Raw genomic sequence first — 124,466 nt, 5'->3', positions numbered from 1 at the left:
AAATCACCTGGAAAAAAATATCATGTTTAAGAAAAGGTTAGACTAGAATTTTACTATCTTGGACCAAGTTTCTATGCACAGAAATTTATTTTGGTTGTAGTAGGGAGAAGAATTGGTACACAAGTACCCTCACCTTTAGTTTAAAATTGTGAATCAAAATGCACAAGTTCTCTATATTGTACCTTGTGTGTGAAAACTGAGGCAAAAAATGCCGTAGATAATGTTGACTGACTTTGAAAGACATTGGCAGATTAAATTTGGAGAAAGGACTTGTTTGGTCTAGGCAAATGTGGACAATTCATAGACTGTTTGCAGCCCTCATATCCCGCGATTGCCCACCTGAAGTTCTCCAGCAAAAGAGACAGATGTCAATAAAGAGAGAAGTCACTTAATACTGAATAGATTGTCTGATGGATACTATTCAATGGGTTGTTTGCAGATGATTTCTCCAGCACTTTTTGGAATATGGATAGTCCTATCCTGGCAATATAGAACTGAATGCATGAGAAGCCATGTGCAACTCTTCCCTTCAAGTCATACTGCTGAGTTCCCAGGAGAGGCACTCTTCACAAATAGAGCAGGGTTGTCAAACTCAATTTCACTGAGGGCTGCATCAACATTGCGGTTGCCCTTGGGGGGGGGTGGATGTGGCCAGAGTGGGTGCAGCTTACTAGGTATGCATGGATGGAGAGGGTGTGGCCTACTGGGTGGGTGTGGCCAGTTCTACATCATTCGTGTCAAGGGTGCCTGTAGGTGCCTGGGCAGGAGTGGGACAGATCTGAGGGTCTCTGGCAGAAGGGGGTGGAACCGGGGCAAGTGCCAAGGCATGGTCCACCAGGGCAAGTGCCAAGATGGCCACCACAAAATTGTACATTGGTTCCCAGCTGGCCTGGGCCAGGGCCAAGGCAGTGGGTGTCATTTTCTCTCACTGTTTCCAGGATGGCTTCACGGGCCACATGAAACCACTTTGTGGGCCACATCCGGCCCCCGGGCCTTGTGTTTGACATGTCTGGTCTAGAGCATGGAATCACTGCGCACATGTAAATGCTTTTATGTGAGGTAACTCACATGAAGTTACCAGTTACTAGATTTCAGCTCATGTGGAGACATGAATTTGAAAGCTCCCCACTAAATGCAATTTCTCAGGAGAATTGTATCTCAGGAGAATTGCCTATTCATGGTAATTTTGGAATTTCTGAGGGGACAGATTGCTCACTTTTATGTCAGATTTTATATACCAAATACAGCATATCAACTGAATAAGGCTGATATGATCATGCAATGTTTTATAGTTATGTGGTTCTTCCAGAAAATTCTGAAAAAGAGAAATGTCTCTCTATTTGTAGAAAAGCTAGTGTTGCTGTAAGCATGCAAGATTTTTTAAAGATTAACTAATGTTGGGAGTGAGCCCTCAGTCACTTTGTACATTATTCAAAAATAAATGCACTTATTACTCATCTCTACTTCTAAGGAATATATTAAATTGCTGGGAAACAATGTGGTCTAATGGAGGGCTTTTCAACCGGTGGTATGCATACCACCTGTGGTATTTTGGTACATGGCAGGTGGTACATGACCATCCTAGAGAAGTGTAGTGAGGGAGGGTAATGAGCAGAAGCGACCCAAGCCTGAGGGAGAGACAGCTGGAGCTGCAGGACTGTGGGCTCGGCAGAAGCCCCAGGAGCTCTGACAGGGCTCAGCTGATTGGCTCCAGCTGATTGGTGCTTCCAGAAGAGCTGGAGATCAACTGGAGAAAAAGTGGGGGGGAGGAAAGGAGAGGATATAAAAGGAGGTGGTTTTGGTGGGAAAGGAGAAAGAAAAGACAACAGGGAAAGAGAAGGGGATGGACAAGAAGCTGTGGAAAGAGAGCTCAGCAGGCAGGGAAGAAAAAGAGAGAGGGAAGAAGCAGCAGCTGTTGCTGGAAGAAAAGGTCCCCTGGTTTGTTTTCTCCAACCAGGAGAATGCAATCAGCACTGAAGAAATGAAAAGCCGAGAGACGAGCATGTCGGAAAGGAGGTGGGTTTCTTTCGGAAGCCAGTGGGTTCCTGGTCAGCTGGCAACTTGAATGGATTACCATAAGGATTTTTATACAGTTTTTACAGTGTTTTGTAATTCAGAGATTTGGTTTGTGTGCTTTGGTTATTGGAATATTTTAGTCTGTTTCACAAAGGCTAGCAATGAGTCCAAAGTATTGGCTTCCATAGATTTAATTCCTTTAAACAAATGTAATTAGTTTTACCCCCTTATCTTGATTCTATCTATGGCTTTTAGCAAGTTTTCTTTGTAGGTAAACAGGCTTAATTTAAGGTTATTGCTTTTTGCAATTGCCCAGCCTTTGCTATATTGTTTAAACTGAGACATGCCTGAGGCAGCTTAAAGGGAAAAAGAATCCCGGAGTTTAGTGTTTCTTTATTCTGGGAGGCTTTTGTGAGCCTTTCTTGCTTTGCACTTGATTCCTGTGTCTTTAAGAATACAAGGAAGGGACGGGGTGTATGTGCATTCTTACTACACTGTGGAAGGAGAGCTTAGAGGCAGGGAGGAAAAAGAGGAGAGGGAAAGAGGAAGAAGGGCCAACCAGCTAGCTCAGGGGTCTATAAACTTAGCAACTTTAAGATCTATGGACTTCAACTCCCAGAATTCCTCAACCAGCCGGCTGAGGAATTTTGGGAGTTGAAGTCCACAAGTCTTAAAAGTGCCAGAGCAAGCTGGTAGTAGTTCATATTAATAAACATGGATAAATTCATCATACATTTGTCAGTGCAAAGGGAAATAGATTCAGCAAAAGAACAACCACCGAAGAAATTAAAACCAGTACTTCTTTACTTTTTCCCTACAGTTTGTAATATTTTATTAGATTATAGAATAAAATACAAAAATACAAAAGCAAATAGTAGGATACAGTGGGGAGGAAAAAGGGGGGGAAGTGAGGGGGAGAAGGGAAAAAGAACAGACTTCCTCTACTTCCTCTGTAGAATAAAGCATTAACATTGAACCTCAACTTTTTACTTTTTCATAATATTATAAACTAGCCATTTCTATAACAACAAATGAATCTAATCAGTAACCCCCCTTTTTTTAGTCATCAAGTTTTTGACACCTTGCTAAGCACTGGTGGTACTCAAATATTGTCATGTCCTAAAAGTGGTACAATCTGTGAAAAGCAGACTTCCAATATTTAAGGGGCTATCACAGAGAAGAGGGGGACAAACTATTTCCTGAGGGAGCAATGGGTGGAAACTTACCAAGGAGAGATCCAATGTAGAACTAAGGAGAAATTTCCTGACAGTGAGACCAATTAATCAGTGTAATGGCTTGTCTCCAGAAGTTGTATATGCTCCATCAATGGAGGCTTTTAAGATGACATTGGACAACCATTTGTCCCGAATGATATAGAGCAGGGGTGTCAAACTGCCAGCCCATAGGCCGGACGCGTCACGTGGAAGCCGCGCCCATCCCTTTGCCGGCAATGGCAAACCGGCCCGATACATTGCGTGACATCACGTGACGTCACGAGTTTGACATGCCTGGTATAGGGTTTACTGCTTGAGCAGGAGTTTGGACTAGAAGACCTCCCAGGTCCTTTCCAACTTTGTTATACAATATATATGGAATGACATAATGAAAACAAACAAAATTGGTATTGGCAGTTGGTATGTTTGGCTTCCTATATGTGGTTCTAGAGAAATGTAGTATCTTTACAGTATCAGGTTATCTTTTCCCCTCTTTCTCTTTTTAGCATTTGGATACTGGCTTTCATTCAGGCCAGTAAATCAGAGGAAAAAGTATATCAAACTAGAATGGGTAGCCCTTGTAATATAAACAAGTTTTCCCAATTTGGCATCCTCCAGGTGTATTGGGATCACAACCTGGGAATTCTGAGAATTGCACTTCTAACATGCTTAGAAGGTGACAAATTGGAGAAGGTTGCATCACTGCTAATAATAGTGATTCAATTTAGTATTTTTTTAAAAAGCCATTCACACAGAGCTCTACTTCCCCCAGCCAAGTGTTGCAGTCATGCCACTGTTTCACAGCATTTTGAAGGAATGTTTTGCATGGAACATGAAGTGAATCGCAAAGTCAAATATGTATACATTCATTTTTCAATGTCAATGTCAAATATTCTTACTGCTACATACTGCCTATGATGAAAAATGACCAAATAGGGTAGGTATAATAACTCCCCAGGAAGAGAAAGCTTCCTCCAGTAGCAAGACATATCGACCTCTAAACAGCAATTTCATGCAGAATAAACAAAAAGCGCCACAGATTTGTAAGAGGTATCTTTAACCCTTCAAAACAATTGGAGGCTTGTGCTTGACATTCTAAAAATTCTGCTTTTTCATATTATTTTTATAAGGGTTATTTTGGTTCTATATACATGTACTACTTTGGTTGATAGTCACAGTAGTTTTTCAAAGTTCCCAAGATATGGATGGTTAAAGAACCCTCTAACATGGAAAAGAGTTTTATCTGTGTTGGAACCTGCAGGATCTCTCAACCAAGCAGAGATGGAAGTGAATTAAATTTCACTTTGGGTTTGAGAATAGGTGATATGGGACATGGAATTTATTTAATGGAGAGAGAAGAATTTAGGAGTGGGAGTTTGAAAGCAACAAGATAGGGAAGATGAAAAATAGCTTATGTAATGTAATCTCAATTCCAGGGTGGGGAAAGGAATGTAGGCAGTTGGTGGTATTCTTCCTAATAAGAGGAATAATGAATTCACAACATGAAATATGGTTGTTGAGGTACATAGCAGCAATTTCAACCTTTATTTATCCATGTATAATTTCTTAAATAGATCCTTTTGTTTATCTCCGGTATCATTCTCCCAGGATCACTTTTCTGTTGTGAATAAGAATCTGAAATTGAAATGTTCAAAACTGAGATTAGAAGAAAAATGCATGATGGAGCCTTTTGAATACTGACTTGGAAGCAGAAACAAATTTTATCTTCAGTATAATTGCTAACAAACACTACAATGCAGAACTAAAGAGGAATAATGAGCCTCCTTACGGAATTTTTTTCCCCTTCTGGGAAAGTTATCATAAATCCACAACAAATAGCAAAAATGTGTAAACAAATAACTGTCAATATCAACTCTTTGGAATCACATAGAATATATTTTCTCTAGAATAATTTGTCTTTAACCTGGTCTTTTAGCTTTTCCAATAAGGCACCCATTTTCTAAAACCACATGGATAGAAAGGTAAAAATACTGACATCCTTTTGTCTTTAAATGTAAATGCTACAGAATTAGTATTAAAAAAAATAGCAAGTGCTTCTTAAGTATTTTCATTTACTTTTGGATTCATTTGCCAGAACACAAAAACTAAAAGTAGTCTACTCAAAGAAAAACTACTTAAATCTTTTCACAAATTCTTCCAGAATTTTTCAAATCTGTTTTGTGGCATTTCTTCAATATTTTTTTCATTCTATTATTGCTAGCATTTATAGGAGGAACAAATGTAGGAATATTCATTGGTCAGTAAAAATGTAGCCTGTTAAACTGCTTTGACTTGAGGAGAGCTGGCTCTGTAGCCAAGAATTTTGTTCTGGTTTAGCAGATTGTAATCCTGCAGGCAGGGTCAACTATTACTTTTTTTTTTTAATGCAAATAATTCATCTTTTAAAATGTGCAGTCTTGAATAGCTTCAGAAGAAAAAAAAAAAACATATCCAGTAACTGGAACTGTTTCCAGTGTTACAGATCTGTGCCCAAAAGTAAATCTAAACTATGATTGTCTTGTGGAAAAAAGCCACACATATACAAAAGGATTTACATTTGATGTATTACTTCTGACATTACATGAGATTGCACATTTCCTGTAATGTGGGGCATGCAGGAGAGATAAAAAAAGTCATGTGTCTCTTTAGCATATCCTATGCATGACACCCCCCCCCCCAAATATGGGCTTTGATGACATGGGTGTGACTACCAGATTGGTAGTCACACCCATGGTGTGTGTTTTTTTCAATAGTCTCCCTTCTGCATGCTTTTGCTGTAATGGCCTCCAACTAGATGCAGTGTAGCAAACAGAAAGACAAAACTATTTTTCTTCATATCTGGTTATTTCTCCTTGAAAAGAAATAAATTTGGATCTTAATTCCAGCTTTCTCAGCCACACCACTTCTTCATTTTCCTTTCTTTAAAAAAAAAAGAGAAAAAAAGCAAAGCTAGTATTAAACTGATGGTGCAATCCTTCATATGCCTATTTGGATGTCCCACTAACTTTAATTGGGATTATTTCTAGCAAGTAGAAATGCTTTACATTTTTTTTACGAAAGACATTACAACCTGATATATGGAGAAGGTCTAAGAAACCTAAGAAGGTCTAAGATTTAAAAGAAATAAACATTTCCTTTTTTGAGGGAAGTGGGTGAAATCATCAAACAAAGCTGGAAACGTGACAATTGGAATTGGAATGAAGGGTGGTGAAAATAAAACTCAAAGTGGATTTGGATGAAGTGGATTGAGATTAAGAGCCATAAGTACCCTGTGTCAGAATCCAATCATATTTCATCTTTAATTATCAAATATAGAAACTCCCAATTCTGCCTTCTTTGGATTCTGCCATAAGAGGGAGAGAAGGGGGAGAACAAAGGGGCTTTATGGCCCTCACTTCCTTCAGTAGACTTCAAAGAGCTGAATGCTGAATGTGTGTTTATTGTAACCTATTGTAACCTCAAAGCGTTAGCATCCAGAGAACATTAGCATTAACAAAGAAGAGTATTTGCCTTTCATGTAGTTATCTGAAGTCTCCATCCAGACGGAAGAAAGAAGAAACGGGGTGGAATTGTGATACTTGAAACTATCACTGGAAGGGGGGTTGATTGGGTGGGACTACTGGGGAACCCCTTAAAACCTTGAATGGGAGAGCTTGGACCCCAAGTCCTGTCTAGCATGCCTGCAACCATTTTCTCTTAATAAAGGATTCCTGTTGGAAGAATTATTCCAAGAGTTCTGTCTTCTTAAGATGCAAAGTGGGGTGGGTCCTTACACCCTGGCTGTTTCCAAGTTCTTGCAGAAGCGAGATGCCCAGAAAGGCAAACTGAAGAAAGAACATGGGCATTTGCAACAAAGCAACCTTAAATGGACTCCAGAAGATGGTAGAGGACAGGAAGGCCTGGAGGAACGTTGTTCATGGGGTCGCGATGGGTCAGACACGACTTCGCAACTAACAACAACAACAAAAGGACTAAAAAATATTCTAGTTGCCTGATCATCCTGATGACTGCATAGTTGGTCACATTGTGTGTGTGTGTGTGTGTGTGTGTGTGTGTACCCCTCAAACAACCATCATGACCTTGTTTTTTTAGATACTTTTTATACATTCAGATTTGAAATACTGGTATGCCATCCCATAGAAAATAAGAGTGTTTATGCAGTGGAATAGTCACTATAGAAAGAGCACAGAGAAGCAAGTCTGTTAAAGAGAAATAATATCACAGCTATATCTTAGAAATGAAAGAGGCCCAAAGTTCATGGTAGAATTTTTTATTGTTGGATCTTCTGCATAGGTCTATCCTTTGCCATTAGCAATATCTAGTCTATGAAAACATATCTAGACCAGAAGATCACAAAAGAAAACCAAATTCCATAGCATCTGGGTGGGTTTCTTCTTTCTATTCTCTAGGGATGGATGCAAGCAGTAACATTTGGTGGAATTCAGAATGGAACAAGTGGGTCATCTTATATTTCTAAAGTGACGTGTTGTATAGTACATCGGAATGTTGTGATGGCTAAGTCAACAATTGTCACTTGAAAGATTCTTCTATAGGGATACTTTTCTGGAAGTTCTTAATTCCTTATTAGACAGGCTTCTATCTGTCAGTTGCTTCGACTTGACAGCATCTGGGTGGGCTTAAGAATCACCACCCACTTCTCTTCTCTGTCTTTTCCATTAGCTCAAGGGAACACAGTCTTAGCAGCTTTTCCTGATTCTGAACGGAGAGAAAATCTCACACTATGGCTCTAGAGAAAGTTAAGGAGCTCTTTCCAGAGACTGAGGTTGACAGGCGCCTTGTCTCAGGCTTGCTTTGTGGCTCAGCTGCTGCTATTCTGATGTTCAAATGGATGAACCAGCGACGGGTCCAGAAGAAACTTGATGAATTTAAGACCAAGCGAGAACTTGGGTTTCAGCGAATGGAGAAGGCAGCAAGGCAGTTTAAACAGCAGGTATTACAGCATTTTTTTTAAAAAAAGAATAAGATTTCCTTCTTTTTCCTAATTTTAGAAAACAACTACATGCAAAATATCTCACTGACCCATGTTCTCTGCATTATGGCTTCTGCCTTGCTTAAGCAAATAAATATGTATATACTATATAGTGGTGATACGGTACCTTGCTTGCCAAGATCTATTTCATATTTAAAGTAATTATTTTGATCTTTGAAAGTACTGGTTTGCTGCAAATTTTGTACAGTGCTATAAATAATTTCTTCTCCATATCTTTTGGTTAAACTTAGTTTTGAAGGTTCCTGTTGCTCTGTGTTTCCTATTTAACATTAAGAGGCTCTTAATGTTCACACATACTTTGTGTCATGAGGGGGGGCGGCGGAAGCATAAGATTTCTTTTGCCTTCTCTTCTTGCATTTAAGCTGCACCCCTAATGCAGCTGTCGCTGCCTACTTTTCAGCAGGATGGTAACAAATCATCAAATCATAAAACCAGTGGATATTTGAGCTTAGCATTTGCCTAGTGAACATTGGCATATGCCAGGATTATGCTGAGGTCAGAATGCCTAGGTACGAAGAACAAGCCTCTTGTCTTTCTTCTTGTACAAAAGTGTGTGTTTGTGTGTGTGTGTGTGAAGAGAGAGAAGGGGGGGGAGGGAGAGGGGGAGAGAGAGATCCAGTATAGCATGTTAAGTAGCCTTCATCCTGCAATATAACATAGAATTCAGGAAGAACTATCCCTAGTTCAGAAATAACTCCTGCTCTCTTCAGTATAAACAAGAATTCTCTGTATCAAGATATTTATATCACACAGAGCTATTGATAGTTGTTGGGGGGCGGGAATCCTAATTGGAGGCTCTAAGAATGGAACCTGATAAGATTACATGCAACGTGGAGAGAAAACAGAAAATGAAAGACTAACAATGGGGTACAAGACGCTTTTTACTTTCATAAAAGTGAGACTATGTGGGCTGCAGCTTAACTGGTTGTAGAAAACAAGGTTTGCTGTAGCATTGTGCCTGGATTCCAATGCTGTGCATTGCCAGTGAAGCCCAGTTGGTGTAATGGTATGTGGGAGACAGAATGTGCCTTGGGAGACAGAGGGAAGAATCCCAAACTAGGCAATGGTCTAATAAGAGGCAGATGAGCCCACAGAAGGATTGGGGGGGGGGTGGCAAACATCTCAGAAGGAACTTTCCCTAGTTTCTTGAATTGTAAAGATGAAGGGGAAGTGGTGTACTTTCACACTTGCAAGATCCTGTTAATGTAACCTTATAGTACAATTAGAGCTGGTACTTCTAAGTGTGCTTCATGCCTGAACAACCTTGTAAGGCTGATAACAATCTTGCAAGTATGAAAAATAATAGAGTAAAAGAATAACAGGGACCTTGGAGGTCTTCCAGTCCAACTCCCTGTTCAGGCAGGAAACCCTATACCATTTCAGACAAATGGTTGTCCAATCTCTTCTTAAAAACCTCCAGTGCTGAAAAGCCCTTCTTCCTATCCCCCAAGGTCATTCTCACATGCCATTCCAACCGGGGAACTACGGAATATGAAAAGGTGAAAGCGCACTTTCTTATGAACAGATCGTTTGCTTTCCTGCCATCTTTAGGTGGGAGAATAGTAACTTTTAACCTAGGTTTGTGTTGTGAGATGACCTCTTGCCTTGGCCCCTTCCCAGGGACCCCTTTCCAAACTCTTAGCAGATCTTTCCTATCTGTCTTATACCCACTATGGATTCAGTCCAAAGCCCCAAGTATCGACACTGATAACAAAAGCGGGACAAAAGCACTGTCAGTGTTGTATGTATTACCCTATCATAAAATAAAATGAATGGTTGAGTGGGGGGGGCATGCACTGTACAAGAAACAAAGAAAGGCAAACTGCTTGGGGCTGCCTTTTAAATAGACTGGGAACAGCAATCGCTGAAATGTATAAATACTTCTCCCAACCTTCCTTCCCTTGACCTCGTTTTTTTGGCAGGAGAAGCGAAGTGCTGAAACCAGAGATCTAATGGAGGCAAAACCAGATCTATGCCTTGCTGTGTCGAGATGAATAATTAGTTATGAAACAAAACTGTTTAAAAACTTCTCTTTATGACACTGTCTGCACATAATTCATTAATGTATTGAAATACTATCATAACCGATGACAGCTAGATTGGGTTAGTGGTTAAGGCACCAGGCTGGAAACCATGAGTTCTACTCTACTCCCACCTTAGGCAGAAAGCCAGTTGGGGTGACCTTGGCCAGTCGCTTTCTGAGAAAGAGGCACTGGCAAACTACTCCTGAAAAACCTTGCCAATAAAACTGCAGGAACTTGTCCTGATAGTCTCTGAGAACTGAACATAATTGAAGGAAAGCGGAAAAAAAACCTGAAAATCTTGCCAATAAAACTGCAGGAACTTGTCCTGATAGTCTCTGAGAACTGAACATAATTGAAGGAAAGGGGAAAAAAAAACCTTAAATGAAGTTTTGCTAAAAAGTAATAAACTGGAATATCAAAATGAAGATTTTTATCTTCCTTTGTCATCTTACTTACCATTAAGGATCTATTACTTTTCAAAAAAGGTTCAATGCCGTGATCAAACAGTTATTTATTTCTGTATAAATGACATCATTTATATAGAAGTTGAATAATAAAGGGGTAAGAATATAGTTCTGTTTGACTCCTCTGAAGATAAGGAGGAAGGTGATTAAATCATCATTACAACAGCCTCTATCTGCATTGTAGTATTTTAATGTAATAGAGTTATGAATCAGAGAAAATGAGGATCAATGGATGTTGTTGCTAATTTCCTCCATAATTTCATGTGAAGAATTAAATTTAAGGCTGTTCTTAAATAAATAAAAGCAACACAAAGTGTTCCTTTGGTAGGGCTAGAGCAGCGGTTCTCAACCTATGGGTTGCGACCCCATTTGGGGTCGATCGACCATTTTTGGGGGGTCGCCAAAGGTGGCGATCCGCCATTTTCTCCCCTCCGGGGGCGGTGCCACACATGCGCATAACGTTTGTGTGACGGGGGTCGCCGTCACACAAACGTTGAGAACCGCTGAGCTAGAGGGATTTTTAGCTAAATGGTGCAAATTTGCACATTAATCCATGGTGAAATATCCTGATTTAAAACATATTTGTTTGAAGCTATTTTTTTTTTAATTTTAAGCTGCCCAATGATGCTGAAGTTAGCCTCAAAATAGATAGATTGAATAAACAAACAAATGATTGAACAAAGTGTTTCTTCAATTCTCTGCTATTGAGGACCACAAAATAAACATTTAGGAAATTTGGGGACCATCCAATTAAATATTCTCCTCCTACATTTTTTATTTTTAAGAGGGCAAGAGTTTACATTTTTCAGCAAATAAGGTAATCATTATTGTGGCAATTTTATGTGCCTTCCCATTTCCTCCATTTTAAAATATTTTTAAAACACATTTGGTAGGGAAATCAAAATTGACTATCTTTTTACTGCTTCCCTTTTTAATATACTCTATGCCCTAATAACAACTGCTCACTCTTGCACATTTTACAAATTTTAGCATTTACTTTGCTACTTTTATGCTCCAGCAAACCAGTTTACAGCCACTGAACCATTTTTACAGGCCAGCTAACTTGCAGTGCACCCAAAAGTTTGAACAAGGCTGGCCAGTTGATTGGCAGTGAAGGTGGGGATTATGGGTAGGGAATGTGGGGATTATGGCTGGAGAATGTGGGCAATGGGCCAGCTGGTGAACCTCCATGCATCATTAATAATCCACACAATGTAGTTTAGCAATCACTGGTCTAACAGGTGCCCATTTTGCAATAATGTGTCAGCAATATGTTTCTTCTTTGCTGTAGAATCCAGGAATAAAGGCTGCTCCAATCCTATCTCTTTCTCTTGTGGAACTAGCTGCAAAGTTAAAGGATGGCACCTTGTCTCCAGAAAGTGTTCTATATACCCATATTGAAAAGGTAAAGGTGACCTTAAATGTTAAATTCCAATATGGATATGCATTGTTTATACAACACCCGCTCTTCTATCTTACAAACATCAAAATCCTTTGTGCAATATAAACCATCTCACACCATAAATATTGTTAACCGATTTGGGCATAAGCTAAAAATTTAAAATCCCTTCAAACTCTGTACCTTTCCCTGATTCTGTCATCTGAACTAGTGGGCGATAACTAGAAGCTGATTGCTGTAATGATGCTTTAATAGATCCAAAAGGAATATATGATGAACAGAAGATTATTCTTTTATTATTTATTATTATTTGTTATTATTTATTTCTTATTTATTTTGTTATTCTTTTGTCTTGCTAGGAGAAAGGGAGGGATTTAATCAAGCCAAGTCTTTTAGTCAATTCTGGGATTTAACCTACACAGGAAACTTTGAGGGCTTACTTTGACCTTTGCAGGAGGGGGCAGGTGGCATCTTCAGTTCCCCAGGAAAACTGTTGAGGAACAGGAAGCCTGGTGCTCTTGGCTTTTGTAAACCCATGCCTGACCCTCAACCTATTTTCATATTGTGTAAAACCTTCTATCACCAAAACAGCATAACTCTCCAGAGATGAGTCTCCATGGAAACAGAATCCTCAAAAGCATTGGGACCCTGAAACTGAAGCAGTCAAGAGAACATGGATACTGTGGTACTCAAGATAGCATGGGCTTTATGGTACTCAGGGAGATGATGCAGAAGCCAGTTTATTTAATTTACATGTACTGAGGGAAAGCTGGCTAAGCTAATAGGTTACAATGCTAAATTCATTTCCCCAATATTCTACACAGGGCTTTTTTTGTCATAGAATGCCCAGAATGGAGTTCCGGCACCTTTTTTGGATAGAACCTTGTAGGGTAGGCAAGGTGGGTTGTATGACGTGTGTGAGTTCTGGCACCTTTTTTTTTTTTTTACAAAAAAAAGCACTGATTTTACATATACATTTGTTTGTTCACACTCCTACCCAGACATTATAAATGAAGCTCAGTCCAATTCAGCTTCAAATCCCTCTCCAGTTGTACAACCTGCCCCAATTAAGCAAATTTCATTCAGCAGTTCAAGAGTTAAGAGGAACTGTTATCCTTTTCCTAGCTCCCTGATCTAGGGCCCTGGGCCTTTGATTTATGTGATCCATGGAGTTATTTTCAGCTGTGGAAGATTTATTACAACTCCTAACCGCTAAGTTACAAGGGATTTCCATTTTTGGAACAGTGTGACTTTGAGACTTCTAGAGAGATGATCAAGGACTGAATGAATGCAGGTGTCTGCTTGGCAGGTGAAAAGTATTGGCATATGTGCACCAAAAAGACACTTGAGTGTATTGGATGCTGGGAATTTACTTATTGTACTTATACAGTATTACCTAGCATATTGATTATTCTGGGCAATACACAAAGACATAAACATAGGATATAAATGGATACATCTATGACAAAAATGATATATAAAAAGTTGAGATAAAAACAGAAAGAAAAAATTAAATATGTGCAGCACCCAAAACTAAACTTGGCAGCAGAGCCAGGTTAGACTATGTTAGACAAAAAATGGCTGCCTGGGGAATTCTGGGAGTTGAAGTCCACATATTTTTGGTCACCATGATGTAAAAAAGATGTTGAGACTCTAAAAAGAGTACAGAGAAGAGCAACAAAGATGATTAGGGGACTGGAGGCTAAAACACATAAGGAACGGTTGCTAGAATTGGGTATGTCTAGTTTAACGAAGAGAAGGACAAGGGGGGACATGATAGCAGTATTCCAATATCTCAGGGGCTGCCATAAAGAAGAGGGAATTAAGCTATTTTCCAAAGCACCTGAAGGCAGGACAAGAAGCAACGGGTGGAAACTAATCAAGGAGAGAAGCAACCTAGAACTAAGGAGAAACTTCCTGACAGTGAGAACAATTAATCAGTGGAACAGCCTGCCTCCAGAAGCAGTAAATGCTCCAACACTGGAAGTTTTAAGAAGAGACTGGACAGCCATTTGTCCGAAATGGTGTAGGGTTTCCTGCCTGAGCAGGGGGTTGGACTAGATGACCTCCAAGGTCCCTTCCAACTTTACTACTATTATATCTTAAATGCTGCTGAAATTGAAAAACACTGCTTTAGCTATTCTTATATTCTGGTTGCTGTGTCTATTCTTCTTTTCAACAGTATTGGGGTTTTTTTTTCTCTTCCTTATTTTTTTTTTTTCCTGCTTTGTCAGGTAGTGATCCTCTATCCTGGGCCTGCTGAGCCTCTTTCCTCCTTCATTTCAGGAAGGAAAGCACAGAAAAAAACTTGTTGGGACAAAGTTATTGTGAGGGAAGTTGCAAAACATAAGTTCTGGGGAGCCTTTTTGGCTGGGGTTGTTGCATTAACTTTTTCGCAGAGTATGTGTGTCCCTCTTAGAAGAGTGGAACTTTGACCAGTGGTTTCAGCCAGTTACCCAGGTTCGACTCTCATTCACTCATTCCATTCCATTTTCACACAGCCTTTCCCTTTTCCCTAACAATAAGGTGACCAACTTTTTTACAAGGAAAAGGAGGACACAAATACATTGAAGAAAAAAATATTGTAAATTAAAGAAACATTTTTTTCATTGCAACAATAATATAGATAACTTGCATGTGCAAAGTTTGCCAGCTGGCTGTTTTGGCGGGCTCAGCAGCAATTCCTAATGGCTTTCGAAAGCCAATAGTGGGAGTAGCCCAGTTCACGCAAAAGTTGGGAAAAAAACCATCAAAAAAGGTGCCGGAACGCCATTCTGAGCGTTCTATGAGGGGGAAAAAAAGCCCTGCAGATTAGTCTTCAAATATCGAAAAAGAGGACATGAAGGAGGACACTTTTTGAGGGGAGGACAGAACTTACAAAAGGAGGACTGTCCTCCCTAAAGGAGGATGGTTGGTCACCTTACTAACAAAAGGTCCTGCACTCTGGCCCAACCCCCAGGCTTTCCAGAGTCTGTTACTTGAACAGATCCTTTCTGCAGTTAGGTAAGGCCAGAGGGAGCAAAATCCAACTGGGATTGGGGCCCACAGACATATACACATTTTCCTCGCTCCCCTGGGCTTTAAAGTTAAAATTTAGAAGTACTCGCCTTCTTTCCAAAGCAGCCCTTGAATTCAAACTCAAAACTTCCTTTACTACCCTCACTCCACATGGGCAGGGCCTGCGAAACTCATCCACAGACATAAGGGGTCTGCTGCCGGCAAGGTGAGGCTTACCAGTTAAAGTCCATTGGAGAGGTTAGCTTGGAGTCCCATCTGGGGTGCCAAATTGTTGAATAAAACATCTTCATCAGGGGCCAGTCCAATCTGGGAATAAACAAATGGAGATTGCTTTAGAAAGAAGATTGTAGTTTACTGAAGGGCAGAGCCAGATAGCAATGTGGCTCTGGGAAAACTGACCACATGTTGCTGGGAGTGGTGTGGTTTTATACCTTCTGGAGCTCTTAAGGTTATTTCCTGTTCCCGTTTGAGGCTTTGTACTTCCTGTGACGTGTACTTTGACCTGAGTGTGCCTTTCTGGTATTCTGATGGTGGTGGGTTAATCCTATTATGTCCTAAAGGTCATATCCTGCTTCCCTGGACCTGTGGCTGATGCCTATGTCCTGTGTTGGATTTTTTTGGGGGGGGGGTGTTGATTCTAGGGATCTTTGTTTTTTTTTAATCCCATCAGCTCTAGCTTCCTGGCTCCAATCTTCCTGAATGGAAGTGCATTTCTACAGAACTGCATTTCTGCATTTCTACAGAACTGGTTTCTGCTTGGGGTAGGGAGACTTGGGGCTATTAAAAAAAACTGGGCATGCTTTTCTGTCTTTTTAAGATCCTTTGAGGAAATATTTTGCCTTTTTAATATTTCCTTCTCTGGGGGGGGGGTGGCTTCCCACAAACCTAAAATAAAATATATGCAGCTGTTTTCATGCCACCGTTTTCTACACTTCACAGCCCAAATAAAGTAACTCAGGTTTTGATGTTTTGTTTGTCTGTCAAAAAACAAAAAACAAAACCAGGATTATGAAGGTGAGTTAAATGTATTGTGCAGCTTGCCAACCGTATGTTGCCCAGTCCTTATTTAATTTGTATGCCTTGTATCAAAGTATAGCCAGGGGGGGAAAGGCCCATTTTCCATAGAATTCCTTTTCTGAACAGCTAAAAAACGATCAAATTGGTTCTTGGATCACCTCCTTCTTCTGCTTTTCTTCTTTTTGCATCAAGGCTTTAGCAGTAACCCGGGAAATCAACTGTGTGACAGACTTTCTCCCAGAGTGTGAAGAACAGCTCCGAGAAATTAAAAAGAGAGAGAAGGGGTTACTCTATGGTGTCCCTGTCAGCATCAAGGAAAACATTGCTTGCAAGGTACTCTTGGAAATTATTCATCACCAATTGAGTGGGTGAGGGCGATGTTTCAGGAGCTTAAGTTCTATGCCTTCAGATGAGTTTGGCAAAGTTGGACGGGGAAAATTAGCAAATTAAGCCCACCCCTCAGCATCTCAGCATACCCAGTTCCTTTCTCCATCTTGATGCATTCAGCACAAGAGTTGGCAGGAGTTCTGTAAGCACCTTAAGCTAAATGTGCTTGCAGAAATCTTATGATCTGCAAAGATTGTCTGATGCAATGTTTCTCAGCTTTGGCAACTTGAAGGTGTGTGGATTTCAACTCTCAGGGTATCCCAGCCAGCAAAGCTGACTGAAATTCTGGGAGTTGAAGTTCACATAGCTTCAAGTTGTCAAGTTTGAGAAACACTGGTCTGATCAATATTCCTGATTCCAGGAGCCTTGAAAAAATGTTTGGACCAAATACACCTTAAAAATCTACTTTAGATTTTCATGCTGAAAATCAGAACTTTTAGTAGACTGCCAGAGGTCCGGGGGGGGGGGGGGGATAGTACCTTGGTGAGCTTGTCAGTTTTGTTTGCAGTCCATTCGCCAGGTTCTTATTTCCATCCCTCGGATTGATTCCATAATAATAACTTCCATGGTTACAATTATATATCAAGGCTCTCAGCCACTTCTGCTATTGTCTTTTAATGGAGAGACATTACGGTTGAGGGAGCATCTCCTTGGTGGAATCTCCTGGCTTCATTTCCCTTCTCACCAAGTTGGTAGGAAAATAACACACAGTTGGCAGAACCTGCTACCTGTCCTAGTTAAATTGATTTTCTGTGTAGCACAGGACTAACACTCTTTCAAAAGGGCACTAAATCCATGTCTAAAAGATGGTCTTTTTCATGAAAAGCCGCATCGGAACTCCATACTCCTGAACAAGTTAATTTCCTAATGGTCAACAAAGCATTCAACATTCCAAAAAATGTTGGAAAGAGACAGAAAAAAACCTGGAACAGCTAAAGATGTCTTTAAGCTGTTTTGGATCTGAACAGAAGACACTATAGGTGGTCTTCAACTTACAACAGTTCATTTAGTGACCATCTGAAGTTACAACAGCACTGGAAAAAGTGACTTATGACATTTTTTTTCACACGACTGTGTCATGAGAATATAGCAGGGGAACAGAAACTGTTTTTATGGTATGTTCATGCTGTGCCTAGAGGAAAGGAAGAATGCTAGAGCTACCATGTCTGGGTTCCAAAAATCCAGACGATAGCTAGATCACATAAATAAACAAACAAAAAAACATAAAGTTCTAATTTACTGTTTCCATCAGGAGGTCATCCAGCCCAGATATGGTAGACTTTTTATCAAAGTGATATTTGATAGCATTTACTATTGATTTGGAGTATGTTGTTCTTCACATTTTCTCGCTCCGCTTTTTCATTCTAAACCTCCTCATTTGGTTTATTTTTCTTTTTTTTTTTTAAGGGACACCCCAATTCACTTGGCTTGGTGAAATTTCTGGACTGTCCTGAGCATGATGACTCTGTAATAGTCAAAGTTCTCAAGAAACAAGGGGCAATTCCATTTGTAAAGACCAACACGTCACAAGCCATATTAAAGTAAGCCTTTGCTCACTTTGGGGGGCAGGCGTAGTTCTTAAAAGCAACAACGGATTCTAATCTGTTAAAACAGGCTCATTACTTTAATAATATCCTATAGTCAAATTTAGAAAGTAGCCTTTTCTGAACAGTGTAATTTTTTTTGCCAGGGAAAAGAAAGATTGCTAGATTTTAGCTATATTCCATTGGGTATCCTTAAAACAGTTTTTATCTTCCTGAAGAAGGAGAAACCGTGTTTTAATTCATTTTTCTCCATTCTGGCTCCCTCCATCATGTCTTAAATAGCAGCTCTCAGAATATTCACCCAGCATGAAAGTACATGAAGAGGAGGCTGCCTTTCATGAGACATATGACAGCAAAATCAGCATCCCAAACCCCATATAGACTGGACTGCTTCTTTAAATTATCATTTGTAATGTCTAACTCAATCTGTATGGCTGTGTTCCACTATAGTGGCAAAAATTTTGTTAATCAATGAAATTGGTCACTTAATTATCAGAAAGCCCTGGGTTTCACTCTAGATATGTATGGCTCAGCTGTTAGAAAAACCTTCCTCAACTTGATATTGAGTATGATAAATCTGCACCTAGCATAGGCAATAGAAATTTGCATTTGAACGTTGCTATTATTTCTTATGCATGGGTGTTTCAAAACAAAAGCCTGATTCCTGGGCATTTTATATTGTAAAAAGTTAGAACGAGGGAAGCAAAGAACAAAGAGAGAAAAAAAACCAAATCTTATAGATGTTTAGTTCCATTCTACCCTAAGGCTAGTAAAATGACTATGTCTTTAGTGCCTTCCACAAGAATTTCTTGTCTTAGCCCCACCATAAGCAAAGTCAATTCCTTCTGTATGCCTTAGATGTGCTTATGGGTCCTTTCCCCTCCTACACAGTATTGACTGTGGCAATACAGTCTTTGGACAAACCTTGAACCCTTCCAACCACAAAAAAAGTTCCGGAGGCTCCAGTGGAGGGGAAGCAGCTCTCATTGGAGGGGGAGGATCCATGCTTGGCATTGGGACAGATGTGGCTGCAAGTATTCGGGTGCCATGTGGCTTTTGTGGGATCTGTGGATTCAAACCAACTGGCTATAGGGTGAGGTAAGTTTTATTTTATTTTTATTTATTGGATTATTTTTATAAATAACTAAGGAGAGGTACATAGATAATACTTTTTTCTCCTCCTATTTTCCCCACAACAAGATGGGTCAGGCTAAGAGAGAGAGAGAGAACGCCAGCTTTTATGGCTAAGGTGAATCTAGAACTCACAGTTTCCTGGTTTCTAGCCCGGTGTCTTACCCACTAGACCAAACTGGTCTCTTCACAACTTTCACAAGTAATTGATAATATATCATATATTGTCAACCAAGTCAAGGGTGAATGGCATGCCAATAAACAGTACATGTTCAAAATAAGTTCTCTATTGTGACTTTCATTTCAGAAACCAGTAAGAAACTAGCAATCTAGATTATAAATATAATGCTCACTAGATAGGAAAGTCAGGCATCTGTTAGGAATAAGAGTTGCTAAAGGAAGGATAGGGTCACGTTTCTTTAGGTAAGCTGGTCATGAATCTAACGATGAGTGGGCTAAAAAAAACAAAAAGTAGAAAAAAGTAGAATATAGCCTTCTGTCCCTGCCTATCGCTTTTATTTATTCCTTTATTTTCTCATTTATTCTTTCATTTCCCACGCAAGCATTCATCCTGCTCATTCATAATCCAGCCATGGCCTCTCTGCCTCATTCACAGTATAGCAATAGATTGAATCTCTAGAAATGTTCTTTTTATGTTCTAAACACTTGAAAAACTTCAGGGGGAAAATGTTGCATTGATCAAGATATAACTGAGTAATACAAACACAACAAATATATATTCCAAACCAGATCATGTTAGTGACTTGTTTCCCCTGGAGCAAGAAATCACCAGAATTGATTCAACCTCAAGAGATATTCACAACTGCTAAGTTGAATAGTTAGGTTAGGAAGTTTATAAAATCGGAGTTGAGATTAAGGTATAGATATTAAACAATATTGCAGTTTTACATCTCCCAACTCCCCCAAAATAGCTATGCCAAAGAACCAGATTTATATTTGTGTATGAAAAAGCAAAAGTAACCACATCGTACAAATTTAGAAGAGCATATGTACAATGGTATATTTCGCCATTCATTCTTGCTAGTTAGTCTTGATATTTAACTCTGTTCCCTCACTCAAAACATTTTATTTCATTCAAACTCTTGTTGTCAAGATTTTTTTTCTCCCCCATTTTCCAGATGGGTATGTGTATAGCATCCAGATGGTATGGAGGGCAACTTTTAGAATCTCCAGGAATGATCAGATTGACTGGAAATTCTGAAAGTCCACATATCTGGAATGGCCTCAATTGGGGATAGCTGAAGTGTGAGATTTCCCTATTTTTTTTAAATGCAAGACATGGTATTTTCTTACTGGGAAGAAAGAGAGCATTTCTTTGGCTGTTTTGCATAGTAGGCACTTAACCCACAGGAAAAGAAGAAACTGTCTCCTACTTAATGATGTCACTACCTCTTTTACTTCTTCATTCTCTGTTCCTTAGTTCTTGAGTCATGGATCACCAAGTGGGCATTTTAAACCTTTTTTTTTTGCAGGTTTTTGATGGTAGGGATAGAAAAAATGGCCCAGGATACATTAGCTCTATTATGGATACTGATGGCTCCCAGGAAATCTCCTTAAAAGAAAGTATTCTAATCAGTGACCCTTATTGATTACAATGCATTATTAATTTAAATGCAGTTTTCCTACAAGAAAGAATTCTGAAGCCAAAATTTGAATGTAAACTCTTTTGAGCCCTGGCTCAAAATAAAGTTTAAACCTTGTATCACAAATGGTCCTTGTTCTTTCTTTCTCTCCATTTTCTCTTAAAGCTTAAATCTCTTTGGGTAGTGCTGTTAGTTCTAGTCCAAATTCAATGAAAGAAAGTCAAGTTGTTTGAATTCACAGTATATTCAAGCATCATAATTAAACAATCAAGATGTGTTTTAATAAATATAGATACTAAATAGCGTACTCTGGGACAGCTTTACACAGCCAAAGTACAATGTTGTAGGGACAATGAAAGGTGCCTATAATCTGATTATTTTTTCAGGGAAAAGAATAATCCTGAAAATATTCTCAGTGTCTTTCTAATAGTTGCAGGTATCATTAGTATCCTGTAACAATATCACCTGCATTTCATGGTTCCTTTTCCTTTGGTTTTACCTGTCATTAATTTGCTTTTCTCCTTTGTTGTTGTGCAGTGTCAAAGGTGTTACCACTCCTGTAGCTGGAATGAATTCAGGTGAGCAAATCTATGGTTGATTAAGAATTTGTTATTCAGCTCATGGAGAAAAAGGCAAAGCTCCCTGATAGATATGTAGGTCTTTTGCTAATCAATCAACCATCCAAAATTGCACTCCAAGCTTTCTCCTTCCTTCTCCTCTAAAATCTTTCATGTCCTTTCTTGAAGAGCCTTCTTTACTATTTCTGATTTGTTTCATGGTGAACAAATATATTTGAAAAGGATTTAGTAGGGGGGAAAGGGAGACATCAGATGACATTACTATATCACGGTGATGGCGAACCTTTTAGAGACCGAGTGCCCCAAAACTGGCCCCGGTCCCACTCCACCCCCCTGCCCCACCCCCACCCTGCCCCCCATCCCTCGCCCTGCCTGCCCACAGGACCACTCACTGCCTCCAGGGCCGACCGCAGATCGTCCAGACAGCCCTGCAGCACTATGGTGACCACACCCTCTGCCCATGCCCTGCAGCATCAACTGCATGATGGGGTATGAGAGCAGAGGCTTGTCTACGCTGTCTGGCTGCCATGTCCTTGGCTGCGCTGCTCCATGTGGGCCATGCTCAGGGGCGACTCTCCTTCAGGGGAGCTGCTGGAGAGGAGGGGATCATGGGGAGAGGCAAGGCTGGAGTAATGGTATGTGTGCCCACAGAGAGGGCTCCGAGTGCCACCTCTGGCACCCGTGTCATAGGTTTGCCACCACTGCTATATCATAATCCTCATCCAGTGGCCTTTGGTATGTTTGAGACCCCTATCCCATCACTGCTCAGTCACACTGAGATGTCTTTTGTCTTTTTGTTTCTCTACAGTTTTGGGGTTTATTGTTGCACAATGAGATATTGGGTTCATTTACATTTATAGATATTATTTCAGAATGACATAGTAACTAAGAATTTTAAAGTATAGTTGGATGGGATGACACCACAAGGAAACTAAAGGAGTAAAAATACAGTTTTTCCTTGTCAAAAACTGCTAGATAAATCAAGCCACCTGAGTAATTTGTGTAAGTTCTATTGTGTAAGTTCAAAATCCTCTAACTATTAGAAAGCAAATTCTCAGGGGACCTGTTTAGCTTTACTTTACTGCAAAACCATGTCCTGTCTTCCTTTAACAAGACCAGAGACCTTTCTCTCTTTGTTCCAGTCATCTCTGTGACAGGCCCAATGGCAAGAGACGTGGATAGCCTGGTGTTGTGCATGAAAGCCCTCCTGTGTGATGAGATGTTTTCTCTGGATCCAACTGTGCCTCCACTTTCCTTTAATGACAAGGTAATCAAATTGGATATAGGGATAAATCAGACTGTGTGTGTGTGTGTGTGTGTGTGTGTGTTTGTGTGTGTGTGTGTGTGTGATTATAATTCTTAGTATTGGCCAGAATTTTTCAAGGATCTTTCTTATATGTACCTGCATATCATTTTTGGAGGTCTCTAAGTGTTTCCACCAGGAGAACTTCAGCTATTTGGTTGTGAAGATCCACTTATAGAATACCCTCCCCATGGAAGTATACAGGAGCTCATACTAACAACTTCTTCTCCTGTACATTTTTAATTAACTTTGATATCAGTTATTTGTAGAAGTAGCAAGGATGCTAAGGATTCCCCCTCACATCCCGCTAATCACAACACAAGTATTTCCTGGTAGCTATTACATGATGTGCTCTCTTTGTGCCTTTGTCTTTCTCCCAATCTACAGCTAAGACAGATCAGGGTTGTCTGTAGTTTTCCAAATTTAAAATATATTTACTCTCTGATGCCCACAACGTTTGCCATGAACACTATCACATAGTGCTTCATCAGTGCTTGTGGTTGCTTCATCAATATTATGATCAGGGAATGGGATCTGGCTAAGTCCTATTGGTCACTTCAGGCTGCTGCAGGGGTAGCTGGTCCCATCCTTTCCATGGAGACACCATGTAATTTACTTCTATGTCGGCCTCTGCCTATGTATAGGTAGTCCTCACCAACCATTTGAAGTTATGACCAGTTGTTGAAATTGCAGCCATCATAGTATCTCTACAGTCATGTGATAAAGATTCAGGCACTTGGCAACCAGCTCATAATTACGATGGTTACAGCATCCCATGGTCACATGATCACAATTTGCAGCGTTTCCTGCTGGCTTCCCACAAGCAAAGTCAATGGGGAAGCCTGCAGGAGGCTTCAAGTCACTGCTGCTTCTGATGCTTTTTTTTCCTGAGGAGGCCCTGGGCAGCGTTGGATCTTGCACTCCATAGTGTCCACCCACTCATACTCCGTAGCACCAATCTGTCCATCTATAGCTCTGCTGGGCTACTGGCCAGGGATGCAGTTTCATCTGCATAAGCAAGTATTCTGGATTCTCACCTATTTCCATGTCAAACTTGCATGAAGTCCTCACTGAATGATCCACGCGATCCTTGCTTAATGATGGCAATAAGGATTGCTGGAATTGCTGTCACTAAGCTATGTAGCCACATGATGTCACACTTTATGACCTCCATAGCAATGGACATTCCTGTTCCAATTCCATTGTAATCCAAGGACTGCCTATAATATCTGATTGGCACTTTCTGAATGCTTATTAGATCTTAGGCAGGCTCCTTATATACCTAGATTCGGAACAGTATTAGACCTTTAAAAACATGTCTAGCTCTCTTTTCCTAGTGACTGGAATAAATGAAGATTTGTCTCTTTTCAGATTTACTCTCATACCAGCCCCCTGAGGATTGGATTCTACGATGGAGATGGTTATTTCCAGCCATCTCCCAGCATGAGAAGAGCTGTGCAGGAAACAAAAAAACTGCTACAGGAGGCAGGCCATACTGTAAGCTTTACACTAGGATTAAAGATCTTTTTGGGTGGGGACAGTGACAGCAAGAGCCTTGGCATTTGAATGGCATGCTGCCAGCAGTATTTCAAAAGTAGCTGATAGAAGGCAAGTGTCTCCTTTGAATAAGTTTCATTTCATTTGTATTTAGATTCACTGAGAAGCAAACATGACTAATATGATGGTTCTCCATATATTCAATCATTTTCCTCTTCAGTCACATTAAAAATTACAGTTGCGCCTTTTGGAGGCTCACTATATTTGGGCTGCAAAAATCCAAATGACTATTAAATGCCAGTGGAGAGATAAAGAGAACTGTTGCTTTTTTTTTGCTCCCCTTTTCACCATCACCTTTTTGCAGCTCAGATCTGGCAGTCTTAAGATGTGACTCTTGGGCGGTGCATCTGGGCTGTATTCCTATATATAATTGGCTTCATTCATTCAATGGATGAACACATGGCTTTTAGTAGATTTAGGGGAAGAAGTAATTGCAAGCCATAAACAGGTTCAATCTGCTCAACTTTTAAAAGCAGAGTAAACTCTTTATATATGTTTATTGTGTACCATTAAATATGGAGTTTGTTTTTCTTTCCTCTCTCAGCTGATACCATTCACTCCACCTCGCATTGATTTTTTGGTGGATGAACTCTTTACCAAAGGCCTCTATGCTGATGGAAGTTCCACATTATTGGAAAAATTGTGAGTGATTAAATGCTAAAATTTCATAGAAAGAGCCAGTCTGATTTTTTTTTTATTATTATTGTTTCCTTTCTATAAATCAAATGTTATATAAGTCTATAAATCCTGCCAGCAAGGAGCAGGCTAAAGCTTATGATTTCCAATACTATGAATATTTGGTAGCCTGATTGCTGGGAAAAAAATGTCTGAGTCTTTTGTTTCTCCCCTTTTCCTATTTGGCTTTTCATGGAATCATGTGACAGGTGGCAGCAAAGGTTATTCAACAGATATTATCCTAAACTAGGATTATATATATCTGTGAGATAAAAGGGAGAAGAGCATGGTAGCTCTCATGGTTAGGATGCTGGGTTGGAGCAAATCCATGTTAGCAAGCCTATGTTCGAGACCTGAGTGCTGCTATGGGGCAGGGTGGGGTGAGCTCTCATCCTTTGCTCCAGCTCCTGCTAAGGACATGAAAAGAGCCCCCAACTGGGCATCTCCTGGGCAGCAGTGATGTCACCAACCTGGAAGCACCTCAGTGCTTCTGACATGAGTGCAAAAATCTACCTGTGAGGGATCCTGAACTCATAGATGAATAGTTCTTTCCCTCTCAACTTCCCATCATCCAATTTGTGTCCTTGTTCCAAAAGAAGGGTCTGTTACCTCCTTATACTCTGTATAATAATCTGCTTTCTTTCCCTTTCTACTATTTCAGTGATGGTGAATTTGTGGATTCCACTTGGACAAACCAGATTCGTTGTTACAGAATGCCAGACCTGCTGAAGAGACTCTTAGCTTTCCTTTTAATGCCTGTGGTGAGTTCTCACTTTTTTTTTTTTATTTGCACAAATACACCATACTAATTTTCAGAATGAGTCTCATTTTATCCATAAACAAAAATGATGGAGGTGGCATGTACAATAGCCTAGTAAGAATTTGTAGGATTCTTTCTGGTCCTTCCATATGAGTGGGAAACCAAGTTAACTTGTCACTGGGATTTTTCTGTGTCTAAAAACTCCTGGGTTACACATCATTTTTTTTTCCATTGCACTGGGTCACCATCATCCAATTTAAATTAAAGTTAAACCCTATAGCAACACCACTCAGGTTCTACTGAAGTAGATCAGTAAAAAATGGATATCATTCCTCATTATCCAAATTTGTAGACTAATCCCTGGAAATGCAATTCTGAAACTCCTGGTGTTGATAGATCACTTACTGTGATGCTTAGCCTGTAAGATCAAGGGAAATGTCAAAGGCTATTAGAAGGATGCAAACAAGAAATAGTAGCCTGAAGTGAATGCAACCGAAATGGCTTTTCCCAAATTCATGTCCTTTGGATGCATTGATTTCAACTCCCAGAGACTTCTATTAAGATTGGGGGAAAGTAAAGCTTAGGTTCTCTCAATTAGGCTAAATGTGATAAGCCCATAAAGCAGCCAATGGTTTATTCATTGGTATCTTCTCTGCTAGAATGAGATCATTCCTGAATTTCAATCAAAAATATTGACAAATGTAGAAGGAGTGATATATCCAGTGGTGGGATTCAACCGGTTCACACCACTTTGGCAGAACCAGTAGCTAATTTTTTGTTGCCCAGGCCCAGAATGGACTTCTGAAAGCGGCATCCACACAGAGAACGGGTTGTTCACATATTTGAATCCCACTACTGGATATATCTGACAAGCCAAAGGACTATAGATGAAACCTATTATATATACCAGCCTTTTCCAACTTCTTGTTGGGTTGGGATTAGACCTCATGTTGATTGGAATTGTAATGACAGCACATCGTGGTGCTTATTCATGAGTAAAATAAATTGATTCTTCTGTAGGAAAAGTTTGGGAAAATGAGAATGCTAAATGATGCTCTTTATGACCTGATGCGAAAAAAGGCACTGTTTTAATATTTTGGTCACTGTTTCAAAACTAGCTAAGGTTTAAATGTTTTTTTGTTGCCAGGAATAATTCTGCAAGGCTGCTCAAGTCCTTGGAAACAGAGCCCTTGATATGCAACTGAAAATGTGATTGCTTCTTTTGCTTGTATTGCTTTTACAAGCATTTTTCTCCTCATTTCCATCGATTTGCTATTGTTGTATTTAAATCAGGGAAATGATGCTGGATCTTTAGAGAAAATCATGTTTCTTTTCTTTTTGAAGTCAAAGCTGAATTGCAATCGAAACATGTATATTGGATTGTCTCCTTCATAGACTATCTCAAAATGACTTCCATTTTGAGCTCGGTCGTCTCAGTCAATCTTGTTAACAGAAATCAGGATCTAGCTCTCTTCTTTATAAAGTGGAATAACCAAGGTGAAAATCGTAATCTAAGAATAATGATCCTGATACAGCCACTCTCAGGTTTTCATATGTTTCTTTTTGATGATTCAATTCCCTATGAAACGATGGGGTCGAAAGCAAAGTGAAGCTCAGAGAAAATAGGATGCCTACAAATCTTAAATCATTTTCTGCAAAAAAAAAAATCTGCACTTCTAACTCATCTTCTATTCAATCCCTCAGTTATAGAACAAATTACTTCCAGCCTGACATTCCCCTATAAGAAAACTCTTCAACTATCGGTGAAAAAGACAGGCATGCACTAAAATTAATACTTTTTATAGCACACACTATAATTAATGCTTTTTTAAAACACACCGATTTTACTGGGGGAATGTACAGGCAGTCCTCAGCTTAAAACCATTTGTTTAGCGACCATTCCAAGTTACAACAGCCTTGAAAAAAGTGATTTACGACTGGTCCTTGCACCTACGCTGCCGCAGCATTCCTACCACCACACTATCACAATTCAGGCATTTGGCAACTGGCATGTATTCATGACAGCTGCAGCATCCCGGAGTCATGTGATCCCCTTGGTGGCGCAGTGGTTAGAATGCAGTACTGCCGGCTATTGCTGCTGACTGCTGGCTGCCTGCAGATTGGCAGTTTGATTCTCAGTGGCTCAAGGTTGACTCAGCCTTCCATTCTTCCAAGGCTGGTAAAATGAGGACCCAGATTGTTGGGGGGGGGGCAATATGCTGACTCTGTAAACCACTTCAAGAGGGTTGTAAAGCACTACGCAAAGTGGTATATAAGTTTAAGTGTTATTGCTATTGCTATCACCCTTTGCTACCTTCCCAGCCAGATTCCTACAAAGTCAATGGGGAAAGCAAGATTCACTTAATAATTGCAGTGGTTCATTTCACTGCAGTGATTCACTTAACAACTGTGCCAAAAAAGGTCATAAAGTCAGGCACAACTCACTTAACAACCAGCTTGCTTAGCAACAGAAATTCTGGTTCCAAACTGTGGTCACAGGTTGAGAACTACCTCTTCTTCTTGAAAGTATATCACTTTTTGCTTGGGTTAAGCCCAGCTGTTTTAAGCGACTGCCTACTTTCACAAGATATTGGCAAATCAAATGGTAATTTCTACAACATCGTGGAGTGTTTTGCCAGCCAATGGCTAAAACATATGAGGAATGGTTGCTGGAATTGGGTATGTCTAGTTTAACGAAGAGAAAGACGAGGGGGGACATGATAGCAGTGTTCCAATATCTCAGGGGCTGCCACAAAAAAGAGAGAGTCAAGCTATTCTCCAAAGCTCCTGAGGGCAGGACAAGAAGCAATGGATGGAAACTAATCAAGGAGAGAAGCAACCTAGAACTAAGGAGAAACTTCCTGACAGTTAGAACAATTAACCAGAAGCAGTGAATGCTCCAACACTGGAAGTTTTTAAGAAGAGACTGAACAGCCATCTTTCTGAAATGGTGTAGGGTTTCCTGCCTGAGCAGGGGGTTGGACTCGATGACCTCCAAGGTCCCTTCCAACTTTATTATTATTATTATTAACTGATGGCCATCCATTGGCAGAAACTTCTCTCTTATCTTGCATGCTAATTCCCTGCGGTTTCCTCCCTAGCTCTTCCTTTGGGCTAAATGATGTGGTGTCTTGCCAATGTCCCTCTGTATCATTAGCTGTCCCTCTTTTTTCTTCACATGAAATATGAACATGGCAGTGAGTCAGAGCAGGAACAGACAATCTGCTTGTAACCTTATTTTGCTTCCACCTTCTAGACAGTTAGAAGGAGTGCTAATGGATTCCATGGGAATAATGGAATACGTTTATGGATGGAAGATTTAAGGCAGTGTTTCTCAACCTTGGCAGCTTGAAGATGTGTGGACTTCAGCTCCCAGAATTCTCTAGCCGGCTTGTTGGCTAGAGAATTCTGGGAATTGAAGTCCATATATCTTCAAATTGCCAAAGCTGAGAAACACTGATTCTAATACCAATAGCTTTTGGCCTTTGAGGGAAAGGTAGTTTGGTATCTTCTCTCCAAGCCAGCAACCAGAAAATAAATCAGGAAGATACACAATAAAGAGAAGGAGCCAAATAATTGCTAAACAGCAAACTTCAAATGCCAGTAGGTTTGTGTAATACTGTGTAATATAACCTGTTGCTATATGTGGTTTTCTAATCCAGTGTTTTTATTTTAGTTCCCACGAATCTCCCGACATCTGCATGCCCTCCTTGGTGTGGGGTAAGAGAATATTATGGCGTTGCCTTCCTTGAATGGGTGTTGTTCTTGCAATATCAGCCTTTGGATTTACCGTGTGCCATCAATCAGTATCACCTCTTAACAACCACACACTTAGGTTTCTCCAGGATGCAATACCAACCTTTGCAGTAGTGTACTGTTATGCTAATAGGAAAGTCCTTTTATAACAGTATTTGTAGCAGAAGTTATTCAGGAAAAGTAAAAGTAATATAAGAAAGGAAACTTTTGTCTTTAAAGCTGGTTGTTGTCCTTGCATATGTGTATAGTTTATACCTTTTCATTTAGCTATATTATATTTCATATAACTGTATTTTTATATGCATGTGTATGTGTGAATATGTATGTCCACTAAGACCCTCCCAGAGAAAAGAAAGTATTGCCTTCTGGAAATGTAAACTTGAGAAAGAATGGTAGTGGGAGAATTGCCCAGTGGCCACAAGTGGTTACTTTAGATCTGGAATGGAATGGAATGGAATGGAATAGAATAGAATAGAATAGAATAGAATAGAATACTTTGGCCAAGTGTGATTGGACACACAAGGAATTTGTCTCCGGTGTATAAGCTCTCAGTGTATATACAAGCAACAGGTTGTATGTACTCAGTATTTCCCAAACTGCTGCCAAAGCATCAGTTCAGTTAAGATTTGCTTAAACTGGTTTATAGCTGGGACATGCATAGGGCAGGAAAAGCATAATGGGACAGTATGCTTTGCTCTAAGAAGTTGTCTTTTGTTTATTTTATATACAACTACCGTATTTAAACCTTGAAAAATAGTCATGCTACATTCTCTCCAGTAGAGGACAGCAGTACATCAGCCACCGTACTGCATTTCACAGAAGTTGGACATAGGAAAATATTTTAATTTAAATAATTTGGAACAATCACTGTGTTTGGATTTACAGATGGTAACTGACATGCTGTGGAAAGACTAGGTTCAGGTACTTGTTTCAGTGGCCTAAAGGAATTTCAACGTCATTTGTATATTTATTATGGAGAAGCAAACAAAGATGTGGAATGCAGTTAAATCCTGACTGCATCATGAATAAATACCTTCTATTATTACTTGAGGTTTTATAATAACTTCCTGCCTCCTGATGCCTTTCAAATGGGTTGGGACTGTGACCTTCAGACAATCAATCCTTCCTAGCAATTCCAAAATCAGTTAAAATGGTCTTGTGCTGTCCTGATTTTCTTCAGATTTATTCAGACTTCAAGACACTGCTGAAATGGACATATTTACATTTTGCACATAACAGAACTGTCACTCAGTTAGTGTTCTTTTTAGCCAGCAATAGAGTATCATGCTCCTTCTTCTCATAGCTGTTCAGAACGATCTGTAGGCAGTCCTCGATTTACGATAATTTAACTACCGTTCAAAGTTACGACACTACTGAAAAAAGTAATTTAAAACTGGTCCTCACACTTACAACTGTTGCAGTGTCTTTGTGATCACACGATCAATATTTGGCCACTTGTTAACTGGCAGATATTTACAATGATTCCAGCATCCCACGGTCACTTATAACCATCCCAGGGGGCCTCCGACAAGCAAAGTCAATGAGGAAAGCTGAATTTGCTTAACAACTGCATGATTTGTTTAATGGCCATTGTGGGGGGAAAAAAGGGTCATAAAATCAAGCATCACTCACTTAACAATCACATGGAATTTCCAGTCCCACTTGTGATTGTAAGACCAGGAAAATGCTAGTGTCCTATAGGTCTGTCAATTTTGTATTTAATTATTATAGCAGCAAGCTGCTATTGATATGATTTAGGGCAGTGTTTCCCAAACTTGACAATTTTAAGGCATGAGGACGTTGGCTGTGGAATTCTGGGAGTTGAAGTCCACATGCCTTAAAATTGTCAAGTTTGGGAAACACTGATGTATTGGGATGGGGCAAACCATTAAAATCCCTGCCAGTGAGAATCTAGATTGCCTCCTTAAGCACAGAGCAACAACATGTTGAACAGTTGGTGCACAGGTTCAGAGGCGGGTGATAAAAAAGCAGGGACTTTAAGACATAATCTTCTATGCAAAGGACAATGGAGAAACTTAATTTGAAGAAGAGAAGATTGAGGGATATATGATCTCACTGCTCAGGTACACAAAAAGATATTGTTGAGAAAATCGTCACTGCCAAGGAGACTGGGACCAGAAATGATAGGTATAAGTTGCAGCTATCTAGGTTTCATTTCAATAAAAGAAAAGGCTTCCTAAATATAAGAAATAGAAGAAGAATAGCAGTCTGTGTTTTTATGAATAGGCTGGACAGGATAATTTGGTTGTCTTTTTCTATTGCATAGAGTTGGATGAGATTATCTTTATGGCCCCATCCAACTCTACAGTTTTGTCATTCTATGCATAACTATTTTGTTGATCTTTCTTTGTTAGTATACTAATGTTGATTTTCATGAATTCTTCAAATTCTAGGTCAGTCAAAAAACTCTGGAAGAACAATGTGGATCGGATGGTGAGTCAGCTTGTTTATGTCAATTGGCCAAAGATTCTAATTCTCTCAGTTATTTCCCAACCAGAACAAACAAAAGTGCTGTTTCTTTTTAAATGAATGCAGCCCTGGGTTTTCAATTCTGAACAGAAAGAATTGAAAAGAATAATTAGCGAAGCCCCTTACATTACACAATCTTCCTATAGGGTTACCTCTGTATATTATGGATTCTAGAGTTATAGCTGAAGCAAATACCTTAATGGTTTTTGTCTGGCACATCAGTATGCAATTGAGACTATTGCTATTTCCAGATGGTTTTTAAAAAGTGGTCAGAAATGATGACCTAATTGGATTGGATGGTGAAATGGAGAAACACCATATGACGTTTCTCAACTTCTTTTCCAATCATTCATGAGCTTGTTTGCAAAGCAACAGCTTCATGGCTAAAGAAAATGGAATTAGTGAATAGGTGGATTTTATTCCTAATATACAAAAAAAATGAGAAGATACAGGCACAAAGTCCTGCACTTGTTCTTATGTACTAGAAATTGCAGGATCCAATTTAATTGGCAGTAGCCACACGTGTCCTGTGGGATATCAATGGTACCATATGGCAGGACACTTGATTATCCAGGCATGTGGCAGAGAGTCAAATGCCTTTTTGTAGTTAACCCATGCCACATTTAGGTTGGTCTTCCTTTTCTTGCAGTTTTCCAAGATCATTTTGTCTATTAGCAGTTGATCTTTTGTTCCTCTGCTATTGGGGTGGTTTCCTTTCTGCTCAGGTGGAAAGAGATTGTTTTCAACTAGATGCTGTTGTACTGTATCAGCTACCATACCATTTAGTAATTTGAAAGTTGTTGGTAAGCAGATAACTGGCCTGTAGTTGCCTGGTGTTGCCCTTTTTGCTGGATTTTTCATTATTAGGTAGGTTTTCCCAGTTGTTAGCCACTTTTCAATTTCTCCTCTTTGTAGTATATTGTTGAACTGCTTGGCAATGAGTGGGTGTATAACAGTTAGATGTTTCAACCCAAACCCATGCAGTTCATCTTCACCTGGTGCTGACCAATTTTTGATTTTCCTTGCTCTTTTTTCTACCATTTTTGTTGTTATTACTAGTTCTTTCATTTCAACTTCTGTTTTATTTGCATCCACCTCTTTTAACTAAGCCGGATCCTTGTTGTATTTCTTTGGGTTATCCCATATCTGCTTCCAGAACTGCACTGTTTCTTCCTTGTCAGGTACTGACTGATTCATTGCAGTTTCTCCATTGATGATGATGATGATGATGATTGGGTAAAATTTGTATTTGAATACTCAAAGATATCAGGATATATTCCTGTGACTGTTAAGAGTCCTCTTTCCCTGATCAGGTTTAGCTCAACTCTAAGGACAAGATCCTGGGATAACTCTGAGAAAAACTTCATTAAACATAGTATATTATTTTGCAGGTGGAAAGCTATTTCATACTTCTTCATTAGGGATCATTCCAATTCAACTTAATTTATATGTTACAATCATATCAATAATCCCTGATCCTAACTCAACCAACTGACTATCCCTTCTTGTAATACAGGCATCTTCCCTGGATAATTTATCTCATAGTGTCAGACCCAACCTAAAGAAGACACAGTAAGATCTAATCAAATCCATTTGGTGTTAGGTATATTTGCTTATACCCAATACACAGAATCTTGCCAGACTAAAGCTATAACTTTCTAACCTAACAGATATACCCTGTAGGGTGTGGCTACACCAAACCTTTTCCTTTCTCCCATATCTAGTTTAGGACAGCACAGTGTCTTGAGCCCCTCTCTGAAATGCACTGCCTCCTCCCTGAGAAGCTGCAATGCTATTGCCAACATTTCCCCAACTCTTTATTTAGCTGCACATTCCAGCACATGCAGAGTCATAACTGGCTTTCTTGCAGTAAAGTCCCATGCTTTCCTCATTCTACTTTTTCCTAAGCATATACAAAGCATATACAAAGTTTGCCCAGACCATTCATATAATTACCACTGTTGTTATTTATTAACTCATAACCTACTCTTAATACAATAATCTATCAGCACTTGTCTTCCATCCTAACTTTCTGTTTTTCCAGTGTTAAGGAACATTGACTGACTTCTTGAATCTGGTCACTTTAGATGGGTGGGACTACAATTCCCATAACCCTTGAGAATAGATATGCTATGCACTTCTGAAAGGAGTAGAAGATTGGGGGAGACTTCTTTAGTAGACACATTACTGCAAAATTAAACTGCACAAAGTTTAGGTTAGTTGAGCTTCTGGAATTTATTTGTTAAGAGCCAGGCTTTGTATGACGTCTAGCTCATTTAAAAATGCATTTAGAAATACCTTCTCATACTGGGAGTGTCAGATAACATACAATTAGATAAATGATGCAAGTTAAACATTCACAGAATTTACTAATAGTATTATCTCAGATTAGAAAATGTAATATTTATTATATGACCTTTGTGCCTTTTGGAATTAGGGCCATTTTGCTGATTAAATCAGCATTCACATTTAAAATCTTGAAATGATCTTGCAAACAGTCTTGAGAGACTACATATTTTTAATTTAATTTTTTGAGATGTTAGAATGTAAGGCCTGATTTCATGTGAAGAACACATATTTTATCACAAGTGAACTGATGAAAGGATAAAGTTGGATAAAGCAGAGAGAGATAAAAGTTGGGAAAAGAAATTAAAGAGATAAAGTTCCAAGGAGCTTTCAGTTTCTCTGTACTTAGAGTCTCTAATTGCTGCTTAAGCCCGAAGCTTTCTTTAGCACTTATCAAATTTTTATCCTTAGTTTTGAGAGCTAAAAACTTCAGTGTTTTTTTTTTAACATTCTACTCTAACTTGCAAGAATCCTACCAGGAAGCCAATGCTTCTCTATCTTTATGGGAGAGAACATTGTCTGCAGTCTTGAAGGAAGGTCTGGTTTGGTCCCATCCTTAAGATATATTCCTTGGATTCAGGAATCCTTAGCAGTTATTGCCCTGTCTCCAATCTCCCCTTGCGGGAACAGTTGTTGGAAATCACCTACAAAATGTCCTAGCCAATAGGTTATCTGTTTTCCTTTCCATTAGTTGTTGGACATGGGAGGAAACTGCCTTGGTTGTGCTAGTAGATGGCCATTGAAATGACTGGTGAGATTGTAATCCTAGGGACAATCAACATCTCAACAAATTTCAAGATCATCTACCATGGTAACCCTTCTGAACTGCCTGTGAAGTTTGGAATTAGAAGGATTATCTTGCAGTGGTTCTTTTTCCTGAGTAGACAGTTCCAGTCAATTGTAGAAAAGGAAAAAAGATTGACCCAGCAACTACTTATTTGTGCACTAGTCATGATAGCTGCTCCTATTGTTTAATATTTACATGAAGCTACTGGGAAAAATCATCCTTCAGAGTAGGGTATGATATCCACCGAATGGTTCTTATATCCAATGGTACATCCCCACTCTGCATTTTTCTGGCATTTCCATGGAAGTCTTGATCTAGTGCCTGGAAGCTATAGGGGCCTATATGGGATAAAGGAAGCTGAAATTGAACACGTTGATGAAGTAGCATTATGCCCTTACACTCCACCCATTGTGTTTTCTTGTTTTCCAGGCTTACCGTGATGAATTCATTGCAGAATGGAAAAAATTGAAGCTGGATGTTGTGCTTTGTCCTGCTTTGGGCCCAGCCTTTAATCTAGGATATGCTGGCAAACTATTTGGTATCAAATCATAACCCCACTGTAGCTTTCTTTGTGTACCTTTGTTCTTATGCCCGTTCTAAGAAGGGTTAGATTCCAGAAGTGTGAAAAAATAGTCCTGCTAGGTCTACTGTGCGCACTGCTCCTTCTTTTTGTTAGCTCTGTTATCATTCTTTTGATCACTTCAGCTCCTGAGTTGATTGGGAGGAGGGCACTGTCAGAGGAGGCCGCATATGCCACTAATCACTAATCAGTCAAATCAAATCTTTATTATTATAGTCATATACAAGCATAAGGAGAGTGGAGTACAGTCAATTAAAAAGCATAGAAGATACATCACAATCTTAAAAATGAAAAATAGAAACACCAGTGATTTGTGAAACAGATTCAACATTCATGGGTGGGGACCTGACACTGCACAATTAAATAACTGCAGTGATATGGGTTGAGTATACCCTTTAGAGTTCTGTTAGGGTTCACTGGTAACTACAAGTCCTTTCTTTTTGAAACTGGATCACCAGCAGATCAATGAAATGCTAGATGCATGAACAAAGAACATCAAACATTGGATGAACTGGGATAGGGAAGGTTGAAGGTCTCACACTGAAAACAGAAGCAACAAAAAAAATCTGTAAATAGAATGTATATATCACAAAGACCTACCCTTAGAAAGGAAAGCACTTGGTGTCCTTGCATCAATAGGGAACTCATCAGTCAGGAGCTGTGCTAACTAGTCCAAACAGGTCATTGCCAAGGTGAAGAGGTGGATTGTGCTTCAGAGAGGAGGCTAAGCTAGTTGTTTTCCACCAGATTTACCTTGAGGCCCAAGCAGCTTATGGCTACCAATTGGCGCAATCCTAAGTATCCACCCTGAACAATTTTGCAACTGTTCTTAGAGTCATTTCAGATTATTTTATCTAATGATAAAATAATGCAAGACAAGCATCTGGCAGCTCTGACATTTCAGGCTCATTTTCTTATTCCTCAATTTTTTATTTTATTTAAAAAAAAAATCCCCAAAGAGAAGATGATGCTATTTTTCTGCAAGCACTAGACCTTTTCCCACACTTGAAAATTGTTCCAATTTCCTCACCAGAAAGCTATTACCCTGAAGCACAGCTCGCTTGTCACTATATTCATGTAGTTATATAGCAGTTGTGGACCTCAACTGTGATAAGAAGGAAAATTGTTCTGAAAAGGTTACGCCTCTTTCAGGACAAGGTATGAGGGATGCTGGCAACTCTTGAGCACATATGCAACATATTTTATTAGCTGATTTTCTCATAAAAGCCACAGCCTCCCACCCCTTGGGCAACTGCATCACTGCCAGCAGATTGTGATGGTGCTGGTGGTATCCACCTCCTTTGGCCTCCTTGCTTGTGGAGGATAAAATTGGGCAGCATCTGTGGGCTGGAGAATGCATTGTGCTATTATACTATTAATTTGTTACAGTGACAAAACAATGGCCTGATCCTGCTGAGAAATAAATAACTTGTAGATGGTATCTTTTCCAGTGGCTACTACTTATACCCATCTATACAATGTCTTGAATTTTCCTGCTGGAGTTGTACCAGTCACAACAGTTACACAAACAGATGAAGAAGAGCTGAAGCATTACAAAGGGCACTATGGAGACTTCTGGGATAAAAGAATGAAGGAGGTCAGTTAACAGCAAGAAATGCAATTGCCATGTATAGGAATCAAGATATTACAAAACTTTAACAGAATGGATCCTTCCTAGCTGCTTGTCTGAACTCAGTGAAATTTAGTGACTCGTTTACTTTGAAGAAATGTGGAGAACAGTCTCTTGGGGAATATTCAAAGTTGCTTCATTCCGGAATGGGACAACTTGCTGCAGCCAACTCGCCAAGGCCAACTTGCCACAGGACAATTTAACAATTCAATTTAATTTATTTAAAATAAATAAAAACATATTTTAATTTTTGTCATTCACATTTCATTTTGTCTCCCTTTCTTTAATGATTCTGTTCCATTCTTTATTTGATGTTAGTGTAACTCTTCTCCCGCAGCGAGTTGTCCCGTGGCGAGTTGGCCGTGATGAGTTATCCCACAGCAAGTTGACCATGGCAAGTTGGCCATTGTGAGTTGGCCTTGGCAAGTTGGCCATGGCAAATTGTCAGAGACGCTCCTCATTCATTGGCTGTGTTGAGGTTGAGTTGGATCCCTGTTATTAATAAAGAAAACTGTACTTTAAGAATATTTTTTCTAATTTGAGCATGAATCTATTTAATTGAAATAGGTCCTACTGAGTTTTAAAAGACTTTGATCTCTTTTAAGGGAATTTGAGCTATAGTTTGACACAAAGATATAGCTTTGAACAGGTTGGGAATTCTGGTGACTTCATTGAAAATGACAATATTGTTGGCAGTAATATGGTCAGACTGCATTTGCATTTGAGCACTTTTTGCTATGGAAAATGTTCATTGGAAAAGAAGCTATGCCTTTATGGTATACCCCTAACTTAGGTCTGTACAACTTTATTATCAAATTCAAATGATATAATGATGTAAAGGTTACTAAACTTTATTTAAAAGAATAATTGTTTCTGTGTTCACATTTTTTCTTCTATTTTTCTGGTTGATGATTGCAATTAAGATGCATCTATCCATCCGTTCATCCATTCTTGGCAGCAATAATCAGTCAGCCACTTCCTTTGCCTAGTCTGCTGCTGTTGTTCTGGGTGTTACTTTCTAAGATTTTCTGGTGGTAGATACTATAAATACTAATTCTACTTTTTTATGATCAGCCAAGAGTGACTAGAGGCTGCTATCTAGCTGGCTATATATAGTCTTGATCTTGCTGCAATGTCCAGATTAAAGAATTATTTTAGCATTGGGCAGCCCTATGTTGTACGCCACAAAATCTCTAATAGTACAGCCCTTGTAAGCATGCATTCACATACCAATGGTTATAGGTGGATGCTGGACAGAAGAAGGCAGATCTACTTACTTTCTGCTAAGCTTCAAGTCACATTGAGTTCAAGGACTGATTTGAGAAATTGGAAAGCCTGATGAATACGCCAAGTAATGAACACATTGTCTTACTGTTTGCATTTCTCTTATAGGCTGTGGAAGATGCAGTGGGGCTCCCTGTAGCAGTCCAGTGTGTGGCCTTGCCATGGCAAGAAGAATTGTGTCTTCGCTTCATGAAAGAAGTAGAGAGAGTTTCCCATGAGAGATGGGGAAAGAGAAAAATATGACCCTGTTCAGAAAGAAGCCTGCAAGGAATGTTGACCTTTCTGAATAAACTTTATTATTGACTTATGCGGTTTATTGCTGAGTTAGCTCAGTTATATTTTCACCAATGTTCAGCAAGACAAGATATGGAGAGATAAGAAGATATGGTTTAGAAGGCAGAGAATTTTGGTAATGTTTTGTAATTAGGATAAATAACAGGATCTGGACAACAGGTTCTTTCAGACAGATACCTTTGAATTATGCTATCACTTCAAAGGTGTGATACAAATATTCTGTCATTCCTTCCTTTATCAACTAATGGGACTTTTGAGAAAGTTATAAATGGGAATGATAGTGTCAGCAAATTCTGCACTGTAAAATTCTGTGAATGAGATAAATAAAAAACCTTTTCTGTAAATTTGAACAGATGAACCTGCAACAATTTCAAATCAGTCTGATGATCTAGAATATCACTGTGGTAACTGATGCCACCCAGTTCCTTTGAATCCAAAAAATTATTTGCAAAACTGGAATGAAAATACCAGTTCTGTATGAAAGATAGATTAATCTCCTAAAAGAATGAATGGAAAGTACACAGAAGGAAAGATCATATGGAAGTTGCCTGAATCAGTGTGAAAAGAATTATAATACAGAATGTCACATAAATTTGTGGAATTATGCTAAAGGAAATTTGTAAAAGGATATTTGGTGAAGTAATGAATCAAAAAAGCCTCTAAAAGGATCAATAAAATGAATCTAATAATGATATTAAAATGAGGATGAAAGATAGATTCATGTACATAAAGAGAAAATACCATTGTAAAGAATATAAGTCAGAGAATAAGGAGTGGTCACAATTAAAAGAAGTACACAGAGAAATGCAGACTGATTCTCAGGCTGAGATGGAATTAAAATATTATTTTGGAAATGGGTGAAGTGAGCTACAGAAGACGTCTATAGAAAAATAAATGGAATTAAAAATGCTGGAAGGAGCATTTGGGAAATAGTGGTGTGTCATAGAATGCAACTGAAACATAGTATCAATATTAGCATTCAAGAAAAATATACTGAAAAGCAAATCATAAATACTGTGAAAATGTCTTTTTTAAGGTAAGGCTGCAAGTGTAGACCGTAATTCCATATATGCTTAAATATAGATGTAGTTTGCTGACTCTAATCTTTTATGACTGTTCATCTTGTTTAGCTTATTTAATAAGTGTATATGCCACAACATGGTTAATGTGTATATGTGGCTGACAATTGGAAGAGTGCCATTATTGTTCTCCGATATAGACAGCAAGACTGAAACCAAAATTATAGGGCAGTGTTTCCCAAACTTGACAATTTTAAGGCATGATGACTTCAACTCCCAGAATTCCACAGCCAACGCTGGCTGTGGAATTCTGGGAGTTGAAGTCATCATGCCTTAAAATTGTCAAGTTTGGGAAACACTGTTATAGGGGATTAGTTTAAGTGTGCCTGGACAGATGCTTGACAGAACTGTGACTGAAAGAGGATCAGAAGTGACAATAAACAAATTCTGAGAAGTGCAGTTTGACTTTCTGATGTCATGGACTATGCAGACCAGATTTTTGCTCTTCAGCAAGTCACTGAAAAACATATGAACATGAGGAAGTTTATTGTACATTTTGTTAACTTAGATAAAGCATATGATAATAATAAGTACTAATTTATTAAATTTATATGCTGCTTGACTCCCACTTGTTAAAACATTTTAAAATAAAAAAAATAGAAAAAAACACAAAACAGCACAAAAGAAAAAAAACACAAACAGCAAAGACAAAAAAAAAAAAAAAAAACAAAGATGGCAAAGAAAACAAACCCTAATGGAAACAGAAAGGAGGAAAGCAGCATTAGTTGTCCTTTCCAAAGACCTGGGCAATGATATACGGTACATGAAACTCTTGAGAATTAGATGGCATGCATTACCAGTGTCTCAATTGATCACACTTTCTCTCAAGGATTCTTAGTTAATAAGAAAGCAGCTCTGCATGTCTCTGAGACAATAACATCAGCAGTGTTGGAGAACCGAGTGTCTTTGTTTGTTTGTTCATTTATAGGTTGGAAATCTACAGAACTCGTGCTTCCTCTTGGCTTCTGAGTTTCTGTTCCTCTAAAGGGAGTGATTGTTTTGTGGCTTGGCAGATCCTCCTCAGTAGCCAATTGACAAGATTTCATCAATTTCCTACTTCTGTAAGGGACTAGCTATGTGCAAGCCACGTGTTTGTCCTTCTTTTTCCTTTTCTTTCTTTGACTTGAATGGAGTGAGGATGAAAACCCTCTTGTTGCTGCAGGAGATGTGACTACCAGTTTCTGACCAGTAATTTTTCTGTTTTTCAACAATACGTTGCAGAAAAGGATCACTGCCAAACTGATTCTGAGAGTTTTGAGACTGAAAAGGCAGTGTGAAGTCCCTCCCCATATGTCTTTCTCTTAAATACTCTCCCTTCCACTTGAGAGATAAATCAAAGTTAAACGCAGTTGTTTTGAAAAGAGAAGCAAATAGCTTTTGTGCAGGATGCTGATTCGTTTTCATTTCAGCATTCTTTCACCAGCAATGCCTTAACATTGAGAAAGCCAGTGTCTAGAATTATTTTTCTCAACCTCCAGTATTTTTTTGACATTATGAAGTAATATCACATTCCCAACCCGATAGTGGTCATTAAGGGTCATGGATGATTTCTTAATGCGCATAAGAGAAGAGCTGATCTCAGCACACTAAAGTGAAAGGAGAAAAGAACAAAAGGAGCATAAAAAAGTAAGTGCATGATTATACTTCCCTACTTTGTACAATCAGAGGGGGGCAGGGAAGAATAAAAGGACATGATTATGAACGTTCTTGACAGTTTTTGATACAAACAAATGGGGCCACTGCCTGTAGCTACTTCCCATAATAAGTGCTTGAACTAGGCATTATAAAAGACTTTCCCTTAGATGTTTAGCACAGATTCATGCATTCTGCTTGGTCCATAGTCAGTATGGGCAACTCACTATTTCTTGAGAGCAGAACAGATGACATAGTCTTCCCCCCATTCCTAGCCCATTGCAAATGCACGTCTCACCTGTTTCCCAACATTGATTCAAAATTTCTCCTCTCCAACTTGAGTTGCTTTAGCTCTGTAGATTCTGTAGCTAGTTCTGTAGATAGTCTCTAGCATTTCATTTCCTTCTAGTAGAAGCCCTAGCTCTGATTGGCTACATGAGTGTTTCTCAACCTCAGCAGTGTTTCTCAGCATGCTGGCTGAAAACTTCTGGGAGTCAAAGTCCACACATCTTAGTTGCCAAGGTTGCCAAGGTTGAGAAAGGTTGTCAGGGTTGAGAAACACTAGGCTGGCATGACTCCTCCTTTCTAATGGGTCACTTTTCCAGGCAACTATGTTTTTTGCTGGATAACAGTAAAAATAATAATTTGTATTTGCTAGTCTGTGAAATCAATGAACTATCTTCAACCTTAAAGCTCATGTTCCAGTTAATTCTTACATCATTGGGTATTCTTTTGATTTTTGCCCAGGCCAGATGAAGCATAGTTCCCTTACTTTCCTTCTACTTATTCACAGTAATGCAAAGATTATCCCACCCCCTACACCTGCATCTGTGTTGTTACATGTAGCAAGGCACTGATTGTTATGATTTTATCAAGCTTCATTCAATAGGCTCCTTTTAGAGAACTGGGTGTGGTTGAAGTATTAAATTTGCTTGGCTCCAGCCACAGTTACATTAGCCAGCGAACATAATGTGTTCTGTCTGCTTAGCTGAATTCTTCTACTGAAAGGTAACCTCATAAAAGAAAGATGTCTCTAAGAATCTTGCTAGTGTTTATGCTTACAAAAGATAATTTAAAAGTGTGGTTTTTGTTCTTCCCTGTATTACGTGTGGGAAAAAGTGCTGTCATCGTGTGAGCGTCTACCACAGGGCTGAACTACATTTTGAAAGTTATGCTGCAGCATTTTGAGTGTTTGAGAAGACAAAGTTTGAAATACAGTAGTTGGGTACTAACGCAGCATGGGGTATGTAATGCGGGTGGCTTTTCCATAGGTTTAGAAGGGAATTTGGTTATTTTTTACTTTCTGAAAAATGAGCTTTTGTTGTGCTAAGCCTGGTCACATTTGTCTAGGCTTGGAAACTAAGTAGGATTGGTTAGCATTGATAGTGCAGGCTCTGTTAGCAGTGTTAATGTATTTTCTGCATGCTTATTACAATTGGGAGACTAGTTCTGCACTATAGGATAAACAAACAACCAAATATTAAAGAGATGAAAAGTTGTGCTTACTGGAAAAGAAATCTGAAATGCATAATAATTATTGTGCACTCCCAAACACAGTAAAATAAATATTTATGTGAATTTTAAAAATATTAGAGTGCCAGGATTTTATTATTTGTGGTTTTAATAGTTATATGTCTATATTGTACCCAGAATTTGATGTAAGATGGGCAGCTGTTATAAACAAACAAACAAACAAACAAATAAATAAAATTCCAAGACATTCCAAGCCAAGATATAAAGCAGGCAAGTCAAACTCGCGATGTCATATGATGTCATGCAACATATCACGACTTTTTCCCGATTGCTGGCAATGGGGTGGGCGCGGTTTCAGTGTGACACATTCGGCCCACGGACTGGCAGTTTGACATGCCTGATATAAAGGATCAGAGAATTTTGGTCATGCTATGCTTATTTTCCTTACTATATTCTACAGTCACAACAAAGAATATCTTAATGACCAGATTAGTAGGTGAATGACCACTAAAAATAGGTGAATTATACCGAAGAAGTAAAAAAGCAGAGATAATACAGCTCTGCCTATAAAGAGGGTTGGAGGAAAGAAAAGTCTAATTTTCATGCCTTTTTCCCCTTGGTATCATGATCTCTTTTTTCTGTAAATGATCTGAATGATTGAGAGACTAAATATGGCAGTGGTGGCGAACCTATGGCACACGTGCCAGAGGCGGCACTCAGAGCCCTCTTTGTGGGCATGCATGCCATGCCCTGGAGATGGCAACCATCCCTCTTCAACCAGCTGCCCGTTAATTTGCCGAGGTCCCACATGGCTGGATGTATCCCAGCACCCATGCGCTCACTGGCCTCTGTGTGCAAGGGCCAATGGTGTCAGGCAGCTGCCGCCCCGGCCCCGGCCCCTGCCTCACCTTGCCCTGTGACAATGAAACCCCTGCCCTGCCTCACCTCACCCCACAGCACAAGCCTCCTGCCTACCACCCCACCTGCCAGAGACCCCCTGAATCTCCCCCAACCTTGCCTGGCCCCCACAGGTGTCCCTCCCCCATGAACAACATTGAGGTGATCACGCCCACCTTGGCCACACCCACCCAATCTGCCATGACCACCACAGCCACGTCCACCCAATGGGCCACGCCCACCTGGCACCCGTCGATCAATAAGTGGGTTTTGGGTTGGGCAGTTTGGGCACTCGGTCTCTAAAAGGTTCGCCATCACTGAAATATGGGATGCTTATATTGGGTAAGGTAAAGATTTTAAAATCTATCAGCAGCTGTCAGCTATTGTTAGATGTTGTTCACTGGCTTTGCTCTGGTTTTGCACAAAAAAGATTCCTAAACTTACAATGGGTGACAGACCTCTGGTATAAATGGTGGAGAACATTGTGTGCAACAAAACAGAGCTAGGTGATCACCACTTTGCACAGGGAATAAGTGCACTTAAAAGGAAACATTTTTAGAAATGATGCAACAGGTGCTTTAAAAACTTTCTGGCCTAAAAAGTGTAGTCTTGACAACTGATTCTTTAGCAGACATCTGCTGTCTTCCTCAGTCTTGGACACAAAATGTCTTCTAATGTAATTCTTGGATTGTGTTAGTTTCCTTGGCTGAATGCCTTCCTTGTTACTGTTTGCAGTGATTTTTTATTGCCCTCCTGACGATGATAAAGCAACTGAGGGTGGCTTGGTTGTCTTGCCCAGTAGGCAACCCAAAGAATCAATGCTTGACAAGAAGAACGAAGACATTAGAGCACAGTTTCTTAACCCTGGCAACTTTAAGATGGGTGGACTTCAGCTTCCAGAAATCCCAAGCCAGCAACTTAAATTTGCCATGGTTGAGAAACCCAGGCTAGTTTTCATATGACTGGATGTTTCTGTGTCTGAACTGATGAGGGTATTGCTACAGAGACAGCTGTTGTTGAAACCCTGCCCTTGACTTGTTTGAACTGGCAGATGTGGAATCTATTTTTGACAAAGATCAGAGTCTAATTCTATTGGCTTTCAAAAGCCAATAGGACTTGTCAGGCTGTCTCTGCCCTGCTGAGCCCGCCAAAAGTCCCATTCTGCAAACGGTGCTGCACCAGTTGAGTAGTCCTCGACTTACGACCGGTTGAGTAGTCCTCGACTTACAACTGGTTGGGGGTCGCAGCATTAAAAAGGTTGAGAACCACTGACCTAAAGGGTAGAACTAGAAGAATTACACAATGAAGGGTTGAACAGAAACAAAATGCTAGAAGGTGAAATTATCTTGAAATCTTCTGCAATTCTCCTGGGATCTGCTGGAGTCCAGGAGAAAGCTTCCAGTGGCATTGAGGAACCTGAACGAAGGACAAGTTTGGATACTGTGAGTTTTGAACTCAAGAGGTGTGGTAATTCACTAGAAAGCGCTGAGTGATTCAGGATCATAGGGAAATAAGCAGTCTAGATACAGAATAACTGTATCTAGCAGCTCCAGAGAAGGGAAGAGTTGATACTTGGAGAATATGAGGATGGGGAAGTGATCTAGTGTAAATGCATTGTTTTTGTTTTTGATAGTCTTCATGTTTCATTGCTGAAATATGTGTTAAAATCTAGAACTACAAAGAAAACTTGTATTGTTTGCAGAAGAACAAAATTAGTAGAAATTCTAACAAAGTTATTTTTGAAAACTTTAAAAGCATTATTTTTCCTTCCCTCCCCCTCTCTGCCTCCCTTAGTGTTGAAATTGAGAGCAAAATTGTGTTCTTTGGCCTGCTTTCCAGAATGTAGCTGGCTGTAAGAGGTTTTGGATAATGTTCCCTTCTAAGAACTGTTTGTGGTTATTTTACATTACAAATTAGCTTAACATCCTTAATACACTAAGCCAGTTTTTGTCAATCTGGGAGTTGAAGCCCAAACATTTTAAAGCTGCCAAGGTTGGGAAAGTCTTCAGTGAATTATTTTAAGTAAGCTGCATGTCCTTAGATATGAGGATTCTTAGTAACAGTTTTCAGTACTAAGGGGGCAATCTTCCTCCTGTGTTCTCAGACTAAGATAGTAACATCTGTTTGAGCTTTTTTTTTTTAAAAAAAAATAATTTCTGGCTATAAATTGTCAAGTATTTGGCAGATCCATCCCTGGCTTACTGTTCTTCAAACACATAGGAAAAGTCACAATTCTTTTACCTTGTTTGAAAGCTGGTTTTACACTCAGCACAACATCTTGTAGCCCAATTCACCTTGTTGGGAAAACAGGCAGGAGTATTATGTAGGCTATCTTGAGTGGGTACAAATTAAAGGTGGCATATTAAATAGGTGTACATAAAGGCTATCAGAAAGGCTAAAATAGGAACTTGAATTAGATCAGTTGTAGACAAATATGGGGTCATTTAGCATTAAGGCTAATATTAGACCAGCTGAAGTATAAAGAGATTGAGATTGGTTTTTTAGAGTTAGGATAAATTTGCATCTTTAAGGAAACTTGCCTGCTTACAGTTTCTTAAGCCAAATTTGTCTCTGCCATCTCAATTATACGAGAAGAGATTTTTCAACTACGCTTATATAAACCTGTTTCTGAGCTAAAAGAAAAAAAAAGTAGGATTTTGTGAAAAATACTTTATTATATTCTTGGTTTGGAGGTTAAATAGTGTTTTACAGACCAAACTAGATGATACCAGAAAGATCACAGAAATTTTGAAGGCCACAATTGATTAAAAAGAGCGCTTTTTTTTGCAAGATTTAAGAAATAACCTAAGGGTTATCTCTTATAAAGACAAGTAGCAGAATTACAAATTGAAGTAACTGAATCTGCTTCTAAAATCAATGTGTTAAAGGCAATACAAGTAGTCCCTGCTTACTGACCACTTGTTCAACTATTGTTACGATGGCACTTAAAAAGAAGACTTATTACCAGTCCTCAAAGTTGTAGCTACTGCAGTGTTCCTGCATTCAGGTGACAGCAGTTCAGATGCTTGGCAACTAGTACACATTTATAATGGTTGCAATATCCCATAGTCATGTGATCACTATTTGCACCCTTCATTGCCAGCTTCCCACCAACAAAGGCAACGGGAAGCCAACAGATAGTTCCAAGTCACAATCAGGTTATGTCATGCTTAATGACCATGGGTCATTTGCTTAATGGCTGCAACCAGAACTGATGTCATGAGTTGTCGGTCAAGTGAGCTGAGGTGGCACAGCAGTTAGAGTGCAGTACTGCAGGCCACTTTAGCTGACTGTGTTCAGCAGGTCAGCGGTTCAAATCTCACCGGCTCAAGGTTGACTCAGCCTTCCATCCTTCCGAGGAAGGTAAAATGAGGACCCAGATTATTGGGGGCAATGTAAATATATATATATATACATTGCTTATTGGTGTACACCGCTTAGAGAGTGCTTGCACTTAAAGCGGTATATAAGTCTCATAAATAAATAAATAAATAAATAAACAAGTGAGTGAGTTTTCACTTTATGACTGTATTGCTTAATGACAGAGTTGCTGGTCTCAATTGCGGTCAGCAAGTGAGGTCTAGCAAGGACTACCTGTAATGAGGAAATTAACTGAAAGCAATTCTGATTGAAATACAGCAAAGAAGGAAATGCATCAACAACAGGTTGACTAATTAAAACTCTCTCTTGGTTTCTCTCTTCTGATAACAGTCTGAAGGATTTGAGTTTTCTTGCTGCAGTCAGGCTTGCAGTGATGATCCCTGTTACAATTGTTGAAGAAAAATCTCAGCTTACAAGTTTTCTCAAGATGAGGTCCATTTTGTCTTTTCAAACAAAATGCAATAATTTAGTCTCCGAACAGTTCACTATGGGATTGCATATCCAGGCCAAGCACAAATGCACATGTTTAGTCACATCCCATGGGCAACACCCTAATACAAAGAAAATATGCTGTATTTTTAATTGAACAATAAGAAAGTAAATGCACATAGATATCTGACTGATTACAGAGAAAACCCAAAGACAAATATTTGTCTTAGAATTATGTAACTGCAAAACCTTCCTCGTGCTCTAACAGTTGAATCCATTTCCTCTTGCATCTAACAATTTCCTCTTGCTTCCTTCTTGCTAGTTAAATATTTGCTACTACAGTTTATCACTCTGACTATATGCAGGGGCTCCAGGCTAAAACATTTATTAATACTCAAATTCCTTAATTTTTTTTTCACGCAATCCATTAGAAAGAAGAGTTGTATATAGAGTCTTTCACTTGCAAGGAAAATTAACTATTCATCCCATCACAGAAATCACCTCTGTGGATGCTCAAAGAGTGTTGAAAAGAAAGCCCATTTAAGGGTGATCTTTTAGATGGAATCTACAAAATATACAAACCATTGTTGGAATGTATTTAAGTCATGGAGAGTTCACTACATTTCTTAAGCTTTTGGCCCTATTCAAGGATGAGGGTCCACCACAACAAGAAGAAATTTGATAGACTTTATAGAGATACATATAGAGATACTCTATAGATAATCTGGCAGGAATCACCACTGTACAACCTGGGCTTACACTTGCTCAGATACAACAAATGATTTGGAAACCCCATTACAGAGGTTTCTTAGGTGTTGTAACTGAAGTCTATCCAGGAGTCCTGGGAATTCTTCAGGTGGTCTTAGACCAGTGGTTCTCAACCTATGGGTCAGGACCCCATTTGGGGTCAAACGACCATTTCATGGGGGTCGCCAAACAACGCAGTCCGCCATTTTTCCCCCCTTTTCCTTAGCTGTGCTACTCCCTTTTATTCTATTGGCTTTTGAAAGCCAATAGAATAGACTCTCTTGAATAGAGTCTAATTCTATTGCTTTCAGAAGCCAATAGGAATTGTCCAGGATGTCTCTGCCCTGCTGAGCCCACCAAAAATCCCATTCTGCAAACGGTGCTGCACCAGTTGAGTAGTCCTCGACTTACGACCGGTTGGGGGTTGCGGCATTAAAAAGGTTGAGAACCACTGTCTTAGACAGTTTAAGGGACAATTTGGAGAAGAGTGGGGATTTTAAAAATTATTTTTGTTTTGGTTCCTTTGAGTCCGTGTGGTATAGGAAGACATCAGGAGTCAAGTCCCTGCAATTCTCTTAGCAAGATTGCATAAGTGGTTTGCTATTACCTTGTTCCTAGGGCTGAGAGAGAGAGTGACTGGCCCAAGGTCACCCAGTTGGCTTTGGGTCCCTAACAAAGGCTAGAACTCATGGTCTGCCAGTTTCTAGCCTGATACTTTAATTACTACACCAATTTGGCTTTCTGGAGAAGAGAGAAGAAACCTTTTGGAGAGGGTGAACAGTGCACAATTGCACCTTTTGTTTGCATATTAATAAGAAATATGATCTTGATGAAAATATGCAATAACATTTGCTTAGACAAAAAGAATGAAATAATGTTTAAGTTTGGTATAATGAGTTTATATTCAGAAGTGAGTCTAATAGACAGCTCCCCGGTTCACTAGAGTAATAAGGGAAGGAAATACAACACATTCAGACTTGCAAGATTCTGTTAATATAGACAATCTCAATAAAAAGTTTTTGTATTCCTGTAGAGCAGTGTTTCTCAACCTTGACAATTTTAAGGCATGTGGACTTCAACTCCCAGAATTCCACAGCCAGCAATGCTGGCTGTGGAATTCTGGGAGTTGAAGTCCACATGCCTTAAAATTGTCAAGGTTGAGAAACACTGCTGTAGAGTTTATTTCCTGGCCTGGTCTATCTAGTGGGGCTGACACTAGAGCACTCAGAATGTTGTTCGTCCATTGATTTCGATGAAGATCTTGACATCTTGTGGGTTGTGGGCCATCAACGATGTGTCCGTAGGTGGCTAATAAGACCAATGTTAGCACAGAATGTTCTGCCACATACTAAACACAGAAATGTAGACACTGTTGATTCAGCATTTGTAGCTCTGGCTTTGCGGAGTGCTCGCTTTTCTTGTGCCAAGATTGTCCTTCTGAGTTCATATGTCTGGCAACCCTGGTACACCAAGGTGCGCCATGTCGGTCGATCATGTGCCAGAAGTTCCCAAGAGATGGTGTTAATATCCAGGGACTTAAGAGAAGCTTTTAACGTGTCTTTGTATCGCTTCTTCTGTCCCCCATGTGATCGCTTTCCTTGAGACAGCTCACCATAGAAGAGCTGTTTAGGGATGCGATGATCTGGCATCCTTACAACATGGCCCACCCAGCGCATGGCCCGCCCACTCAGAATAATACCATACTCTCAATACTTACAAGGACATAGGTGAATGGGACCATGAAGTATGGTATATTTGGATCATATTGACAAACTACCCAAACATTTGAAGATATCAATTATTTTTTGGTATAGTCAATGGATTTTCTGGTTGGATAGAAGCTTTTCCCACCAAATGATACATTGCTGCAGAAATTACCTCAGGAAATCTTTTGTAGATTTAAGGTATTCCAAGAGTTGCCCAGAAATAAGGGCTGTGCCATTGTTTCAAATATTATGGCTCAGCTTTGTGGTTCATAGACAACTGCATTATTTCATATAACCTGCTGAGTTTCTGAACTGAACTTGTGAAAGCAACACTGAATAAAACTTTTAAAAATTATGCTGTGCTTCTGTATTACATGGTAGCTATACTATACTTACTATTTTAACCGCTATTCAGTTTTCCCCAGAGGAGGAATGTAGTACATCTCTTATGAAATATTATTTAGGGATCAAACAGCATTAGGATATATGGTCACCTATACTTTTATGGTTATTGACCATATTACGGAAATCACTGTTATGTAAGAACATTGCTTTTGATATTGAACAAAAAGAAAGAAGCAAAAGATTAGCATGGGGATGAAGATGCTCATACCTTCAATATAATTAAGCCTAAATGTGTATGAACTTACTTTCCCCAGCATTAGAAACTAGTTTTTCATGCACAGGAATATGCTAGACTTCTGCCGTGCAGTGTTTCTCAACCTTGACAATTTTAAGGCATGTGGACTTCAACTCCCAGAATTCTACAGCCAGCAATGCTGGCTGTGGAATTCTGGGAGTTGAAGTCCACATGCCTTAAAATTGTCAAGGTTGAGAAACACTGTGCTAGAGAGATGAGGAGGCAAAAGCTTTCAGCATGTAACTTATTGACTTTTCTTTTCTAAAATAATAGTAATCCAAACTCTTATTGATAACTGCTTTTTTTAAAGATCATGACTTTATAGAAACTGAAGGCACAAAAATATTATAGAGATATTCCACAAAACATAAACCATTAGATATGTAATAAAACAAAAAAAAAACCATGCTTGCCTATCTAACTTATTTATTCAAATTTTAGAAAGGTTAAATCCCACACTAGTTATTATTTAACAAAGAATTAGAAATTCTATGGTGTGGCTGTGTTTGTAATTTTATGTATAATTCCAGTCAATACTGTGAAGGGTAAGTGTTATGACTTATTTAGAAATTCAAATCTGAAGTGAGATTTTGGAGTTCAGATTTTAGTTGAATTCATCTTGCAATTTTTATCACATACTGTGACAAAACTCTTGACCTAATTCAGACTCCTGAGCATGTTTATCTCTAACTACTCCCTAGCCCTACAATTTATTCTGATCTTTTAAGGTGATCAGTGAGAAAGAAAGTGGTGAACTCACAAACTCAGTGAAAACAGAGGACAGAAAGCAGTGACTGATAACGTCCAGGTAAGCAATTTCTTTGGTATGATGTGTCTACAATTTTTTTTATCTTTGAAGGGATGATAACCAGCAGCCAAACATGGTCTGCCTGGTGGTCACAGAATGTTATCTCAGAAGTCTGAGGGTGTCCATAAACACTGTTGTTTACCAAAAAGCTCTGACTATCTTTTTATCTCAGGGTTAGGTGAGGTTATTTTTGGGCTCTCTCTTTTGACTCCCCCCCTCCCATATAAGCAGTTGGTTGATATATATCAGTTTTAGACTAAATTCCTGGTCCTTTCCCTTCAGTTACTCCCTCTCCTAATAAAGTTTGAAACTCTTTTGTCTACATTTGTCCACATTGATGCCTCTTGTCCTGTCATGCTATCTGAAGGCTATTAAGTTCTTTCGGGCTACGTTTGAACATCTGTGCTTTCCTAGCCAAAGTTCACCCATATTTTTCTTGGTATTCTTGTTAATTATTGCTATTCACAGAGATTGTGTTTGCTCCAGGCTAAGCTTAAAATTATACATATGCAGTAAAGGCACACCTCTTGACCAGGGGCATCAATAGTCAATAAAGCAGAGATAAGTTTGGCATTCTTCTGAAATACTTTAGCATGTTGCAAGGATGGAAATATTGCAGTTGAATATGAACAGGATATTTCTTACAACATGTTAAGACTTCAACAAGCCAATGCTGTGAATCTTGTTGTAATGGACTCAGATGGACTTCATATTAGCTTTCCCCTGCATTTCAGAGTCTCCAAAAATTGTCCATAGATTTCGTTCCAGAATGCTTCAAGAAGCACCCACTATACTCCAAGAATGGTTGAAGCAATCCTGGCCTCAGGATAAAACCCATCTTTATACTGCTGTGATTCTGACCTGTGGTACAACTGCATTTTATTTGGTACTGAAATGGTTAGGCCAGAAAAGGATTAAAAAACAAATAGAAGAAACAAGAAGACAAAGGGATCGTGGCTTGATAGAAATGGAAAAATCAGTGCAGGCATTTAAAAGCCAGGTACATGTTTCCTAACTATTTCTTGTACATTATAAGTACTTGTATAAGTACTTATTACATGTATTACTTTTACTTATTACATTTTACATTTACTTATTATATATAATGTTTATGTAAGTGCATATTTAAATATATTTAGATATATTTTTTTGAGTTTACAGGAGTTGGACTAATAGGCTAATGGATAAGATAGAATTTTAGTAAATAATTATGAATGAATATTTACTACACTACTAAATTTTGATTTTTGTTATTTTACTGTTGTTTGGCTCTTGTTATTAAGGTTGGGTTGATCACTATCTCTCTTTTAAGTAAAACTGAAGGATATTTCATGACTACACATGGAGGAGAGGGACATCTGAAAATTTTCATTCAAGTTTACTTTTAAATACAACTTTAACCAAAAGGATTGCTACTGAATTAAGTGGCAATTTGGGTGCCCACATTTAGGGTGAGGATTCATTTGTGGTATGCTACTGTCATATCTTACAGTTTATCATCTTAGTAGACACAAAATAAAAGTTGGGTCAAGTAGAACAGAAAAGTCTCTCAAAAGATTTGTAGTACCTATGTTCTACAGCAGAGGTGCAGAACCTGGAGCTTTAAAGGTCAGATGTGGCCCATGAAAACCTTGGAACAACTCCAAGACCCATCCCAAAATTTAATGTGATGGTAACTGTAATGAGATAGAAGGGGAAAAAAAAGTCAAATGCATGTCTGTAAAATAAGCATTTACCTTGTGTTTAATTTTAATGAAATTAAAAGTCAATGTAATTAGGTAAAAATTTAGTCTTGATATCTATTGAGATTCTCAATCATCCAAGTCATGGTTGTCCCAAAGTTTGTCCCAAAGGCAACTGGACTGCCTTGGGTTTTTTTTCTTTGCAAAAGTTTTGCTTCACATCCAAGAAGCTTTTTCAATTTTTCAGTGTCCTGATATGACCCATTATTTTTATGGTTGCTGGCTTGCCATCAATAGCCACTTAGCCCCTCTGCCCTCTCTCACAAAAGCTACGCATCTGCTCTATCAAAACAATGGGGAGTGTTGTACTGTGCCCTTTCATTACAGAACCCTGGGATACCAACAGATGACATCCTTTCTCTGCCTCTGGTGGAACTGGTTCAGAAGCTGAAAGAAGACACTTTGTCTCCAGATGTGGTCCTCTACACCTATATGGAAAAGGTGAGCATAGTTGAAAACACAGAACATAGGTACAGAATGAAATATTGTTCACATACACCAGTTTGCCCATCTCATGTATACTACAGTGCATAACATGTCTTTCAACATGACAGAGGAAGACCTCATGCTGGTGAGAGAAAATGCTATCTCTGTGGCCCAATACTCTCATCTAGTTTTAATTCTATTTATTTTATATACTTTTTAAATGGGCTATTTCTCTCTGACCTATTTTATACTTATTCTACCTGCTGTGTGTTGAGCGGTATATGTCTATAATTTGAAGATGCTTCTGACACAAATAAAGAAAAAAAAAAGTATGCCCAGTAGCACTTGGCTACCCATCAGTCTTTCTATCTTGTCTTTATTTTTATTTTTTATCAAAAGAAGTTGAAATAATGAAAATGAAGAAAAAGCTGAAACTTGATATCAACATTCTCTATTCATTTGCAATTAAACATATAAATTTATTCAATTTATAAAACCTGCTAATTCCATATGTCTCAAGGTGGCATACAGTTAGGATTAAAAATACATCATAAATAAGAGGAAATACAAAATGGCTTTGAATATTGTAACAACCACAGAAAATGGATGCTTTTTAACATTCCACAAAAGGCTAGGTCTACCATTTGGTGAAAATGCCCACAAATTCCAAATATGTCCATCAGTCTGCAAAAGTTGCCAGTCCCTTTCTTAATTTATTCCCTACCAAAAATATATGTGTGTGTATGTATATGCCTGCATGCACACATATATCTACATTGTACTATACAACTAGAATTAGTTAAAATTTGCTCCAGTTTATTTTATTTTATTTTGTGTACATAATTTCCATAATTATATATAGCATATGTATATGTATGTGCACGTATGTGTATGATTTTATATTTATATTCTTTTGAGAGGGAGCATCAGATTTTTTAAAAATATGTGCCAGTTTGTTCACAGAAAAAAAATGACAATAAATGTTATCTTAGTATTATATTTCAACATATAGCCTCTTGAATCTCTTGATAATCTACAATATTTTCCTAATAAAGCATAGTTTTGCCAGAACATTAAATCCTTTTGTTAATAAATGAATATGCGTATGTATGTACATATATGTTAATATATTTGAGGAAATATTTTTAAAAATTACTTATTGAATTTTTTTTACAGAATAAAAACAACACAAATTTAGGAAAAAAACCCAGTAAAATTATCTTTTTTCTAAAATGTTTTTGAAGGTCAATCTGCACCCCCCCCCTAGTGGTGGGATCATGCTACTATGGCATTTTGCATTTGTTCCTTCACTACCTTCCTGTGGGGGGGATCGGGAGGAAATATTTGCGCCATTTTAAAATAAATACTACAATGAATATTGATTGGAATGTGTGATTTTTTCTTTTACTATAAAAATGGTTTGGGGGCAAGATTGATCTTAGGAAAATGATAGAAGGTACTGATGAAAGTGAAACAGTAGATTTGGTAGATTTTTTTTTTTTAGGAATCATGGATCAGGAATGGGGAGTGATTAACAGAGGCAAGCCCACTGTTCCACTTCTAATTATTTCCCCACCTTGTCTGTCTACTGTTTTCCTAAAAAGGCTTTAATGGTCACGAAGGAGGTGAACTGTGTGCGCCATTTTATTCCAGAATGTGAGCCATTTCTTCAGCAACTGAAAAAACAGAAGGAAAAGGGTTTATTGTACGGGGTACCTATCAGCATCAAAGACCACATTGGATACAAGGTGATTCCATTTCTGTGATACATTGGTTTTCTAGAAATGGCAGACAAGGAACAGCTGCTAAGAGAAGACCGCTAGATACCTTTCTAGGATATGTATTTGCTTATGGTATAGCCTTTTTATATTGGAAAGGGGATGGGAAACCATGGCTTACAGGAAAAACACAGCCCCCCAGAGCCTCTAGAATTGTATTGCCACATCTGGTTGCTGATTTATAGTGGTACAATTTTTGCTCATTTTTTAAATAGTTGAAAGCCCAAACTTTCAACCTTAATTAGCTGAAAGCCTAGACTACTTTGAATGTTTTATTTATTTCCTGAAACAGGGACCTCAAACATAGTTGTTTTTGCAATAGTGACGAATATCTGTAGCGCACATGTAGGATGAGGGAGAACGAATCTTCACCTTCATAGTTGTTGTTTTTTTAAAAAAAAGAACAAAATTTTAAAAAATCCTAGCAGAAGAGAAAAATGGGGAGAGGAAAGGAGGGAAAAAAGTAGAGGCTATTATTAGATGTTAAGATAAAGAGTTGATCTACACCCGTTTCCTTAATATTTCCTTTATCTTTAGGGCCACTTGACAACATGTGGCTTTTCACATTTTCTTGATGTGGAAGGAGAGGACAGTGTGTTGGTTAAGGTATTAAAGAAGCAGGGAGCAAATCCATTTGTATTCACAAATGTGCCGCAATCTTTATTCAAGTAAGTTTCTATGGCCCAAATGTGAATTCTTTTCTTGTATATAGCTACCGATCAGTCCTGCGCTTTGATAAACTCTATCTCTTTGTCGTGCAGTTGCTAAAAACATATACCTCTGTTATTTATTCACAGTTTGTCTTGACTTGTTTTAGTCATGGCTTCCTATATCTGAATATTAATCTGTAATGAATGCGTTAATGGATGATGTTTCAGTTCCTTGCCCAGATCTGAGTCTTGACTAAAAGGAATCCATATAATCATGCAATGATGGCAATTTTGTTGATCTCATTTTGGAGGCACACAAGAAGAATGCTGTGGGAACAGGTGTTTCTCAAGGCAGTGTGCTCTCCTCCCATCTTGAGTAGAGGAGAGAAGCACACCACTGGAGATAAGGAGAAAAGCCTTAGAGCAGGGGTCTCCAAATTTGGCCGCTTTAAGACTTGTGGACTTCAATTCCCAGAATTCCTCAGCCAGCCATGCTGGCTCAGGAATTCTGGGAGTTGAAGTCCACAAGTCTTAAAGCGGCCAAATTTGGAGACCCCTGCCTTAGAGGAACTCTCAAAAACCAAGTCGATTGTCATATGTACTGTGTTCCTTTTTCTTCAAAACTTGATGAAGAAAAAGTAAAATTTCTGTTGTATTCCTACTACTTTTTACTTGGTATATCAAGAAAATATCCAGAATCACAGTGATCCTAAGAGATGTAACCATCAGTACTATGCGTCCATTTAAAGCAGTGGTTCTCAACCTGTGGGTCGGGACCCCATTTGGGGTCGAATGACCATTGCACAGGGGTCGCCAAACAACGCAGTCCACCATTTTCCCCCCCTTTTTTAGCTGTGCTACTCCCTTTTATTCTATTGGCCTTTGAAAGCCAATAGAATAGACTCTCTTGAATAGAGTCTAATTCTATTGGCTTTCAAAAGCCAACAGGAATTGTCCAGTCCATCTCTGCCCTGCTGAGCCCACCAAAAGTCCCATTCTGCAAACAGTGCTGCACCAGTTGAGTAGTCCTCGACTTAAGACTGGTTGAGTAGTCCTCGACTTACGACCGGTTGGGGGTCACGGCATTAAAAAGGTTGAGAACCATTTAAAGGGCCCAGAAACCTTTATATTTAGCCATGTTCAGCTGTCAGAACATGTTGAAGGAATGGTCTGTATTATAGGAGTTGTCTTTTTGTAGAAATTGTGGAGGGGGGGCTGTTCAGGTTTTTCTCTCTCTTTAATTATTCAGATGTCCTTAGGGTTTTTGCTTTCTGCTTCAAGTATATTATAATCTGGTCAATTTGAAAAATCTGTTAAATCTTTTTGATATACAACTATTTTAGAGTACAACATTATTTAGAACAGAGGTCCCCAGCCTTTTGGGAACCAGGGACAGGTTACGTGGAGAGAGGTTTTTCCGCGGACCGGAGGGGGCGTGGTTTTATGTGCTGCCTGCATTCTGTGGATGGGTCTTTCCTTGTTTGTGTGGACTGGTTGCTGGCATGCCGCGGCACGGTACTGGTCCATGGATCGGGGGTTGGGGACCCCTGATTTAGAACATCAGAATTAGGGACCTCAGACTCATAATGCAGTAATAGAAGCTCCACTGAGTTTAATACATTTTAATTTTTGTAGGTGGGTTAAAGATTGTATATTCAGAAGAAACAATAGATTATAGATTTCCTGTATTTTAAATATTGTGTTCCCACAATCTGATATATTTCTATCACCTTTCAGCTATGACTGCAGCAATGTAGTTTTTGGGCAGACGGTGAATCCTTTGGATCATAAGAAAACTCCTGGGGGTTCATCTGGAGGGGAAGGGGCTCTAATTGCTGGAGGAGGTTCTGTCTTGGGATTTGGATCAGATGTGGGTGGAAGTATCCGTCTACCTTCCAGCTTCTGTGGTCTTTGTGGGCTGAAGCCAACTGCAGGTAGATTGAGGTAAGTACTAAAGTTATCATAGACTGTGCAACTGATTATCACACTTTGACAAGATGTAGAATTGTAGAGTTGGAAAAGACCTCAGAAACCATCTAACAGAATAATCTTCTGGGGTTGGAATGTTGTGGTTACAAAAACTCTAAAAATACTGCCATTTAATTTCTGCTGAAAAAACTGCTGAAGATATTGGTGATCTTGGAGAAATTATGAAATAGCTTGATCAGTGTTCACAAATGTTTAGAAATGATACCATGGGCACTTTCCCTAGGGTGCTAGGGATATCCAATTTAAGTTTGAGATAATATTTCTCTAGCAAATGCTTTCATTCTAAGGAAATAAAGCACTAAACTTAGTAGCAGAGAACTCAACAACTTCAAGAGGTATGGATATTAACATGTTGGCTGGAAATTCTGGGAGTTGAAGTCCACACATGTTTAAAGTTGCCAAGCTGAGAAACAGTTCTCAACCAAGAACAGACACAGGTATAAACAAATATGTCTTGTACAAGAGCAACCATTGACATTTATCACTGAGTGATGATCCAGTTGACAGGGCCCTTCAAAAAGCCATTTGCTTAATTATTTTATTCATATATATTGTCTGCATTTTATATTTCTCTGTTTTACAGTGTTTCTGGAGTAAAGGAGCCTTTTCATCTTATGCTAAGTAAATAAAATCATCTTTTTTTGTGGAAAGTGGGAAAGGGGTGAGAGAACAATTCTGAATGAATGTAAAAAGTGCCTGCCTGAGCTGAAGAACAATGGATATTGAGTACATAGTATTTGAAATATAAATATTAACAAGAAAAGTGGAAGCATAAAATGATCTTTCAGAAAGAATGAATGTGGAACAATTTAAACAAAGACATGATCATCAAAGCTTGATCTTATTTTGAAATCTATTTTGCTGTTGATCAATAAATCCCAAACTGGATTAGCTATATACTATTACTCATACGTATATTCATCTTCTTAAGTTTTAGGGACAATAGGACCAATGGCAAAGGATGTGGATAGTCTTGCTCTATGCATGAGGGCTCTCTTATGTGATTACATGTTCCAGCTGGATCCAACTGTGCCACCCATTCCATTCAATCAAGAGGTAAATCAAAAACCAAAGGGTAGATATAGCACCTTTGCTGAATCCATAGTTGATGATTTTGACAGATACTATGAGATTCTTTTCAAAGAATTCCCCAAATAAAAAAGTATCTAAATATACATTTAGAAGAAATAGGACTATGACCCTATCCACACTAAAAATATAACCCTCTCAAAAAAATAAAACAAGGCAAATAAAAAAAAACCACTAATGGATTAAAAATCTGTATGCATACATGTTAGCTGAAGGACGTCTATTTAATTTTTATATATATATATATGTGTGTGTGTGTGTGTATGTGTATGTGTATGTGTATGTATATGTATATGTATATGTATATGTGTGTGTATATATATATATATATATATATATATATATATATATATATATATATAAATAACATTTTTCCTGGGAAAAATGTTATTAATATAGCTGATAAATAGTCATCAGTTTGAGAAAATATATCCCTCTTCGTCATGTTTTTGAAAGTTCTTTTTGTTGTATCCATTTTTCAACCAGAGCAATTTCTTCCATTAAAAAATGTCACTAATTTGGTCAAAGAGGTGCTTAATTTTTAAATATTTCACAGTAACAAAGCTGGCAATTAATAAAAGACATTAAACCAATGTCTTAATACTGCATCTACTTACATGCATTACAAAAAAATTGTTTAACTCACAGCAGGATTCATTGTTAAAGATTGTGAGATTTTCCAAATGTCTTCAGAAAGTTTCAGTCAAAAGTATAGCTAACTGAACACAAAGATAGTAATATGAGCCAACTTGCTTCTCACCCTGTCATCACCATCTAGAAAAATCACATATTAAAATTACATTAAAATTACATTACATTTAATTAGATTAAAATTACTTCACTAATTTAAGAAGAATGTAGTGCCACCTGAGAATTATTGTCATGGTCAATTCCTGTTAATATCCTGAAACATTTAAAAGTCTGGTCCATTGTTCTAAGTATCCCACTGCTCAAACCAAAGCACATGCAGTTCTATGAGCCTCTGCATGCCAGTGTGACATGGCATGCATAATAGTGTGACAATCACAACAATGTGATTAACAAAAGTGCCATCACAGGGTTCATACTATAGCTCTTAATCCAATAATGTTAGTAACGGAGAGGTTTTTTTCCCCCCTAGATATATTCAAACTCTACACCTCTACGGATTGGATATTATGACACAGATGGCTATTTCTTGCTCCCACCATGCATGAGAAGGGCTGTCCATGAAACCAGGAAGCTTCTGCAGGAAGCTGGCCATACAGTGTGTATCTTTGCTACTACTATTCTTTACAGTACAACTTATTTGGATGTTAAATAGTGGGTTATTTTTTGATACAGAATAGTCAGAGAGCTTCTATACCAGGGCTTTTCAACCAGTGGTATGGGTACTACCTGTGGTACATTGGCACCTGGCAGGTGGTACGCGACCATCTTAGAAAAGTGGTAGTGGGGGAGGGGAATGAGCTGAACTGGTGGCAGCACCGCACAAGCCTGAGTGAGAGATAGCTGGAGCTGTAGGGCTGTCAGGGCTCAGCGGAAGCGCCAGGATCAGTGCCACTTTCCAGCTGATCAGCGCTTCTTTGGGGCTGTCAGGGCTCAGTGGAAGCGCCAGGATCAGCACCAGGCTCCAGCTGGAGCTCGGCACTGATCCTGGTGCTTCTGCTGAGCCCTGAAGAAGCACCAATCAGCTGGAAAGTAGCACTGATCCTGACGCTTCTGCTGAGCCCAAAAGAAGTGCCGATCAGCTGGAATGTTGTAGCATCTCCAGGATCTTGTGATTTACATTCAGATGCTTGGCAACTGATTCATATTTATGACCCAGTGTCCCAGGGTCATGTGAAGTGACCAAAACCTGCTGCAACCAGATGGGAATAAAAACAAACACCCCCACCCCATCCCCACTGCCAATCCTCAACAGAAATGCTCACAACAATGAAAGGAGGAAGGGCGCTGCCGGGCAGGCAGGCAGGTGTCTTGCTGGGCTGTGGCTTGGGGGCACTTTTTTCAGTGCCATTGTAACTTCGAACAGTCACTAAGTGAACTCTTGTAAGTCAAGGACTACCTGTACTTTATCACTCTTTTCCTTTTTTTTTTTTTTTGGTCATCAAGTTTTTGACACCTTGCTAGGCGACTGGTGGTACTCAGATGTTGCTATATCCTAAAAGTGGTACAATGGGTGAAAAGGTTGAAAAGCCCTGTTCTATATGGAGGGATTTTAGTTGTGTGTGTAGAATGGTGTGGTTTCCTAACCATTTATTTGGTTGGGCCATAATCAGTTATCTCACCAATTATCTATGACCAGCAGCTGAGCGGTGGGGCTGGTAGGTTTTCATGATGCAGTTGTGCAGGCTGATGTTGATCGGAGATTTATTGCTGTTTCATAAGAGCACCAAATCCTTGTTATAGAAAAGCTTGATTTCACAGCTGAATGTTCAAGGGGGAAGGGGGCAGTTGCAAAGTGATAGGGGAAGGACCTTTCCCATAGAAGCAAGCAACTCCACATTGGCAGCTCTTAATGGGCTGCTTTTGAACATTGGCTTGATGCCAATGTCTTCTGAATTAGCAGAAGAACCATGTTCAAAAGCAGCTAGAACAGTAAAAAGTCCATATTTAAAAATAACTAAAAAAAAACAACCACCTGCCAATGGAAACATGTGCTAAAGTGGGATATCTTGTACATCATTGTGTGATCTTCCCTCTACAGCCACTCAGCTGATTTTCAGAAAGGTGCTGGTGGTTTAGATGCCCCATATCTTCTTCAAGCCTGGAGACCTAAAGAATCAACTCTCAGAATGGGAGATTCAGGGGCTAAGAAACTTGATGGGTAAAGAGTCATCTCTCCTCATTGCAACTGAATGGGGTGGCAAAAGATGGATATTATCTGCCACCTCTTGCAGTTCAAATTGTCTAGGAATCTGCTCTATGGGACTGTAGATCTAGCAAGAATTCTCTTGCCACACCTATAGTCCCAAGAGCTCTTCCTGATAGTGATGTCAATTTCCCCTCCTTTTCTTGCCACTTCTGGCAGCCATGCAATCAGTTGCCAGAAGTTTGGGCAAATCCTGGAGCAACTTCTAACAATTGCTACATCCTCTGCTTTATTTTTCAAAAATATTTTGCCTTTCTCTGGTCCAAATCCAACTCACCAGCTATTGGTTTGTTGACCCAGAGGGAAACCATATCTGGGACTTCATCAATTTCCTTCCTTAATTGGCTCTTAATTGGACATCAGCATTTGGCGACATCCTTTCAATGGCAGGCTAGGAGGACACACATCAGCCAGGTTGCAGTTTTTAAGCTACTTCTTTTCTTTTTCTTTTGGTCAGTTGAAGAACTGGTGAATAGCATTAACCGAACCAAAGGGAGGAGCCCTTTGTGTGCATATGCTTGATTAGAGAAAGCCATATCGAGTGGACAAATAGCATGCAGGAAAATAGTTAATCTAGATTTGTATTTCGTTTACATCTTGGAGTTTTAACTGAAAACCCCTTTGTTATCTGCAGCTAGTTCCCTTCAACCCACCTTCTGTGGACTATGTTATTGATGAAATTTATGTGAAAGGTGCTTTTGCAGACGGAGGCTCAAGTCTGTTGGCCTTGTTGTAAGTAGTTTGTTGGGGATGCTAAAGAACGTTTAAAGAGCCAATAGCAAATAAGGACACTACCCAATATTACTGTGTTCTCATTCAAACCATATTTTAAAATAAGGTCCAGGAGGTGATGGTGGTGTCATCATCATTACCATTTGCTTTATTATATCAATGAATTAGCAGAAAGAAGTACCTATGTATTATTGTGATATAACCTCCAGTTAGCAATCACTACAATAATAAAAAAGGGAGAAAGGAAATAGAGGGTTTGAAGACATAAACAGAACAGTTCCAGATTTTTGACTCTTTTCTTCCTTGTTCTTTTGGAAAATAAACCAATTCAAATGTTAGTAACGTACCCAAATCCCTATGCTGTCAATAAGATGTAAATTTCTCCTTCTAGTGTAGTATGAAAATTGTTTTCACAAACTCCTGAAAAATACACAGTTGTTGATATTGTGATAGATTACTATGTTAGGAATACAGCAAAGACGAAACTGGTAGCATTTACCTGAATGAAGAGGTGATGCTGATATTCTCTCCTTCCACTATGTACCTAAAATAAAGTCTAACATTTGAGCCCAGGAGATATGATCTCCTTTTTCTTATTAAGGGGAAAATATATTGCCACTTGCATGACTATGTAATTTTCACATAGAGTGCCAGTTCCATATACTTTAAGTAAATGTTGGGGAAAAGGGCAAAGATTGCTGTTTCGGATGCCTGCTCTAGAACAGCCCTTGATAGCTTTAGTGTCCAATTTCCTCTGTAAAAAGTGGTCAACATCACTTCTTGCTACAGTAAATGATTGTGGTAAATACATTTGTATACAAAGAGAGAAAATTTTACAATTTTTCTTTCCTTCTCTATTGCCCGTCAGTCAAAAAGATATAGTGGATCCAGCTTTGAAACCCCAAGTGAAAATGCTTAAAATCCCAAAATTGGTGAAGAAAATTTTGGCCAAGTTCACCAAGAGCTGGGTGAGTCTTACCTCTCTCTGTGTGTATGGGGTCAAACTTGTTTTTCAAATTTGTGATACAATTATTGTATTTGGGGGTATAAAACTGAAATAAATATGTCTTTAAACATATGTGCATTGTGAGCAGCAGCATCAGGGGGTGGGGGCAAGAGGATCACATTGATGGAATTGAGAAATTACAATGCAAGCCCCCATCCTTTCTGTTCTGGGCAATATGAAGTAATTCCTCAATACTCCAGTGACTGCCATTGATCATGGGAAACATAAATTTTAAATTGAATGCATTCTGAAGAAACTGATCAACTGAACATTTTCCTAAGCCATTCATGATATTCCTTTTGATAATCAAAATCACTGGAATTGATTGCCTATAGATGAATGGCAGGTCTGCCAATTTTTAGGAAAAGAGAAGATAGAGATCTTTGTCATTTGTTTTATCTGGGTTTATTCTCAGTGACCACTGTAGAGTTTTATCCCTTGCTAACAATTTTTTAAAAACTATTATTATTAATATTTTAACAGGTCATTAGCTGCCCAAAACCATGTTTGTGAGTTGGGCAGTCATAAAAATGAATTTAATTGATAAATTTATTTATTTTTTATTTATTTATGAGACTTATATACCGCTTTAAGTGCAAGCACTCTCTAAGCGGCGTACACCAGTAAGCAATATATATATATATTTACATTGCCCCCAACAATCTGGGTCCTCATTTTACCTACCCCGGAAGGGTGGAAGGCTGAATAACTAAAAGAGCTGGCGCAAAATAGATTGTCTATACCAGGGCTTTTCAAACAGAGGTACGGGTACCACCTGTGGTACATTGGCACCTGGCAGGTGGTACGCGACCATCCTAGAAAAATGGTAGCGGGGCAGGGGAATGAGCTGAACTGGTAGCAGCACCGCACAAGCTTCAACGAGAGATGGCTGGAGCTGTAGGGCTGTCAGGGCTCAGTGCCACTATCAGGATCAGTGCCACTTTCCAGTTGATTGGTGCTTCTTTGGGGCTGTCAGGGCTCAGTGGAAGCGCCAGGATTAGCGCCAGGCTCCAGCTAGAGCTCGGCACTGATCCTGGTGCTTCTGCTGAGCCTTGAAGAAGCACCAATCAGCTGGAAAGTAGCACTGGTCCTGATGCTTCTGCTGTGCCCAGAAGAAGTGCCAATCAGCTGGAATGTTGCAGCATCTCCAGGGCCTTGTGATTTACATTCACATGCTTGGCAACTGATTCATATTTATGACAGTCACAGTGTCCCAGCGTCATGTGAAGTGACCAAAACCTGCTGCAATCACCCAGCAGACGGGAATAAAAACCAAACACCCCCCACCCTATCCCCACTGCCAATCCTCAACAGAAATTCTCACAACAATGAAAACCCTGGACAGGAGGAAAAGCGCCGCTGGGCAGGCAGGCAGGTGTCTAGTCATTCCACTGATTAATTGTTCAAGGAAAAGAAAGCACATTTTTATTGCCCCCCTTACTACATACTAACGGGGAGGAGGGGCGGGTGGATGGAAGACGGTTGGATTGGGATACAAGGATAATGAGCTTGTATGTGGGAAGCTACAGCTTGACACAGAAGCTAAGACACCAGAAGTGAGACATACATTCTCACTAATGGGAACAGCCAACTGTCTGCAGGACAACTCTTTTTTGGCCAGCTTGTCATGGGACAACTCATGGCAGGATAATTTAACAGTTCTACTTAATTATTTAAAATAAATGCCTTATTTTAATTTTTGCCATTCACATTTCATTCTGTCTGCATCCTTTTGCATCCTTTCTTTAATTATTCTATTCCACTATTTCTTTGATATTAGTGGAACTCTTGTCTTGCAGCAAGTTATCCTGCAGCGAGTTGGCTTTGGCACGTTGGCCATGGTGAGTTGGCCATGGTGAATTGTCATAGACCCTGGAAAATGACTTCTTTGTACTCCCTGCACAGCTGCAGTGTTAGAAAAAAAATGCCATTATCAACTCATCTTCCTGAACCAACCAACCAACCAACCAACCAATAGTGAGACTGAACAGGTCCTGAGCTGTTTCTGAATTGTTGCAAAAACCCTACAGTGAGATGGCCTCGTTTGCCCATATCACTAGTTTGATTAGTGCTCTGATAGCCAGCAGGTCTGTCCGGCTGGAATACCTGCTCCTTGGGACTTGTACATAATGGCCTCTTCAATTAGAGATGAAATTGCAACTGTACAGTCATAATGTTGTGTATCTTCACCAGACCTTACACACAGTTTTTTTTTTAAAAAAAAAATGCTGTATAGTTTTTAAACAAACTCCAATAGTACTAATGAATCTGGATTTTCACTCAATGTCATTTTCTTTCAAGTTTCCCCGACTGGCTGGGCAGCTGAATGCGTTGTGTGGAGTAAGGTAATGGCAGAATTATATTCCTACAAATACACTGAAATGATACTTTTAGCTGATACACTATAAAATGTTGGTGCCTTTATAGTTCGGCCTTTTCCAGCATTAGAGCCTTTGTCAGAGAGCTAGGTTTCTCGTAACATGTCCAGATTAGGATAATTTGAGCTTGGTTATTTGTACGTCGAATGAGAACTCTGGGTTGATTAGATTGATGGTCCATTGGTTTGGGCTTTTGGCTGTCCACAATACCCTCAGGAGTTTTCTCCAACTTCAGAGCTCAAAAGCATCGATATTCTTCTTATTCTGTTTCTTCAAAATGATGATCTATGTGGCCCCAGTCTTGTCTTGTTTCCGGTACACATATGATCATCTTGATTATCCAGCAGAGTTGCAGTTTCTTATATTTTAAGAAAGCTTGGCTTACATGTTCAATATTCTGTCTTTCAGGAATGTGAAGGACCTATGGAAGATCGATAATGAATTGATGGTAAAAACATTTGTTGTGAAAATAAAATTTAAAAATCATATGTTGATTGTATTTTTCCTATCTGGCAACAACCTGGGATAGCTTTCAGCACATTTCTAACTACTCAGCTACACTTTATCAAGCCTAGATTTTGTCAGGACTTTTAACAACTATTGCTGTTTGGGCTCAGGTCTATCGTAAAAAGTTTATTGAGAATTGGAGAAAAAACAAGCTTGATGTTGTCCTGTGCCCTGTTCTGGGTCCCGCCTTCTTTCTTGGATATCCTGCAAAAATACTTGGTAAGCCTTACTGTGACATAATGTATACCTTTTCATTACATTTAAAAAAAATTATCAAGCTTCAGGAGCATCCACCAACATTTAATCTTGCACAGGTAGACAGACTAGGATTGCTTCCCAAGATAGTAGTTTTGCCATTCTCTTAGCAGAATAATTAATAACAATGGTCAGCATGATCTAGAAATTTTCACAATTCCTGTATGGGAATATAGCTTACATGTAATTCTCACAGAGAGATTAAAATCTGGTTTCAGGCTAACTCTTCTGTCCATAGTGTTGTAGAAGTGAGAGACTTGAGTCAGCTCTTTTGTGGAAGGAAAGTTTATTTGCGCAGGTTCAGAGAGCTATTCACAGCTTAAAGGGTCTGAACGTCCAACAGGGGCACAGGTGATCATATTTATAACCCCCAATATGTAAGTATTTCCTGATCAAGACATATTCCTTACGTGGTTACATTCTATAGTTCCTTATACTAACATAGGAAGGTTACTAGACATGGTTATAATCTATAGTTCCTCATTTTAACATAGGAATGCTTTTAGCAGTTTGCAATATTTCACGTGATAGGCAGTTTGCAATATATCATGTGCAGAGTTAAAAACAAAATATCTGGCATTTCTAAATTTAAGTGTCATCTGGGGAACAGGAAAACCTCCCTTTCACCCACAATTTTTGTCAGACAATCAGTATTTTTCCAGCCTCCCACTTTAATAGGATGACTAGAATAACTCACCAAAGCATTGTTGTCCATTGTACATGTTCAAAACCCAGAAAAAAATGGAACAGTTCAATTTTAGAAAGTTCCTCAATTCTACCCTACCATAACTGAATTATGCCAGTAGAAGGATTTGGGAAAGAAGCTCCATGGGGAAAAGGTATCTAATTCCACCTAACTCTTTATTCTGTGTGTTCACTTTCCTAGGTGCTATCTCTAATACCATGCTGTACAATGCTTTGAACTTCCCTGCTGGAGTTGTACCAGTTACCACAGTTACAGAAGCAGATGAAGAAGAGATGGCACAGTACCAGGGACTATATGGTGACTCCTGGGATAGGACCCTGAAAAAGGTTTGTATGAACTCAGGAGAGGTTATTACAGCAGAAATGTTTGCGGATCAGTGATGTTTGAGATGGTGAAGACCGTTGATTTCACAACAAAATTAATATCAGTTTTTGAAAATTATCTGCTATCTTTGGATAAATAAATAAGGTTAACTAAACTTTCCTAAATTTTAATGAATTAATCTTTTTCCACCCAAAATTGCTAACAGTAGAGTTTAATTTAAAGATATGTTTGATCTAATATATCCTATTTAGCACTTCTTTTATAAGTAATCTTCCCCAAAATTGGATGAATATGGATGAATAATGTACATGAGGACATTATGGCATGAAAAGATATAATACCATATATTAGAATTATAGATGATGACCCAACTGAGCCGGAGGAAGGGGTCAAATGTCTCATTAGTCTCAAGTCCCTTCGCACCAAGAGTCCAGCCCACTTTGAATTCTATTGATTCTTATCTACCACCAAATTGTAGTTAGTAGTTCAGATTCTTGTAGATCGCTTAAGCTTGCAATTAACCTTTATATTCTTTTAAACTGCTTGGATTTCCTGATTTTCCCAGCGCTTGGCAACAACTAAACATTCATGATGATTGTACATTTCTTTTTCTTGCACAAGTAAATGAACTACTGTATATTGCTTCTAAAATAGAAATGGTTTTGACCTCTTACTGGAATTTGGCAAAAACAATAATTTGAACCTATTGTCAGACGTTGATTTAATATTGAAGGATTTAATGGTATAAAGTATTGATCCTGAGAAACAAAATGTCATCAATCTAGTTAAAGAACAAATACCCTGAAAAAATTCAGAGGAAATCTTTTTGAAGAGAATGTTTTGGAGCAAATCTATTTTTAGCTGTAGAATATATGGATTGAAAATTCTCTTCTTGTTTTTAAAAGAGGGGGAAAAGTGATATTGAGAATTGAAAGGGAAGAAAGGTTTAATCTAAGAATCCGGGATTATAACCGTTATGTTTTAGGGAAGGGTATTTTTTTTTAATTCCCCCCCAAGGCCAGGATTAATTCTTGCCAAAAAAATGATCTAAATCCATTTTAAATAAAACTAATGAATGGAGGGGGCCTGGGGGGAGGGAGAAATAATTGGTTAAAAGCTTACCTATCCTGCTGAAGGTTAAGAGTTAGTGTGGGTTTTCACTTTTCTGTGTAAGCACTTAAGTCTTTTAGCTCTCATATTTTACGTCTTTGGGATGACTGGCTTCCAAGGCAGCAGTTTTATGAAGGCATACAAGAGAAAGAATCAAATGATGTGAACAGTTTTATTAATGGTCTAAGCTAGGAATCTGAGAAATTAAGGTTGCAGTCCTTTGAAAACATACCTGAGACCATTTGCCACTTGGAGGGAGACAGGAGACCTATTTCAAGGATACCTGCTCAAGATCACTTTACAGTAATAAAAAATGCTTGGACCTTTGGACCGGAGATATCTGAATGACTTTGCTCTTTTACTATCTCTTTCAGGCAGTAGAAGGTGCTGTTGGGCTTCCTGTGGCCGTTCAGTGTGTAGCTTTACCATGGCAGGAGGAATTATGCCTTCGGTTCATGAAAGAAGTTGAGATGCTGTCCAACAAAGAGCAACAGAAGAAATTCATCTGAATCTGACAAGCAATTTGTAGATCAAGGATGCATCTGGACTTATAAAAATGATAAAATATCACGGAATGTTTGATCCTGCAATATTCATTGTTCTGTCAAAGCATCACTTTTTGTACCAGTTATCCACGTCTGCAAACAGCCGTGAAAGATTGGTCTTCTCTTTTTTTGTATTTTATGTGACCAATTGAGGCATTTCTCTTTCTCCTCATTCACCGTTACAGGAGATAGCTGGGTGGACATTCATACTTTCTGTCTTCTACCATATTCCCATCCTTCATCTCCACTGCATAGAAAAAATGAAATTAGAAGATTTTCCTTGCAACATAAAGTATACCAAGATCAAATTGTACATTGGTTAGAAGTCTTCGCTTGATTTGTGTAGGCTTGTTGAATAATTGAGAACCGAGACAGTCAAGGGTTCTAAGTCAGAGAGGGAGACTATATGAGGTTTCACTTCAGGATTTTTTTTCTGACCAACAGAGGGAATCTGGTCTGTTAGTTGTACAAGCACGAGGTTCAACACTGCTACAGTGTATGATGTTATTTAGTATCCTATTTGTGAAATCCTTGGTGTTCTCTTCATTTAGTTGTTTGCTTCCAGACATTTCATTACCTGACTAAGTGACATCATCAGTGATAGTGAATGTGAGATCTGCCTCCTATTATGCAGTATAGAATAGTTTTTCCAGGTAGTGTTGGTGAAGTATGGTTTTCTCTCTGGTAGTTCCTTGATTAGGGTATTGTTTTCTGCTTCATTGTTTGTGAGGTGTTAATACTTGCTTATTTGGGTGCAAGCTGCTAGAGAGGATGTATTCCGGTCTTTTTGTTTCCTTCTTAGTTGTTTATTATCTCTTTTGAATGGTATGTAAAATTGGTTTATCCCTATGTGTCTATTGATGTCTGATTTGGCTGAATGCCATGCTTTCAGGAATTTAGTAGCATTTTTGAATTTTAAATTTGGGGTAATATAACTTCTGCTAAATGACTGAAAAATCCATTTTCCAATTCCAATATTCTCCCGAGCACCCTCACTAATATTAAACACAATGGTCCAATCCAGTTACTAACTTGGAATATTACTAGCCGGAAGAACAAAGTAACAGATGGGAACCTGGTAGAGTTCTTCTCTAATCTTGACTTCAGAGCACTCCAAGAGACATGGGTGACTACAAATGAGGAAAAGATTAATTTAGATCCTGGTATATTCCTGCAAAGGAATATAAGACTAAAGAGCGGGCATCAGGAGGACTGACTACAATTGCCAAGCAAAGTTGGGCTAGCAAGGACTGCAATCAGTTCCTAGAGATGACTCTCCCAATTATTTAGCTATAAAATTTTCATATAAATGTTCTAAAACAGTTCTGCTAAATATATCTGCCACCCCACATGCCTCCCCCGTTTTTTCCCTAATATTTGGGTGAATCTAGAAAAGACAATGTTAAAGACAACGTCAAATCATCCTAAAACCATATAATTTTAGCAGAAGAGTTAAGGGCCAAGATGGGGCCCTTCCTTACACAATGTTGTACAACTCGGAGTTATTCCTGAGGATTATCTTATAAATGATCCATCCTGGCTTTCTAGAGACCCCAAATGAAATGCAGCGGACTGACAACTGGTATCCTTGATCAATAACTGTAACCTCCATAGTTTAGGAGGTAAAGAACCTGGTTTTATATATCCTTTTACATATTATTCATGATTTTAGATTACCTATGTTTACATGAAACAAGACAGGGCTGTCTTCAGACATCTAAGTACATGTGAAGGAGATAGCAATCATCAATCATAGTCCATTTCCAAGCCAGATTGGATACTAATTTATCTGTATCTCCCGATAAAAGATTATTAGCTAATCGCAAAGTCAGGCAGAATAGAAGGCTCAATTGGGCCAAGGAAAACACTAAGGCAATATCCTGAATTTCTGAACTCTGAACAGTTTGGAGAAACTCAGTTTCCTTCTGTATCCAAGGTCTGAATACAATCCTCACTCAATATATTGATCTATGAATTTCACTGAAAAATATTAACAGATAAACTTCCCACTAGAAATCGACTGTCAGAATCCAATTATATTTCATTTCTAGTTATCTACTATGAAAAAAAAAACATTTCTGCCCTCTCTGGATTCTGTCATACTATGACAGGGTGGTTTATGGCTCGCACTTCCTTCAGTAAACTACATAAGGACTGGATGTTGATTCCCATCAAGAGGCCTGACCATAACAATATGGCCATTACCTTTCATCTACTCAGCTCTCTGAAGTCTTCATTTTGCTGGTAGTGAAGGGAAAAGGGGGGGGGGAAACAAGGCAACACCTGGAATCCGGGAAAATAGGATGAGTGATCGTCGTCGGACGAACTATGGTGTGGGGGCTGCTTGGGAACAGTTAAAACATTGAAGGATGGAAGAGAACTCCTCAAATCCTGTCTAGAACGCCTGCAACCATCTTCTCTTAATAAAAATGCCTGTTGGAAGAGATATTCCAAGAGTTCTGTCTTCTTAAGATGTAAAGTGGGGTGAGCCCTTACACTGACAGCAAATACATTCAACTTGACGTTATTCTGTTTACAGCAATGCACTATTATTAAAAAAACTATGCTAAAATGTTAAATATTACATTGATTATAAGACACTGATTGTTGTTGTTAGTTGCGAGGTCGTGTCCGACCCATCGCGACCCTATGGACAATGTTCCTCCAGGCCTTCCTGTCCTCTACCATCTTCTGGAGACACTGATAGCCTCTGAAAAAGTTTCTTTCACAGGCAAAATATGGCCAGATCTGGAATTTTCAGCAAAAAGGGCAAATTCAGTTTTCTTCTGGAATATTGGATCAGGTTTATTGAAGGAACATAAAATTCTAATTCAATATTCCCATTCCAGCTTCAGTTTGGGAGGATTTTTGTGCAGCTCTATTTGCTATTATTCCTAACCAGGGCCTCCCATATAAGCAAATTACAGATACTCTAACCTTTGAAAGCCTTCCTCCCTGCTCTCTGGTGTTAGTTTCAAAAACCAAATTTATTATTCAATCTCTGAAATTGAGTGTTGCTCTGGAGAAGTTTTTCTACCCCTGGAACTCTTTAAAATACATTTTGATTGGTGGTCCTATTGTTAGCAGGGCTGTTCTTCCATATAAATAATTTGGGTTGAATATCATGAAGGATTTGCCCACAATCTAGATCTTTCCTGGGGCAAAGACACTCTCTTTATGTACATTATAGTAGGCTTACTTTTGCAAAGCTCATCATCTTTGAATCAGAATGCAGATTTGTACTTGGCCAAGTGCAAAAGCCATACTATTGTCACACTGATCTAAACTGAAATAGTTGATTACAATGCTGACTTGCCTTTTGCTCTATTTTGATATTAGTATCAGGTCTCTGTTCATCTGTGATATAGTATTATATCTAATGCTCCTGAGAAGTTGGAAATTCAGATAAAGACTTCATAGTGTATTAAGCAATGGCACACTATCAATTGAGAAGGATCAGTGACAAAATGTGTCTTTTTCCAGTAGTTTTACAAATTCTTTTGGGATCTATTATTGGCAAAAGTACCATCCATTTTAACATTGTTTGTCCAATGATAATGTCTAGTAAAACCACTTGAAAATTAATATATTGCTAAGTTGCTGAACAACTGAGAAACATACTCTCACCTCTGCTCAGGGAAGATTAGAGAAACTTTATTTTTATTAATACATTTGGACTAGAATAATATCATACCCAAGTATACAATCAGATGTCTGATTTTTCTGTTCATCCATGTACATAATTGCCAGGGAAAATCAATTCCTCAAATGTTTCCTATCTGCTCCATCCACAGACACTCCGATTCCAAAAGCACATCAAAAACTTCAACTTCATTATTTCAGACCTGGTACATTTTTATATTTATATTTTTAGAATTGCACTGAACATTTTAATGAAAAGTGTGTGAAGCTTAACCCTATAATTCCCCTACATTTTCTCAACAAATTCATTCATAGTGACCCCTCTTTTAGTTGTATGAACTAAATCAGTCCCCAGAGTCCATGGCTATTATGGAAGAGTTCCATTCTGCTTCCTGTGGTATCATATCATTGGTTTTTTGATTTTTCCCTGGTTAGCTTCTCCACTTCTTTCATGAACTGGAGACAGAGCTCTTCTTGCCAGGGCAAAGCCACACACTGGACAGCCACAGGGAGCCCCACAGATTCTTTCACTGCCTGCAAGGACAGCATAAAGAAAGCCGTTTTTTACAGCAAGCGTCAAATATAGATAGTCCTCAGGATCAGGACGATCACTTAATGACCATTGAAGTTACAACACACCTCCTGTAAGCTACGTACAACCCCCTTTCGAACTTACGGCTGCTGCAGCACCCCTACAATCATTAGCTCTTACGACTGACTGCAGGGACTCTACAGCATCCCCCCATTTCTCTCTCTCTCCTCCATCGTGCTCCACTGGGACCCTGCAGGCCTTGGACTACTCCCCACATGCCTGTCATCCATCACACCCTTATCCTTTATAGTTCTCTGAGCCTCACGTTGGGGGGAAAAGGAAGGCCACGTGTTTCTGGCCATGTGGCTGTCCTTCAGAAGGTATTGCCATTTTCAGCTTGCCCACAGTTCCTTGTGGTGACACAAAACATGGGTGTTTCAGGGTTGGAGAAGGCCTTGGGAGACCCAGGGCAGTGTCAGAACTCATATAATATTAAGGGGGACTCTTTTCTATTTCTTTTTACTTCATTGCTCTGGGTTCTGCCATACCCCTGAAGGGGAGGGGGGAAGACACTGCGGGCTGTCTCTTTATTTTTTTTATCCCTTCTGCTGTTTCTGCATATTTGCTCTTTGAACTGTCTCTCCCTTGATGTTACCTTGGGGTGAGAAAGGAATGTGCCTCTGACCATCTGACTTATCTCCCCTTTCGGAAGGGAAGGTGTTAAGACCCAACAACATTGCTACGAGCCTGGGAAAGACTGGGGTTATCAGCTCTTGTCCCACAGCGGACTTAACACCTGAGGATTGGCCCATTCAAACTGACCGGATGAACTATTGGGCTGGGGTTTGCTTTTAACCTATGGATCTGAGCGTGAAACCTCTCAGATCCTACCTATTATGCTTGCTATCAGCTTCACCTAATAAAAGTTTCTTTTAGAAGAAACTGCTTCCACGAGTTCTGCTTTCTTAGGATGAGGTTTTGAAGTGGGCCCTGACAGACAGGCCTCCATACCTAAAGCACACCATGCTCCACTTAACAACCTGCCTTTTTGTTTAACAGCCGCATCAGAGAGAACAGGGGGAGGCAGTTGTTAAGTGAGGCCATCTCGCTTCATGGCCATCATGACATGTGATGATAATGGACAGGCTCCCCTATGGTCGAACCTTGAGGATTACCTATAAATGCTGCTAGGCACTGTCATGAGGCAATTCCAAGTACCTTTGCAAAGAGTTTGTCCCCCAAATCATTGTAGTGTCCTTTGAAATTCTTTAGCTCCTCTTCGTCCTCCTTTGTCACTGTTGTAACTGGTACCACGCCAGCAGGGAAGTCCAACAAGTTATATAATATGTAATTACTACTGGCCTCTGTACAGACAAAAAACACAGGGCACATTAAATGGCTACCCAGCTCTCTTGAGCAACTTGCGATGATTAACAGTAGAAGGAAGACAGTACTTTGTAACTCTGATCACACATATCTCCTCCCCACTCTACAGATGAGAAAATTATTTGAAAAAACTGAAGCCAATCTCAAGCAACTAAAAATGTTCAGACACAGAAGGTTTCATGTTTACAGTGTTATGTGCTGTCTCTAACTTTCTGCTCTTTAAAAGGACACAATTTTATTCTAGAGGCTATATGGATGCTGATGATCATCTGACAACCTTAGAAACTGTATTGTTAAATTAGATTCCCAAAGTCTACAGTCTATTTAAGAAGAATTTTAGAAATACTGTCTGCACTGTCACAAAAATTGTAGTTATGTATTCTCAGAAGAATGAACGGGTCCTAGTTTGTGAAGGCTGATCGAATGACCCAAGACACAAGGCCAAGGCAACAAAGGAGTGGCTCAAGAAGAAGCACATTAAGGTCTTGGAGTGACCTAGCCAATCTCCAGACCTTAATCCCATAGAAAATCTGTGGAGGGAGTTGAAGATTTGAGCTGCCAAATGTCAGCCTTGAAACCTGAATGGCTTGGAGATGATCTGCATGGAGGAATGGGACAAAATCCCTCCTGAGATGTGTGCAAACCTGGTGGTCAACTACAAGAAACATCTGACCTCTGTGATTGCCAACAAAGGTTTTGCCACCAAGTACTAAGACATGTTTTACAAAGGGGTCAAATACTTCTTTCACTCATTAAAATGCAAATCAATTTATAACTTTTTTGAAATGTATTTTTCTGGATTTCTTTTGTTGTTATTTTGTCTCTCACTGCTAAAATAACCCTACCATTAAAATTATAGACTGATCATTTCTTTGTCAGTGGACAAATGTACAAAATCAGCAAATACTTTTTTCCCTCACTGTATAAGCCAGGATGGAATGTGGCAAGATCCATAACAGGAATACATTAGGGTTGTGAAATGTTTCAGCTTCAAACTGCAAGCTCTTTAAAGCAGCCACCCCTTTTCCTAGGGACAGTACAGCCATAGAAAAGGTGCATTTGGTTCAAAGAGTTGCAAACAAGCATCATATTTGTATCCCCTGCATCACCTCATGAATTTTTTGTCCAACATCAAAGCACATCACAACCCTAGGATTTACTCACATCTGGTTAAAAAAGAATAAGAAGCACCATGGGATATAAAGGATAACAACGTGCTTTTTAAAACTCAGTTTTCCAAGTTTTTTTTTAAAGTACCTGGTACTCTTTCAAAAGACCCACTCTTAAAAGCAGGACCAATAGCAGGACAAAGCAATACATCCAGTTCCAGTCGTTTCCATTCTTCAGTGAATTCTCTGCAGTATTCCTAATGATAAGAGAGAGATTTACATATCAGGGTTACCTTTATTCTTCAATGAGTAAAACTTGGCATCCAGAAATACAGCGGCATCTGGTAAGGGCAAGAGGACAGATAGCACAGTAAAGGTTTTGAGTTGCTATTCTTTGAGCAACGACTTTATGAATGAATACCATGTATCCAGTCTCCTGGGAATTAAATGTATTTTCCTTCTTTCAACCCTTAAATCAGACTGTTTTAAAATGTAAAATAGCTTCCGGGACTTCCGGTGGATTTTGCGCGCGCGATGGCGGCTACTTTGTAGCCGTCTTTCCTGGGTAAGTGTAAGAACCGCTATGAACAGCAGACACCAGCTGTTCAGCGGTTCAAAATCCCCCTCCCGGGCAAAGGGGGGGGTAGAGAGTGTCTGAATAGTGGTAGAGCCTCTTTTGCACCCCCCAAGTTTTTTTTGGGGGGGTGAAAGGAGTGCTCCCACGGAGTTCAGACTTGTCTCCGCTTCCCAGCTGTTTTTGTCCTCAGGGACAAAACGAGCCGTTGCAAACACCTCCGTGCTTAAAGAGAACTGGTGAGTTTTTTTTTATAAACGGACAGAGCTGAGTAGAGGATTTAGTTTTTGCTTTCTTTGATTTATTTGGATTTTAAGTTTTAAGACTTGCTTCTATTTTTATTCTCTCTTTTTATTTTTTTTTTCTTTGTTGAAAGGGAAAGTAAAATGGCGATCGGCAAATCTCTCGGTGTTTTTTTTTTGAAGTTAGAATGCTGACCGGCAGGCTTTTTGGTGTTTCTTTTTCTTTCCTTTCCCTTTCCCTTTTTATTTTCTTATGATTGGAATGGTTGTTTTTGGTATCTCTAAGTATTTTTTTTGGAACGGACTTTTTCTATTTAATTATTATTATTTTTTTTTTTTTCTCCCTTCTTTTTATTGTAATGACTCTTTTTTGAAGGACTTTTTTCTGTTTAATTTTTTGTAATTTTTAAGAAGGAGTAAAGCTTTTTTCAATTCTTTTTCTCTTCCTTTTTTTTCTTTTCCCTTTTTTCTTTTTATTATAATGACCTTCCTTGGAGGGAGTTATGATTTTTGAAGGAATTTTTATAATTTTTTAAGAAGGGCTAAAGGTTTTTCTTTAAGATGGCTCCAAAGCGTCCAGGGATTTCTACAGCTTCTAAATCAACAGTTTCACCCTCTTCTGGGGGTCAGCTAATAACTATGAAGGATTTGCAAAACATGATGGGAGATGTTATAATTCAAATTAGGGCAGAAATGAAAAAGATTTTAGAGGAAAATAATAAGATCTTGAGACAAGATTTTGTTTTGGCTTTAGAAGGAGTTGCTTCTGTTCTTGAAAAGGTGAACTCCCATGTGGAAGAGGTAGCTGAAAAAGTGGACATAATGGAGGGGAAAATTGAAAGTATGGAAAAAGAAATGGAAAATGAGATTCTTATGCTTCAATATGGACAAATGGAATATGCCTTAAGAATCAGAGGCCTGGAAGAGTCTTTGCAAGAAGATTTGAAAGAAATGGTTGCAAAGGACTTTGCATTGATTTTGAATAAAGAAAAAGAGGGAATACTTAGTGAAATTGAAAAATTATTTAGGGTTAACTCTGTGGTGGCAGCACAGAAGAATCTGCCAAGAGATGTGGTAATTTATTTTGGTAAAAGATCCTTACGCAATCAAATTGTGCAAGCCTATCATAAGAAGAGATTTCAAATTGCTTCACAAGATGTCATAATTTTTAAGGAGATCCCATCTAAAATTTTAAGAAGAAGAAAGGAGTTTGCTTTTTTAGTAAATGAACTTAAAAAGAGAAAAATTCTATTCAGATGGGATATTCCGACTGGAATGGTGGTGAACTACCTGGGGACATGTCATAGACTTAATACTGTTTCTCAAGCAAAAGATTTTTATACTTCGGTCCTGGGGGTATGTGCATCGCCATCTATTAGGTCTCAACAAGTCCAGATTGAGGAGCAGAAGACAACTTGTGTAGCACATAATTCCAAAGAAAAGCAGCAACAGAAGAAGGTTAAGGAAGTTTCATATTCAGCGGTCTCTGAATCTCTGGGAGATGTTGGACCTACAAAGTCTTTGGAGCAATCTTCAAGGGTGGCTCTGGGAGAAGTTAGACCTACAAAGTTTTTGGAGCAATCTTCAAGGGTGGAATTGCTGCCTGAAATTGAAATTGGGAAATTTCAGCTTGAGGGGCACCAACAAGAGAGGAACGGGCAGAGGATAACTTGTACAACTTACAACTGTGAAGATCAACACAAGGAGGAATTCACTGAGGAAGTTTTACAGGTATCGGTCCCTGAGACTTGTGCAACATATAAATGTAAAGAAAAAGTAACATATAAATGTAAAGAGAAAGACCAACAGAAGAAGGAGGTTGAGGAAGTTTCACAGGTACTGATTCCTGAGCTGGTGGGTCAATCAGGACTTACAAACTCTTTGGAGCGATCTTCAAGGGCAGAATTCCACGCATTTTTTTTCGATGCTTGCGGGCAAGAGAGACCGATATGGATTGTGCTTATAGTAGATGCAACTGGCTATTAGACAGAAGATTATGGATATTGAATGAAAATTTTAGATAAGAAGTTTGTGTTTATAGTGGGTGCAACTGGTTATTGGAAAATTATGGACATTGAATGAGAATTTTAGACAAGAAGTTTACTATTGAGATTGTGGGAGAAGTAAAACTTATATCGTTTTTGGAAAGTGAGGGGATTTTAATAAATTTGTGTTTTGAAGGGAGTATAATTTGTTTAAGTTCCAAGTAAAGCTTAAATTTGGTTTTTAAATATTATTATTAATATTTCTAAGAGAAAATAATTTGTTTAATTAAATGTCTAGATTTGTTTAGGAAAGAAAGTAATGCTTAAATCTGTGTTTTTGGAGGAAGTTTATATAGAATGATGATTGTATTTAGATTTGTTTAGGATTCAAAAGTGTTTCAAGTTTTTAAATATTATTAATATCTTTAAGAGAAAATAATTTGTTTAACTAAATGTGTCTAGATTTGTTTAGGATTTTTAAGTTTTTTTTTTGGATAGGTGAGAAGATTATGAAGATTGAAGGAAATATGTATTTACTTTAAGTTTTCTAAGAGTATTTAGTTTTGATGGTATAACAAAGGTTTATATATTTATTTTTTTTGTATTAGGATAAAGAAAGAGGGAGAAATTAGATTTTACATTATAGGTATAGATATTCAAAGAAAGTAATGTTTAAATTTGCGTTTTTGGAGGGAGTTTATATAGAATGATGATTGTATTTAAATTTGTTTAGGTTTTAAAAGTGTTTTAAGTTTTTTTTTTCTCAATTAAGCCTGTATTCAGCTCTGGGAAGTCCAGGGGAGGGTTTGGGAGGTTGGGTAGGAGGGGGGTGAGGTAGGGTTGGGGGGGGGTATGGGAAGGGGATTTGTTTTTGTAAAATTTAAAAATTTTCAATAAAAAAAAAAAAAAATGTAAAATAGCTTCCTTAGATTTGAACTGTTAATTGAGGATCTTAAAGCAAAAATCTACCTGATCCCAGGCTTCCCTTCTGAAAATACTGAGTCCAAAATTTGGTCTTTTTCTCCTCATCTCCACAGTAAAAGATATACTGCACTGTGCCACTGGATAGAAAATCCCCTCCCCCCAATATTACCAACTCAACAGTGGATTCCCTTACAAGAAATGCTAAATTGAATAAGGCAGGGAATGACCTCAGTGTGATAACCTCAGAAAGATGAGGCTACCAGATGAACCCATGGCCTGACTTGCAATACAATAGCATTTTATGCTCTTTTTCTAGAACAAAAAATATTTTCCTGATTTAATGTCCAATTAGGAAATGCATGGTGTTACCAAATAAGTATTTGTCCAATACATTCTGGAGAATGCTAAACTGTGCAGGTAGTAATTGTTTAATGACTGCTTTGTTTAGCAACTATTCACAATTGCAACTTATAAGTACAAAATTTTACTTATAGCTGTTGTAGAATCTCAAAAGTCACGTGATCAAACTTCAGTTGTTCTGCAATTGGAAAACTGGCAGGCATTTGTGACAGTCACAGTGTCCTGTGGTCACACGATTGTCATTTGCGCACTTCAGAGTTGGCTTCCAACAAGCAGAATCAATGGGGAAGCCAGCACTGAAATTACAAGTCACGGCCATTTGATATCTCAGTTAACCACTTGTGGTGATTCACTTATCAACCACAGTGGGGATGATGAAAGTCCAGCTCAGCCATGTGATCTTTCACTTAATGATTATGCCACTTAGTCATGGAGTTTTTGGTCCAAGTAGTGGTTGTAAAGTGAGGACTATCTGTATTTCTGTCACACAGAAAATTTCACTGAGCAACAACATGAGTACAAGAAAAATAAACAGGTCTATCTATGTCGCTGTATAGTAGGACACGAGAAATGCACAAGTTATAATCTCATCCTATATTTCAGCTTCTGCTCTTCCCCTGCAAAAGATATTCTGCAGACACCACAAATCTTTGTTCACAAGCATCTGATATCCAACTTAAAACAATTATTTAAAGGAAAGAATAGTTTCCCAAACAGGAAATGTCAGAGCTGTTGTTTGTTTTGAAATATCCACAAAGGCAGCATTCGCAACAAGGCCATCTTTACTGATTTAGCATCCTCCAAATATATTGGATTTTAGTTTCCAACACCCCTATTCAAAAATGGCCAATGGCTACAGAGAAAGAGAGGTAGAGAAGCCTAACATAACTAGGAGGCATCAGACTACAGAAGAATGATCTCAAGACTTACTGGGTTTTCCTAGTATGTAATACTTTTTTAATGGTTGCTTTAAATCTGTCGTCTGAAGTTGAAAAAGACCATGCTATTTTCTTTAATGCCTCAGAAAATATTTACACCTACAAGATTTTTATGCAGTTTGGACAGATTCTAAAAGAAAATTTACCTCAATTTCCAGGTGGTCTTTCCAGAGTTCTTTTACAGACCTAAAAAGTCAAAGAAAATAAATGAACTGCAGATGCATGGAATTGGTTGCCTATGTTCATGACCTGTAATAGCTTTCCCCAACCTGGGGTTATACAGCTATGCTGACTTAATTCCTTTGGGCAGAAGTCTGATTAGGCACTGGACTAGGGAAACATTTTGTATATTAATGCCAGTAAAGTTACCACTTTAACTGTTCCTAAGATCAGCAATATGGAGATCAAGAAATATTTGTAAAAAGCATCAGTGGAAAGAAAATGTAATTTTTTTTAAAAATCCCCTCTGGTAAACATAAATCATCCTATACTGTATATACATCTGTTTTTTTTGTTTGTTTGTTTTTTGCTATTAGTCCAAATTACTCCCCCCTGTAAGTTGGTACGAGAAGGGGAATGACTGAAAAAAAATCAAACTAAAAATGGATTAAGCAGTATTCCCCAACCCACAATGCTCTCCTTCTGCCCATATTTAGCCTATAAAGACAAAATTTCTGCTTGGTTAAAAGCATATTTATCACTAATTCCATCCAAACAGGAACTATAAAATCAGGAAACAAAAAACCCACCTGCTTACTTTATTACAAAGGCAAACTTAAGAGATGAAGGCCTTAATCTCCCACCAAAAATATTTACCTTTCACGCATGTTGCTCAATATTATTGACTGACGAATAGCCTAAGGAAAAATAAATGAAAAATGCCCTATTTGGGGTTGATGTAAAAATAAGTGGTAAAGACTCTTAAACATTATATACTTCAGGAAACACTTTGAATGAAACATGTTTGAGGGAGTGGAAATTATAGGGACTTTCTGTCACATTAGAACTCGCCAATTATACAGGCACAGATAACTGAACACAGGTTGAGAAACCCTGTTCCAGGTAAATAAAGATAGATGTAACTTACTATTGGGCTGATAATCCAGGCTAGGAATCTTCGTATCCAATAAGGTAATTTTAGCATCAGCACGGTACGCTTTAGATTTGGATCTACGGGTTCGCCTTCACTGAAAGGCAACCAAGACAATCCAAGTAAATAAATAAAATGCTACGGTAATTTTCAAAATGGATGCTATCTTTAGGCATCAGCTATCACTGCTGGCATCCAGAAATGTCTGTTTGCCATGTGAATTAGCAATTCTGATTAATCTGTAAACCAAGAGAAAAATCCTACTTAAATCAGACATATAGGGTGGTCCTTGAGTCAAAACCATTTATTTAACGACAGTCTGGAATTACAGAGGCTTTTGAAAAGGGTGCTTTACGGCCAATAAAGCTTTTCCAGCGATCATAAAATGTTGCGCTACCACTCCGCAGTCACGTGATTGCAATCTGTGTATTACTTCTCTCCATTGTGAAAGCTATCCATTTAATCTAACCTTCATCCTAAACTTTTTTTTAACCAATTAGTGATTTATAGAAGGACCTCTTAACTCATTACCTGTAAATTTCTTCAAGGATTTTCAATGAGGCACTTTTATCAAGAGCTTTTGGGGAAGTTCAACCATAATAACCTGGTGTTCTGTCAGATCTTAGTATAAATATAAGCTACAGCAGCTCAGTTCATCTATCACACTAACCCAAAATAAAACAAACTACTATATATTATGGGTTAAAATGATCCATCCAATGTCTATTAAATGCCCAATCAACATGTTTGGTGGTGCTCTCCAAATCATTTTAGAGGGATAACAAGGCAGGCCTTTTCTACAGAAAAAACCCTATCCAATTCTTCTTCAACAATGCTTTCACTTATCAATTAGATTGGCAATTTTTACTCTCATTGGTAGAGAAAATGAATTTTGGGGATAAGTTTTTATATGTGCTTAAAGCTATATATCAGCAACAATCTGCTCAAATTGTTGTCAATGAGGGACTGATTGAGACTTTCACTATTGAAAAGGGAACAAGACAAGGATGTCCATTATCTCCACTGTTATTTGTTTTAACATTGGAGATTTTGCTGATTCAGATTCGAGAATCAACGGTACTCAAGGGTATAAAGATAAAAAAGAATGAGTATAAATTGCGGGCCTTTGCGGATGATTTGGTTTTAATTTTGGAACAACCGACTCGAGCGGTTGATTGTCTATTAGAACTTATAACACAGGATGGGAAAGTTTCTGATTTTAAAGTTAATAATCACAAAACTAAGATATTATCTAAGAATATGTCAGTTAACGAAAAGGAAAGTTTAGTTAAATCTACAGGTTTTCAGATGGTGAAAAAGGTTAAATATTTGGGAGTATATTTAATGGCTTCAAATGGAAAATTGTATAAGAATAATTATGAATTATTATGGGCAAAAGTACAAAAGGATTTAAATGACTGGAAAAAAATGCAATTGTCATTGTTGGGGAGAATTTCAGCTGTAAAAATGAATGTTCTACCAAAGTTTCTTTTCTTGTTTCAGATGATACCTATTTTAAAAAAAGATGTAAATTTGAAGGAATGGCAGAAGGGTATCAATAAATTCATTTGGACTGGGAAGAAACCAAGGGTTAAGTTTAAGATTTTGCAAGATGCCCGAGAAAGAGGAGGACTTAAAGCACCTAATTTGAAATTATATTATGATGCAGCCACCTTAACTTGGATAAGTGATTGGCTTAATTTAACAAATATGGATATTCTTTCTCTTAAAGGGTGGGATTTAATGTATGGTTGGCATGCATATTTAATTTTTAACAAGAAAGTTGACCGGGCTTTTAAATCACATATTTTGAGGAATGCTCTACTTCGAGTTTGGAAAAAGTATTATTATAGGTTAAACTATAAAATACCTATCTGGGGGATTCCTGGACATGCAATTGAGGGAATTTCTAAGGGGATGAATTTTGAAAAAAATTCGTATAAAGAATTATTAATATGGTCAGGTTTGGACTGGCATTTAAAATCTTTAGATGTATTAAGGCAAGAAAATATTTTATAGTCATGGTTTCAATATTTACAAATAGTGGATACGTGGACTGTAGATAAGAAAGAGGGAATAACATTAGAAGATGAAAATTTGGTAATTCAGATTAAAGATCAGAATCAGGCTCATATAAAAAGAATTTATAATGCTTTAATAGAATTAGATTCGGAAACAGAATTGGTTAAAGACTGTATGATTAAATGGGCTCAGAATACCCAGGAACCGATCCCATTGGACTTATGGGAGATAATTTGGATCAGAAATGTTAAATTTACACAAGCCCAAAATTTGAGAGAAATTTTTTATAAAATGTTTTATAGGTGGCATTTAGATCCTAAAAAATTATCTTGTATGTACTTTAATTTACAACCCAAATGTTGGAGATGTGGTAATACGGATGCGACATATTTTCATGTTTGGTGGAATTGTAAAAAAGTAAAGGCTTTTTGGATTATGATTTGGTGGAACATTCAAAAGATTTTTAAAAGGAAGATAAAGTTTACTCCTCAATTATTCCTATTGAGTATTTTTGTGGATTTAGATGACAAAGAAACCATTTTAATGTTGAATTTATTAACTGCAGCAAGGTTACTAGTAGGTTCATATTGGAAGAAAGATTCGTTGCCTACTTTAGAAGAATGGATATCTAAAGTTTCTAATTTTGCAGAAATGGCAAAAATTTCTGCTTATTTAAAGGATCATGCACAAGAAAGATATATTATTGTATGGAGAAGATGGATAGATTATATTCAGAAGAAGTATGGGACTACAAAGTTTCATTTATTTTATGAGTAAAATAAATTTTACAATAATGTTGTATAACAGACTTGTTCATGATGATGTAATTTAAGGGGAGTTAAGGGCTAAGTATGATTTTTTTTCTTTTCTTTTTTTCTTTTTTCCCTTTTTTAATCGTATATTGTTAATTTTGTTATTAATAACCCTGTACTCTGCTCTGGGAAGTGAGGGGGGGTTGAGGGTGGGTGGGTGGGTAAATAGGTAAAATAGGATAATATAGATATGGTAATTTACGAGAGAGGTGCTGCTTGGGCACTTCCCCTACGCTGTATTCCTGTATTTGAGAGGGATGAGAGGGGAGGAAGGTGAAGGGAGGAAGTAGGATGGCAAGAGGAGAAGGGGAGGGGAAGAGAGTAGGTGGGAAGGAGAGAAGGAGGAGGGAAGTAGGGAAGGTATTAGAGAGGGTGGATGCAGCGTAGGGGGAAGGAGCAAGCGGCACCTATGATTCTGGTTATTTTGTAAAGTGAATTTTGCTGTATATGTTGAATAAATGGAAAATAAAAAAATTTCTATTAAAAAAAATAAAAATAAAACAATGCTTTCATTTCTGAACATTTAATTGTATTAATTATATTTCAATTTTCCTATGCAAGATAGACATTAAAATTAACTCACTATCAATTTTGGCAGCTCCCAAGATCCTTTTTTTTTTTTTCAAAAAGTTATTGCAATTTTCTTCCAACCCCAACTAAGAAATTGACTTCAATTACAAACTGCATAAAGCTGTCACATACTGAAATTCTTTATTTCTTGCTGGTTCCATGTCATTCCACTTTTAAAAGGCACGTTCTAAAAATGTCCATAAAATGGTTCAAGCTTTTAAACAGGTTGTTCATCTGTAGTGAAAACTGATTTGAATAAATTAAGTCTCTCCTGGGCTGATTTCTTGGTTCTGTTATACTGAAAGCTTTTTTATTTGAATTTATTTTAGTTTAATAATAATAACAACAACAACAACAACTTTATTGTCACTTTGAATGTACACCAATCGGCATACATCAAAATGAAATTTCGTTGCATACAGCTCTCAAAGGGCCACCACCTCCAATATACACTCCTTCTTTGTGGCCAGCTCAGGTTTCAGATCATCCATTTTAATCTCTGGGGAGCGAACGATGGCAAACAGGACAGATGGAAATGGAGCTCCATGTGGATTAACCCTCAAATTAGTTTGTATTCCTGCACGACAACCTCGCCTCCTTTCCTTTTCCTGATCCTGACTCTTCCACCTTTTCCTTAAAGAGGCCTTGCTTCTTTTGGCCCCTGGATTATGTTGCCGCTGCCACCAACTCCTCCAAAAGCCTTTCTCTCTTTTCCTCTGGGCCTGCCGACAGCTTCATCCAGTTCCTTCGCTCCATAAGCCATGGAACCTCTCCTCCTCTGCCTCCTTTGGAAACAGCCCTGATTTGCAATAGAATCCGTCGCTAGGCCAGCAGTCAGACCTTGCTGCTGGCAGAAAAAAATTCAAACAGCGCCAAAGACTTTTAACAGTCTCACCAACGGTTCCGAAACAGCTAGAAACTCGCCATGCCAGCAAAGATTGTCGGTTGTATGTTTTACCTTAGTTCCACCACGTTGCTCAATCACATTAAAACCTTCTCGATCGTGTGGCCTATATCCCTTAATATCCCTCCCAAAATTATTCACCTTCGAGAACCAATGGAGCCAGAGCCGATCCAGATGCCGCTGTTTTAGAACTCTTATACTTTCCAAATTTATGTTTTGCTTTAAAAAAACATCTATCATCTATATCACAGGTGTCAAACTCGCCGCATCACGTATCGCGACTTTTTTGGCATTGTTGGAGCTGAGGTGGGTATCCATATAATGCAACCTGATCTATGTAATGGATCAGGTTGCATTATATGGATACCTTTTAAAAAGGTGAATATATTATATGGATACCTTTTAAAAAGGTGAATATATTGTCCCTGTAAAAAAAAAGGTGAATATATTATATGGATACCTTTTAAAAAGGTGAATATATTGTCCCTGTTAGTATGTCTTCTTCATTTCTTTACTAAGGAAGGTCCTTTTTAAAATGAGAGTAAAGGTGATGTAATAGTTAAGATGCCAAACTGGCCTGGGAAAAGATCCAGATTCTAATCCACTTTGAGAAACAGAAGCTCACTGGGTCAAATAGGGGCCAATCACTCTTGCTCAGCCCAACTTACCTCACAGGACTGTTGTTGGGCAGCAGAACGGGAGAGGAAAACTGTATTTGTCACTTTGGACACTTGGAAGAGAAGTGGTATACAGGTAATCCTTGACTTACGGCCACAAGTGGGCCCAAAATTTACACTGCTAAGCAAGACGGTTAAATGAATTTTGCGCTATTTTACTATCTTTCTTGCTATGGTTAATTGAATCACTGCGGTTGTTCAGTTAGTAATATCGTTAAGTGAATCTGGCTTCCCCACTCACTTTGTTTGTCAGGTCACAAAAGGTGACCGCAGGACACTGCAACAATTATAAAGACATGCCAGTTGTCAAGCCTCCAAAGTTTGATCACATGGCTAACAAGGATGTTGCAACAATCGTTAAGTGTGAAAACTGGTCATTAGACACTTTTCTCAGTGCCGTTGTAACTTCAAATAGCCACTAAACGACTGGTTGTAAGTTGAGGACTACCTGTATGTATCTAATAAATAAATAAAATGTTGCCCAAGACTTTTACCTACTGCACTCCTCTCTCTCGTGATTTCCTTGTTGTTCTCTGGCACTCATTCAGATTTGTGTATACTTTTCTCTTACACTGGCAGCAATGTTCCATTTGAGATTTCACTGCACAATTTAAGTCTCTCACCTATATTGATGTGTTGCACTGATTACATCACTTTGAATTCTTGTAGGATATTTCTGTATCTTGTTCCCAGCTTTTAATTTTAACCTGGAATAGTGGGACTAAAAGCACTATATATTCAAAGATGAGATTTATGATTAAATGGAGATCTGAAGCTGAATTTTGTCCATTTAAACATAGTAGAATATTGTCCTGTGTGTATTACTGCAGAAGGCTGTTTTATACGGTATTACATCCCTTCACATACACACATACAGGCAGTCATCATTTACCAATTGCCTTGTCTAGCGGCTGTTTGAAGTTACAATGGTGGGGAGAAAAACTTTTCAACCACTCTTTGCAGTTACGACCACTGCAGAGACAAACAGTCTTGTGATCATCATTCACTGTTATGCAACTGGCTTCCAACAAGCCAAATTAATAGATAAAGCAGGAATAAAATTACAAATCAAAGTCACATGATTGCAGTGATTCCCATGTGACAAATGCAAAGAGACATCATAAGCTCATCATGGTAATGTGATTTTCCATTTAGCAATGGTGGCACTTAATGATGGAATTGCCAGTTATAATTGTGGTCACTAAGTGAGGACTATCTGTAGTATTTTAGATCTATAATAAAAGTTTCCAGCAAAGTTAGCTATGTTGTTGTTTGAAGCAAGGGGAAAAAAGATTCATACAGCTGAAGTTCACTAGTCCCAAATGTTTCATTCATAGCAGCTTTCAGCATCACAAAAATGTAAAGCCCTGTCTCCCTACCTATTGAGAATAATTGGAAACACAAGAGAAGGGGAAGGGGAAATCACATTCACAAAATAAGCCTCTTATTTCCTCACATATATACTTCAGACTATAGAAAATACAATACTTACAAAGACTGTAGGACAGTGGCACCATCATCACTAAACAATGACGCACCACCGAAGTTGCTTATAAAATGGGCCACGTGATGTGGCTCAAAGGGGACCAACTAAAAGAAATGAAAGAACATTTATAATAAAGTGATTTTTTTTAAATTGGGGGATATACTATAATCAGAAATATGACTGAGAAAAAAACCCAATTCTCTAAATCAATGTTTTTCAAACTTGGCTATTTTAAGATGTGTAAAATTCCCCAGCATGCTGACAATGGGAGTTGAACTCTATGCATCTTAAAGTTGCCAAGTTCAAAAACATTGCTCTAAATTAACAAAATGGTAATGTATTCATTTTCATGTGATTCAATCTTACACTTGGAGAAAGGCTTGCACAACTCTACTAAAGGTCAACAGAAATGGATGTCCTGTGTAAACTACCAATTGGAAACCATCTGAGGGCCATCCCATAAATAAAGACTCTCCTGCATTAAGCAAATCCGATCAATTTTTAAAAAACTCTATAATAGTGGACGCCAAAACTAGCATAATAATTAATAAGGAAACTACAGAGATGAAGCAAAGTGAACCAGAATACAGCATTTAAATACTAAAAAGCAAAATAAGCCAGGTTGCTTTTTGTATGAAACTCCAACCTTTATTGATAACAGGTTGTGCAATGAAGTTAGCAGGGAAGGAGGGAAAACCCAGATAACACTTATGTGAAGTTTTGCTCTCTCCTTCTCTGCTGTTGCACCCTCAACAAAAATCTCTTACTTCTCCTGATGTTGCCTTCTGAAACAGACATCCCCTTGGTAGGACACATACTTCCCTCTCCGCTACTAAGTATACATACCACATGGCCATTTCTTTCCAGAAGCTCCTTGGTTTCCAGCACAGCCCGTCTCACGGAAGGGCTTGGCATACTATGGGAATTAGTCTCATGATACCCTATTCTGAGTGGACGTGAGCTGGTATAAACCTAGAGCAACAGAAGAGCAAGAGAAGTTTTCAAAACAATTAATCATAGTAGATGCCTTAAAAGCAGGACACCACACTGGTTAAATCAGCATTAGTTACAGAATCATCCATTTCTCAATCATTCAACTTCTTTATCTGCTGGTGTAAATATCAATCCACTGGCTTAATTCCAGAGGCTATCAGACAAGGATACTTAAGCCAATAAAGTTCTTTAGCCAACAGTTCTGAATCACAGGACCAAATCGTGAAATGTTTTCCCAGGATGTCAGTGTCTGAGCATGCTAAACCAGATTCAAAGGGAAAAAACAAGATAGTCCTTTAAATATCCTTTTCCCTGTGGGCAAACATACAATGTGCTGTCACAGCCGAGAGAATGATTTGGTTCACTATTATTTCTCTGAAGCTGAGAAACAAAAGGGACAGACTGAACTGAAGTTTGAGGTACAGGTAATCCTCGACTTACGATCATAACTAAGCTTGCAATTATGATCTTAAATCATTCTGGTCGCAAAGTGGGTCATCGTGATTACGCTAATTTTACAATTTTTCTTTTGTGATGGTTGTAAAGCAAACGTGGTGGTTAAGAGAATCCATTTTCTGCAATTTATTGGAAACTGGAAAGAATGTCGCGTTCCAGCAAAAAAAAATATTGTAAATTGTAGTCCTGTGACTGCAGGACACTCAAAAGGGCCATCAATATGGGCCAGTTGCCAAGAACCCAAAATGCAAACACGTGACCACGGGAGGGGGAGGGAGGCTGTCACTAGTCATAAGTACTATTTGGGGGTCCATTGTAACTTTGAGTGGTCTCCAAGCAACAGATTGTAAGTCCAGGACTACCTGTACACTTAACCAGTAAATGCAGCCTACGATGTATCATATTACTTGGTTTCTTTCCCAAGTGTTACCAATGCTTATTTATTTTAAAATAATCACTTCTCTCAGTGAAATGCAAAAAGGAGAGTGGCGTTCATTCCTCAGTGTTGATGTATTTCTACTATCTGTCACAGGTAAAATGGCATAATGTTCATTTCCTGGAGATCTGCTTATTATATGTAGAAACAATCCATGTTGTTAATAGATTCCCAAAGGGAAGGTAGAGATATTTTCTTGATTATACCCTTTTCTCATAATGCTGCTCAGGGAACTCTCTGGCCAGTGATTTAATTCATATGTGGGTTTTTTTTCTGGGGTGATGCAACTAACACAGGAGCCCAGGCAAAGCCACAGCATCTTTAAGGGAGTGGTAATGGTTGTCCATGTTTTTCTTCAAGGAAGCTGTTCTTCTTCTGATTCCAATATCTGTGCATGGTTGGTAGGATCACTGATCTTACTTGGTCATTGAAAGGAAGAGGTGGCACTGTGGGATCCAGATGGAACATTTTCTTGCACAGGAGAGCTTTCAGGCAAAGGGCAAGGCTGTCAACATCCCGCGCCATTGGTCCCACGCCCACAGAAACTGGAAGAAAGAAACAAGGAAACAGGAAGCATTCAAGAATAGCCTTTTTTTAGGACTCGGGAAAATCTGAGAGGAAAGTTTCAACCACTGAAGCTCACAAAAGTGATTAACTCCTAAAGAACCAACTCATTCCCTACTTTTCAGAATGAATGACCTCTCTTCCCCATTTTCATTAACACTATAAGAAGAGCACCTTTTTTAACACAATGGGATATCAGAAAACAATTAAAGAATACTGTTAATGTAAAGATTTTTTTTTTTACTCTTCTCTATTTTCAACCTTCTCTCTTTTTAGGGAATCTTGTCGAGAAGGTGGTTTGCAGCTCCAGAGAGCCCTGGATGAAAAGGGCTTAACAGTACTCTTTTCAATCAAGTTTCAGACAGATGCCAGCCCTTTTGAGGTAGCTGAGACAAGAAGCACCAAACCAGAGTACTACGATTCAGTAACAGAAACCACACGTCTGAAAGTATCTTTTCCCTCCTTTATTTCTACTCTGCTGAAAAACTAAGAAGGGATTCTTCTAAGACTCTTTCTCTACCTTCACCTGTTCAGACTGTTATCGTTTATTAAACCACTGCCTAGCATGCAGCTTTTTCTCCCGTCTCCCAGGGTCAATTCCACATACCACTACAGAAGAATAATCCGTCTCCAATACTATGGTACATTTGATGTCTTTCAACAGGAAGACCTCAGGCTGGCGAGAGAAAATGCTGTCAACACGGCCTGATACTAAACGAATGTCATGCAGTTTTAATTTATTTATTCTACATGTGTTATATTTCTGTGACCTATTTTATACCTATTTTATTTGCTGAGTGTCAAAAGCTATATGTCTCCAATTTGTAGTTGCTTCTGAAATGAATGAAGAACCATTAAACCAGTCTGCAACACTGAGATGTTATTGATCACACTTTTAATTATCCCTGGAGCAGATTGGGAGTCCTTGATCTCTCTGTAGATCTAGCCCAGGGATAGGGAACCCTTGGCTCTTTGATGACTTGTGGACTTCAATACCCAGAATTCCTGAACCAGCCATGCTAACTTAGGAATTCTGGGAGTTGAAGTGCACAAGTCATCAAAGAGCCAAGGTTCCTTACTCCTGATCTAGCCATAGATCCTGACTTTGTGAACTCTTCTGGAGGAGGCCATTTACTGCCAGAGAATTAAATAACATCAACACACTGATGATACAAGTAGTTCTCAGTTGAGCCCAACATTTCCATTGCTAAGCAAGGCGGTTGATAAGTGAATTGTCAACCACAACAATCACAGTGACTCACTTATTGGCTGTCATAAAATCAAATCTTGTCATATAGTGGACTTGACTTGTGACTGGAACGACTTACGATCAACATTCTGGGCTCAGTTATGGTCCCAAGTTAAGGACTACTTGTAATCCTTTGTTAGTCACCCCAAGTTACAATTTGCAAATTGGGCAGCTATTATATAAATCAATTAAATAAATTTAAAAAAAACCCTAGGAAACAACTAAGCAACATGCTCAAACCCTTTCCTGTCAAGTTCTTGTTACAATATCCAACTGCTAATTTCAGAAACCTTCTCTTTTAAAGAAGAAAGTGATACTAGAACATTCAGGTAACAGGACACGGTTGTTACTAGCATTAGGTTACTAAGCTGAGTTCATACTTTTTTGAAAGGCTGCCAACATTTTCAAAATTTACTTGGTAGAAATTGATGAAACTGTTTTTTCTCAGAACAAGAATGTCAAAGAATAATTTATTCATGTGAAACAAACTTCCCATTTATCTAATCAAATAATAGTATCTTACCTGTTCTCTGACCAGGGATACACGGAGTAATTCCTTTTTTGCTATAGAGACATCAAAAGAGTAGTTTTAGCAAAGCTGTTAAGCGTCACAATTTTCAACATCAATTCCTCTTTGAACTCATTCCAGCACTTAACACAGATGACATGTTGAGAATATTTCCAGTTCACTTTGTTGAACAGGGTTAGCTGATACAAACTAAAATAGCCAAGATTCCAGCCAAGCCTATTAGACTAGCAATAGCCCTTAAGACTTATATATCGCCCCATTAATTCAAATATAATTGATAAACATTGGAAGTTCACAACATTGTGATTAGGGTACAGCAGGGAAAACAGGACAACCTATTCAGATGTTAAACAGAATTCACTTGAAGTGAACATAAGGTTACAGACGTAAAAAGCAATTCAACAAAGATTGAATGAAACACGATTTTGCCTAATCGATGATCTGACTTATTAATTTTCACTATTTGAATTAATTATTAGTTCCCCCATTCTTGGCAACTCTGATATACAGTTACAATAGATCAGGAATCTGAGATGAATAATCCACATATTTTAAATTCCGTATTTTAAGGATTAGGGTTTATATACAACCTAATTCTGTTGCTAGTGGTTTTTAAACCACAAATTCCACAAAAGCCACTCGGGTTACGAATGCTGCCTCCTAAATCTGTGCCAATGCCCAGAATGGATCCTCCACTTTTAATAAGAGATCCTTCCCCTCCTGACGATCCACCAGGGCTTTTAGTGTGATCCAAAGGATGCACTGTTGGTCCAAAGATCGGATTACTGCAATCATAACTGAAAAGACAAAGAATATTGTCAGCAATTGGTTTTGGAATATTTCCAAACATTTTCCTAATAGTTCTTCCAGGCAGGGATCTAAGAATATGATTCAATTAGCCTTTTTACAAAATTATACGATATCCCTGGTTTAATCTTAATCTGAAACAATGGTATTTACACTTTGTCTCTTAATAAGGATTTCTTTTCTTTTCAAGTAGTCACCACAATGTATAAAGGCCTAAAAAATCTTGCAGATAGAAGCTGGCAACCTTTTCTGATATCAGCACTGGGCCCCATGTATACGTATACCTCTGTAATATCTTAAAGATGGTCAAAATTTTGTAAGACTGACAAATTACAAGATTTCAATTGTTTCACTTTCAAATTTCACAAAATTCTGGCCGTCTTATTCTAAATCTCATGAGATTTCAGTAAGAACAATGAGCAGTACTAAGTGCATCTCTCTCTCTCAATAATAAAGAAAATAACCACATTTCTTGAATTCTGAAGAGGAAATGCTGATTATCATAATCAATTATTAAGTCCCAACCAGCATTGTAAAGACTTGGTCAAGTTCAACTCTTCTACTTCTTAAAAAAAAATGCTTCCTTAAGCTTTAACAATTATCACTTACACAGTGCTGCCCAAGGGTGTGGTAGAAGAAAAAGAAATAAGAGGTATTGTTATCCGGAAGAAAATACTAGTACTTTGGTCAAGCTGAATCATCCACTTCAGTATCATAGTCTAGTTTCAGATGATGACAAAAAATTTGTGCAGAGCCAGTAATGCTATTTGCTTTGTCCATGTTTCATTATCACCAATGGCCTCCATTTCAGTGCAACCAGTGTAAACATGCAATCAGTCTTTAAAAGGTGTGCTGGGGGGGCGGGGCTTACACTGCCTTGAACAAACTTAGATTGAGCAATTGGATGACTTTACCCTTTAGACTTAGCCCCTCTGGAAACAGATTTGTGAGAAGCAAGGAAAGATGTTGGGAGTGTTGAGGATAAAAGTGAAGAATGTGTGGGAGGAAGGAGTTAAAAAACAGGTGGGAAAGGAGAGGGGAAGTCCACAGAAATGGGAATTTCTGAAGCAACCAGGGACAGAAAGAGCCACCTTTTTCATTGATCCAGCATCAATTGAAACAATTAACAGAACCTTTAAAGAAAGTTTCAATCCCAGAGGTAAAGGAGAAAAAAGAAACTATAATCTCACCCCTTTAGTCAATTTTTAGAGCTGTCCCCCTGCTACGGTAAATATATGGATCTTGACTGACAATATGGGGTGGGGGAGGAATATTGAAATTCCTCCTCAAAGTGAGAGGAATTACCCTTTTGTTTTAACCCACAATGATCCTAAGCAAACTGATGGATACCGAAGCTGAAATTTCTCTTATTACATGTTTTTCTTTAGGTAAACAAATCTCCATTATAGCCTTATCTACCTCACAGATCTCTGACTGGCAGGCTTTGGTTCCAAGACCATCGCAACCAATGTGGAACACATGTTAGTGTAAGCCCCCAGAAACAATACCCATTTCTAAAGGCTGCTGAAATGGTGATTACAAAGTTTACTAGCAATTTAAGCTGTTTTAATAGTCCCCTCTGACCAATTTTGAAAACAGATGGGAGAATTTACAGGCTAGAGAATTCATCCCAACCCCATTTTGTGGCATCTGTTGTTTAAACTCGATGCCTAGGGGAGGAATATGTGAGATGAGGCTGAAGCTGACATATCTAAAGCTGAAGCAGGGTGGACAAAAAGCCAGGAATTTTGTCTAAAAGATCTCTTTGGAAGATAGACGAGACAAAATTGCTAAGATAATAAAAGAATGTCACCTGAACCAGACAAAACAAGTTGTACCTCATCACATGGAAATGCTCCCCCCCCCACGAAGTGCCATCAGCAGGTACCAGACTTGTAAATCAACAAGGCAAAAGTAGCTGCCAGTTTTATGAATCAACAAAGCAAGGACTTTGGGGGACAAAAGGGGCCCTGAAGCCCACTTACTCTTTGTCTTTGGATCTAAGACTTGATGGCTTCCATTCCTCTAACTAGTGCCTGGCAGCCTAGTTGAGAAGGACAAGGGTAGGGGTAGGGATACCGGTAGCTGTGGAGGAATGCATGTGTATGAGAGAGAAAGGGCAAATGTATGTTGTTACTAAAAAAGTTTTACTCTTATTTTAATTTCACTGGGTCCCACTGTATTCCAAAGAACCAGCTGTGAAAGTGATTTGAGTATAGCTGTTGAGAGACCATAAGCCAAACCTAGGAACGCATGTAACAGCATGCCTGGGGAGCAGCAGGAGGAAGAAGATGGCAAAGGTCAGCAAGGGTGGCAAGGGCCCAAAAGGCAGACAGGTGGGTGAGAGAGTTGAAACTCTCCTGTGATTATAAATGCAGGTGAGCTGCCAAACATCTGAACTTTGATCACGTGACCGCAAGAGTACTGCAAGAGCTATAACTTCAGCGCCTGGTCCCTTCCTTCAGTGCCACTGTAACTTCAAATGATCACTGAATGAATAATCTTAAGTCGAGGATTACCTGTATAGAAAAATCAAAACATAAAAAATACATGATTTACCTCAACAGAGATTGGGGAACATTTGTTTTTACAAATGGAATTGCTCCTTGATGTTTCAACACCTGCACTATAACAGCGTCTTCTGCGGCTGGCTGGAAGAGACGTTTTACAAAGCCCAAAGTAGTGTCAGAGCCCTGTGATGAGGAAAAAGATGTAAAGAGGAGAAGGAAATTCAGGTTCCCCAGAGAAACATCAGATATCATTCAGTGATGCTGCGCTTAAGATGTTAAAAAGCACCAGTAAATTGATAATGTTTTTATCCGTTGTCCTGTGGAACATTAAGAATATTATTATGCAGACGGTCCAAGGATAAATTCTTTATAGAAAATAGAACTAGCTGGATGGTGAAGTTGACTGCTTTAATCAGAAAAAAATAACTTGACTAACTTTCTTCTAACTTGGAGACCACTGTTAGATTTCTTAAAAAGCAAGGAGAAAAATCAGATTTTGACTTTGGATTTTGAGTACGAGATTTGATTTGACTAGAGAAATATTGAGGAGTCTTAATTTTATTTATATTTGTCAGTTTAGTATGTTAGACTAAAGTTAAGTGAAGAATATATTATGAATATATTTTTGAATGTTGAGTATTAATTTGATAAGGCATTTTAAGTATTGGTATTATTCATAAGAGAGGCTATTGTATTAAAATTTCTTTGTTAGAAAAAGTTAATGGTCATGTTATATATTTGTTTTTTTTAACTTGTCCTATTATTCCCTTCCCCCTTTCCTTTTATATTAGTTTGTATTTTAATGTTTTTTTTTAAAAATCTATATAAATAAAAATGTAAATGTTCATTTGTTCAAAATCTTAAATCTCCGAAAGTTCTTCACCGATTGCTTTGAAATTTGACACAACGTTGCATTTGAATACGTGCGTTTTTATATAACTATATTATATAGATGTCACACCTGTGACAGGTAAAAACATGGTTTTTGTGAAAAACAGTGCCATCTGTTGGACATAAAAGCAACACACGTTACGATTTCAGACAATCTCTATATCTGCACAGACAATGGAACAACAAAAAATATTGTATACCCACAAGCATTGTGAAATTAAACATATTACAAACGTGGGCTTTCTCTTTTCATTCTTTTCCATTTAACCAGACTGAGCCACAGCAACACGTGGCCGGGAACAGCTAGTAATAAATATAATTTTAAAAAATCACATTTAAGGAAGCCATATGTAATAGATGGTATCAGAAAACTTCATATGTTTTAGCAGACAGCAATCAATGTTAAGACTGCTGTGAAACATGCTTTAGCATAAGGTAAATTTTATTTTGGTTATCACAGATCTAAACACATTTTCTAGCACATTTTTAAGATATAGCTGATTTCCCACATAGCATGCAACATGGATTTTTGCTTATTTGATTTAAAATCTGTCTAATTGCAAAATCACTCAAATTTGAACACACATCTTAAAGCCATGCAAGAAACCAACAATAGGAATTTTTAAAAAGAAAAAAAAAACACCTAGTGTATTACAGTTTGCAGGCTCACATATCACCCTGTTCCAGGTCCTGTTAGAAAGGGTTTAAGCTGCCTAGAGTCACCTTAGAGAGGAAATGGGCAACATAAAAATGTAACAAATAAATAAAATAAAGATTTTGTAAAAGACAGCAGGATTTGGCATTAAGTGATATGAGCTATTAGATACAGGCAGATGAAAAGATGATCTCCTATTAATATATATAGCTACCTGCTCAAAGCAATTCAAATCCAAAGCCAAGATGCTCCTTATCATATAATGGTATACAAGCTGTGCACCTACCTGTCCTTTAGCCACATAAGAGCTCCGCATACCCACTCAAGGCCCACCCCTGCGATACCTTGCAGTTAATGGAATCCTTTATGCTGACGGGAACTCCATAGAGCAAGCCCTTTCCCCCTTCGCTGTTCATACGCAGAAGCTGGGATTCCTCTGCTATGTAATCGGTTATGCAGTTGACATCTGCAGTCACCCTCAAGGCCTAGAAAAAAGCAGGGAAAGACAATCTCTTCATTTCTCCTATGAAATGAAGCCCACCTTTACAAGAGGAGAAAAAAAAAACTCGAAGGCAAATCTGTTTGGTCTACAAAACTACCTCCTGCCTGAAGAGAATTGCTTCCTCTACCTCTTTACTTTCTCTTGTGAGTTATGTTACCCTTTTATTTTCCTCAAAAAGGTAACTAATTCTTTTCTACATTGGCATTATTGTTCAATGCCAATGATTCTCTTATCTAAAGACTGGAGTGCCCCAATGTAGACGCTAAGTAGGTTCTGAATATTCCAGGGTAAAATCTTTCACCCAGCAGGTATATAATATCAGTCTCGAGGGTTAAAAAATATGATTCTTGCTTGGTTCTTTGAATCAAGGTCAGCTCTCTCTGTTTCACGATCACATTTAATAGCTGGTTTTGGTAACAATATGGAATATTACTTCTAGGATATTTTCTCAGTTTGCCAAACTAAACTACTTTACAAACTAAACTACCTAAGTTTTCCTGTTGTTCTCCCACCCAAATACTAAAATCAGCTTTCATTCTGCTGAACTTTCCAAGGACAGGTAGGTATTGCTACTTTGGATCTATTTCTGCTTTAGGCCAATTTGTTCTTCCTTACTAAAAGTTTTATTTCTATGTATTTATTATCAAATTATTTCTTGATTAGTAGATTTAAGGCTTGAAAAGATTATTCATTGCTACCCTTTTTTGGGGGGGGGGAACAAACTATATATACCTACCTTGGAGTATTTAACCACTGAACTCAATGAGTGCTTTTTTCTGAATAATTAACCAGAGAATGTGTTTATGAAGTTTACTGCTACACTGACAAAATGCTTTCTATGCAGGAGATAAATTTGTTAACACTACTGAGACCCTCATAACAGCAACAGCAAAGAAAATGCCAAAGAAATATGTGTGATCCACAAGAAATATGCAGATTCCTAAAACAATTTTCAAATCTACTTTTTTAAACATACTTATGGGTCCTCAGGAAATTTCAGCTTGAATGATAAGAATCCTATCCTACACATAGTTCTCATTTGTGTTAACTTAGGGAATGATGCCTCACCTTGTCCACATAGGTGTAGACAACACTCTCAGGTGTGAGTGAACCATCTTTAAGTTTCTGACAGAGTTCAGGCAAACTCAATGATAAAATAGGTTCTGGTTGGTGATTTGGATTCTGAAAGAGAAAAAATCCTCATGGTTAATAAAACACTGCTTCTTTTAGATACTTATATAATCATATAATCCAGAAAAAATAAGGATTTTTGCAATATAGCTGAAGGTGAGTCCAGTATAAACTAATCAGTTCTGTAACTTTGATGCTCTGATCCATATTAAAAACAATGCTAAGCAGATTCAACCTTATACATGTAACATGTGTGTTTCAGGAAAAATATTAATGCGATTCTTGCTCAGTCACATTTTTGGCAGCGATTAAACACAGGATAGTTAGGAAAGTGGACGACAGGCAATTAATATGTGTTGCAAAAAATGTTAATTTTTTTTTGCAAGTTCATTTTCTTGTGATTTGGGCCAGACTCTAAGGGCTCTTAATTGGATGTTGTTTTTCCTTGAAGACATTTCACTTCTCATCCAAGAAGCTTCTTCTCATCCAAGAAGATCGATGAGTTCTGAAGAAGCTTCTTGGCTGAAAAGCTAAACTTCTTCAAGGAAAAACAAAGTTGCCTTGTGAAAAAAGCATCTTTGGGACATTTGTTTGGGGAGTTTGGGGAGCCTATTTAAAAAGGTAGCCCCCTACAGGTTCACAAGACAACACCTGCTTTTCAGGCTGGCTCTGTAAGAAAGCTGATCCTATATTGGGCCGGGTGCCTCTCTCAGAAGCTGCTAAGAATGGGAAAGTAAGTTGGATACTGCTGTGTGAGAAGGACACTGAAAGCTTGCAAGCTCCAGCTAGCAACAACCAGTTGATCTCCCTTGGAAAGATAACTAGCTCAGTAGGACAGGATGGGTGAGTAAATTATTGCAGGGGTGCTACAGCAGCCATAACTTTAACACCAGGGCACAAGTAGCTTTTGGGAGCATTTGTCATAACTTCAAACAGTGACCAGGCTTAAGTCAAGGACTACTTAAACTGCCTAAGAAAGAGTAAATATACCAAATGTATCAAGAAACAGAGTCACTGATGATTAGATGGATAGTCAGAGTAAAAATGCATTTAAATAGTTATATCTATAAAATCTATCCAGAATTATCAAGTGCAAGCTAATATTTTTAGAGCCAGCAAACCTACACATTTTCTTCCCCTCCTCCTGTCTGAAGCTAGGCTACCTCCATCCTATTATCATTTTGGAAGTTCTTCAAGGCCTGGTTATACCACCAAGCCTGGGAATCCCAAGGAACCAGAGACATTCTTTGATGGCTCCATTAGGGTTGATCTTTTTTACTCTCTCCATGTGGTTCATACAGTTCAATATATAATATTTTTCATTTTTACTATGACTTTCATATTTTTATAATGATTGGCTTTTATATTTGTTTGGTTCATTTATTCATTCACCCAGACTTGCTTCTTGTGAGATGGGCAGCCATATAAATGTGATTAATAAATAAAATATATTCATTAGAAGTAAATTTTACTTAATTCAATGGGATATACTTCTACATGTTGTTTCAACTTTGGATTGGGAGCTGCCCCAACTTTTTTAGAAGGTGGATGGCTATATAAATTTTTAAATGGATAAATATGCAAGTTTACACTGTTGAACATGTAACACAAGTTGAACAGGTAACACAAGTCAGTTCACAAGTCAGCTTTCTAATGTCTTGTGGGAAGAATCCAGAGAAAGAAATATTTTGGGAAATATTAAAAAGGCAGAATATATTCCCCCAAAGGATTTTAAAGGCAGAATCCCCCCCAAAAAGTTTCTCTGCCCCCAAACAGAAACCAGGTCTGCAGAAATGCAGATGTGATAATTTTGTCAGAAAGATTGGAGGCAGGAAGATGGGATTAGAACAGTGTTTCTCAACCTTGACAATTTTAAGGCATGTGGACTTCAACTCCCAGAATTCCACAGCCAGCATTGCTGGCTGTGGAATTCTGGGAGTTGAAGTCCACATGCCTTAAAATTGTCAAGGTTGAGAAACACTGGATTAGAAAGAAAGATCCCTAGAATCAACAATCCCTCACACCAAAAAATCCAACTCATCAGTCACAGCCCCAGGGAAGCAGGATATGACTTTTGGCAGGGCTTTTTTCCCCATAGAACGCCCAGACAGATTTCACATTTTAATTATGAAAATGAAACAGCCTTTTACTCAAGACAAAACCTTGACTCTGATGAAATACACAAGCACAGGCAAGTTTTCCCCATTCTGCATACGGTAACTAATATTCTAATCAGATAAAATACAAAATAGAACTATTTTATTAGATAAAGCCATATAAATTATTTATGATGTTGGTCTATTTTAACCTCGTTTAATTGTTACCCACCCAGACATCAATTTGAGATAGGTGCCCATATAAATTGAACAAAAAAATTTAAAAAAAAATACTTGTCAAACGTGCATACCAAAACCTTCCAACTTCTCCACCTCAACTGCCCAGCGATCTCCTGCAACTCAGAATAGTGAAACTGAATTCATAGAAAGCAAAGTTTAAATCTCTAGAACTCAGACAAACACAAAGCCAAAACTAGGAGCTTCGTTCCTTTAAAAAAAGACTGCAAGAAAGTAACTCTCCCGGAGCAAGTCCATCCCCATTTCGAAGCGTACCCCTCTTGCCTCTCCCTGTCTGTGAACGTGGGGATGGATGTCTGCTTGTTGCAGACTTTCTCGAACTGGCAGAGCTGGGGGGGGGGGGGAGAGAGAGAGAAAAAAAACACCAAAACGGCTTCCCCTGACCTGCTCTTGGAAGCGCTGAGCGGCTCTCCCCATTTGCTCGAACACGCGCTGCCGCCGGCTCCTCGCCATGGCTATCTTGTCTTGGACCTGCCTCCTCCTCCGCCATTTCAGCAGGAGGAAGGTCGCTAGCGAGCATCCCAGGAAAGCAGAAACCAGAGGTACCCACATCCTCATCACAAGCAGCACTCCGCAGAGCGTCGGTAGCTTTTATACTCCGACTCCTCCTACTCCGCTCGTGCAAAGATGCGAAACGAAGAGCTATTTGTACTCGGACTCCACCCACTCCGCCCCCTTGCAAAGGCTTCTACGGAGAAGGTACCTTCGGCGTGCAACCCGAAGTGGCGTGCACCGCAAACTTTTTCGTTTGGTCCCCACGCCTTTTCTCTCGAAATTAGCTTGTTAGTCACAAATGTTCTTTTGGTGAAAACATGATTATACAATACAGCTGTTTGAGAAAGTTTCGCTAATAGTCCAATACTTCGATCCTTAGTTTATAAAAGAGCCACTTTTTCGAGCATTCCTCCCCAAAAATAGTAGACGGGAACCTTCGCCCCCCCCCCTCCTAACGCAGCTGAATTGTAATTATCAAATACAGCTTCAAAAAAACAGGAAAATCCGTGAGGATTAATTCAACTGGAGGTGGACGGGGAAGATTTGATCTTGCCTAGACTGTTTGTCCTCACTCCCAACACCAGTAGAACGTTCTGAAAAGAAAGAAAAAGTTCCGGAGTTTTCCATTTATAACATTTCCAGGTCATTATTTTTTTTTTTAAAAAAATGCTATACTTATTAATGTTGAATGTGAGGCTGAAAAAATAAAATCAATAGCTAGCAGGCAGCAGAATTAGTAGTTTGTGTATCTAATGGTATCTTAGCAACTTTATTATGCGTTATATAATAACTATAGGAACTTGGCCCCAATTTTATGGTCTATCTAGACTCTAGAACCATAATGGCGAACATTTTAGGGAGTGAGTGCCCAAACTGCAATCCAAAACTCAGTTATGTATCGCTGGGTGCCAGGAGGGCGTGGCCACTGGGCATGGCCCCCACTGGGCGTGTGGCCCACTGGGTGTGGATGACAGGCAATTAATATGTGTTGCAAAAATTGAGCCATGCATAAAAAAAAGAATGATACTTAATGCAGACACTGGTAAGCCGATCACAATGCCACATCACAAAACCGCATCCACTTCTTTGAGAGATACAACATGATATTCCCATTTGCCCACTGGAGGCAAAACAGACATGGAGGACTAATGGCCTTTGGGACAATAAATCTGATGAGTATCTCACTGTAGAAGAAACTTACTACAGTTAGTCCTCGACTTACAACAGTTCATACAGTGACCCTTCAAAGTTACAACAGCACTGAAAATAAAAACGACTTACCATTTTCCACACTTAAAAACCATTGCAGCATCCCAGGGTCATGTGATCAAAATTCAGACACTTGTCATATTTATCACAGTCACAGTCCCAGGGTCATGTGATTACCTTTTGCAATCTTCTGACAAGCAAAGTCAATGAGGAAGCCAGATTTACTTAACAACAGTGTTTCTAACTTCACAACTGCAGTGATTCACTTAACAGCTGTGGCAAGAAAGGGCGTAAAATGGGGCAAAATTCACTTAATAGCTGTCTCGCTTAGCAACAGAGATTTTGGGCTCAACTGTGGTTGTAAATAGAAGACTACCTGTACAATTTTTTTTTTTACAAAAACTAGTTGCTCACTGATACTGATAACCAGAAGGCCTGATGAACCAGTCATACAAATGGCAGGTCTTCCTCCACCAAGTCCAATTGCTATCCAGCTTTTCCCAACTTGGATTCATCTTTCCAGTTTTGCTGGGTAGAGAATTCTAGGACTCATCATCCAAGCTCATTTCTTATATTCTTATATTCTTCAAGTAATTATAAACTTTTGTGCTCAGTTTCTAGTGATATATATGGTTATTGGAACTGCTTATTGGTCCTGTAGAATTTCTATGTTTAATGGCAGAGTCATATATATATATAAAATACACACACACACACACACACACACACACACACACACACATATGTATACCTATACATACACCTATATACACCTATACATATACTTGCATACATACTGTATATATGTATGTACATATCTGTCTGTCTGTCTGTCTGTCTGTCTCTCTCTCTCTCTCTCTGTGTGTGTGTGTGTATGCACACATATCAGTGTGTCTTGACTAGGGTTCAGTTAGTCTAGGAATGAAGGAAGGTTGTTTGTGTGCCATGTATGATATTTATTCCTTTGGCCTCAGGTGAAACTGTCTGAATCTGTATAAAGTGTACAATGCATTGCACTGTGCTTCATATTCCAATGACATGGTATGTATACATGTTGTCAAAAATGTTATTGTCTTTAGAGAATGGGAAGAAGTAGGTAAAAATTACAAAAGCTACAGTAGTGTCTGATGAATGCAAAAACACACATAAATATGCAGGCATTTTCTTTTGTTGTTGTTGTTGTTGACAATACATGTTTTTTTATAATATGTTGAAAAAATATATGCAGTAAGGGCAGTTACCCATCAATCCTTGTAAACGGTGCTATGTGTCTTCCTGAATCTCTGAGGGAACAACAAATGTTTCCATGCAAGATAAAAATAAAGCATATGTGTGCTTGCTCATGCATGCACACACTTTGTGGCAATAAGGTCTGAGCCTGCATAAATGGTTGACAACCTGTTGCTATTTGTGTACAATATAGGTATGAAAAGGGAACTGATGAGGAATGAAATAGGATGAAAAGAACAGAGGTGCAGAAAGGAACTTTGGTGACAGATGAAAAGAAGGAGGAGAGTTGAGGAAAGAGGGATATGTTTAAGGTAATGGGGCATTCACAAAAGAGGGAACATTGTGGAGATAATTTTACAAATGCTATGTTACAAGAATGGAAGAAGGCTATGTTGGGATAGAAAGAGTAACAAAAAGGATATACCTACTCAGTGCTTTTTTTGTAAAAACTCAGCCAGCTCTCCCCCACCAGGCCATTCCTTGATCAGCGACCTTTCATTCACCTTCCGAGCTGGACTGCCATGCTACGGCGGATGGGATGGGCAGGGTAAGCCCGGTCCCCCTCTGCCATTTCAGAGCCAGGGGGGAGTGACAGTGAACAGCTCCGCTGCCGCTGTACACCACTGGAGAGGCTTTCTTTAAGCTTTGCCCCGCCTAGATCACCTGCCCGTGCGCAGCTGCTGCCTCCTTGTCCTCTGCCAACTCTCCCGTGGCTTGCGCCATGAGCAGGTGACACAAGCCTCCCCCACCACCTCCCTCCGCCAGTCCTTTGTTGCCTGTTTTATGGAGAACGGAGAACAGAGCAGCTCTGTGCAGGGATGCCCTGCATTGCCCCATGTCTCCCTTCTTGAAACAGCAGCTCCATTTCCTGCCGCTTCTCCTCCCAGCACAGTTCCTCCCTCTTCCCCGAAAGCATTTCTTTGCTAACCTGCTTTTCAGCTCTGGCGTGTTTCTCTTCTGCTGCAGGGAAATGGAGTTCGTGGGACTAAAAAAAGTTCAGTCAGACTTGCCAACTCCTTGTGAGATCTTTTTTTTTGCAAGAAGTTAGAAGGTCTGACTGAACTTTTTTTAGTTCCACAAACTCCGTTAAAAAAAGGTGCCAGAATGCCGTTCTGTGCCTTCTATGACAAAAAAAAAAAAAAAGCCCTGTACATACTTAGTTGAGTAAACCAGACTGATGGAACAGGGCCTCCGCTTTAGAACCGCAACACGTAAGGCTTCCAGTAACACAGCTTAAAATGAAGTATTTCAGATTTGCACGATCCACCCACCCCTTTTTTAGCAAATGGTACGGCCACCTGTTTGGAAGCCCAGCACAACCAAGATGAGCGCTTTCCATGCCAATAGGCAAAAAAAAGGTCCAACAGACCTCCATTGTTCTCTTGCCAAAACAATGGCTTGCAGCCACACCAGGTCTAGCCCAACTTTACAGATGGAGCAACCCAAAGCAATTTTGCGCTAAAATAACTGGAAGGATGACTAGCCAGCCAGGCAGACGTCGGGTTACAGCATTGCTTTCCGCCTTCATTCATGCACCCTCACGGAGATCCCCCGGCCTTCTGCCCACCCCGACTTCGGGCGTACAGGTGGTGCGGTTGTTGCAGCCCAGCCCTTAGCATCAGCTGCTTTTGATCAGGAGGGGAAGCCACGAAGAAGCGCCCTGCTGGGAGCATTAAATCAACCCAGTGTCAGGTGGAGACAGGGCCGTGTGTCTCGCTGCATCACCTCCCTTTGAATCGCCCACAGAGACCCCGCTTCCCTGGATCCCCTTCCTGGGTCCTCCCAGCCCTGGCGGTTCTATCTCTCCCAGTTTCACTCTCTCCGGCGACCTTGCTCCTCCACCACCACCCAAACCGGATCTGCCCAGCTCTTGCAGCTGCTCCCTGACTCTCAGTGCAGAGATAGAAAGAGAGCAAGAGTGCTGGCGCACGTGGAGAGGGGGAAAGGAGCAGCCTGGCCCCACCTCCCTCTGGCAATGGCACGTGAGCCCACAGGATGGCTCTGTGTGCCACCTGTGGCACGCGTGCCATAGGTTCGCCACCACAGATCTACAGTATAGAATTCAGTGAAAGTTATATGTGTTGTTCATATTGACTGATAGAGTGAGAGTTAAAGTCCACCATTAGATGGCACCAAATTGGAGAAAGCTATACTATATTGTTTTGTCATTCTCAAAGAATTCCTTTTTAGTAGAAAATGAAGGGCAACAGTTCAAAAATATACAAGCTCTGCTATTTTGCACCAAGGTGGTTTGAACTGGCTAGTTACATTATCCCATGTTTGAAAGCCAGACGTTAACCCACAGGATTAGGCTTTGATGCAGTTTTGTATTTAATATGAATGTTAAAAGAGTAGGGAGAATTTATTTCCTTTTGCTGCCATTTAAAAGCTAAAAGCTCATGTTCTAGTTGTTGTTTTACACAGCTGAATGCTGATAATTCTATTGGCAATTGTGAGTGATTACTGCATTATCAGAAAAACTTATTGTTTTGGATGCTAAAAAAATTAATGATACATAAAGCTATGTTATTATTGGCTGCATTCATCAGCAGAAATGTGTTGCACAGCATCACTGCACTGTGTTTACCCCAATCTCTCCCCTCTAAAGAATACAAGAGATGGGTGGAGACAGTTTATTGTAGAACATTTACATACATGTCATTTACTTTTGGAAAAGCTTATTCATGCTGAAGTTGATTATCCCACAAGCCCAAGGGAGGCTGGTTCATCCCTTGCCTTAAAACCATAGACAAATAGACTTACTCTCTTTGGGGCTGAACAAAGTATATTTTGTATATACAATTAAGCACAAGTGAAAAGGAGAATCTAATTTAGGACTTTAAAGTGGAAGGCTGACTTACATGCACAAATAAAGGTCAGGATGAAGATGCTTTCAAGTATATCCAAACAATATGAAGTATTTCAATAGCTGGATGGATAGCATACCGTGTCTCCCCAAAAATAAGACCCACCCAGAAAATAAGCCCTAGTTAAGAGCCCGCCCACTCCATCCCACTGTCTGGTTGCTCGCTGCTACAGTGGGGCAGGAGAGTACACGTTGCACCAGTGTCGCTGCCACGAGTTGAGGTGAGGCAGGTGGGGTAGAGCTGCCCCATACACCCTGTACCTGCTTCCCTCGGGGCCCTTGCAGACAGGCCACTCACCACTCGGTGACCTTCCCCTGCCCATTCAATGACCCAGCTATCTGGCTGCCTCTTCCCTTTCACTCTCTTCCCAGGCTTGACTGCCATGCTACAGAGGATGGGCAGTGAAGGCTCGGTCACCTTACTGGTCCCTCTCCGCTGTTTTGGAGCCGGGGGGGGGGAGTGACAGCAAAAGGCTCTACTGCCGCTGTGCAACAACTGTGTCTGCCACTGGAGGGTCTTTCTTCAGTCCCGGCCACCCCTGCTTCACCCCGTAGATCACCTGCCCAGTGGCACCACAACCTCCTCCTCTTCCGCCAACTCTCCCATGGCAGCCTTTCCTGCTGCCTCCCTCCACCTGTCAAGATACCTGCCAAAGCTGCCTGTCTGCTCTCTCTTGCTGTGCCACAGCCAAACGGCTACAGGGCTTCCCAGGGCAGACGCTTGGGAGGCAAGGGCAGTGCCAGTGCAAAAGGCGAGGAGGAGAGTGGCACGGACAGGTGGGGGAGCCGAAGAATTGGGTGACACAAGCCTCCCCTGCAGCCTCCCTCCACCTGCCAGATGTTTCCCCTGGCTCCGAAAGAGCAGAGGGGGACCGGGTAAGGCAACCGAGCCTCCCCTGCCCATCCTCCACAGCATGGCAGTCTGGCTTGGGAAGGGAGTGAAAGGGAAGAGAATGGGTGGGGAGAGGTCAGCAGGGAGTGGCCTGGCTGCAAGGGCCCTGTGGTAAGCAGGTGTGGGGTACATGGGGCAGCTCCATCCCCCACAACCTGCCTCTCCTCACCTCGTGACGGTGGCACTGGTGCGACGCATGCTCATCTGCCCTGTTGTGGCCATGAGCAACCAGATGTGGTTGCTGAAGTGGGCAGATGGCTGCAAAATAAGACATCCCCCCGAAAAGAAAGCCATAATGGGTTTTTTGGTGTATATATGGTGTGTGTGTACAAATAATTCATGACAGCTTCTGAAGGAGCTCTGAGTGTGAAGGTTTGAACACAGATTTAGGGACAGGACTAAAAAAAAAATTGAAATATCCATACAACTTCTGTACAAGGTGTTATGTACTACAGCAAAGATGATGAATGCATTGCAAGCCACAGGTCAGTGTTTCTCAATCTTGAAGATGTATGGACTTCAGCTCCCAGAATTCTCTAGCCAGCATATGGGTGGGGAATTCTGAAAATTGTGGCTGGGGGATTCTGAGAATTGAAGTCCACACAAATTCAGGTTACCAAGGTTGAGAAATACTGCTATAGGTTATAAGTTGCCATGCGATTGCATATTTATTCCATTCTCACAGTGTCTACATGCACAGAACCAAAGATTATACAAATGAACATTTCAGAGAGAAAGATGTTGCATCTGATGTTCTCCCTGAAAGACAGAACACAGCTGTTTTATTTCCTTCTCATTCATACACAGAAAGTTCAGCTAGATGGCAGCAGTCTAGTAAACTATTGATTGGCCGATTCAGCGATTTGATTTCACATATCCAGAAAATACAGGTGTTTTTTTTAAAAAGCTCACTAGGGGGCAAACTTGAGTTTCTGATATGAAATACATATCATGTTGTTAATGTTCTAAATATTGCTGCCAAACTTTAAATGAACTGTAAATAACAGAGAGAGACAATCTAGGAGTATGGATCTGGTTTGATTTGGATTTTTTGGAAGGGAAGAAAAATCTTCCTAGAGGAGTTTGATATGTATGGGGAACAATAAATAGCACTTGAATTAGATTATTTTCTTTAATAGACTGACACTGCTTACAGTCTAAATATTCCCTCTTTAAATAAAATAGGTATACTTTGCAAAGTTGGCCAGGGTTAGAGAAAAGGAGCTCATATTTGCTACTGCTTAGAGTTGGGTGCAAATCAGCCTTGTTTGTAATTCGCCATCAAAATAGCTCTGAGCACTCTAAGAAAATAAGAAAATTAACCATTAACCATTTCTCCCATGCGGGACACGTCCGGCATAGTAGCTGAAGCATCAGTACCGAAAAAGCTCAGTAATGGGCCTTCCTTTATGATATTTTTACTTGACATTTAGTGGAATTGTGGGGAACCAAGTGGAGTGAAAGACACAATGCTGTCACTTAGTCTGAGTTTATATCTAAATAAATGCATGAACAACATACTCACAACTATTACGCTTTTTCCAAAATCCTCTTCTTTGGAAAAAAATCAAAAGCTTAATTTTTTTTTTTTAGTGAATTGAATAAAAACTGATAGAAAGAGAAAATTCAGGAAATGTTTTTCTGTCTTGCACCAGAATAAATTTTCTTAGCATAAGTGTTTGAGTCTTAAATTTAACCAGGGGATGGAACTTTTGTAGAACTTGAGTGAAGGCCTGGCCTGTCCAGCAATTCAGAAGAGTGATGCTTTCTACTTTCTTAGACCACTGGAGGTTTTTAAGAAGAGGCTGGACAGTCACTTCTCTGAAATGGTTTAGGGTCTCCTGCTTTAGCAGGGGGCTGGACTTGAAGACCTCCAAGGTCCCTTCCTGCTCTATTCTATTCTATTCTATTCTATTCTATTCTATTCTACTCTATTCTATTCTATTCTATTCTACTCTACTCTACTCTACTCTACTCTACTCTACTCTACTCTACTCTAATGAGCCCAGTAGGTGAAGATAGTCCTTTGAAACTGGTAGATAGTAATAACCAACACAAGCTTTAAAAAATAAATGCTGTTCTGCTGGTAGTTGATGAGGATGAAGATCTGATATCCCATCTAAGAAGAACCCTTCCTCTTTTACCTTCATTTGAATTTGTTGGAAGAGGTGCAGCGGGGTTTACTTCATGCTTTCTACATTCATATATGGAAAAAGTGGATATTATGCTATCTGTCTAGGGTAAGATGGCCAATTAGGCATCGCTAGAAAGATATTATCAAAAGAAGAGAGTACCCATGCAAACTTAGATAAAATGTTTATATGCTAATGTATAACTAGAGAAAAGGTAGAGATTTGGAAGCATTCTACTTTTTCTCTGTTTATATATTAGCATACATGAAAACAATTGTATTTGGATAGAAATGCCATACAGTTAATTACAGAGGGGTAACACGGTTGGATAACCCTTAGGAAAAAAGACTAGCCCCGGATTTACCTGTTCTAGACCATGCATTTTTTTGGGTGACTCAGAAGTGTGGTCTATTAAAGATACTAAGAATGGTTGTTTGTTGATGTTGTTGTTTCAAATTCCCTTTCTGTGTTGTTGGAAGCCCAATTTCAGAAAATAATCTGATTTCTTTTTTTCTTCTTCTTTTTAAAATTCAACTGTTGTGTTCTGAATAAAAATGGACAAACCCCAGAAGCTTCCTCAGCAGCAAAAATAAGCACTTCTTTCTGCAGCCAAATGGTGTGATTAGACTGGGAATTGTCAACATCCAGGTGTAAAAATGCTGATGTGTCGGAGACAATCAGCTTTGCGCGACCTTGTAATATCTCATTTTATCCATGCCACGCTTTATTAAATTCTCATAAACCTGTCAATGGGGACAGACATCATTTCACTTTAGCCCATTAGTTCAACCCAGCAGCAACAGAAAAAAAAAATAAAAAAATAAAAAAGGAGAATGAATTGGGGGGTGGGGGGAGAGAATGAGAGAGACAGAAAGAAAAACCCACCTACTTGCACCCCCCCACACACACACACTATACGTAACCCAGTATCGCTCCAATAATGTTATAATGGTGGTGCCCTGAGAAAGTAATTGAATTAAGTGGCTTTTGTTAATGGTTTTAAGATTTGAAAGTGTAACTAATGGTTAGGGCTCTTTAATAGACTTTTTTTTTTCAATTTAGGTAGCCAGGGCCCAGCACATTAGAAATGCTTTTTGCTGTCAATATTATAGCACATTCTTTTGTTAACTGCTCCAGCTTCATGCCTGCAAAGCATATTTTGCCATTTTTAAAGCTGAGGGTGTTTATCATCCATCCTTTCTCACTTCAGACGGAGCTTAATTTGGGAAGCATTTGCATGAGCTGCTCTCATTCAGTTCCCTATCACTTATTCTCACCTCTGGGAATAAACTCTTATTCCTGCTGTAGCTGCTTTGGAGAACTTCCTGATTTAGGGGTCATGCCACTCAAAAGCCCCACGTCCTATTTACATGTTCATTATTCAGTGGGATGCAGAGCTGCTCTCCTCATTTCCCAAGATGGAAGGGAGGAGTAGGTTGCCAAGAGGAGTAAAGCTATAGCTCCTGAATGGGGACCCGAAAGGGAAAGAGATGTGTGGGGCTTCATGCCCCCACTCCAATCTTTTTTTCCCTTCCTTGACAGCTATCATGAGCCAAGAGATTTAAAATGTCTTTCAGGGGAACTCTTTCTGCTTAACATATTATTGGATTTCCATTTAAGAGCCTATCAAAATAGAGACTAAAGTCAGTGGCAAAGCTGGCTAAGCCACAGAGGCAAGCATCTTACCTTTGCCAGCAAGATACAGCTTTCTGAAACTCTCAGCAAGCAGGAAAATGCTTTGCAAGCATTGATTGATGAAACTAACGTTCCTCTGAAAGAAGAGAAGCCTAATTTAGCCCTCTGGAGCCAACCCTGGATTTCAGAGAAGAATTTGGAAGAATTTTGCTGTAGCCTAATTCAAGCCCCTTTCCAATTGCCTTCAAAGGAAAGTCGATCAATTTGGTTGCAGGACCTGTTCTTTACTGTCAAAAGCAAACATCACTGTTAGGAACTGTTGCATCATTTTATCAAATTGTTTTATCCTATCTTAATTTACAGTAATAATTAGCAAACCATTTATAATTTCAACGGAGCATATATTTTTTGGATTTTCTTATGAAGAACCCATGACTTCATGGATTCTTTGCTGCTTACAAAAAAAATATAAGAATTAAGTGTCAGGCTAGATTCACAAAAAATACCCAACCCGTACGCATCACACCGTGATATAACCGATGAAAGTGATGAAGAAGTCAAAATTAATTTCATAGTCTAAATAAGCCAATTATTTGCATTTTTTTGCAAAACAAAAAGCTTATCATGTAGAAATATTGTCTTCTTACAGAAAAAGAATGTGCAATTATGAGGACCTTTGAAGATAAATAAATAATCATAGTCTGGGTTAAGGATGAGATTCCTGAAAGCTAATATTTTATTATGGGTACCTCAAATCTATGTGTAGATGTTCTAATTGTGACAAAATGATACCTTGCCACTGAATTGCAAAATCATTACTGTTATTAATTACAGCCTTATTATGAATGAATAAATGATATTTTAAAAAAAAAATCTGAAATTTTTTTTTAGGCCTTCATAGCACTAAACAGTATGATTTGAGCCGTGGTGACACAATAGTTAGAATGCAGTACTGCAGGCTACTTCTGCTGACTGCCAGCTGGATGCAGTTTGGCAGTTCGATCCTGACCAGCTCAAGGTTGACTCAGCCTTCCATCCTTCCGAGGTCAGTTAAATGAAGACCCAGATTGTTGGGGGCAATATACTAACTCAATAAACAGAGAAGGCTATAAAGCCATACAAAGCAGTATATAAGTCCAAGTGCTAAGTGCTATTTCATTGGGGATGTGTTATATTCCCATCTACCTTTAAACCACAGAGACAGTGTCAAAGTTCAGTCATCAAATCAGATCAAATCTAATCTTTATTATAGTCATAGATCATGCATTTTCTGTAGGGATGCCTCTAGTTTTCTGTTTCCAATTTACCAGGGTAATCCAGAATTAAGCTCTGTTTGCCTGTTTGTTGTCTTCCTCTGAAAGAAAGAAAGAAAGAAAGAAGGAAAGAAAAAGAAAACTTGGAGAAATCTAGCAGAACTGTAGTGGAAGGATAAGAGGCAGCTTATCAGATAGGTAGAGCAATTGATTCTAGAATGATAATAAAGGAAGGAATTATTTGTGCCTGCTTTTGCATTTCAAAGCATCTTGCTTCAGCCTCCCAAAGGTGCTTTTTCAAAAGGCAACTGGACTTTCTTGTTTTTGCTTGAAGACATTTCGCTTTTCATCCAAGAAGTTTCTTCAGTTCTAACTGAAGAAACGTCTTGTATGAGTAGTGAAATGTATTCAAGCAAAAACAAAGAAAGTCCAGTTGCCTTTTGGAAAAGCACCTTTGGGAGAACCATGACCTGGATGACTGAGAATCTCCATAGACATCTTGCTTCAATATAAGGATAGGTTATAGGCCACAGACTATTCTTGATATGTCTTGAGACACTGAACCATTTTTTACACCTAACACTCAGATTATTCTCTCGCAGTCAGTGGGGTATTGGATTTCCCCTCTGCTCCAGAAAGATGATTGAAGCTATAATCATCAAAATGAACAGACAATTGCTGTGTCTGTTACCATTATTTTAATGTAATTTTATCTTCTGCTATGTTTAGCTGACTGTTTAGTACTTATGCACATTCTCCAAACAATTAAGAACAATTCTGCCTGCCTGCTCTTTGGGAAATAAAGATTGTCACACAAAAGGGGGGGGAGTCACATGAGCAGGCCCATTGGATAGAGGAGTCATCAAAAGCAAGAGTCAGACTTGTTCTGGCATGAAAAGGGTTAAAGAGCTAATCTTTGGGCTCTCCAGCTCAAGAGAAAGTGAGCTTTCTGATCCATAAAGGATCAGACTGCAGGGAACCCCATCAGATTCCTCAGCGTGAAATTACACCACAGTAGGAGGCTCTATTCCTTCCATTCTACACCATTAAAAAGATGAATTAGAACCTGACAGTTATAGCTTTAATACGGCTACTTGCAGCCCTAGAAAATGTGGGCCAATAAGAAGCAAGGACTTTTGCACTCTGGCTTCAAAAGGTTATCTAATGCCATTTGCATCTTTGACTTCCAAGGCACTCCAGGAAGTGCAGTGAGAAACTTTAGCACAGAGCTTTCAAAAATAGTTTTAAAACAGAGAAAAATGAACCAGGATCTCAGCTTTCCTGAAGGTTAAATAGGGGTGCCAACTCCCACTTGTTCAAAGTAACAATTGCGCCCAAACCAGGACTCCAAAAGGCTAAGGAAAAGCAGCCATAACAGGGCTTGTTGTTAGTTGCGAAGTTGTGTCCGACCCATCGCGATCCCATGGACAATGTTCCTCTAGGCCAGTGTTTCTCAACCTTGACAATTTTAAGGCATGTGGACTTCAACTCCCAGAATTCCACAGCCAAACACTGCTCTAGGCCTTCCTGTCCTCTACCATCTTATGTGGAGATGGGATTAGAAGAGTAGATTTCAACCCAAACCTAGGAAATAGTCCGATATGAAATGTAAAAAAGTATATAAAAATAATATATAAAAACTGGGCAAATGAGATGCTAGTATCACCAGTATATAGGCATGTACCACATTCTTGACTCTTTCTCTGGAGATACCTTCTGTTTGCAGGATATTACTTGCCATCTAGCAATGATACATTGGAAAGAGGACAAGAATCTAGCAGTTAATAAATGCTGTCTAGGGAACAGTCAGATAAAAGTGAGCTGCACAACTGCACACGGTTGTACAGAGCAATCGGCTCAGGAAGAACCCTGCCTAAATTTTACAGCTTGCAAAGGAAAAGGCAGGAGAATTGTAGTTTCAGACTTGCAGGAATCAGTTAACGAAGCTTTAAAATAAAGTAGAAGTAGTTTATATGGCCATCCTTCCTGACTAATCCACCTAGTAAGACTGACAGCTATGTCTCTGCTTTGGAAAAATAGCAATAGCACTTAGACTTTCATATCATCTCATAGTGCTTTACAGCACTCCCAGTGGTTTACAATGTCAGCATATTGCCCCCAACCTTGAGCCCTGTCGGGATCAAACTCCAGGCTGTAGGCAGAGTTTGCCTACAGTACTATATTCTAACCACTGTGTCACCATGGACAGTCACATGCAACTTAAAATAAAGTATTTCTACTGAAGGAAAACATACATTTCTACTGGAGGAGTTGAGTTTCCATCACACCTACTGCTCCCCAGACTTCAAACTGTAGCAGTGGGTAAGCAATACATTAAAACTGTGGGCCTAGCTTGCTTTTTTTCCCAGGGAATACTTTGAAATTCGAATGAGTCAATATATTGTAGTCCTCAAAGATGAAAGTGCTCAACAAAAAGAAAACAAAAAATGATACATTTGAGAATTATGTGGTCTTCCTGATATGTTCATGTTTGGCTGCAAGTTATGCTGAAGCTGTCAGAGCATCCTGGGTGCTATGGCTGTTTAAGTGTGCACAACATTATCAGAAATGTGTTTAATCCTGCTTTTCTAGCAAAGTGTTACACATCTGGACTTTTGAGGAAAGCTAGGATAAAAATGTAACAACTAGTTCTTGCATGCTGTGGGATCACAGAAATGGATTTAAATTAAGGTTGCTAAATTAGTTTACTGGAAGATACCTGTTTTCTTTTATATTTCTATGTGAGGAGTTAAAATTCAGCAATAGAAACTTTTCTTTGTAAAAGGCACAAGACTCTGTAATATATCACCTACTGAAATTCTGTTTGTCTAATAGTGGTTAAAGAATATTGAGAAGAGGCAAGTGGCAACTTGACTCCCAACTCAGACATTCTCTTTGTGCTGGTGATAACATGCATACATACACACATACATACATACATACATACATACATACATACATACCTGAAAGATTACTGCAATCCTAAGATGGCTCTGAAAATGCACATGCTTGCAGAATAGATTTGGGGTTTTGATAAATGAAGCAGGAGAGGAGATGCTTGTAGGCCATCTATTTGTTTCCTCCACCACTGTCCGTGTATTTTTCTTTCCCAAAGTGCTATGAAATTACTGTAGATTTCTCAGCTTCCCTTGATTATTATCTCTTATCTGCCCAGTTCCTCCATTTGGGGGATTTCCTGGGCTGACAGTTAAAAGAACTGAGTCCTGAATGGGGAGGCCAAGCTGCAAGAAGAATGTGGAATTGGGATTAGGATCATATTCAGCTAGCACTTGTCAAGCTTTGAATAGAAATTCAGGTTTCTTTTGTCAGAGTAGGGATTTTGTCTTTTATCCTTCTTCTCACATTGTAAGGGAGCAAGCGTACTCGTCAAAGTTCTCTCCTTTGGGGAAAAGGGCAAAAGTTAGGAGAAATTCTGACTATCGTAGCTTTGGTGAATATATTTTCATTTAAAAGGTAGGGTGGTGTTGAGGGCTGGTAAGAACCAGTACATGACTACTATGTTGAAGACAGAGTTTCAAACTCTCTTCTCCTGGAAAAGAAGCTCCTGCTGCCCTAGCTTTTTCTTGAAAAAGTTTTATAATTATTTTTTATACGTTACCCCTTTTCAGCTTGAGATGGTAGAGGAATCTGGGGTTATTTATTGCTTTCAGGCATTTGCAACTTACCTGCTTCTAATTCTGACAATTCTTGAGGGAGACAGTTTGTCACAATCTCTTCTCCTGCAGTGCTCTTGGTGTAGTCATACATGAAGGAAGCGGAAGAGCTTCTCCCCCCCCCCATCAAACTGACTGAGATTCATTATAGAGCATTATTGTAGTCTGTTCCAAAGGTGTCCTCAGGAGAAATTTTAAAAAAAGTCAAGTTGGTAGATGTGATCAAGTCCTTACCTGTTTTGCATGAATATGAAAGGGGCAGAGTTTTGATTCCATAGCTGCCATCTTGGTTTGTGGAAGTTCTCGCAGAAACCATTGGTTGGTTTTGGGGTGGGTGGGAGTGGTTTGAAGGGAGCTGAAAGGATGCATTCAAAACATGTTGAATATAGCAGGGCTTTTCAACCTTTTCACCCATTGTACAACTTTTAGGATATGGCAACATCCGAGTACCACCAGTCGCCTAGCAAGGTGTCAAAAACTTGATGACCCCCCCCCCAAAAAAGCAAAAAAGTAATAAAGTACAGGTAGTCCTCGACTTACAACCGTTCGCTTAGTGACTGTTCAATGAAAGTTACAATGGCACTGAAAAAAGTGGCCCCAACCCGGCGGCGCTCTTCCTCCTGTTTCATTGTTGTGAGCATTTCTGTTGAGGATTGGCAGTGGGAATGGGGTGGGGGTGTGTGGTTTTTATTCCCGTCTGCTGGGACCCTGGGATACTGTGACCGTCATAAATATGAATCAGCTGCCAAACATCTGAATGTAAATCACAAGACCCTGGAGATGCTGCAACATTCCAGTTGATCGGTGCTTCTTCTGGGCTCAGCAGAAGCACCACGATCAGCGCTAAGCTCCAGCTGGAGCCTGGTGCTGATCCTGGCGCTTCCACAGAGCCCTGACAGTCCCGAAGAAGCACCGATCAGTTGGAAAATGGCACTGATCCTGGCACTTCCGCTCACCCCTGCAGCTCCAGCCATCTCTTGCTCAGGCTTGTTTGGTGCTGCCACTGGTTCAGCTCATTCCGGTCCCCTGCTACCACTTTTCTAGGATGGTCGCATACCACCTGCCAGGTGTCAATGTACTACAGGTGGTACCCATACCACTGGTTGAAAAGCCCTGGAATATAGAATAACAGAGTTAGAAGGGACATTGGAGGTCCAACCCCGTGCTCAAGCAGGAAACCCTATACCATTTCAGACAAATGGCTGTCCAATCTCTTCTTTAAAATTTACAGTGCTGGAGCATTCACAGCTTCTGGAGGCAGGTTGTTCCACTGATTAATTGTTCTATCTGTTAGGAAATTTCTTCTTAGTTCTAGGTTGTTTCTCTCCTTGATCAGTTTCCATCCATTGCTTTGTACAATGTAGTTTTTGTACAGATTTCGTAGGTTACATTTACTCAACTGTAACAAACAAAAAATAACATTTCAGTATAGACGATGGCCCTCCTTGAGTGAAGGGACAGAGAGAATGGCCACCCTACAACAACCCATTAGTCAGGCACGAGGGAGAGGGCATTCCTGACCCAGACCCTGAACCATGAAGGGCTTTAAAAGTGGCAGTCAGCATCTAGAATGGAGTTTGCCCGTGATTATTTGAGCTGCAATATTTTATAACTTCATAAAGCTATTCAGGGAAGCCCTATGAAGAAGGCATTACAATATTCTCAGTCATCCCAGGCACGATTGTCCCAAAGGTGTTTCTTCAAAGGCAACTGGACTTTTGTTTTTCCTTGAAGACCTTTTGCTTCTCATCCAAGAAGCTTCTTCAGCTCTGACTGTCAGAAGACAGAACTCAAGAAGTTTCTTGGATAAGAAGCGAAAGGTCTTCAAGGATAAGTCCAGTGGCCTTTTGAAAAGGCACCTTTGGGACATTACAATACCCTGATCTTATCGAGCATGCCCGTTTTCTCTGCCAAGATCATCCTGGTGGCTTGTCCCAACCATGAACTGGGGGAGAGAGAAATAAACCAGGTCTGCTCCTAGAAATATTCCAGGAAATGTGACTTTGTGGCTGCTAAATTTGAAGGATACAGCATTTCCATCCCCCCACCCCGATCTTTACCCTTGTTGGTTTGTAGCATATTAAAACAACAGCAGCCACATCTGCCTCTGAGACAGTGGAATTTCCCATAAACCAAATGGGGAGAGTACTGTAGATGTATCATTCCTAAATACTACTGCTCTGCTTTGTGATTGTCCTTCTGCTGGCTCTTGACCACTGGAACTCACAGAGTTCGTGGATTAGTTATGTTGTTTTAAGACCAAGGGTTGGCAGCCTCAGTTAAACGTGAGGCTATTTTATCCAATAATCTGTAAAAAAATAATTAAAAGATATGAAGCACAACAATAGATTGTATGCTTGGCTATACATCGGATGCTTTTTATTTTATTTTACTAGAATTTATTCAGTCTGACAAACCATGATGCTTTGAATATAATGGTGGCATAATCATAGCCTGGGGCTGTCATTCCTCAATGTAATGGGATACTTATTCATCTAAGACAGGGACAGGTCTGTCCTTGGTTTTCATTTTACAAGATTATGCGCATTTCTGTCTCATTTGGCACAGGCAATAACCTGTCAGAAAGCAGATCCTGCCAATCTGGAGGGCTTTTAATGTTGGGAACTGGTTGGAGTCCCTGCCAACCAATCAGTGTAATTTGGCACAAAAACCAAAAAATGCAAAGAGTTAAAGCAAAACCATTAGTTACAAATGTATTGCTTGTGTGTGACCTTGCAGGAATATTCTGGCTCTGTTGTCGCCTTCTCCAATGAGGTATTTGACTACAGCTCCCATTATTTTTAGCAACAAGTAGAGATTAGCTAAATAAACCTGACTTGGAAACAAGAGTTTTGGATTCATATGGTCCTTCCACCCCCACCCCTCCTAACCCACCTCTGTGTACTTTAGACTGAAATTGTGAAAACATAAGCATAACTGACTAGGGAACAAGCAATGGGACATAATAAAACGGATTCTTCTCTGTAGCAGAGGGCTGTCTAAAATGAGCTGCAAAAATCTGGATGTCCACAAGATGGCAGCAAAGGATTTTTTAAAAAAAAACTCTTAATTCTCATAGCAAACAATAGATTTCTGCTTTCCACAAAGTTCATGTACTTAAAATATGTGGCTGCTGGATAATACAAACAGTATTTGGAAAATGTTGACTATTAATATTGGGCTATTATTTACTTATTTTTGAATCAACTAGCACATTGCATCAAAGCTCTTTCCTGTGCTTCAAGAGGAGAAAAATTGAGCTTGTGTAAATTTAACATTTCTTATCCAAATTGTCTCCCATAAATCCAATGAGATCGGCTCCTGTATATTCTGAGCCCATTTAATCATACAGTCTTTAACCAATTCTGTTTCCGAATCTAACTCTAATAAAACATTGTATATTCTTTTTATATGAGCCGGACCTTGGTTTTTAATCTGAATAACCAATTGTCTATCTTCTAGTGTTATTCCCTCTTTCTTGTCTACAGTCCATCTATCCATTATTTGTAAATATTGAAACCATGACTGTAGAATATTTTGCTGCCTTAATACATCTAGGGATTTCAAATGCCAATTCGAACCAGAACAAATTAACAATTCTTTGTACGAGATTTTATCAAAATTTGTCCCCTTAGAAGTTCCCTCAATTGCATGTCTGGGAATCCCCCAGATAGGTATTTTATAATTTAATCTATAATAATACTTCTTCCAAACACGAAGTAAGGCATTCCTCAAAATATGTGATTTAAAAGTCCGATCAACTTTCTTATTAAAAATTAAATATGCATGCCAACCATATATTAAATCCCAACCTTCCAAAAAAAGAATATCCATATTTGTTAAATTAAGCCAATCACTTAACCAAGTTAGGGCGGCTGCATCATAGTATAATTTCAAATTAGGTGCCTTAAGTCCCCCTCTTTCTCGAGCATCCTGTAATATCTTAAGTTTAACCCTTGGTTTCTTCCCAGCCCATATAAAGTTATTGATACCCTTTTGCCATTCCTCCAAATTTGCCTCTTTTTTAAGAATAGGTATCATCTGAAACAAAAAAAAGAAACTTTGGTAGAACATTCATTTTTACAGCTGAAATTCTCCCCAACAATGACAATTGCAATTTTTTCCAATCTTTTAAATCCTTTTGGACTTTTGCCCATAGTGGTTCGTAATTGTTCTTATACAATTTTCCATTTGAAGCAGTTAGATATACTCCCAAGTATTTAAACTTTTTTGAGAGAAAATTTTTATAAAATGTTTTATAGATGGCACTTAGATCCTAAAAAATTATCTTGTATGTATTCCAACATACAGCCCAAATGTTGGAGATGTGGCAATAATGATGCGACATACTTTCATATTTGGTGGAATTGTAAAAAAGTAAAGGCTTTTTGGATTATGATTTGGTGGAACATTCAAAAGATTTTTAGAAAAAAGATAAAGTTTACTCCTCAACTATTTTTACTTGGTATTTTTGTTGACTTAAATGAAAAAGAAACTACTTTGATGTTGAATTTATTAACTGCAGCAAGGTTACTAGTAGGTTTATATTGGAAGAAAGATTCTTTGCCTACTTTAGAAGAATGGATATTTAAAGTATCTAGTTTTGCAGAAATGGCAAAAATTTCTGCTTATTTAAAGGATCATACACAAGAAAGATATATTACTGTATGGGGAAGGTGGATAGATTATATTCAGAAAAAGTATGGAATTAAAAAGTTTCATTTATTTTATGAATGAATATCAAATATTATAGAGAATTGTTTTATAGGTTATGGAGTTAAAGGTTAATTATGATATTTTTTTCTCTCTTTTTTTTCTTTTTTCTTAATTATTATAATTTTCTTTTTTTTAACCCTGTATTCTGCTCTGGGAAGTGAAGGGAGGGGGGTTGGGGGTGGGAGGGAGGGTAAGGGGGGGTTTTCTCTATTTTAAAATTTTATTGTATTTTTATAAATGATTGTATGTTTTAAAAAATAAAAATTTTCAATATAAAAAAAAAAAGAGGAGGAGAAAAATTGGTCTGCGATTGGGTAGTTTAGATTGTAGTCCACTCTCCACCAAGGAGGCTTATTAGCCTACTGTCAGCCTCACCAGGTAAACCAGACCAGGAAATTGATTCCACAAGAAGGCTAAAGCAACTTTGTATTGAGAGTTGTTGTTGTTGTTAGTTGCGAAGTCGTGTCCGACCCATCATGACCCCATGGACAACGTTCCTCCAGGCCTTCCTGTCCTCTACCATCTTCCGGAGTCCATTTAAGCTCACTCCTACTGCTTCAGTGACTCCATCCAGCCACCTCATTCTCTGTTGTTCCCTTTTTCTATTGCCCTCGATCTTTCCCAGCATTAGGCTCTTCTCCAGTGAGTCCTTCCTTTTTATTAGGTGGCCAAAGTACTTGAGTTTCAACTTCAGGATCTGGCCTTCTAAAGAGCAGTCGGGGTTGATCTCTTTTAGGACTTGCAGTCCCAGGGACTCACAGGAGTCTTCTCCAGCACCATAGTTCAAAGGCCTCAATTCTTTGGCGCTCAGCCTGAGAGTAGTGATATTAATATTTCAAGTCTGATTGTGCTGGGCCTCCTCTCTTTCTTATACTGATGTGAATTAGGGAGGAGTTTCTCTAAGCCCTTCTGCATAATTTCTGCCTCTTGTGGACTGAAGATATATTTCACCCCTCATCACTTTCATAATGGATTTTGCACATTTCCACCAGCATCTTCTTTCTTACTCTTTACCCTTACTTATTATTTTCTGCTGTGAAGATAAAATAGCAAGAGAAAGGATAAAGCATGACTTCCCACAAGGATGTCCTTGGAAGTGGGGGGAATCCAAAATGGCAAGATGGTGCAAAGTCCATGCCAGCCCTGGATTTTATATATGTCATATGTTGCACATAAAAAAAGAGGTGGGACGTTGATTGCATGGTGGTGGCCATCATTTTGACTTTTTTTTGTATGTGTCCCCTTTTGGAAGCCATTCCTCTCCCTTTTGCTGTTCTACTTTTAATCTCATGGCCTCGTTTCTTATTATTATTAAAGAAGCCAAGACTTTCTCGGGTCCCTGGTGGAGAATGGGAAAAATCTATTAAAGATCATGAATGGATTCCTTAAAGCAGCAGCCTCTTCCCTTTAGGCTTGAGCAAAAGCTGAACAATGGTTGGATTCTTTTAGTGAATAGCAGATAGTACTATACTGTCATGAAATCCTGTTTAAATAGCATTGTCTTAATAGACTCCCTAAGCATCAAGGGGCTGTTTGAAAGAGTTATTTTGTGGGACAGTTTCCCCTTCTTCTTTCTGACTGCAGCTTATTGAAATGTGTCAGGTTGTTCCCATAGCAAAGTACTGCCTATTAAAGAGGAAAAGATTCTTTAACAATCTTGGAGCAGCTAGGAATGATGTTATGGTGACTTAGGTATGAATCAGAGAAAATAAAATTGTAAGGATCCAGTAGGGAAAAATATTGTCTAGGTATTTTTGTGCTATGGCTAGATACAAGTATCTATGCAGGTTCTCAGTTATCCAGGACATAGTTATCCCAAAGGTGCTTTTTCACAAGGCAACTGGACTTTCTTGTTTTTCTCTGAAGACATTTCACTTCTCATCCAAGAAGCTTCTTCAGCTCTGATTGGATGGTGGGGAATGGAAGGATTTATACCCCTTGCAGACAGTTGATCATTTGCATTCTTTTAGAGACTTGTTGAGGTCCCCTGGAGGTTTATCTGCGTCCTCAGGGTCACCTGAGTAGTGCAAATGAGTGTGGAGCCTTCTTGAAACTGCTGAAAGCACTGTGTTGTAGACTGGAGATAGATGATGTTGTATCCCTTTCCTTCTGTTGAGACAGGGCTGTTCAATTTTGACACAGATGGCCTCTTTGACCCCTCTTTCAAACTAGCAATCCTCTCTGTCCAAAATGTGGACTTCGCTGTCTTCTAAAGAGTTGCCTTTGTCTTTTAAATGCAGATGGATTACTGAATCTTGTCCTGATGGGTTTGTTCTCCTATG

At 38.9% G+C, this 124,466-nt stretch overlaps 3 protein-coding genes across 8 annotated transcripts; 2 read left to right on the top strand and 1 right to left on the bottom strand.

The window, feature by feature from the left end:
* Positions 1-7,910: 7,910 nt before the first annotated feature.
* LOC120297316 (vitamin D3 hydroxylase-associated protein-like) lies at positions 7,911-39,760 on the top strand. 2 transcript variants are annotated; one of them, XM_039319812.1, is made up of 15 exons: positions 7,911-8,181; positions 12,021-12,134; positions 16,356-16,496; positions 17,958-18,091; positions 18,986-19,192; positions 21,367-21,407; positions 22,550-22,674; positions 24,082-24,207; positions 24,812-24,909; positions 25,604-25,703; positions 29,379-29,422; positions 31,873-31,912; positions 35,511-35,619; positions 37,113-37,258; positions 38,684-39,760. In XM_039319812.1, the coding sequence occupies exons 1-15, from the start codon at positions 7,972-7,974 to the stop codon at positions 38,816-38,818; spliced, it is 1,770 nt and encodes a 589-aa protein (XP_039175746.1). In that variant the 5' UTR covers positions 7,911-7,971; the 3' UTR covers positions 38,819-39,760. The 2 variants fall into 2 exon arrangements, with proteins under 2 accessions (XP_039175746.1, XP_039175747.1); XM_039319813.1 differs by lacking the exon at positions 12,021-12,134.
* Positions 39,761-41,446: 1,686 nt separating this feature from the next.
* Positions 41,447-72,194, top strand: LOC120297315 (vitamin D3 hydroxylase-associated protein-like). 5 transcript variants are annotated; one of them, XM_039319811.1, is made up of 17 exons: positions 41,447-41,574; positions 51,582-51,661; positions 52,396-52,661; positions 53,731-53,844; positions 55,434-55,577; positions 56,145-56,275; positions 57,995-58,201; positions 58,830-58,867; positions 59,178-59,302; positions 60,456-60,581; positions 62,824-62,921; positions 63,790-63,889; positions 66,229-66,272; positions 66,714-66,753; positions 66,923-67,031; positions 67,954-68,099; positions 69,582-72,194. In XM_039319811.1, exons 3-17 carry the CDS (start codon positions 52,431-52,433, stop codon positions 69,714-69,716), a joined length of 1,788 nt encoding a protein of 595 aa, XP_039175745.1. In that variant the 5' UTR covers positions 41,447-41,574; positions 51,582-51,661; positions 52,396-52,430; the 3' UTR covers positions 69,717-72,194. The 5 variants fall into 5 exon arrangements, with proteins under 5 accessions (XP_039175745.1, XP_039175739.1, XP_039175742.1 ...); XM_039319805.1 differs by lacking the exon at positions 41,447-41,574 and adding an exon at positions 42,509-42,588; XM_039319808.1 differs by lacking the exon at positions 41,447-41,574 and adding an exon at positions 42,521-42,588 and having other exon boundaries at positions 51,555-51,661.
* Positions 72,195-73,390: 1,196 nt separating this feature from the next.
* On the bottom strand, positions 73,391-102,661 carry LOC120297380 (fatty-acid amide hydrolase 1-like). Its single transcript, XM_039319945.1, has 15 exons — positions 102,467-102,661; positions 99,666-99,779; positions 98,440-98,580; positions 96,599-96,732; positions 93,823-94,029; positions 93,227-93,267; positions 91,311-91,435; positions 89,852-89,977; positions 89,012-89,109; positions 82,532-82,631; positions 82,261-82,301; positions 81,591-81,630; positions 76,570-76,678; positions 75,145-75,290; positions 73,391-73,928 (listed from the first exon to the last, which is right to left on the bottom strand). The coding sequence occupies exons 1-15, from the start codon at positions 102,638-102,640 to the stop codon at positions 73,800-73,802; spliced, it is 1,725 nt and encodes a 574-aa protein (XP_039175879.1). The 5' UTR covers positions 102,641-102,661; the 3' UTR covers positions 73,391-73,799.
* Positions 102,662-124,466: the final 21,805 nt, after the last annotated feature.

Source organism: Crotalus tigris, unplaced genomic scaffold (genome assembly GCF_016545835.1).
Source record: "Crotalus tigris isolate CLP2741 ecotype Arizona unplaced genomic scaffold, ASM1654583v1 scf7180000023617.9722795, whole genome shotgun sequence".
NCBI lineage: Eukaryota > Metazoa > Chordata > Lepidosauria > Squamata > Viperidae > Crotalus > Crotalus tigris.
The sequence above is the reverse complement of the archived record's forward strand: the minus strand, read 5'-3'. Positions and strand labels throughout refer to the sequence as shown.

Bases quoted from the DNA above. Each gene is read 5' to 3' on its own strand.
- LOC120297315 (XM_039319811.1), top strand. From the start codon at position 52,431: ATGCTTCAAGAAGCACCCACTATACTCCAAGAATGGTTGAAGCAATCC. The intron at 56,276-57,994 runs GTAAGTTTCTAT...ATCACCTTTCAG, and splicing joins GTGCCGCAATCTTTATTCAA to CTATGACTGCAGCAATGTAG. The intron at 67,032-67,953 runs GTAAGCCTTACT...TCACTTTCCTAG, and splicing joins ATATCCTGCAAAAATACTTG to GTGCTATCTCTAATACCATG.
- LOC120297380 (XM_039319945.1), bottom strand. From the start codon at position 102,640: ATGAGGATGTGGGTACCTCTGGTTTCTGCTTTCCTGGGATGCTCGCTA. The intron at 89,978-91,310 runs GTAAGATCAGTG...CTGTTGCTCTAG, and splicing joins CTCTTCCTTTCAATGACCAA to GTTTATACCAGCTCACGTCC. The intron at 76,679-81,590 runs GTAAATTTTCTT...TCTTATCATTAG, and splicing joins AAGACCACCTGGAAATTGAG to GAATACTGCAGAGAATTCAC.
- LOC120297316 (XM_039319812.1), top strand. From the start codon at position 7,972: ATGGCTCTAGAGAAAGTTAAGGAGCTCTTTCCAGAGACTGAGGTTGAC. The intron at 19,193-21,366 runs GTAAGTTTTATT...GTTGTTGTGCAG, and splicing joins CCAACTGGCTATAGGGTGAG to TGTCAAAGGTGTTACCACTC. The intron at 24,910-25,603 runs GTGAGTGATTAA...CTACTATTTCAG, and splicing joins TCCACATTATTGGAAAAATT to TGATGGTGAATTTGTGGATT.